The sequence below is a fragment of the Aspergillus viridinutans genome (genome assembly GCF_018404265.1).
Source record: "Aspergillus viridinutans IFM 47045 DNA, scaffold_1, whole genome shotgun sequence".
Lineage (NCBI taxonomy): Eukaryota > Fungi > Ascomycota > Eurotiomycetes > Eurotiales > Aspergillaceae > Aspergillus > Aspergillus viridinutans.
Window position 1 is genome coordinate 1,245,261 of NW_025091217.1, and position 119,664 is coordinate 1,364,924.

At 43.8% G+C, this 119,664-nt stretch overlaps 27 protein-coding genes and 1 non-coding gene across 28 annotated transcripts; 13 read left to right on the forward strand and 15 right to left on the reverse strand.

Moving 5' to 3' along the window:
- Positions 1–2,559: 2,559 nt before the first annotated feature.
- On the forward strand, positions 2,560–4,252 carry Aspvir_000346 (putative HLH transcription factor (Hpa3); the record flags this gene model as incomplete). Its single annotated transcript, XM_043265483.1, has 4 exons — positions 2,560–2,773; positions 2,825–3,562; positions 3,634–3,873; positions 3,927–4,252. 4 exons carry the CDS (start codon positions 2,560–2,562, stop codon positions 4,250–4,252), a joined length of 1,518 nt encoding a protein of 505 aa, XP_043121418.1.
- A 1,575-nt stretch (positions 4,253–5,827) lies between these two features.
- On the forward strand, positions 5,828–9,415 carry Aspvir_000347 (uncharacterized protein; the record flags this gene model as incomplete). The annotated part of the gene is made up of 1 exon (XM_043265484.1): positions 5,828–9,415. One exon carries the CDS (start codon positions 5,828–5,830, stop codon positions 9,413–9,415), a length of 3,588 nt encoding a protein of 1,195 aa, XP_043121419.1.
- Positions 9,416–9,691: 276 nt separating this feature from the next.
- Positions 9,692–10,291, reverse strand: Aspvir_000348 (uncharacterized protein; the record flags this gene model as incomplete). Its single annotated transcript, XM_043265485.1, has 1 exon — positions 9,692–10,291. One exon carries the CDS (start codon positions 10,289–10,291, stop codon positions 9,692–9,694), a length of 600 nt encoding a protein of 199 aa, XP_043121420.1.
- A 1,365-nt stretch (positions 10,292–11,656) lies between these two features.
- On the forward strand, positions 11,657–13,899 carry Aspvir_000349 (alkaline phosphatase family protein; the record flags this gene model as incomplete). Its single annotated transcript, XM_043265486.1, has 3 exons — positions 11,657–12,124; positions 12,181–13,444; positions 13,502–13,899. The coding sequence occupies 3 exons, from the start codon at positions 11,657–11,659 to the stop codon at positions 13,897–13,899; spliced, it is 2,130 nt and encodes a 709-aa protein (XP_043121421.1).
- A 642-nt stretch (positions 13,900–14,541) lies between these two features.
- On the forward strand, positions 14,542–15,828 carry Aspvir_000350 (BCS1 and AAA domain-containing protein; the record flags this gene model as incomplete). The annotated part of the gene is made up of 1 exon (XM_043265487.1): positions 14,542–15,828. One exon carries the CDS (start codon positions 14,542–14,544, stop codon positions 15,826–15,828), a length of 1,287 nt encoding a protein of 428 aa, XP_043121422.1.
- A 23-nt stretch (positions 15,829–15,851) lies between these two features.
- On the forward strand, positions 15,852–16,256 carry Aspvir_000351 (uncharacterized protein; the record flags this gene model as incomplete). The annotated part of the gene is made up of 1 exon (XM_043265488.1): positions 15,852–16,256. A coding segment is annotated over one exon (405 nt), but the record flags the coding sequence as incomplete, so codon positions are not given.
- Positions 16,257–16,546: 290 nt separating this feature from the next.
- Aspvir_000352 (glycoside hydrolase family 43 protein) lies at positions 16,547–17,574 on the reverse strand (the record flags this gene model as incomplete). The annotated part of the gene is made up of 2 exons (XM_043265489.1): positions 16,547–17,215; positions 17,269–17,574. 2 exons carry the CDS (start codon positions 17,572–17,574, stop codon positions 16,547–16,549), a joined length of 975 nt encoding a protein of 324 aa, XP_043121424.1.
- A 2,290-nt stretch (positions 17,575–19,864) lies between these two features.
- On the forward strand, positions 19,865–20,887 carry Aspvir_000353 (2EXR domain-containing protein; the record flags this gene model as incomplete). Its single annotated transcript, XM_043265490.1, has 1 exon — positions 19,865–20,887. One exon carries the CDS (start codon positions 19,865–19,867, stop codon positions 20,885–20,887), a length of 1,023 nt encoding a protein of 340 aa, XP_043121425.1.
- Positions 20,888–21,439: 552 nt separating this feature from the next.
- On the reverse strand, positions 21,440–22,844 carry Aspvir_000354 (DUF821 domain protein; the record flags this gene model as incomplete). Its single annotated transcript, XM_043265491.1, has 2 exons — positions 21,440–22,384; positions 22,455–22,844. The coding sequence occupies 2 exons, from the start codon at positions 22,842–22,844 to the stop codon at positions 21,440–21,442; spliced, it is 1,335 nt and encodes a 444-aa protein (XP_043121426.1).
- Positions 22,845–23,488: 644 nt separating this feature from the next.
- On the reverse strand, positions 23,489–28,453 carry Aspvir_000355 (kinesin-3 motor protein uncA; the record flags this gene model as incomplete). The annotated part of the gene is made up of 2 exons (XM_043265492.1): positions 23,489–28,326; positions 28,390–28,453. 2 exons carry the CDS (start codon positions 28,451–28,453, stop codon positions 23,489–23,491), a joined length of 4,902 nt encoding a protein of 1,633 aa, XP_043121427.1.
- A 9,484-nt stretch (positions 28,454–37,937) lies between these two features.
- hapB (transcription activator HAP2) lies at positions 37,938–39,044 on the forward strand (the record flags this gene model as incomplete). Its single annotated transcript, XM_043265493.1, has 1 exon — positions 37,938–39,044. The coding sequence occupies one exon, from the start codon at positions 37,938–37,940 to the stop codon at positions 39,042–39,044; it is 1,107 nt and encodes a 368-aa protein (XP_043121428.1).
- Positions 39,045–41,302: 2,258 nt separating this feature from the next.
- On the forward strand, positions 41,303–44,178 carry Aspvir_000357 (putative arsenite resistance protein Ars2; the record flags this gene model as incomplete). Its single annotated transcript, XM_043265494.1, has 3 exons — positions 41,303–41,402; positions 41,466–43,477; positions 43,534–44,178. 3 exons carry the CDS (start codon positions 41,303–41,305, stop codon positions 44,176–44,178), a joined length of 2,757 nt encoding a protein of 918 aa, XP_043121429.1.
- A 724-nt stretch (positions 44,179–44,902) lies between these two features.
- Aspvir_000358 (uncharacterized protein) lies at positions 44,903–46,193 on the reverse strand (the record flags this gene model as incomplete). The annotated part of the gene is made up of 2 exons (XM_043265495.1): positions 44,903–45,503; positions 45,565–46,193. The coding sequence occupies 2 exons, from the start codon at positions 46,191–46,193 to the stop codon at positions 44,903–44,905; spliced, it is 1,230 nt and encodes a 409-aa protein (XP_043121430.1).
- A 401-nt stretch (positions 46,194–46,594) lies between these two features.
- Aspvir_000359 (uncharacterized protein) lies at positions 46,595–47,959 on the reverse strand (the record flags this gene model as incomplete). The annotated part of the gene is made up of 1 exon (XM_043265496.1): positions 46,595–47,959. One exon carries the CDS (start codon positions 47,957–47,959, stop codon positions 46,595–46,597), a length of 1,365 nt encoding a protein of 454 aa, XP_043121431.1.
- Positions 47,960–48,178: 219 nt separating this feature from the next.
- Aspvir_000360 (uncharacterized protein) lies at positions 48,179–48,463 on the reverse strand (the record flags this gene model as incomplete). Its single annotated transcript, XM_043265497.1, has 2 exons — positions 48,179–48,184; positions 48,242–48,463. The coding sequence occupies 2 exons, from the start codon at positions 48,461–48,463 to the stop codon at positions 48,179–48,181; spliced, it is 228 nt and encodes a 75-aa protein (XP_043121432.1).
- Positions 48,464–51,207: 2,744 nt separating this feature from the next.
- flbB lies at positions 51,208–52,944 on the forward strand (the record flags this gene model as incomplete). The annotated part of the gene is made up of 4 exons (XM_043265498.1): positions 51,208–51,259; positions 51,624–51,713; positions 51,780–52,428; positions 52,482–52,944. 4 exons carry the CDS (start codon positions 51,208–51,210, stop codon positions 52,942–52,944), a joined length of 1,254 nt encoding a protein of 417 aa, XP_043121433.1.
- Positions 52,945–54,314: 1,370 nt separating this feature from the next.
- On the reverse strand, positions 54,315–56,121 carry Aspvir_000362 (eukaryotic translation initiation factor 3 subunit D; the record flags this gene model as incomplete). The annotated part of the gene is made up of 2 exons (XM_043265499.1): positions 54,315–55,861; positions 55,914–56,121. 2 exons carry the CDS (start codon positions 56,119–56,121, stop codon positions 54,315–54,317), a joined length of 1,755 nt encoding a protein of 584 aa, XP_043121434.1.
- A 1,593-nt stretch (positions 56,122–57,714) lies between these two features.
- Aspvir_000363 (hydrophobin family protein) lies at positions 57,715–58,208 on the forward strand (the record flags this gene model as incomplete). Its single annotated transcript, XM_043265500.1, has 3 exons — positions 57,715–57,991; positions 58,049–58,110; positions 58,173–58,208. The coding sequence occupies 3 exons, from the start codon at positions 57,715–57,717 to the stop codon at positions 58,206–58,208; spliced, it is 375 nt and encodes a 124-aa protein (XP_043121435.1).
- A 3,235-nt stretch (positions 58,209–61,443) lies between these two features.
- Positions 61,444–63,381, forward strand: Aspvir_000364 (uncharacterized protein; the record flags this gene model as incomplete). The annotated part of the gene is made up of 7 exons (XM_043265501.1): positions 61,444–61,656; positions 61,722–61,953; positions 62,016–62,344; positions 62,421–62,747; positions 62,806–62,907; positions 62,978–63,058; positions 63,106–63,381. 7 exons carry the CDS (start codon positions 61,444–61,446, stop codon positions 63,379–63,381), a joined length of 1,560 nt encoding a protein of 519 aa, XP_043121436.1.
- A 1,475-nt stretch (positions 63,382–64,856) lies between these two features.
- Positions 64,857–66,374, forward strand: Aspvir_000365 (protein kinase domain-containing protein; the record flags this gene model as incomplete). The annotated part of the gene is made up of 2 exons (XM_043265502.1): positions 64,857–65,372; positions 65,442–66,374. 2 exons carry the CDS (start codon positions 64,857–64,859, stop codon positions 66,372–66,374), a joined length of 1,449 nt encoding a protein of 482 aa, XP_043121437.1.
- A 4,683-nt stretch (positions 66,375–71,057) lies between these two features.
- On the reverse strand, positions 71,058–72,305 carry Aspvir_000366 (glycoside hydrolase family 88/105 protein; the record flags this gene model as incomplete). Its single annotated transcript, XM_043265503.1, has 3 exons — positions 71,058–71,153; positions 71,203–71,633; positions 71,687–72,305. 3 exons carry the CDS (start codon positions 72,303–72,305, stop codon positions 71,058–71,060), a joined length of 1,146 nt encoding a protein of 381 aa, XP_043121438.1.
- A 350-nt stretch (positions 72,306–72,655) lies between these two features.
- On the reverse strand, positions 72,656–72,768 carry Aspvir_000367. Its single transcript has one exon. It is a non-coding gene; the product is annotated as a tRNA-Leu (tRNA).
- A 401-nt stretch (positions 72,769–73,169) lies between these two features.
- Aspvir_000368 (uncharacterized protein) lies at positions 73,170–73,977 on the forward strand (the record flags this gene model as incomplete). The annotated part of the gene is made up of 2 exons (XM_043265504.1): positions 73,170–73,763; positions 73,828–73,977. The coding sequence occupies 2 exons, from the start codon at positions 73,170–73,172 to the stop codon at positions 73,975–73,977; spliced, it is 744 nt and encodes a 247-aa protein (XP_043121439.1).
- Positions 73,978–74,025: 48 nt separating this feature from the next.
- Positions 74,026–75,684, reverse strand: Aspvir_000369 (putative oxalate decarboxylase; the record flags this gene model as incomplete). Its single annotated transcript, XM_043265505.1, has 7 exons — positions 74,026–74,147; positions 74,202–74,827; positions 74,874–74,941; positions 74,983–75,154; positions 75,198–75,213; positions 75,264–75,353; positions 75,408–75,684. 7 exons carry the CDS (start codon positions 75,682–75,684, stop codon positions 74,026–74,028), a joined length of 1,371 nt encoding a protein of 456 aa, XP_043121440.1.
- A 1,240-nt stretch (positions 75,685–76,924) lies between these two features.
- On the reverse strand, positions 76,925–78,844 carry Aspvir_000370 (putative ab-hydrolase associated lipase; the record flags this gene model as incomplete). The annotated part of the gene is made up of 1 exon (XM_043265506.1): positions 76,925–78,844. One exon carries the CDS (start codon positions 78,842–78,844, stop codon positions 76,925–76,927), a length of 1,920 nt encoding a protein of 639 aa, XP_043121441.1.
- Positions 78,845–79,357: 513 nt separating this feature from the next.
- Positions 79,358–81,113, reverse strand: Aspvir_000371 (sugar porter family MFS transporter; the record flags this gene model as incomplete). The annotated part of the gene is made up of 4 exons (XM_043265507.1): positions 79,358–80,061; positions 80,109–80,570; positions 80,623–80,951; positions 81,016–81,113. 4 exons carry the CDS (start codon positions 81,111–81,113, stop codon positions 79,358–79,360), a joined length of 1,593 nt encoding a protein of 530 aa, XP_043121442.1.
- Positions 81,114–83,258: 2,145 nt separating this feature from the next.
- Positions 83,259–85,334, reverse strand: Aspvir_000372 (putative manganese ion homeostasis (Fr); the record flags this gene model as incomplete). The annotated part of the gene is made up of 2 exons (XM_043265508.1): positions 83,259–84,929; positions 84,984–85,334. 2 exons carry the CDS (start codon positions 85,332–85,334, stop codon positions 83,259–83,261), a joined length of 2,022 nt encoding a protein of 673 aa, XP_043121443.1.
- A 692-nt stretch (positions 85,335–86,026) lies between these two features.
- Aspvir_000373 (uncharacterized protein) lies at positions 86,027–86,533 on the reverse strand (the record flags this gene model as incomplete). The annotated part of the gene is made up of 1 exon (XM_043265509.1): positions 86,027–86,533. One exon carries the CDS (start codon positions 86,531–86,533, stop codon positions 86,027–86,029), a length of 507 nt encoding a protein of 168 aa, XP_043121444.1.
- Positions 86,534–119,664: the final 33,131 nt, after the last annotated feature.

Below are 119,664 nucleotides of genomic sequence, written 5' to 3' on the forward strand. Positions count from 1 at the left end.
TTGCTTAATCACCTAGAGTAAGCACCTAGGATTTAGATAGGGCTAGTCGGGAATTGTCCCTGGCATTTGATCACGCACCTCACTCAAACGCCAGTATTTAAATGGTCATGGCACCTCCAGCCATGTTCTACGACGAACCCCGAGAAACAGCAGAATCCCAAAAGGCCTCGATTTGTGACTGCCAACCCCAGCAGAGGCGGTTACCTCGTGGTGGTGGGTTCCTCGTTGCTCGCAGAATTAGTGCACATCTATTGCTTGGCTGGCCCCACGAAACTTTCTGATTGCGGGCCTCTATCTTCATCAGATAGACCGCTAGATATTATTTGATATTTTTCTCGTTCAAGCTTAGCTACTAAGAATATTCATGGTCGATTACCAGTCATCTTGGCAGATAATAGTCGTTCTTGTACGAAATCTTATGTATTTGGTCGTTGGTGACAGGGCCCAATGGACCCTTTTGAATACACAGTACGTGCAATAATGCCAAGACATCAGGCTTGCTGTTCTACTTTTTGAGCCAAACATTTGTCATGTATCCTAGGAGCGATTTTGGAACTTGGATCATAGATGCATAGCAATAGGCACCAATCTGAGAGAAAAAGAAAAAGAACGAAGATAGATAGATTCATGTGCATCATACAATAGAATGTAGAGACTCGGTGGGATGTGACTTGTGTGTGGGAAGGGGGCTTGCATTCCAAGGGAATGAATGATGCTATCTGATGGATTATTCGATCTCGTCATTCCTTTTCATTCTCTCCTTGCTTGTGGTGTCTTACTTATGATTATTGCGACTATTATCGCTACCACGTAGTAATAGAGTCCCACCACTGCTGCAGCCGCTGCCACTGCATACTACCCCATACATCCTCCTCTTCCTCATCCATCACTAACCATCGCCACGAGGTCTTCACCCCCCCCTACTCTTTCACAAGTCTGCCTTTAGTACGACTACTACTATCCAAAGAAGTACTTACTACACAGCACCGCTAGCCATTTTTCTTACCATTTTTCCTCTTCTTCCTCCCTCGTTCCATATCATAACTTATATACATATCATTTACTGCAAACCCCTTCTGCCATTCCCCGCTTTTTCGGCCGTCTCAACTAGAACTCGTGGCCATCAGAACCAAACTTTCCAGCCCTTCCTTTCCTCCCCGTTCCTTCAGAGTTTACAACCCTTCTTGCTCCATTTCCTCTTTCCGGCGTTCACTCGAAGTTCGAAACGCTCTAGCCCGGGCACTGATCGATAGTTCCCGCTGCTAGACTTGCCCCAATCCACTCCCAAATCCAAACTATCAAAACACGAGGAGAGAGCCAAGTTTCCTAGGTGTCCCAATTTTACTGCTTGCCCATTTTCTCGGGTCAAGGCTGTCTGTTAAAAGTCAGAACGACGACTCTTCCCGTCCCTCGCTATCTTGTCGCCCTCCCCTCTTCCTCGTCAAAAGTATTTGCTCTTCGCATCCACCCGGCTTGTATCTACACGGACGGGTCTGAAAAAGAGTTCTACAGCCGGTCTGGCCCTACTTCGCTCTTACTGCCCAATTGTTCATCGTTTAACCTCCCCTGTGCCACGTTTCACCACACCTTCCGACCTTCCGAGCACGCTGTACTTTTCGCAACAGGTAAGCTCTTGTGCGATCGATTGCTTGAAGATCGTGCTGCCCTTTCCACTGTCCTTATTATTGGTTACCCCCATTTTTCTCTAGCAAATTCTGTCGATCCAAACTGACGCGACTCTGACTTTATCCAGAGAGAGGAATATTGTCCGAGTATACGAGTCTAGCGTCGTTTTCTTCTTTCTTTGTTCCCTTTTTTTGGTGCGCCGGTGGTCTCGACTGTAGGTACTACTGAGATCCGGCCATTCTGCCACCGTCCTCCACCTCTCGTCCTTCCCGCCGACCACTTAGAGCATCGCTCTGACCACAAACGACGGGCCCGCCTGCACGCAACCACCCGTTCGACAATCTCCTTGTTCTCTCGTCTGTTCGACTTGAACTTCGCAGTCTTGCGCACTGCGGAATACTTCTTTGCGTGGTCTCAATTGCGCTGCGCCCTTTTTGTCGGCCGTGACGACCGAGCCCTGGGATTGCGCCAACTGAAAAAAAACAGCCCCCAAGTCGCATCGCCGAGCGGGACAGCGGTTTTAAGGAGACCCGAACTTCACCAATCGTGATCACTTGAATTGTTACCATAAATTGAGAGCTGATATGCGGATTGCGACCCTCGACGTTCAGAATTAGCCTCGCGGAGTTGACTCTACCTTGGCAGCGTGACTGGCATACTTCGATATATCGAGCGTGAAACAGTTTCCGTCGCATTCGGGTTCTCTCCAAACCTTGTCTGTGCCGACAGTCGCTAGCACATTGACTTCATTACTCCTTTCTTCATTCTGCGACTATATTAGTCCTGCCATCCAGCCATCGAGTGTTTACGTGACCTATCACCCCGGATTATGAAATAGTTTAAACAACGTGACTTATCACACCTTATAAGCCATCATCGGAATAACCACGAATTTTCGCCATTATCACTACTCGAAACCTCTCGTTGTCCGCCATGGAAAGCACTTTAACCCATCGGCCGTGGGAACCTACCACAACAGGGCCGCAGAATGCTCCGGTCTCTTCTGCGCAAACATTACCCTCGATTTCGACTCTCACCGCAAGTATGACCAGCAACATACCTCTTCCCGCAGAGAAGTCCCCAGGGAATGCATCGTTGAACACGATAGAACGCGACTCTGGAAACTGGTCAATGCCTCAAAGCACAAGTATTGTTATTTGTTCGACATCTACCATGTCAGGCACTGACAATATACCAGGATCATCCATCTACTCCACGGCGACGAACGGAACCGGCAATTATCCCTCTCTGTCCTTCCTCACTTCCTCTCAACCGTCCCCGAATCGTGGTTCTGTTTCCGAGCGATCTCCCTACCCGAATGACCACTCGAACACGAATACCCCTTCCTCTGCCGGCGCTCATCCGTCTCCCAACTTTGGTTCCCAAACAAATCCGGCCCTTCCATCCCTCAACCAGAATTTCGACGCTCCTTCTCAACGCGGCAGCATTGCGGAACAACCCGAATCGCGGCGCAGTAGTGTTGATAGTAGGATGAATCAGGGAATCAGCTCCCTGGCCATCAATCCCGCCTCACCTTACCACAGCACAAACGCCTCCCAGACATCAATTGTGTCGGGATTGCAGAGGGAACGTGGAATTTCCATGGACGTAAATATGAACAGTTCATACCGAGGACCACGCTACTCAGGGGGCCAGCCCCTCTCTCCACTCGGACCGCGAGCCGGGGAGCACCGTAGCTTTGCGGCTGGCCGCACTGCTCCCGCGATTTCATCAAATCCTCGCTCCGAAATTTATGCTGCAGAGACGCCTACCGCCGGTCTTGCCTATGCCTTTCCCGACCCGGATGTTGCGCGATCCAATTCGATGTCTTCCACAAACGACAAATCTCATCATCCATTCTCAAGGAAGGGAAGCACGGCCGAATCACTGGCTAGTAGTATCTACTCGGATGCGCGATTGCCCCATGGCCAACATGGTAGGTTTATACTTTTTGTTCTCTGATAGTGCAATTCTAGCATGCAACCAACATTGCTGACTGCCCTCTAGAACTCCCTCAGAATGTCCACCACCATACTCTGCAGCACAAACAAGTACGCGATCTCATCGGAGACCCAGAGCCGCCCACCAGCAGTACTCCATATAGCCGCACGCCCGAGCTGCGAGTAACTCACAAGTTAGCGGAGCGCAAACGTCGCAGTGAGATGAAAGACTGCTTCGAGGCTTTGCGCATGCGGTTACCTCAGAGCCAAAACAACAAATCCAGCAAATGGGAAACCCTGACAAGAGGTACTGGTTTTGTCATCGCTTCTTTGATTGCCTTTATACTGACTTGCATCTAGCGATCGAGTACATTGGACAGCTGGAGAAGATGTTGAGTAGTGCGCGTCGTGAAAACGACGTGTTGAGGAGCGAGGTTGAAGAGATGCGGGCTCAGCTGAATCAACAACAAGCACACCAACAGTCACGGCCTCCGTCAATATTCGAGCACCACCCAATGAATGGACCACAGGCCAATGGACAGTCGCATGGCCCTGGTCCGGCCTTCTCTAATTATGGCCCTAACTCTTCTGCAATGATGCAAGATCAACCACGCACATTACCTCCACTAGTGAATGGCTCCGTTGCTCCGATGCAGGGAGTGCAATATACCGACGACCGTCGGTAGTCTTGTCATCCTAGCAAGGCCCTTGATTTGAATTTTGATACCATTCCCCCACCTTCAACATAGCGGCGATTTTGTGTCGCGTCGAGCTACATACTTCTGATATTTTTCTTTTCTTCTGACTCTGGGCTCTAGATCTGAAACAGTATGTACTCGCCTGTAGATCTCATTCGGGTGGTGTATCTTGTTCTGAGCGAGGCTTTGTCTGTTGGCCTTTTTTGTTTTTATCACTTTTGCCCAGGGCAATTCATACCCCGATTACCATTCTTATTTTCGTTCTTTGATCTCATGATATAGTTTCTCAAATACTGTGTGAGGATATGTATGTGCTACAACGACGGACCACTGTTTTTTTGCACGCCCCAATTTTCTCTATTCTCGCTTGTTTCCATCGATTTGTCTTATTTTATTTTATTTTATTTTTTTTTTTTTCATCATGACATGTTTACTTCGTTCTGCATGGGATCCGCCAAGAGCAATTGGTTTTGGGTATGGGATACATTTGATGGCATCTTTCTATATCCGTCAAAGGACTCGACCGACGGGGTTGACGATGTTTCTGTATGATCTGTCGAAACGGAATAAAATTTCAAAATAGCAACATGAAGCCTTCCTCGGGGGTTTTGTATAAGGTATGAGATATAGGACAAGTCTTCGGAAATAAACAGACAAAATGCAGACGATAGATCTGAGTATATTACGCCATGACGCTGACTCCTCCGGCAGACTCAGTCTCTGCGAATAAGATCAAATGCGTTCCTGGCTCTATTTTTGGACAATTTGCTTCTGATTGGCACTCTTGCCTCTAATAACCGTGCCAATCCTTCTCTCTAAGCGCCCGGCCCGAGTTGAGGGCAGGGCGGCTACAGCTTCGTCAGGACCCCCAGCGACCCAATGGTATCTTCGAAATCCCATCTTCAACCTCATCCTGCAGAATCTGGTAGTCCGCCTCAGTCCAATCAAGGCGATTTGGACCGGCAAAATGCAACAGTCACTGTAGCAGCTATGGAGCTCGGAGATTTGCCTGCGTCGTGCGTCGACGAGGGAGGAGATCAACACAATACTTCATTGGTGTAGTAGGCAGGTACCTGAAGCATGGGCTCTAGATCCATCGCTAGTAAGGTAGCTTTTCAATTTCTGCAGAGCTTCTTGCATTCTGGTCTTCTTTTTCTTCCTTGCATCCGTCTGGTTTGTTCTTGCAGGGTACTTGGACTTCTATTTGTTTGCTTCGGAGCACTTTCTCTTTCATATCTGCAGCATCTCTTCATTGTTCCCGTGTGATGAGAACAATAGCGGGTTCATTGTTGCGTTGTTTCATTCAGTGGTTATAGTCTCTCTTTATTCACTGGTTTCTTGCATAGGCTTTGTTCAGTCTCTTATACTCGCGAGATTTTGTTGCCTGAACCCATCCAGATGATCTGCCTGCTCTTCCTCTGAGCACTCCTGCGGATTTCGTCCTACAACGTTGGCTTGCTACTAAGTATTGAAGTCTATCCTGGTATGTCATGGGACTGCAGAAACATATACTGAAACAGAGTCACTCAAGTCTAACACGCTTTCGTACAGTTAAGAGACGAGATGGGCCCTCAACCAAAAAGGCCAGAAATGCAGCTGCAGATTCCCCAAGTTCCAAAATTTCCACTATCGTCCCCAATCACTGAGGAGATCTCCAGCCCAGCCGCATCCTCAGACGAAGACAGAGAGATGGAACGGAGTCGTCCCTTCGACTACCTGTCCAAAATGTCGGACAAGAACCCGTTCCTTAAGGCAGAATCCGCCGGCGCGGGGCGAGATCGCTTGGTTGAACGCGAAATCGGTGTGTTTGATACTGTGCGGAGAGCGGCGCAGGGGGATAAACCCAAGGGGTTGAACTTAATCACGGATCTCCCGATTGGAGTCCCCAAGGTACAAGCTGGGGCGGCGGGTCCTGCGTTTGTGGATCTGAATGATCTGAAGGTGTTGTCAAAGGTTCGTGAGAGGGAACGGGCCTCGCAGAAGATCAGAGGCATCTTGAAGAATGGGACGGCCCAAGGCTTCCAGCGCCTACCTGACGAGGCTTCCGAGCCGGGGAGAAGGCGGTTGTCCTGGCTCAGGTCGGAGAATACGACGTCGCCGAAGAAGAAGAAGAAGTACAAGGATGAGCTGTCGCCTTCTGACCGGCCCATCATGATCGGGTATACGGTACCGTTTGAGGAGTCGACGCAAACTCAAGATGACGGAGCAAAGGGACTGGACAGTGCTGGAAGCCAGCGTACGCCAATGACGCCGTCGATTGTTGTAACTCCTGCGAAAGACGAGGGCTTCTGGCAAGGACTTGCTCCGGAGTTTCACCGGCCCAGAGCCACCTCCAGTATCTATTCTCAGCGCACATCATTCATCGGCAATGGCAGACCTGAGATACCACCGGTTCCAGCCATACCGGCGTCCCATTTCGCGGAGAAGGGGAGTCAGCCCGACGGGTCTCGGAGGGAGTCTGTCCTGTCAACAAGGAAGCAACGCTCATTCTCAACTGGTACCGTGTTTGAGGAAGACGATGGTCCGCGACAGGGACTGCGTGCTCGTGCTTTCTCCACGGAGAGCTCGAAGAGAGGGCTGGATCGACTGAGTGTGATGACGGATACTAATCGACACCAATCCCAGGGCTGGTGGACTTATCTCCTCTCGCCTATGCTGGGACGGTCGAGCACGATAGCCAGTAGATCGACCCCGACCAGAACGGAGCGGCCTCCTATGCCGACGCTCCTCACGAACTCGACGGTGTCAAGCGATGAGTGGTGGGAGAAGGAAGTCTCGTACTTTTCGCCAGATACCCCCGAGACGACCGTTGCTACTAGAGGCGAAGTGACGAATTGGCATGAGGGAGATGCTAACCCCTTCGCGGATGTCAACTCCATGCATGTCAATACCACCGATGAGAAGAAAACAACCGAGATGATGTTCCAGGGTGGGACGATCCAGGGCGCAGCTGCTGAATACTACCAGGCATGTGCCCATGAGCTGTTCAGCGGAAGGCCGTACTTCGAATGCATCAACCATGTTTGTTCCATCACGCCGAAGGATAGGATCCCGGTTCTTCTTGCCGGTTCTATTGCTGAGCCACAGAATAACGAGAAGAATCTCCTTATTGACGTGGATGACGATGTGTCTCGCTTAGGTTCTGTGAATCCTTTTGAGAGCGCCTCGCATTCTGGCGCTCGTTCGATATCCGGGACGACCGCTGTGGATGACCAACCCGCTTCTCCTTTGATTTCAAACACGGGAAAGAAGTTCCTGGAGGAGGCCACACCAGAAGGACCGAGAAGCAGCTCTCCTGAACCAGAACCCCTCGAGAGAGAACCTCCCAACTATGCAGTGGATCGACCGGAGAAACAAGCCTCCCACCTCTTCTTCCAACCAACGAACACTATCACTCCTGCGGCAATAAACATTAACATCCAACAACCTGAACCTCTACCCCCAGCCTCTGGAGCTCCACAGGAGAGGATTATCCCTCAATATATTGTTGTGCCACCTCCGAATAATGGCGGAGGCGGGCACCCCCAACCACAAACCCCTGATGCCACGTCTCCTGGTCTACAACAAGCAACAGTGAGGAGTGGGTCAATTCCATTGACTGAGATGACATCTGGATCAGCTCCAGCCTATACCGCCCATCGCAGCGCATCTCCTACACTGCCACCTCGTATGGACCCTGTCCCCGTCACTCGAGAGCAGATGACGCACCCTTGGTTCGAAAGGGAGAGGATCGAAACCCGACGACGAAGACTGGAAAAGGAGGACGCTATTGGCAGGAAAGCCGGTGGACTCTGGCGAGGCAGAGGCTGTTTCAGCAACAAAGGCTGCTTCGGAAGGCCGGGAAGAGAAGGGCGCCTGAGACGTCGGTGGTATATGGCGATCACGACGTTTTTTGTCCTGATTGTGGTAGTTGCCGTTGTCCTCGCAGTCATGCTGACCAGGAAAGGGGATGGCACACCTGTTCAGTCGCAGTGGCTTAATTTGACCGGCTATCCACCGATGCCGACTGGCATTGCGACAATCGCAGGCTCAGAGGCACAGGCCCAAAATTCAGGATGCATCACTCCATCCACACTTTGGAGCTGCGCTCTGCCGCCGGAAGAGCAGTCAGCCAACAAGCCGTACGCGCCGAATCAGCCCAGCTTCCGAGTCGAGATACGATTCCGTAACGGGACCTATGCGAACAGCACAACGGTTGCCAACACTTCAAGCCACAGAACCAGAGATACAAGTGGATCATTCAACCCATCGCCATCGCCCCCCAGTATCAAAGACCAGACCTTCCTGGGCAATACGACCGACCAAAACGCCATCCCCTACGCAGGCGAAGAGACCCCGTTCTTCATCACCATCCTCTCGACCGCCTCCCTCTCTTCATCCCGACTGTCCCGCCGATCCAACAGCTCCTTCCCAGACATTGAGTCCCTCATCCCATCTCCCGATCTCAACTCCGACGGCACTGCCGCAGCCGCTACCCTCTATCCACTGCCTGAATCCCAACCCGTACGCCTTTACAACCGGGGCCTGGACACAGAGCACTACGGCTTCTACACGTACTTCGACCGCTCCATCTTTCTCGAGAGCCTTGCTCCTCTCAACGGCAGCACAACAGACAACTCGGCCGCAGACGCCAACGGCGGCGCCAGCGAGACCAACGCCCGCGTCCGCTGCACATGGGCACAGACTCGCTTCCTCGTGCAGATCTGGACGCAGCCGACTCGCGCGCGCAAGACACTCCTCCGCAGTAATCCCAGCGTCAGCGCCAGTGCTAGTCCTACACCTACACCATCTTCCCTGTCGTCCACCTTCCCCGCCTCAGAGACGAGCAGCCCGAGCGCATCCTCCTCCGCCACAGACTTCGTCCGGCCGGGGTCATTCCCGTACCCGGTGACCATTACGGTGGACCGACACGGCGGTGTTGCAAAGGAGAAAATGGTCTACTGCTACGCGATGGAGGAGAACCAACGTGTCAACTCGACGGAGAAGAAACTGCAGGTTGAGGACAGGGGGTTCGGCGGGAAACTGGTCAACCCTGCGCCGGGTATATTCAACCTCACCTCCTCGTCGGACGGGGGTGCGGTGCTGGATGGAGTCGATGGGGGGACGGGGGGTTGTTCGTGCCAGTGGGTGAACTGGGTTTCTACTTCGTGATTTTAGGCGACCTCTAGAGAAAAGTCATTGTTATTGACATCATATGTACGTGTGTCTTGGAGTCTTGTCAGAATGATGTTGTTCATGTAGAGAAAAGCTGGACTTTCGATCTAACAATTAACCATTAATTCGAATTGCTTTATCTATAAGAGATCCCTGACGCCAAGTATGACTGTCCAACAGATTGGCCCTCGAGCTAAACCAACGCCTGCTTGATAGTTTCTAATCTCCTTCACTAACATTGCCAAAGTAGAGTCAACGACAATTCGATTCCGCTCAAACGAGAACCATCAGGCCAATGGCAAGACTACCCAGAGCAGCGAGGCCAGGCACCACGAGGGTGGAGCCAGGGCTGGTATGACGGGACGTGGTGGGTTTAGTGTTTTCTTCGCCGTCGTCTTTGTTGCTGCTGCCGCCGCTGCTGCTGGTGCTGCTGGTGGTGCTGGTGGTGCTGCCAGTGCTGTGGCCGCGACTGCTGGTCGACTCCTCATTGGGAGTGACGAGACCAACGTAGTCGCCAGTACCGGTAGCCTTGGGACGCGGGGCAGTCGTGATGCCGGCGGCAGAAGAGCTAGCCGCGTCGGAGGAGGACGCGGCGTCGCTGGCCTTGATGAGAGGGATGCTTGTCGTCTCGGCGGGAGGGGCATCCGCGCTGGAGAGGACAGTGGGGACGTCGCTCTCGGTTGTTGCGGGGGTGCTGGTCTCGGTGGCGGAGGTGTCTTTATCGATGACGGGGGTGGCCGTAGTGGCTGTTTCGGTTGGGATAGTGGTTACTTCGCTGCTGGTGGATGTCTGGTGAGCTCTTCTGTATAGGCCTGCGTTGGCGGTGCTGGCGGCGAGGGCCAGGCCGGCGATGATCTGAGCGGAGACACGCATTTTGGTTTATGATGTGTGGTGGAGAACAGATGTAGAGATAGTCTGCGATATGAAGTACAGGTGCTAGAATAATCTGGGGCAACCAAGTCGCGAAGTTTCAAGGAAATCAGTTGAGGGTCACGGTAGTAGATACTTGATAGACTCGATAGCAGGTGTTGAACGATGTCGAGGGTAGCTGGTGAATGGAGTCTCGGGGTTCTTATAGACCAACGAGGCCCCTCAATGCGGCTGCCATCGAGTGTATTCGATGATCAAGCATGTCCATGTTCGTCTTCGTTCAATCAAAGCGCTATTCCTGGAATAGGTTGGTCGTCAGAAGCGGAGGAAAGCATAGTACTGCATCTGGAAGAGCAGGAGACTGAGACAAACACATGATTGTCCATTTCTAGAAGCTGCCTAGGCGCAATCCCTTGTAAAACACTGTCTGCAGAAGTTGATCGCCTCCTAGAGGAATGTTGTGGCACGTGATATACGGCTTCAGGGCTTCTTCAACCCTATCTTTCTCATCGCCGGAAACGGAAAACAGTGTTGCCAACAACAAACGAACGGATTCAGATCACCCATAGCAACTCCTTGCATAAGCCTTTGTTTCCAGTATAGCTGTCCAAAGAAGCTCTCCCAGCCAGAAAGGGCCGGAATATGCCCTGGACTGCGTCTTCGACTTCCCCGCAATCAGCTCCTATCAGCTGAGTGAGCATATACGCATCTTCTTCCAAGAACTGATCGCGATTCAAGGATTTCATGCAACTGACAGAGACAAAAGAGGACAGGAGCCGATTGTACTGCAATGGTATGGTTAGAGCATAGCGAACAGCATAGACTGGCGGTATGAGACGGCGGCCTATTGCATACTTATGTTAAATTGTATGACCGATGGATATCATTGTACCAGCATAGACAAACAAATGACTTCACGTTGTCGATGGATATGTTGCTGCATGGCCTTGGAAACACAGCTCAACTCTAGCCATTCATCATCAGAGGACTTGTGAAGGCCAGTGGCCAGCCTCATGTGTCCGAAGAGTTCCTGTCCACTCATGAACATGTTCTGCTGATATAGAATTGAGCATGTCCAAATCAAACTAGAAGCATCTGATTGCAAGACACGGATATTGAGCTGCAATAGACACCACTTATCTACCTGTCCATATGCTCATTCTTCTCCATATCGATCTTACAGAGGACTGAGTGGAGAGGGGAAGAGGCGCTAATCTGTATTAGGTAAGGTAGACCTGATCCACTTCGACATTACTGAGGAGCCACTTGAGGCGATCATTATTGTCCATGCTAGTCGCCATCAACACTCGAACCCTCATTTCTGCAACTTCTACTCTGTGTATGTCCTGACAAAGGACCTGCACGGCCATGCCTCCGAGACCTGATCTTCTCAGTCCCTCCCTCCTCTCCCCTGGTGATTACGACGATGACGCCGCCTCCTTGCGATCCCTATCAGAGCAGGACTCTGACTCCGACGATGACGAATTCCTTCGCAAGTCTCGCACTACACTAGAGCTGGCCGAACATGATCGCACAGTACTGGACGAGGAGGAAGAGATGGAGAAGTTGCTGGTCAGAAGCGGGCCAACTCATGGTCTGCGACGGATCTTCAGCCCGAACGACAGCAGCGTTAAGATCGGGAAATACGAGCGGAATCGGGATCGGAGGAGGAAGCGACAAGATGAGCGCAAACGGCGTCGTCGTAGTGCTGCAGGAGAAAATGGAGAGCTAATGTACGAGATGGAAGAGGGCTATCGAGAGTCCGAATCCTCGCTCCTGAGCGGTTCCTCGTCGGAGCTAGACCAGCGATTGGAGAAGCAGTACGCGGATAGTCGAGTAAGGGTGGACTCTTGATTCGTTTCTGTTCAATTCAAACTGCTAATCCACTGTAGCCACGGCGAATTTCTTGGACCAAATTGGTACTGGTCTTTGCGGCGGTCTTGGTTTTGTTCCTGATATTCCTGCTGGGTGCATACAAAGCCTCAAGTGGCTTCCGGGCTTCGCGCTCTCCCCAACGTCTGCTTTCCAACGGCACCGCTCTCTTTGGTGCTACCACCATATTAGTTTCTCTCGATGGGTTCCGGGCGGACTTTCTCGATCGTGGTCTCACGCCGACACTGAAGGCGCTCGTCGCCGAAGGCGTTTCGCCACAGTATATGCTCCCCAGCTTTCCCAGCGTCACATTTCCGAACCATTTCACTCTGGTCACTGGCTTATATCCAGAAAGTCACGGTATCGTGAGCAACACTTTCTGGGATCCTATCCTGAAGGAGAATTTCCACTACACCAACCAGTCAATCAGCATGCAGCCTAAGTGGTGGAATGCCGAACCCTTGTGGATGACCGCCGAAACGCACGGCCTTAAAACCGGGATTCATATGTGGCCTGGCTCCGAAGCGCACATTGGAGGCGTGGACCCAACATATTTGGACAAGTATAACGGGTCAGAAGAGCTCTCCCGAAAAGTCGATCGGATTCTGGAGCTGCTTGACTTGCCAGGCGCAGAAGAAGGGTCCTTGATTGTCCCCGAGCGACCACAGTTCATCGCTGCATATGTTCCCAATGTTGACGCAGATGGGCACAAGTTTGGCCCCAACAGTACTGAGATCCGAAATACAATATCACAGGTTGACAGCATGTTGGCTGAGCTGATGTCGGGCCTTCGAAACCGCAATCTGACCGATATTGTCAATCTTGTTATTGTTTCTGACCATGGTATGGCCACAACCGCTACGGAACGATTGATACAACTGGATGATTTTATTGATCTTGGTCTGGTCGATCGTATTGACGGATGGCCATTGCGCGGTATCCGGCCGAAAAAGCCTGAGGATCTTGAGACGTTGCAAAATCAGGTGGAAAACCTGACGCTACAATATCCACACGCGGTGGAAGTCTACACACGGGAGACAATGCCTGAGCGATATCACTTTTCCCGCAATGACCGAATTGCTCCACTTTGGGTAATTCCTAAGACGGGATGGGCGATCGTCGAGCGACCAGACTTTGATGCTCAAGAGGCCATCCGAACTGGAAGAGTTTATCGTCCAAAGGGTGTCCATGGTTACGACCATGAGCATCCTCTGATGCGCGCAATCTTCATTGCTAGGGGCCCTGCGTTTCCTCATCCACCGAACAGCCGGTTGGAAGTTTTCCGTGAGCAAATCCTCTTCTACAGCAGAAAGATCCGGGTATAAGCTAACATGGGTGCAGAGAATATCAACGTGTATAACTTGGTTTGCGATTCTCTGGGGATTGATCCACTCCCCAATAACGGAACGCTGCGCCTTCCTCTGCAACCAGTGGGCCTTCATTCTGATCAAGATGCGCCGGTTGTCGACAAACCTGCGGACCCTCTGGTCAGCAGCGCTGCCGTGAGCCTAGTCTCGCAGACCATGACACCGGCCTCCACTTCATCCCGCGTGTCTTCAACAGCTCTTGTTCAGCCAATTTCACCGTCTGAAAATGAGTCCAACTCGGAGCCGCAAAACGAACCCGAGAGCGACGACGAGCAAGGCCCTACTTGGTGGGGAACTCTCTGGAGCAAAGTTGAGGAGCTCAAGAATTGGGCGAGTGATATAATCGAGACCGTCAAGGACAATATCGTGTAAATGTGGATAGACGGCGGATATTCGAGAAGCGTTGATGTCTCATTTACTGGAGCGTTCCATGTTGATAGAGCCGACTATTGTCGGACTAATAATCTAGATACCCCTTTGCTTGTTAGATGAATGCATATTCAATCCACCCTTGAAGCATGAGTAAATACTAACCCATCTCCATGGACTAGTGGCCAAACCAAACCCATTTTGGAACCCCGATCGCTAACTTTGCTCGCTATAAATGTGGACCATCCGCCAGATCAGCCGTGGCAACTGATGCGGCGCATCTCCATTGTCGAATGGCTCCACAGCAATGAGTCAGTCTCCCCGCAGTGCCCACCCGATTTTTGCCCAACTCGATCTCCGACAAGGTCAACCTAGCCTCTTACACATTAGAATGGAGTCATACGCGCGGCACAGTCAGTTAAAATGACGCCGCAGTGACACTGGCCTTTCTGCATGAGGCTTACGATTATGAGGCTCTTGCTGTGGGCCCAGCCTTGTTGATGCCTACCGTTCCGGTTGTGCAACTTGCGCGGACCTACAAGGCTGCCGGCATATAAAGGCCTGAGAAACGTATATAATGAGCGATGAAGACAGCTGGTCTTTTTCTTGTTTCATTGACCTCTCATCGTCATCGCCATCGCGTCCATGGCTGTGCCGAACATGGCCTCATATTTGGACCACAACATCAGCAACAGTAGCAGAAATGCCACCACCATCGACACGGCTGTCCTGGACGCCTTTATACCGGGCTACTCTGTCCTCTCTCGTTTTCTGGTCTCCTACCTCCAGATCGACCTATCGTACTACCTGCCCTTCCTTGTGATGGCAGCGGCAGCTACCGCCTCCCTGCGCTACAGCGTTAAAAAAATCGTCCGCCTGCTGGGGGAACACTTCACCTCGACGGCGGAGATCCGCCTCGACGACGAAATCTATAATTATCTTATGTTCTGGATGGCGCAGCAGCCGTTCACGAAGCGGACGACGCATTTCGTCGCGGGGACGAAGATCAGCAGCGGGATGCGGTACTGGGATTCCGATAACGGCGAGGGGTCGGATGATGAGGACATCGGCGAGGACGACGGCCCCGACAACAGCGACATGCTGGCCAACTTCGATCGGTACTGGCAAAAGGTCATCAGCAAGGACAAGTACCGCACGCTGCGGTTCACGCCCGCCGAAGGGACGCATTACTTCTGGTACAAGGGACGCCCCCTCGCGTTCATCCGGGAGCGCGAGGAGAACAACGGCGGCGTGAGCCTGCGGTGGGTGCCGGAACGGCTGTACCTGTCGTGTCTGGGGCGGGACCCGGGCATCCTCAAGGACCTGTTGGCCGACGCGCAGCGGGCGTATGTGGCGCGCGACGGGAACAGGACGATCATCTACCGCGGGCAGAAGAGCGGGGTGGACGGCTTCGACTGGGTGCGGTGCATGGCGCGGCCGCCGCGGCCGCTGTCGACGGTGGTGCTGGACGAGGCGCAGAAGCAGGCGTTCATCGACGATATCAAGGAGTATCTGCATCCGAGGACGAGGCGGTGGTATTCGAATCGCGGCATCCCGTACCGCCGGGGGTACCTGTTGCACGGCCCGCCGGGCACGGGCAAGACGAGTCTGTGTTTTGCGGCGAGCGGGCTGCTGGGCTTGACGCTGTATCTGCTCAGTCTGAACTCGAAGAGTCTCGATGAGGACAGTCTGATGTCGCTGTTCTCGGAGCTGCCGCGGCGGTGTATCGTGCTGCTCGAGGACGTCGACAGCGCAGGGATCACGCAGAAGCGCGCGGAGGATGACTCCACGGCGTCGGCCGTGCTCGTGGAAAAGGGCAAGTCCAGCACTGAGGAGAAGGAGCCCGAAACGACCACCAACAAGGGCGTTTCGCTCTCGGGCTTGCTCAATGTCATGACGGAGTCGCCGCCAGCGAGGGCCGGATCCTCATAATGACCACCAACCATGCCGAGAAGCTGGATCCGGCTCTTCTCCGGCCAGGACGCGTCGATATGACTATTGCTTTTGGATACGCTGGCCGCGATGCCATGCGCGAGCTCTTCTCGGCCATTTACAGTATTCTCGAGGGTGATGCGCGGGGATCCAGGATGAAGTCCGTTAAAAAGGCGTCAGGACAAGGGGAGAAGCAACATGTCGAAGCTACACTCACTCAGCGGAAGAGGCAATGCTTGTCAAAAGAAAAGATCGAAGAACTGGCATCTGAGTTTGCATCACGCATCCCAGAGGGTGAGTTCACCGCTGCTGAGATCCAGGGTCATCTGCTCAACTACAAGAATGAGCCGGAGGCTGCTATCAACGCGGTCGAGGAGTGGGTGAGAAGTGTTCGAGCCAAACGAAAGGAAAAGGAACAGTCTAAATGATATAGACCCGTGATACCCACAACATTATGTGCCATGAAATGCTACGTTAAGCAGATTGAAGCATCACCATGCAATCTGAGAGCTCATTCAACTGACAAACGCTTGCTAAAAACAAAGAAAAATTGCTAGTTAAATACACTCCAAGAATAAAATCCTAGGACTGATATCATTGAGATCATCGTAAAGGATATCGCTGTAGAAAATATGTAATATATGTATAAATAGCCCACAGGGGCAGAAAATATTGCAAGAAGAGTATCCACAAAATACCTACCAACCCAATCAGTCAATCATAAAAGTGTAACCTGATCGCCATTGATGGCAAGGTTTGCAGCATATGTACACCGCTTGTTGGGCTCACAGAACCCATGGAAGAGCATCCTGTCACCACATCCACAGACGGTACCTCCACCAGGTGAGGTTAGTCCATAGTCGCCGGTCTGGAATAGCTTCTGACCAGTCTTGACATACGGGCCTGTGATCGATTTCGAGGTGGCCCATCGCACATCGTACTTGGGGTCCGTAAAACAGTGGGTGGAATAGAAAAGGAAGTACGTGTCACCGTGCAGTATCAGATTTGGGGCTTCGACCAAAGGCCCATCGGTATCGTCACGGTCGAGGATCTGAACGGCATCTCCAATCGGCGTGAAGCCGTCGTCTCCCACTTTCTGCAGAAGAATCGGGGTTGATACCAGAGGAGGAACGCCGTTGTTGCAGTCTCCCCCATGACCGATGCTATTGCCGTCTACTTTGAAGACAACGTAGCGGCTACCGTCCTTGTCGAGGAATCCCGCCGGGTCAATCGAGCCTCCCTGATCCAGCCGACATGATAGCGGCATCTCGTTCGGCACATACGGTCCCCTGGGGTCTCTGTCTCTAGAGACGGCAACGCCCACGCAATGATGCCTCACCATCTCTTTGGCCTCGCCTGAATAGTACATAACATAATAGCCATCGTTCTGGGCGTAAATCAGCAGATGTTGAGTAGAAATATACTAGAGAGCATACATACCCTTCTAATAACATCTGGAGCCCAATGATCTATTTCAGTCTCCCACCCTGCAAGCGTTGGCAATGCCTCTATGTCGAGCAGAGTCCATGTGTTGAAATCGTCGGATCTAGCCACCTGGATGCGCTTGCCATTGCCGTTTGTGCTAAAGGCATACCATGCCCCTTCTGCATCCTGTACAAAACTAGGGTCCGGAAAGTCTGAATTGATTGCCATCCACGGCCCTCTGGCTCGCTTCTCAACGGGGGAAGCAAAGACAGCTGTCATGGTAAGGCCCAGGGCCCAGAATGTTGATCGAGTAACCCACATGCTTTGCAGAATGGATGGACAAAAAGAAAGAGATCGTCGAGGTTAATTGCTGTATCAGCGAGCCCCAGACTCACAGTATGGCGATCACTCTTGGGATCAACGCAAGAAAGAATTCTACATTACGTCCGTAGAGCTTGGGATGCGTCATTGCTTTATACTCAAATGCTCTTGGTGTTGCCAAGAAAGGGAGGACGGCATTCTCAGACTGAATTGTCCCTCGACAACTATCACAATTCAGTTTTTCTTCGACGAAATCAGCAGTCATGCGATATCGTCCCACGACAAGTATGCGGCAAGTGGATTCGAGCATTGAGATAGCGGCTGGGTCTGCTGGCCTGGACATTGGGCGCATTATGCAGCATATTAGGCAAGGATCGCTGTAGAAACAACATTTTGGTATCATCGGACATTTACTGGCTCACAACATAAACAACAATAGTCAGAAATATTGAACCATGTTTGGCCCATCCTTTGGCTGAAGTGGCGCATTTTTGCGTTTTGAGCCACGGCCGAGAGACTCATGTCCATACGACTGTAACACTCGGTCACTGGGTCCTCGTGGATCTTAGAGAGCCGAGGAATTTCAATAACCCTGTAATCTGTACGGCGGAGCAAGCAGACGAGATGGCCCTGGAAAGCGAATGCGACAACCTCCGAATCACTATCATCTGAGGACTCAAGAATATCCGAAAACGGCAATCGAAGCATGAGAGTTGTGGAGAAGTACCGATGCCGAGCTGCCGATCATTTTGTGGGGACTGGCATCGATCAAGTCTTGTTTCAGTAGCAGGAATATGACCCTTCACCATGGCACACGGATAATATGCTCCGACACTGTGACCTGCAGATGGTACATAGAGAGCGCATTACTTGATCAGGGGAGCGACGCAAGGGCTATGCAGCCCGCCCATACCCGAGGAATGTGGCTCCCTCGGACTATTGGTGATGAGGATCGAGGCCTCTGTGGTGGACCTGGTGAAATTAATGGTGAACGAATAGTTACTGCAAGGAGTCACATGCAAGAGGCTCCCATGTTAGTTCGTTAAAACGCACTTACAATGGGATGGCATTTTTTGCCTCAAGTACTAGTGCACTGTGGACACCAGACCCTTGCTTGTCTCCTGACGGTCGGTATCATTCAAGCCAATCACAATAATCGAGACATCCAAATGCCATGCATGGTCTAGTGTCAGACGCTTTCGGAAGTCAGACAAGTCGAACAAATAAACAGTGATGTGTTTGTCCAATATGAACACAAGACGCCGACGAAATTCATGTACCATGTGACTCGGACCGACTCCCAGCAGTCCAGCGGGCGAGTTTGTTCTCTACTTGAGAAGCAGAAGATAGTAAGTCGACGAATGCCACTAGGCTTAGAAGAAGTGCCGTCCATCAGAATCGCAACACATGGCAAAGCGCGCAAGGGATCCCTGCGTATGTAAGGTTGCTTTGTCGATCATCAATTATTCCGGGTCATTTAGCGGTATCACACAGACTATTATTCTTCCAGAAGGCCTTAGCCTCAAGAAAGCGCGCAGGATAAAGGGGATTCATCAGAATCTATGCCATCAACTTCTCCGCGGTGAGCCCAACGGTAGTTGACGACAGTCGGCTATTGTGTGGATGCTTGCTGGCCATCTTCGCTAAGACCTTGTTTTGTTGCCCTTAATGGGCATAATTCAGCTGTGTTGGCAGCTTGGCAGAAAGTCATGAGTCTTAGAATGGCACTTCCATCAGAAGACCTCTACCCCACAAGTCGATGATCTGCAACCAGGGTTGGGACGACAACGCCTAAATCTTGGAGGCGGGCCATCAGATTAGCTCGCGCCAAGTCACTCGAGGTAGAGTGGATGAGCAAACCAACATCAACCGGGGATATTCAAAGAGCTCACTCGTGCATAACAGGCCATTGATCAGATATCTTCAATGAGGTTTCAGCGCCTTGAGGTAGTTGCATGATGATGTCAGAGTACATGGTGATGAAAGAGATGAAAAAGCAGGGTAAAGCAGAGAGCAGATGTCGTGTGCCAGGTGACGCCCTCAGGTCTACCGATTACCTGTAAAGCGAGGACTCTGAACCCACGACAGACATCGTATCCGACCCTCTAGCCAGAGTCATGCAGTACTATAGTCGAGTATTAATACATGATTTTTGTCACCTCCAAGGGCAGAAAACCACTCTCGGTGGTCGGGCCAGGATCGGCCCGACCATTAGGGCCAAGGGCCACCAGATCTACGACACCCGTGATCGCATCTTCTATCTACTTCTTGATACCGCTACAGCGTCAAGATGAACAATGACTCATTCCACTACTTTTCGCAGCTGCCTCTAGAACTACGCCGTCTTATCTGGACGCACTGCCTACCGCATCGTATAGCAGAAGAAGACACCCCCAACTTCCTTCTCGACGGCAACGAATCGCGTCAAGCCTGCTGGGCCAACCGCATAACGCACCAAAACGCTCAGCCGCCGGCCATCGCATTCGTCAACAGCGAGTCGCGGCAAGTTACACTAGAAGAGGGACGCTGGTTGGACCTACAAGAGACAACGAGTCTGGAGTCGATCTGGGTGCAGCCGCGTCGGGATGTGCTGCATCTCAACTGGATGCGACTGCGCTACAATGTCTGGGGAAATACTGACGACCCTTCAAGTCCGATCGCCATGTTCCTGTGGCGGGCAGAGGATCTGGGGATGCAGCCGTCTGTTGTGGCGGAGATCATTCACCCATTTAGCTTGAAGGCGCTGTTGGATGGCGCGGATGGCGCGGATGCGTCCAACAGCCCGTGGCTTCTCTATCACAATGGAAGAAATAATGATGTGGCTGACATTGCATATTGCGCGGAAAGTCAAAGCAGGCTAGACATTGCCATGGCGGCGGTTTCTCTGCATATCCCTAGGGAAGCGGCTCTGAGGTCTGGCCTGTTTGGGTTGTTGGGCGATGCCCCTGTTCAGATGGTGGATGTGGGCGATGAGGCTCGGTTGAGGGAATTCCAAGTATTATTCAGGGAACACGCATCGGAAAAGGAACCAGCTGTGCAGACGCTCTTCGAAGCATTTACCAGTTCTCGATTCCAGACGGCCGTGGAAGCATGGAAAAGACAAGCAGAATGGGTCCTCCTCGCGTACATGTGGCAGCGAGCACGAATGGACAACGTTGACATTCTTGGGACGGACCCGGGCTCTGCTTGGGTCCCTTACCTCTCGGAGCAAGAGTTCCTCAGGATGTCTGAGTATTTGCCTGATGAGGAGCATCCATGGGTTAAGCAAGCTAGGCAGAGCGCCCCCAAGCTGCGGCCACGGATCATGGTGTGATATTGTACGAATGAGTGCTACATAAAAGAGCGACTTCCAAAGAACTTTGGGACTTATTAAATAGTGTATACTGATAGCTATATAACCAACAGTCCACCACCCTTCGCAGCAAGATGGTCATGCTTTACGGGAAGCAAAGGCAAAGGAGAAGAAGTAGTCTTCACACTACTTTCCTGCTGACGCCAAGATCTATCTACTGAGCAAGGATCCAGGGGCCAAGACTTCGAGACTCACGTAGTCAAAACAAGGCGCCCAGCGTGTGGTTTTGCAATTTCCGAACAAAAGCAGTGGACCCTCCTGCATCTAGCACGGGTGTGGGGGCTGCGGCTGGATAGCGGCTTGAACAATGTCAATTGTAAATTCTGGCGTAGACACAAGGAGGAGAAAAACAGATGACTACACTCTGAGTTGGTAGACTGACATTCATAGTTCAATGTGTCCTTATAATTTCCAAAGAGAAGTATACACATGAGCAAGCTAGCAAAGCATAAGAGGCCAAACCCCCATAACTCCAGGTATATGCAAAGAAATATAACGTGATCATGCTGATTTTCATTTCACACGAGAGCCCGTGAGAAGCCATGATTCAAAGGGGGTCCCTCGTGCCTGCTTCTTCCCATTCGGCTGGGAATTATACAGCACAGGCTCAAAGTCACAGGAGGCAGCGTACTGTCTAATCAAGTGTCTCCAATAGCACGACTCCGCCGCTGGAGTCAAGTATCGATCACGAAACGTTCTCACCGCGTTATTGGCGATCCGTTCCGCAATCTCCGGATTATCAATGAGGAAACTGATCTTCCGATCGAGGTCTGAGAAGTCCCGCTCAACCTCCACGTAATTCGCTTCAGGACCGGACGCAATCAGCGCCGCATGGTGCGCCTCTCGCCAGACCAGCTTGTGCGAGACGACCACCGAGCGGCAGTTGAGCAGGTACTTCCCGCGGCCGGAGAAGCTGCGCCCTTCCGTATGCGCCAGAAACATGTACCGGCAGTGTTCCTCCATCGGCAGCAGGTTGTACCGAACATCGCTCTCGTTGTCCCAGTCGATAACGCGAATGCTGGCCCAGCTTCTTCCCTGCGCTGCTTTCAGCAGCTTTCCCCTGAGCTCGGGGTTGGACGCAACGCTGCCGCGCCACACGAGCTGCTTCTTCTTCTCTTTGAATTTCATTCCGGGTACCAGGGAGCCGTCGGGGTGGACTTCGCCCTCGTCCACAGCAGCAATGCGCCTCCGGATATCCTTGTACGGGCCAACCTTGCATTCCGGCCACGCCCAGTACCCAAAATCCGGCATGAGCCAGATACTCTCGTCCTCATCGCGTTTGGAATACGACCAAACAGGACCGGGCACATTGCTGAAATCATCCGCCGTGAATACAAACTCGACATTGGGTAAGCTGTGTCGATCCGGAAACGACTGCATGGCGCGATGCAGGGAGTTCAGTGTTGCCTTTGCTCGAGAGTACGTATACGGCTGTGCCGCGTAGTCAATGATATACAACTAACCCATACACTGTTAACAAAGATGCGTCCACGGACGAGTAGACGCGCCATAGAGAGGAACAACTCACCTCTCCTCTCCAAATCGCGGCGCGCACCATCCCATCCTCAACCACAACATCATCCACCTCCTTAAACGTAATCTGTCTCTCCTTTCTCAGAGCTGCAGTCTTCTCAATCTCGACAAAGAGCTTTGGGAACGCTATCCGACACTGCTCATCCGAGAGCGCGTGGTTATCCCCATCGCGCTGAACCTCAAACTCCCAGTCCGTTTCGGTGTGGTTTGTCGAGGTACAGTGAGGGCTTGGCGGGATCGTCTTCAAGGAATTCTTCAGAGCGTATTTGGCATAGTCAGTTGAATATTGGGATCCCAGGATAAGGAATGTGACGATGATCAGTGAGATTGCGGCGCCTGGAACCAGGAAGCGGGTCCAGGGGGGTTGTCCCTGCGTCCAGCGCATTGGGATTATACTCGTACAATGAAGTAAGATGTATATATAAATTGATGATAATGTATGAGCAGACTCTAGACAGTGAAATTGAGTACTTAAGTACTCCGTAGGCAGTGGAACAATTGGTGGTCCTCACTTATCGAAGCTTTATTGATTTCAGTATGATAAACATGTGCCTGCGTTACCATGGCAACAGACTAATCTTGGTATGACATCAGAGCACAGGCTCATCGAAGCCATCTATCTGATGCATTCTTCTTCAGAGTCAAGGGGAATAATACAGACAATGGCACTATGGCCTGCAGAGGTCCAGATTTCCGTGTTATATCAACTGGTCAAATCTATGGGTCAGAACAATATATCTCAAATATGTACAAGAGGATCCGAGTGCCACAAGTAGCAGATGTATGTATTCAGGGGTATCTCAAAAGGAACCAGAAAATAATGAAACAGAGGGTGTAGTCAACGAATGGTGTATAGACGCCAGGCCCTTAGCTCAACCGACGAACAGAAATGTGGAAAGGAATAAAAAGTTGTTGCGACTTGAAAGGGTAGCCAGTCAACAGAACCGTAGAATGTACAAGTGACAGCATGAGTCAATAATTCCGTGTTGGGGAAGCCATGCAGAGTCGGCTTTGGCATCGAACGTCACATTAATTCCCGTTGGGTGAAGCACGAGAAGCGCCGTTGCTAAAGTAGCTCTCGTCAATCTTCAAAATCCATTCGACCTTTTGCGCCTCTGTCCGTGCTGCAAAGAGGTATGTGTTTTGCGTTCCATAGATTGCAAATACGTTGGGACGGCCTTTTGCAGACACTCCGCTGTCAGACCCGGAAAGCAGTCGTGCAAAGTCCGGATCGTGATCAACGCGGGAGTTGCGCAAGTTGATAGCGTTGATCTCATCGCCATCCGGAACAGAGTATATGTGGAGATATGGTCGGCGAAGTTCAACGAAACGTCGCACCCAATGACTGTTTGTGTCATCGGGAGTCAGTAGGTAGCCGGATTTCAAGACAGACGTGTTCTTCGGGAGTGTCTGTATCGTTGCGATGAACCGTGGCTTTAATAGTTCCTGGTCTGATACAGAACTGCCATCATCAGAGGCCAGTGAAGACTGTTTCGCGCGCGTCACGGAAGCCGCTCCATCTAGAGGAGGCTCCGTGTTGCTTCGAACAAGGATTGCTTCAATGGGGTCGGTCTTTGTAGCCCAAAGATCGAGATATTTCCGAAGCAGTCTGGTTTTTCGCTCATTCAGCTCTTGGCTCCGGAGAGGTGTTGATCGTCCGCTTCTGACTGGCGAAGGAGCAAGGCTATTAGCACTGAGAGCCCCTTTGGCAGCATTCAGCTCAGCAAGACGCCGGCGTCGTTTGCGAGCTGCAATGTAATCTCGCACCAGTGAAACCTTTCGAGGCGACCACCTTGCCAAAAGTTCTTCGCCTTTCACATAATCGTTCTGTGTATTCATGCGCCAGAGATCAGCGGCACGTTTGGCAGAAACCGGACGGATGGCTAGAGAGAACATGCGAACTGTTGAGTGGACAACCCGAGTCGAATTGAAAAGTTGCTTGAACATGGACTGTGGGCGCACATAGTTTCGTCCCTGAATCTGAAGTGTGAGATCTACCTCGAATGGCACAGGATCTTGTAAACGGGAGGACGTAAGATCCCAGCGAACCGTGACCTGCACGCGATACTTGTCCGCAGTAACGCGATCAAGCAGAAGAGAACCATGTAAACTCGAGTCCCATTGAGCGACCAACGTGACGTTAGATGTCCCATCAGCATTTTCTTTCACGACAGGCTCCTGAACAAACTTCAATGGCACATCCGGGGTGTGAAGGTCTTGGTCGGGAATCTTGCCCCATGGATCCAGCAGTCTCACAGAACCAACGCGGATATTGGTCAGGTCGTCCCAGGGAAGACTCTCGGTGGAGTTGTAGGTCAGACTGACAAGAATACGACGTTGCAGGCCTTGGTGTAGTTGATACGTGCCCGCATCGAGACTGTTGCTTTGTACCACTTCAACAGGAAGGTACTCGCCAGATTCTGCCAATTCGAGGACTTGGACCCTGGAAAATACATCATGTCTCTCTTCAGAAAAGAACTCTGATTCAGCTATGCGGGGTGCCTTGCGTTTCTGAGGAAGCAGCTCCCTGGAATCGCGCATCTCATCCCAACTGATGAGCTTATCCAGATGCATCTGCGTCACACGTGCATATATGCAGATCTTAAGCGCTGACGTTCTGGAACTCGAAAGGGGCAAGCTCATGCTGTGCACACTTTCAAAGCGGATGGGACTCTCATCAAAACCGCTAATCATCTGTGTGGTAGTAGCTCCTCCTTCTTCGGAGATGCCCGGAACAAAGAGTTGGGCATGCACATCCGTCCCCTCCCATTCAGCAAAGCCAACCATATCACGCATGACCACATTGAATTTGAGCGTAGATGACGGCGCCTGTGCCGATGAGGGCTCCAGTGACAATCTTACTATACCGACAACGTTCTGCGTGTACGGTGAAATGACCTCAACAGAAAAGTCCTGAACCCGCGTTTCAAAGACAGCTGTCAGGGGGATGTCGGCATCACCCACAAGGGAGTACTGTGGAGAGCATGGCTCGGAAAAGGGGTTCTCGAGCCTGAAGTGCTGGATGTAGTCCGGACGATCTATGTACTGATGCAATTGGCGCATGGCCTGGAGGCGACGTTGAAGCTTCTCGATCGACCAAAGATGGATGACGCGCTGTTTGGAGTCGATCACCCGAACTGCAATGCAAGGCTTCTTGGCCTCCTCTAGAACGATGTCCTCATCTCCCGAGATGCCGTTGAGCACGAGGTCGTAAGATGATGCCATATTGTGGCCATGGTCAACGACTGCGAATTGAAAACTGACATTCTTGTCCATGATTTGGCTCATCACCTGGGCCTCTTTCAAGAGCGACGCATGCTGTAATATTTTCTCGGCCATGCGGACGTAGTTTTGCTGGCACCAGTGCCGAAAAACTGAGGTTGCAATTCTGATTTCTCGTTCATCCAACTTTGCAAAGCCATTTTCGTATATTCTCGGCACTGGCTGGCCCATTTCTTTCATATGATTCTCAAACGCCTCTTTCTGTTTCCTTAGTTGTTCTTCGTACTCCTCTTTTGTCGTCCTGAGGGCTTCTTCCATCCGTTCCCTCTCAACCCGTAAGTCCTCGGAGTCTTGATCGGAGGCCTCAGCAATTCTGAGTTTGTCTTTGTATTCCTCCTTCTGCTTGTCCAGTTGACGCTGCATGTCCTGTCGGGCAGCCAGCAGTGTAAAGTCGCTTCCATTTTGTCCTTCACCATCGTACTGCTGCCCAGGCGTCCCAGGCATGGTGATGGCGGTGTCAAGCGAAAAATTGTCAATGGTACCATTGGACATATACTTGTCACGAACTGGGAATGAGCTCAGCGAATCCGAATCGTCTTCATTTTCTACAAGTCCTCGACGTGTTGCTCGGACTTTCTGCACGTCCTCGAACAGAGCATCCAGTTCGTCGTCCGGCATGTGCGAGATGTGATCAGGTCCCAGGACTGCACTGACGGCTTCACGACGAGCGTAAAACCAATCTGATTCGCCACCTCGTTGTCCCTGCATCGGCGAGTCGGCCCTACTCGAGTCTCCATCCAGCTCTGAGCCGGTCTTGCTCATAGTTCGGTCGTGTGTTTTGGTCGGCGCTGGCGACCCAAGTTGACTGGTGGTGACAGAATGGCGCAGCAAACTTTGCTCCACCCTTTCGGCACGAGCCTCTTGCGGATGGTTGAAACGAAAGATGTGGAAATCGCCGAGAATTATTCGGAAACCACTTTTGAGTCGCTTGGGTTTGTCGATTCGCAAGCCGTTAACCATGACTGCGGCACCCTCGCTGGGCACGATAGTAACGACATTATCCACATTTTCAAACGTGCAATGGTTGGGAAGGATCTTGGAGCCATTCAGTCTGATCTCCACATGACTTCCCTGCTCCATATTCCCAACGGTTGTAGTCCCAGGCTTTATATTGTAGACAAGACATTCAGCAAGTAGCGGGTCATCACTCAGGTTGACCAAATGGGGCATTTTCTTCGGAGTACTCAAGCCAATGAAGCCCTTCTCGATACTGATACCGAGCTCTTCTAGCGCGGCCTCACGTTCCCGATGGATCTGCTCCGTTTTCTCTAATTTCTCCTCCCAGGTCTGGTTCAAGTCCTTGTAGAGTTTTTCGCTTTGATTCAGCTGTTCCACGATCTCCGCCTTGCTGACCTTGGTGATAGTACCGTCTGCCTTCTGAATCGAGACCATCTGCTTCTCCAGAGGTGTGTCAGGTGGATAGTATTCCTCCGCAGGCATACTACCTCCAGCTGCTCCAGCAGTCGCGCCGCCTCCAAGCTTAGCTCTGAGCTGTGCCAACTCCTCCTTCAGTTCTCTGATCATTCTGGCATTCGGATCTTCATTGACCACGGCATGGTTCTTGATTCGTTTTGCTGAATCAGCGTAGCGCAGAGTACTCAGAGTCTCGTCGAAGTTGATATCGGCAGGCGATATAGCCGCGATCATCGCTGTCATCGAATTACCTCCCAGAGAATCCTTCAACAACCACGTCAAGATGGAATCACGGTATGGAACCATTGAAGCATTCTTCTTTTTGCCTGAGGTAACGTCCGCGAGAGCTGCAATGACACGACCGAGAGTGGATAACGAACGGTTGATTTCCGCTCCTTCTTTCAAGCGGGCGCCAGTGGCCCCCGTAGAATTTGCTCTCTCTGAACCGGCAAGATCAACCAGACTAATTCTAGACACCTTCTCTGTATCCATCGAGGTCTCGGCATCGTGGCGTTTTTGTGTCAAGGTCAGAGTGAAAACGGCGTGCGATCGACTAGAGGTCTCGTTCATATTTGTGGCGGCTACTGTTCTGGCCTTGTTACCCTCGTCCATCAGGTGATCGATCTCTTCGAAGGAGCGCACGGCGAGTTTCGCAAGGTCTTCGACATATGGACCGGTCGACGGATGCTCACGGACCTTGAGATTACCCTTGTTTGATGGGTTAAGCAGATCGCGAACTCTTTCATTGTAGATTTCGAGGTAGGACACTTCGACTGTACAGTTGAGGTTCTTGTCTTCTTGCATCTTGGCTATGCGCTGGAACATCTCCTGGCAGATTCTCGGGATCACACCGTATTCTTTGCCATATCCCATCATCGAATAAGACTTTCCGGAACCCGTCTGACCGTATGCGAAGATACAGTTGTTGTAGCCTTGAAATGCATTGTCCAGCAAAGGAACACCCAAATCCGCAAACAGATTATCTTGGCCTGCATAATTGGGAGCATTCTTGTCGAAAGACCAATACGACCGGTCAAAGGCGAAAGTCTTCGGCCCCTCCACCGCACCTTTCCCGCCAGCTTTTCGCGATTTCTCATCAGCGCCGGGAGGGGGTACGAGGATGGTCTGGTTTCCTTTCATCTGCACGATACATTTTGCCCCTCTATCGATCTCTGCCGACCAGTATCCAATCGGTCAGCGGACATTTAAAAGATCGGAGGACCGCACGTTCTCACCTCTGCTGTTGAACGGTCGCACTCTCACCACCACCTTAATATTTCCGCCGCCTCCTGGAGCCATTTTGACTTATACCCCATACACTCGGGGTCCGCTATACACCTCCAGTTGCCAAAGAGTCGAGTCCCAGGTGGACGGGCGCAAGCGCCAGGGGTTGGGTAACACCGACGTCGCGACCGCCGCAAAGAGCGCCGTGTTTTGGAGAAATCGCAATAGGTGTATTTCAGGGCCTTCTAGGACTGTAATGAAGCTGTCTGCAGTTTTTTCCTGGTGTTGTTCCGGTAGTTTCGAGATCCCAATTCAACATCAACAAAAGACGTCATGTAGTTTGTTTTCGGGCCGTCATATGCTGTTTCCAGGGGAATCTGGTCAAATGGTAATCGAGTCCGCAGGTCGTCAGTCTGCCAGACGCGCAACCCTTCGGTACGAACTGTCTAGAAACGTGATTGACGCGAAGGCAGAGAAGCGCGCTAGGACAATCAGTTGAGATTTGCCTGGGAGGCTCTGTGCTCTACACTGGGAGGCGTATTATTATTATTTCCCAGCAGCACGGGGAACAGCCACATGAGACTCCGACCGAAAAGGCGGGATCGAGGGGAGGATTAGGTAAGCGGCCAATCAAGTGCGCAACTCCCCTCCATCCCCTGCTGCCCTCCCATAGACACGCAGAACGGACGTAAGGTACGGAGTATCTACTATGGTACGTGCCTTGCTTGGCTTCCATCTCTGAGCCGAGACATGCTTAAGATTAATCTAATCAAGATCTAGGATATTCTGGCCCGTGGTCTATGCCATCAATGCCATTTTACTCAGATTGCTAATAGTCAAGAAGAATGACCCCCAAATGTCTTCAACGGAGCAACAGAAATACATCAAATGGAAAAGGACGAAGCTGTTCATATCGTCGGTGGTGGAAAATTGAGATCAGCAATCATTAATGGCCCAAGTAGTTAAGGTACTCTGTTCATGTCCTTGGACTAGGTTTTCTGGGCGGCGATAGCATACACGATGTGTTGCAAACCGAGGACGCAAGCGGTCTAATCACCTCAGCTGCTGTGTAGCGCCGAGTTTAGTATCTTCGATAATTCTGAGGAATATTGCTTCACTCAGGATTCTATCTTCTGACGAAAGGCTAACGACCTGTGGCGCCGTCAACGATGGCTACTTTGTCTCCTCATTGGTTTAATTAATGTAGATCTAAGCAAGGGGTATTGCATTTTAGCATTCATTGATGGCCAGCAGTCCACCACATTTCTCACTGAATGATTTGAGGCATGCGGCAACCGGACAACTACTTCTATAGCGGAGCTCCATTCAAGAAATAGACGTCGGCACTCCAAGCCGATATACGGACAGTCAGAGGTTCTTCCGGCGTCTCTCATATTCAAGTCATCGGCTTTGCATGGTATCAAGAAGCCAGCGAGGAGGGTGGGTGTCGAGTCGGCTTCCGAGGCCTATCCACGGAAGGAGTCCAATGATTCAGTGAGAGAATAATGGGGTATTCACATGAAACACGGCGGTTTCGTTGTCATTCGAATACATTGACTTGCTGCACTGCGGCCATGCAAGAGTCATCCGGCTGAGGGTTCAAGTAGCAACGATGGGCGTACCGAATTCCGATAGCACCGTAAATAGTGTTCTCGAAACTTAGGTCCTCGCGAGCAGACCTTCCCCATTATGACCTTATAGGATTGACGGATAAGGGACGAGGCCTTGGCTAAGACATGCCATGTAGGGATGTGGGTCGAAGCTGACATTCAAGAAGCCCTGACTTATCAAGCATGGTTCTTATAAAGGTTCCAGTTCAGTGGCAGCGAGACATATGCGCCGTGACTTGACATATATAAGTCAGACGTGCATCATGCCTAACAGCAGCCTAGCAAATATACCTAGTCATTGAAACACGGGTCCCACCGTTGCGAGTCCTGTCGCTTTCGATCGCGATCTGGCAGATTTTAGACATTGGGTCGACCAGCCTATTTCCATCATAGGCCCTCACTCGCATGTTGAGCAATCCCCCATTTTGGACTGTTAAATTTTGATCATATCACCACCATGGGATCCAGCCAGGCCTGGTCTACCGCTCTGGACTCCTCGCCCATCTCACTGGAGTCAGGAAGCTCCAGCTCGTATCGGAGTTGTCACTGGGTGCTATCTTCAACCTTCAAAGTCACAGGGAGAGGTTGCTTTCCCCCCTCTGCAATTACCTGAGCAGGTCAAGCTCTTCTGGCAGCTCCAGACAGTGACACCCCACACTGATCATCCTTGCCGCCAACAAATGGCAACTATGCTTATAGGGATATGTTTTTGGATATCCTGGAGTCCCATGTTCCAAGCTTCAGGGGTATGTGCGAGATGAATTGAACGCTGTATCCGCAGGAGTAGAAGAAAGCTATACTCTTTCATTGCCATTGTATGTTGAACCTGGTCACTAGACTATAGCAGTTTCTGTAAAGCAAGATGTTACTGATTAGTAACTTGCGCAACATTAGCGGGCAGAGATCATACCAGTGTTGCTTCAGCACCGTTGCTAACTCTCGCAGGTGTTCCCGGACGAAGTTACTGCACAGGAACATTCCCTGATAAGAGTCGGCATTGAGACAGGGAAAGAGTATCTTCTGCACTTGTTGGAACAGGCATGGCCTGAGTGCGCCGTTAGAGCCGCGGGATTTAAGGAGTCTGCTGCTATTAAGACTTCGTACATGAGGGCGTTCCTTGAGGCTGTCAAGGTGAAGTATGGCGGGCTGGAGATGTTTGTGATGGATGTGATTCAGTATGAGCAAAGCTGATGTCGAGACTCTTCCGACTGTGTCGAGAGGCGTCATGAAGTGATGATATCTGCTTCAGAGCGGGCTGTATACTCTGCTTCTTGAGTTAGTATCTTCAAGCAACAAGGTTTTGAATGTTATGCCATACAGCTGCATTATTATGCAGGTTCTTTCTTTGCCTTGAACTTACAGAATAATGTGCTAAGTAGGTATCTGCAACAGGAATCAGGATAAATCTTCCTGTTAAACAGCAGATATAACAACCAGGACCACCTAACCAACAGCGCCCACAAGGCCAGACAACCAATGAAAAGCTATGTGATCATTGGATTCTATTACTGCATCTAGTGAGAATCTTCTGGCCATATGACGTAAAAAAAGAAGCATATTCGCAGATAGTCCGATTTCAGTGGATTAACAATCCATTTTTTTACAGCAAAGACATCTAGCGGTGTGCGTATGTATGCCCATCGACATACGTGGTAGTTGTACTTAGTGCCCAACCCAGTGGTCTCAACGTGTCATATATGACAGTGTTCCCATCTCTGTGGAAGATATTGCGTACGATCACCTCAAACGTAGAATTCCTGACTTGGCTACTTTTGCCTGGCTATATGGTCTACTTGTTCTGTGTTTTCCTACGAACAAAGATCTCTTGCTTCCCTCAGTAATGCAAAAATACTCTAAAATGGTGGCAAAACTGCTGCTGCGTCGTTGAAACTATCGGAAAGTGAACATCGTATGGAGGAATGTCGAATGAGAAAAGCAGAATCTGGATGGAACGGTAGAATGGTACGGGTCCCATTTCTCTGCCTCCCCAAATACGATGTCAACAAGTTCTATTGGCAAACGAGGACGTCATTGCAATCGGTTATTGCTGCCCCTTCTGGAGATGTCAACGGATAAAGATTTCTTATGGTCAGCCATCAATGGGTGTAGAGGTCAAATTTGCCTCACTTGAAACAGGCAGCAAAACATACGCGCAGCTCGGAGATCAGGACTCCCAGTCATAGGAGAGGGATAGGAACAGGATAGCTAGTCATGAAACAGCTACGATAACAAGTCAGGAACCAGTAGAGTTGGCCTAGACATGAGAGCAACAGACGTCAGCTCCAGTATGGGGTTATGAGCGCTTCCAGAAGAGCCAGGATGCCCCGTCACAGGCTGCATGGCCAATGACACACTGCACTTCCGTGATGCCTCACTGTGTGAGCTGGCATATCAGGGCGTAAGCACTCATCTTGAGTGTCTGATTGGGCGTGTTTGGATGGGGCGAGATTGGACACCTCGTTCCGTGCATGCACAACGCCCACGATCTAACCCTGTCAAGTCTTTCGATAAAATCCATACGAGCGAGACGTTGAAACTGCGTATCCATGATATAAACTGCGCCCTGCTAGTCGTGTTCCTGTCATGCAAAGCGGATTCGGCGTCAGATGCGGACTTTGACATGGCTGTTGGTGGCCTAATCTCCGCGCTTTGCGACTGGCTTGTCCTGGGCTTCATTGAGCACGCTAATAGACAGCGCCGGTAGCTTATACCCTTGTCATTGGGCTTGACTCTTGACAGAAGTGCCTCTTGATTTGGTACTTATACCTTGTATGGAAATCATACCGTAGGATTTTCTGGTAAAAGGTGCATCTTGACCAGCGATAAAAAAAAGTGTAAGCCGCGACGAATATGACAGGGTAGCCATTGTCGAGTTTTGCCCTTACACTTCTTGAAGGGCGCAGCAAACAAAACAATGATGGCTCATGCAACACTGATTTGTGAACTGAATGAGTCCACTTCTTTTTAGTGCACATTCTCCGGCAAGCTAGGATATTTCAGACTTTAGACAGGTGCGAGTCTGTCTCCTTCACGCTCTTGAAAGAGAAGCCTGGCGCGACATTGAAGTAGTGCATGGATCTCGGTACTCGGAAGGTGAGTCCACTGTACGCTTTCCCCCAATATTACTTGGGATCAAGATGTGTTTGGAACATGGAAGTGTCATGTGTCCTGTGATTTCTTGGCTTGTCGATGGGCTGGGTGCCAGATGCTTTTTGCCTTGCATTAAGCACAATTGCCCTCCAGGAATATGCAAAAACCTTATATAGATTCTGCAGCAAGTACGCCTCTCGTCTGCAAAGACTGAAAGAGAATGTTGACGCTGGAAGGTAGCTGTGAACTATAAGCCTGTGGATGCGGATATATATGTTTGAACTATCGGACCTTACAGACTGGGGGAAGAACAAGTATGCGTATAGCATCTTAGATTGACTATTCTCTTGCATCACTAATGAGCCCTTTAGATCTAGAGCAGGTTCACCTCGAATTTTCTATCGAGTCTCATACTAGAGCTCAATCCTGATAGTCATTTCCCATTTTCATTTTGGTGAGGAGAGGCTGGAGAGGCGGTGTAGGGAGCTGCTTGAACATGCACCCGCCTGACGTCAGGTGGCCTGAGCTTTTATTCCTACCTGAACTCTCAGGCTGTTTGTTTTGCTTTGCTTCTACGTAATTTTGAAACTTGTACAACAAATGGACGCCAAAAAAAAGGGCATGAAAAAAACCCAATGTGTCATTTACTGTATGATTCTCTTCGAGTACGTGGCAGTCATTCCCGTCAAATATCGAAGTATCGTAGTACTAAGTTCCTGGCAAATCCTCTCTGGAGAATGAACTGTTTACAAAAAGCGAAGTGGCCTGTATCGCAAGGCTCCATGAGAGTACCATTATTCGTGATTAAAGGGTCAAGCTTCCACACGTGGTGTGGGACAGATCGGCGCCATTTGTGTCAGTGTGTTGAGCGAGCTGAGGACTGGACAGCTGGTCGAACTAAGGTTTGTGGTACAGATTGGCCCGACTCGAGTCTTATCGGTTTTACAGCTTTGATGGAGTCTCTTACTGTGTAATCATGAATGAGATCGATACATATGAGGCGCTGTAGATAGAGATAGTACCAGTACTGTGCTACTCCTCATTCTCTTTTGGAACTCGGCTTGTTCTGCATAGACCTGCGATGGGTTGCCGCTGCCTGAAACCTCGAATTCATCCTGTATTACTATGCGGCTCTCTCAACAACGGAACGAACAGGCAACCTTTCGCTCAGGTATTAGTAAAATGACGCCACGACTGCTAAGGTGTCATTGAGGAGCTAGAGACATAGCGAGGCACCCTTGTCCGTTTTATTATGAAGTGGGAGGCCAGCTTGGACACGGGTTTGAACTTGAAAGACAGTTTCCTAATCAAGGCATATAGCCGGGTTAGGCCTTCACGAGTACGCTGAGCATTCACTGGATGAAGGAAAACTAAACGAGACGCAATTAACAAGCAATATGAGTGCTGAATCTGTGCTCTAGAGTACACAATTCTCTCTCGAGCATTCTGAGTTATATGACTACCTAGTTCTTGACTTAAACATATCTTTTCTGCTGCTTCCACATTATGTGTTTGAAAGGAGACAATTTAGAACCATCAATGGCCAGTCAAAAAAGTTGCACGGGCAGCAATTGCAAGACAGAATCCAATCAATTTTGGAAGGTGGCTGGTCAAGTCCATCGCTTCGGCTTCTCAGATTTTGGTAACTTTCAGGTTAGACCACAGTTCGGAAACTCCATGTTCCCACGGGTAAGGCACTGATAATGCCGATGGCATCACACGTGATGATCAGTTGTTAGTGATCACTTCGGGGTGGCCGGAGCTCTCTGCATAATCACAATGTGATATTTTAACAACTTTCTAAGTCATGCAAGAGCGTTACCTGCTAATGCTCATCAGATCACCCGGGAAATTTGCCCAGTGAGTCAGACAAGAGTATTAATGCAAATAACGTAAGGATTGAGTCGTTGGGCATTCTTCCAGACATATGCCTTACCGGTTTACCTGATGTATTCATTAAAATTACAACCTAGTGTATCGTCATGACCTTACACAAACAGAGCGAGAAAAGTGGGGCAAGCTCTGACAGTACAAGACGGTAAGGGTTCTGACCACTCGCTGGTCCGAATCCTCGCCGCCTCGACCGCTAAACGAACCGCCGAGCCAGTCAGCTCCCCTCTGGACGCGTCCGGTACAAATGCCCCATCGCCCGCCCCTTCTCGTCACTGCGGCTTTCTCTCTCTGCTTCCTCTCGTTGGTCATCCGGCCTCTCCAGTCCCTTGCTTGCCCTCCAGTCAAGGCTCACGGACTGCTCGTTGCTCTCCTGCTCGGCCTGCGACTCGTTCACTGCTGGTCGCTGGCTTCAGATCACCGATCTTGTATTTCAGCCAACCCAATCATCATTGATTGATACTCTCTTGGGACCGCCCATCATCATTATTATCTCCGTCCACCTCGTGCTTGATTGTTATCATATCATCACCATTCCACGGAGAGTTACCTTGATAGGCTCTCTGGTAAGGACACATACCCTGCGCTTGGATTGGTTTACCTTGACACCTTCTTCGTCCACGGTACCCGGCCATCGAATCATTATTGTCCTAGGTATGCTTGAATTATAGGCCTCCCCCTTGCACAACCATTTCCGTCGGTTTCATTTCATAATTGAACACTTTATTCTTGCTCATATCCAATCGCGTTACACTGGTCCTCTTTAGGATTCAAAACTGACAAATCATTTTTGCCCTTGTACTTGTCTTTTTGTTTTTCTATTTTTTCTTTTTTCCCACTCGCTCCAAACCAATTCGCGCGCTTTTATTGGCATTCAGCTCCAAGAGCCTCTTGGTTATCCCGGCACTATCGCGTCGCATTTTTAATTTCCAGCGAGTTATAGATACTCCCTTGCCAACTTGTACTCCTACTATTATTCTTCTTTTGTTGTCTGCCATTCGGGTCATTATCACGGCGCGAAGCGACAAACCCACCCGCTCCTGATCAGTGGCTTGTCCTCGTTTACGGATCAACCCGGGCCGGACTGACATCAGCGGTAGCCTCGAAGTAGTGCTGGGACCGCCTTTGTGCTGTTCGTCTTCTCGTTGGCAGAGCTCGCGTTCCCCTTCCTCTCATCCCCGCGAATCATCCCAGATCATCCCAGGTCCCTCTCCCGTGACAGCAAAAAAGCGGGATCAAATCATCGCGCTGTTTCTGCGCCCTTGATTGCTTCGAATTGGGAGCTTGTTGTCAACAGCCATTCGTCACCCCTAACCCAGGTAATTAGATATATCAAACTTTGTGTCAAAACGTCGTGTTGTTGTTGTTGTTGCTTCGCTTTGCGGGCCGCAGACCACGCGCGATGATCCCCTCGTCTTGTTGATGTTACCCACTTCTGTTCACGACTGGATTGTCGCATGTATCCAAGGATTGCAGAAATGCTCTACCTCCCGGTCCTTTGATACCCTTCTGCGATAACTCGGACTATTCATGCACTGTTATACCTGTCAACGTCGCGTTCTGCCCACACCTTTCCCCAAACTGCAATGCGCCCCAATCAGCACGCGTCAATCATATCCCAACTTTGACTCTATGGCCCTTTTCTAACGCTTTATGCTAGCTTCAGACGTGCAGCATTGTTTACCTCCTTGCGCGCCCAAATTATAGTCTCTGTGGTCCTCATTGCCATCCGCGCGGACCAGAAGACCGGGACTTAACCGGAATTCGTATGCGTCGCATTTAGATAAGGTACGTTGGTTGCATCATAACTCCCGCTTGCCAGCGCATACACCCTTCAGCCGTGTACTGTCTAAATTGCCACGACTGAAACCCCACCATTTTTCGAACAAACCCCGTTTTACTTTTTGACAGCACATATTTCGCATGTGGTTGGCGGGAAAGTACATTGCTGACGATCTTTAGTAGTGAAGTCTGTGTGTAAGGCCACTCAAGCCTATTCTACTATCAATCCCCTTAAGTCACGCAGAAGTGGCATTATCATCCGAGACCGTGGAGCAGGACAAATATCCTCCCACTCGGATTCGTTGGACAGAAGTGCAGGCTACGCTACCAGCACCGCCTCAAGTTCCTTCCTGCCCGTCTTATTCGTCTTGCAGAGACGTGGCCGAGCAACCTGCCATCTTTAGAAACTGAAACAGGTTAAACAGGGGAGCCTGGCTTTTACGAGGTCAATTTCACTGCGTAGTGACGTTCTTACTCTGAATTTTTGCTTTTCCCGCTTGTGGCTTCGCCTCGTGCCGGCAATAGGTAATCGTGCATTGTTATTAACCAGATTGCGTTTTGTCTGACAACGCATCGAGTACCGCACTTTCTCAAGGGCACCTTGTCCCACTGCATCGGAGCCCAACCACGTTACAGTTGTGGTCAACGTATTAAGGGAGAGTATCCACAGAGAACCCAAAACATCCTGAAGAACATTGCTTGGAGTCATTTCGGCAAACAACTGGTTGTTATCTTTTGTGGAAAGCTCTCGTCGCTGATAGCTCCAAAGTCAGTCCATTCGCGAAACAAAAGTCAAGGTAAGCTTCTCCGTGCAAGCGCCTCTCTACCCCCATAAGCCCCTCACTAGTGATCCAGTGACCGTTCAGCGCTGCGCTCCATACTGACGCGAAAACAGAAGCCTGCAGATTTGCACATTTCATTCGTCGAATTATCGGTCGCAAGGACTCGCCGCTTTTTGGGACTCCATTCTTCTTATTCGCGCCCCTTCGCGATAACCTCAAAAGACCCCATCCCTCTAACAACCTCTCATCCAGTCATTTGCTTCTACCTTACTTGACCTCTGCGCGGCAATCACCTACTTATTCGAGCCGTTACTGGGTTAAGTAAACCCATCTTAATAAGAAGATTTAACCAATCATCGCGTAAGGTACCAAGGTGACGGAATCACCCGTCGCATCCCCACCACGATGGAATATCCTCCACAATATCAACAGCCTCATGGCCAGCACCCTCACGCTCCCTCTCACATGGCCGGCCCTTACCAAACAGCGCCTCAGAACGCAGGTTCAACTGTTGGGTCGATGTCGTCTCCCACAAATCCACAGGGGCACATGCAGCAACCTCACCCTGCCCATCAAGGCTCTTCAATCGTCCCATCTCAATCCCATTACCAGCAGGCTCAGAATGCTCCAGGCTCGGTACATCAGCAGATGAACTTTCCTCAGTCGTATGGCGTTCCGACGGCTATGCCTCAGCCGTACGGTATCTCTCCTACGCAAGCGGCTGCAATGGCTACAGCAGCCGCGTCTGGGCAATTCTACCCACTTCACCAAGACTCGATGGCCGGCCAGATGGCACAAGGTCCCCGTGGTTCTCCTCGCATGGCCGGAGTACAAGTGAAAGGTGACCGGAATCCGCGATCGCCGCCGCAGATTTCAGGACAGATGCCCCCAATGGGCACTCAACTATCCATGTCCCAAAATGCCCAGATGCAACAGCGTCGTATGAGCCATGTCGGTAGCCCACATGTCCAGACTGCTCAACCCGTGCTCAATCATGTTGCTCGGTCTTCGGTTCCCCCGCCGATGGCGCCGCCTCCTCAGCCTGTTCAACAAAGCCAACCGTCACCGGAGCTCGTCGCCGGTACTGCCGAGGAGTCTCCCTTGTATGTCAACGCTAAGCAATTCCATCGCATTTTAAAACGCCGGGTTGCCCGACAGAAGTTGGAGGAACAGTTGCGGCTCACATCAAAGGGCCGTAAACCTTATTTACACGAGTCGCGTCACAATCACGCCATGCGACGGCCGCGCGGTCCCGGTGGAAGATTCTTGACGGCCGACGAAGTAGCCGCTATGGAAAAGAAACAGGCATCTACCTCTGCGGGCTCGGGTCAAGACAACGTGGACTCTGGAAAGCCAGCCGGAGAGAACCCTTCATCCGCGCAGAAGCGGAAGTCTAGTGAAGTTAACGAAGACAACGCGAATTCAACCAAGAAATCTAAGACTGGTGGAGCTACTCGATCCGCTGAGGATAGCGACCGTGAATCTGCAGAACCAACCGATGAGGATGGTTAAGCAGCACGACTTTACGCCCGTCAGTGATGACCCCGATGACGCCATTTCGGGACGAATTTCTGTTCTGTACTTCTTTGGTCGTTTCGCCGCCTTTTCCCGTAGCAAGCGATGTGTGACTACTCATCTCCAACACAGCCCTTACCATTCCCCCCTCGCAAAGTTCGCGATCTGATGTCTGTTTATATTGTTATGCTGGGACGAATTTCTGATTATTACCCCTTTGTCAATCGGCTCATTAAGTGATGTTTCCAGGATTGACTTGTATGAAATGACCCTTTTTTCTTTGATCTCCCGCCTTCTTTTCTACCCTCTACCTCTGGCGTGGGTATCTGTGCCGAGTGGGTTGCCGCTGAATGTAGCCTGCCTTTCTTTTTTTTGCATGGCTCACTCAAACTTAAGTATTGGCAATTCTAGCCGCTCTTCAATGGCAGCATCTCCGGGTCTTGTGCCCGTCGCCGACAGTTTCCCCTTGTCATATATACACTGCAATCTCGACCACGCATTTTGTCTTTTCTGCCCCTTCGTGTTTCATGTTACTCGAGCTCATGTTTGGGATTTAGAGGGAAGGAATCCATCACTGGTAAAAGAAGGACCAAAGAATGATTGACGGAGTGACACGGTACCACTGATATAGTGACGGCTAGTTTAAGCCAAGCCCCAGATGCTGACGGATATACGACAGAGGGAATTCCAAGGTGCATCCATGACTGGAGGATTGTGGGCCAAGTCAGCCCCGTCCCTGCTTCTACTTGACGTGCATGTGCAATTGTGCTTTGATTGCCTCGAACCCCTTTTCGCCTTACTTGGCCTTGGTCTCCCTTGGAATCCATGAATGTTTTCTTTCATCAGGCACCGCCCACTCAGGTGTCTGATTCAATATACGCCAGCTGATCCGCGAATGTCGAATAGCTGGCGCTGATGGTCAAAGAAAACACGATTGCCTGCCAAGGAGTAGTGGCATGAGGTGGACATTCATTTGTGCCTTCATGCTCTTCAATGGCTCTTTATTTATATGACTTTTCATAAATCTTGTTTCTCATTTCATTTTCTTCTATATGACCCTGTCCACCGTGGTTTGCGAGTTGTTCTTGTGATTCCCAACGGGCAATTTCCCCGAACGTTGTATGTACAAATATCAAGTCATACTTATCAGCATATCCGGCTTGACACATGGCGTGACCGGTTGAGTGCTGGTCCGATTGTCTACTTAGTTTGTGAATAGCAGCCTTAAAAGATACCTACAATTTTGTCATACTTATTATCCCTCATTTTTGGCGCGCGCTTCGATGATAGTACCGTTCCCAATAAGGACTAGTGGATGACAAGGCGGTCAGCCGCCAGCCTCACCCTCTTCACCATAATAAGGTAATGTCAGGGTTAGTCATCATCTCGCATCCGCCAGTCAACTTGCAGTTCTTCTCTCTTTCTCGCCCTCTCTCTCTGCTATCTCCTTTGCTTCGTCCTTCTGCATTTCAACCATCAGACCCTGTCCCCAGGGGAACAGCAGTCTTATTCCGTCTAGATTCGTCAGATTGGACGTGATTGGCGTGTGATACTTCTTTCAAAGGCTACTTGTAGGTTGCCTGCCTTGCCCATCTTCTCTCTTATTTCATCGTGTGTTCCTGTCACTATCAAGTCACCCTTTGTCTTTTGCCTTCCCTCTATTCCCAGCTCAATTCCTCTCGGGACGAAGCTCCCCCATCAATGACTCTAGATTAATTGCCTTCTGACAACTATTGTCTTTTCCACCTGTCTTATCTGGGTGTCGTCGATCATCGTCGCGCCGTCCACGGCCCTCGAGATTCTCCGTACCTCAGTCGCATCTCTACTCTTTCTTTCTTCAACCTTCTCTTTCGCTCTTAGGAGCGCGCTCATCTCCTATTCTCTATGCTCTTTTTTTTTTTTTTTTTCTCTCGCTTAATTCTTGTCGTTCTTCTGTCAATATGTCTTCCATATCCTGGCCATGCTACGGGCGACTACCTCATCTTCTCTTCACCCCGACCTGTCCCTATCATCTTCTACAGCGTACAAGCTGTCAGACACTCATATTCAGTGAACGAACTTGTTCTAATGTTGACGATATCGGGTCTTAGCTTATTTCCGTCCTCGCACGCGACCAGTCTGTGCCTTCTTAAGCAACTGCCATCTCTCACCGTGCTCTCCTCTTATCACGCAGCGCTCGCGTCATAAATCAACGTACCCTGTGTCATTAACAGATATCAGCTTCGAGGGTCTTGCGCGCTGGGACACGCGCCATAATGGACTCCTACGAGAATTTTGGATCACCCGGGAGGAACCGGGAAGGGGACCCTTACGCGGCTCGAGCGCAAACGGATTCTTACCGGCGCAGGTCACCTGGTAGGTACCTAATGAACTGCTAAGAACGATCTTTTGTAACTAATCACTCTCCACCCTTTCCAGGAGCACAAGACCGTCGTCGCGGCGCACGTGGCCGTTCTCGCTCTCCAGTTATGATTGATCGCTACGAACCCTCAGTCCGCCGTCCTTCTCGCGACGATTACTATGCCTCGACTCGCGAGACTCCCTTCCGAGAGCGGGAGGACCGGCGTGCTGCTCCGTCGCCAACCGTTGCCAATATCGACCGTTACGTTCCTGGACAGGAGTCTGGCAAAAGACCACTCCCGACGAACCCTCTTCCGAACCCGTTAAACCTTGACTTTCAAGTTGGATTCAATTGGTTCGCAGAATGGTGGCGTGCTGAACAATCCATCAAAGAGGAGAAGGATCGCGCAAAATACGGCGGACGGCGCCCATCTGATCGTGTCAAGGGGGAACGCGAGGCTCGCGAGGATCGGGAAAGAGAAAGGGCGCAGATCCAGGCCGCTTATGACACTTACAAGGTGGATCTCCAAATTAAGATGTCGAGGACGTTTGTTCAGCATCATCGAAATGAGGAGTGGTTCAAGGAGCGCTATGTTCCCGAAGTCAGGGACCCTCTTCGCCGACGCCTGATGGATTTCCGTGTGGGTGCTTATCAGCAATGGGAGCGGGACATTGAAGGCGGTCTTTTTGATGATTTCACTCTGGAAGGAATCTACAAGACTGAAAGCGATGGCGCAGGCGGCGTTATCGAGAAGGAAGAAGGCGAAACAACTGCCGTTGGCGAGACCCTGGGTGTTTTGGACTTGCTTCCTGTCAGAGGTGGCGACTTGCGCGATGACGCTTTGTCACAGCCAGCCTTGCTGATTAAGACTTTGGCACCCAATGTGAGCCGTGCGAAGATTGAAGAATTCTGCAAGGAGCATCTTGGGGAGCAGGACGGTGGCTTCAAGTGGCTCAGCCTGAGCGATCCGAATCCGTCGAAGAAGTTCCACCGAATGGGTTGGATTATGCTCCACCCAGCTCCAGAGAGCGCAGTGATTGAGAGAGGAGATGGTCGAGAGGAGGAAGGCGAGGAAATGGATCATGATCAGGGTGCCAATGGGACCGTAACTGTATCTGCGGCCGAGAAGGCACTGGAAGCTGTCAACGACAAGACAATCTATGATCCAGTTCACGGAGATTTTGTCTGCCATGTCGGTGTACACGTTCCACCTTCCCAGACACGAAAAAAGGCTTTGTGGGATCTATTCTCCGCCCCAGAGCGGATTGAACGTGACCTTGAACTGGCCCGACGTTTAGTCTGTAGGCTTGATGCTGAAATGGGTGGAAACGCCGACGGTTATTCCAAGATTGAAGAACGTGTTGAGGAGCTGCGCGGAAAAGGTTGGCTTCAGCCTCCCGTCACAGGCCCTGTCAGTGTCAAGAAGCGGAAACCTGACTTTGATCCCGCTGATATTGACGAGGGTGAGGCGGAAGAGGGTGAAGAGCAAGAAGGATGGGACGATGACGAAGTCGATGATGAAGAACTTCTGGCCAAGAAGAAGAAATTGGACCTTATGGTCGAATATCTACGCAGAGTCTACAACTTTTGCTTTTTCTGCGTTTTTGAGAGTGACTCGGTGCACGAACTTGCTCGCAAATGTCCTGGAGGTCATCTTCGTCGGCCGCGAGCCGGCCTCACCAGCCAGTCGAAAGCCGTCGCCAGAGCCAGTGCCCTTGGACAGCCTTTCCCTGTGAAGAAAAAGGAGCCTAGCGAAGAGGGAGAGGAACAGCCCCCTGTGGAGGAGAAAAGAACGCACCGTTTGTCTAAGGCGGAGCAACAGCTTCAACGCGCGTTTAACTGGGTCCGAACTTTTGAAGATAAGCTCTTGCAGATTCTCGAGCCAGATAATGTGGATATTAGAAAACTTGGTGGCAAGCCCGTGGAGGAGGCACTTGAGGAGGAGTTATCGAAATTTGTCAAGCAGGAAGACGAAGCGAAGTTCCGGTGCAAGGTGCCGGAGTGCACAAAGCTTTTCAAGGCCGAGCACTTCTGGCGCAAGCATGTGGAGAAACGCCACGCTGAATGGTTTGAAAACATCAAGAGTGATGTAAGTTGCAACAATGTCCCATACTGGATGGGGTTTACAGCTAACAAACACAATAGCTCTCTCTGGTCAATTCTTATGTTCTCGATCCTGCTCGAATCGCCCCCTCGCGTTCTGATGCCAACAGCAATGGTCATTTCCCTCTCAGCTCCAGTCAAAGCCACACGGGCACCCCTCGTGGTTTCAGCTTGGCCAGTTTGCCGCCTTATCTTGCGAACAACGTCAACATACCTGGTGGAACCCATGCTCTACCTGGCGCTGCTGGTCTTCCGGGCTTCATGAATGTAAACAACCAGGCCTGGAACGCGAACGGCTTGGTAACCGGCGAGCATGCTGCTGGTCTCCATCATCCTGGTGTCATCCGTCGTGGAGGGGGTCGTTACAACAACCGGTCCGGACCGTATGACCGGCGCGGCAACCGTCAAGGCGCTTCCGGTGGAGGCCATCTGAGTCCCGCCCGTGGCATGCCGAGCATGTACGGTGCCGGAGGTCGTATGGGAGCGAGCGGTGCAGTGCCGTATATTCCTCCTGGCCACCCTGCCGCCGCTGCATTGATGGGAGCAGGTCCATTTCCTGACGCGATGGGATCGGGACCTGGACAGCAGGGCATGGGACCTCGCGAAGCCACTCAGGGCCGCAGCATTAAGAGCTATGAGGACCTCGACGCTGTCGGTGGAGCAGGCAGTGGTGAATTGAATTACTAAGTTGCGCCTTACAAGTCTCATTTCTTCGTCTAGCCGGATTTTCGCCTGGATCCCCTTCTTGCCACCTTCAGTTCTTCAGTCGCCAGCTTCACAAAGCTTTTCCTTTCAGGGATGTGCACCAGCTCCTTCGCGGCAGTTTCGTTCTCTTTGTGTCCGGATCAAGATCTGCGACTGAAAAATCTCTTTACATACTTTGATAAATGTTGTGACTCCGCATAATTCAGCCATACACTTTTTCCTTTCTTTTTCCCTGTCTACATTATCACTGGCGTGGTTCTCCTTTCATCAGACTGGTATCTCATCTTCTATCACTTGTACTCTCTTTCCTTTTTTATTTTCTTCTGTTTCAAGGATCTCTGGGATTACATTCATGGACCTCCGGCATCCTCTTAAGTGTACCATACTTGCTACTGAGATCTAGGAGTTAATGGATTGTCCCTGATAAGTATGTTCCCAGATACATATAGATCATCTGATGAGAGATCGGCGATCTAGGTTGATCGTAGATAAGCTGCTCGGTCCACAAAGTGATCCTTTCCGGATAGATGACCCTGATGATGCAGGCCATAAGCATTCATATTTTGATCCTCCCTGCATAAAGAATAAGTGTGATTATTTATAAACATACTTGAAAACCCCCGCTTAACAAAATCCGGTCCCCTTCGTATAACATATGCCAATGTACAACTGTGAGAGGAACTTCACACAGACTTATTCCGCCGGGCTAAGCCAGATACATGATCAACCCATTCTTGATGGCGTCACGTTCTTCCTTACCGAGGGGGTCTTTACCGTCAAAGCTTGCCTTCTTGCGGTCTGCTGAACTCCAGGTGGTGATGTCCAGGGTGTCGCCGCCAAGCTGACTCTTGAACCCTTTCCGGCCGTTATGGCAACAGGCGTGATTGTCAGCGTACTCTTCGCTAGCGTCGGCGAAGTTCCAAGGGTCACCGAAAGGCTCCTCGTCACGCTCAGGCACTTCAGCTTCGTCATCCAGGTCCTCGATAATCTTGTCAATACCTGTGGGCCCGACAAGCTTGATGTTGTATTTCTTGGCATAGGCGAGGATGTGGGAGGGGAAATCAGACCGAACGAAGGTGATGGTCTCGTCCGTTCCATTATTTTTCTTAACCTCGTCGGTGATGTCGTGGAGGTCAAGGATGTCTTCAGTGGCAGCAAGCTTAATGTAAGAGGCCATTATGAAGCCGAGGTTTTTGACCTCAGAATCTGGCGTCAGGAGGTTAAGGTGCTCAAGCTTCGCGAGCATCGCAAGGAACATGCGTCCAGCCAACACAAGGGTGGCGTAGACGGCGTCGGCATCGTCGACGCTGTAGTTGAAAAAAAAGGGTCAGCATTTACTTTTAAACCGGGTGATGTAAGAGGCCGTACAAATTCAACGGAGCTAAAGCGTCGCTCATGTATAGCATCGCTGTAGCCTCGCAAACTGCCCACTGCTCTTGCCAATAAAAAGAGGCCTCGACATAGTCGATGAATAGGTTTTGCACGACCTCGAGCGCGCCATAACCCTCATGGTCGTTGAAGGTATACATTCTGAAGGCGTCTGGACAGCGAAGGTCCAGGAAAGTATGCTGAGTGAACCACTTGCTCTTGCCCGCGTTGCTCAAAATTAAGGGATGATTAGGATGCTCTGCTGCGGGCTTGTTGCACAGACATGTCTTTCCCGCGTCGCAGGAAGATTTTGATGTTTCGTCTTCCCAATCGTCTTCATCCTCGCGGTCGTCTCCGATTTCGCGGTCGTCTTCATTTTCCCGATCGCGTTCATCTTCCCCGTCGTCTCCATCGTCGGACGGCAGCCGACAGATGCAAACATAGGAATATGCCTTCACGGGATCCTCGATGGAGGACTTGTATGCAGCGTCGGCATTGCCAGATCCCGAGACGCGCGACCAGCGCGTGCTCTTCATTGTGCGGAGGTCGCCCGATTTTGCGTCGCTCTCCACTTTGGCTTTCTTAGAGCTGCTAGAGGACGTGTTCGAAGCAGAGCGTTTCGGAGGCATGATGACAATTATTTATGGCTGATGGCAATGAGGTCGAAACAGCAACGTGAGCGACGGCTTCAGGACTCAACGTCTGATATATTCATAGTTTGTTGATGGTTCATCCATCAGCATTCACTAGACGCGTCTTGGACGCGGAGAAGCAAGCCAAGACATCCGTATCACATCGGCTCCACCGCCCTATCTATCCGATCATAACTTTCACCTCGTCTAGTTATCCACCCTGCGGAAGACTTGGTAGTCTTGTAGAGGGGGATGATCAGTCAGCATATCGATGACTACTGATATGAAGAGACTAAGTTGCAGTAATCGTCTATTGAGGAGGCCATTCACCAGCAAGCCAAGCCAGAATCATGACGTCATTGGATATCTATGGGCTTTTAGATATCGAATTGCGATGATTAGGGCATCTTAATGACTACCTCATCGCGACCGTCTCGCCACTGCGCGCCCATTTTGCGAATTCTTCGTTCGCTGGCTAAGAAGAGGAGGAGATACATGTGAAGCGCAACCTCACCCCATGCGTAGAGTTTCAGTATCACGGGCCGAACAAAGCTGTGGGGATTAGTCTTTCCGTCTGACATGATCGTCGCTGTCGTTTTCTGTGGCATGATCTGGTAGTCGGTTGAGCTTGACCAGAGAGTTTCGGGCGCATCTTCCAATATGCACCAGACCCCCCAACCAGCCCGACCGTCCTTGGAGATGAAATCCGACAGAAAAGACCAGAAGCGGGAGAAGCAGGCTAAATCCCAGTTCCGAGCGTCATTTTCCTGTAGACCAGGAGTGTCAAAGGATCTGTCTCTTTCAAGCTGCAGAACATTGATGCGAAGGTACCAATGGCCCCTTTCCAACAGCTCCAGGTCCCTGGTTTGTTTCACAGGCTTATACGTTCGTGCTGGCTTCAAACGCCTTGTCAACATGGCCAGAGTTGGGGTGACATGGGTTACAAACTGCTCCTTGGACACCGGAGGAAGCGAGGGCTTGATGGTTAGAGGAAGATGATCAAGGCATACTTGCGGTGGTGTCTCGGGATTTGGTTGCGGAGAGATCTGCAGAACTGGATGAGGATCGGCCAGTTTGTGATTCCCGTGGCGCTCTTCGTTCAGCTTGGGAGCAAGTATGCGAGCCTCAGAGACCGGTGCAACTTCCTGTAGCATCGGCGATAACCCTGAACGATGTCGTTTGGTCGGGGGAGAGCCAAGGGCTACATCGGTGACCGGGCGAAGCAGGCCATCAGCTTGGCTACGTATCACTTCTGGCTGCGAGTCGGGTATGACACTGACTGGACTCTCGAGCGAATCTTTTACAGCGCGCTCATTTTGCGGCTGAGGGAGTAGCGAGACGGGGCTGATTTGATGGCCACTATCAACCTCAGTATCTGGAAGAATCGTCGAGTCTTTGATCGTTAGTGCTGTTGAACCAGTAGTAGCGTTGAATAGTCCCTCATGTTCTGGGGTGGATCTGGCTGCATTGGAGCGTTCCACTTCCACATCTTCATCAGGAATCGTGCTCTGTGAGTTAGGAAAGAACGGTTGAATGCATTTCGATTCTCCCCTGGGGTCTGCATCAACGGGTTGATCCGTAGACATTGACTGCCCCGTAGCCGGTGCACCATCGCTCCCTCGATCCTCATCGGACGTCAAGGTGATGAGCTGCCGTGACAGACTCTGAAATCCAAGAATAGCCTCGACCTGAGCTCGATATCGGACATCATCCCGAACTCCGCTGGGAGCGGAGATGTGGACGAGGATCTCGGAATCCTTCATGGCAAGAGCATCGGGATTTCTGATTGGGCATGGTGATCAGCTTTAAATCAGCCAAAATAGAGAAAAAGGAACATGTGCTGATCTTCATCCAACATGCGAATAATGATGAGCAGATGATGCTCAGATCGTATCTAGTGCATCGTCATGATCAACTCAAGGAAGTGTTCGATTGGTGCCATTGGAAGAAGCAAAAAAGTTGGGAGTTCGAGACTTGGCCTTCTAAGGCTGTAAGGCACCAATCCCAGTCAGCTGAGGAGGCGTGGTTTCCCACTTGGGACTCACCCGGGCGCCTGGCGGCCTGAGGCTAGCGATCGACCATCGACAGTCAATAGTCTCTTCCTGGGGGGTCTGAGCATCGCCGATCTCCCAGCCTCGACTCAGAGGATTACGCTTCTCGGTTCCAGGAATCCAGGTCTGTGTTCCAATCGGGGAACCTTGAGTATCGATCTGGTTTAGGTAAGTTTCACAGCTATGGTCATACTCGGTGATGATTTGGCTGTTCATCATTAGCCTCGTAATGCTCTATGCAATGCTGTTGACGGTCATGCACTACCAAAGTAGATAACTGTACTACCAACAACCAAGAACCAGATTCCCGTATTTCTGAATTCGGAATTCTGACAATTACTGTTGAAGATCGGTCTTCGAACGTGTTCGCCCATGCCCAGAAAAAGTGTTCCAGAGAGTATTTATTAATACCGGCGATTGTCTTGGTCCCCGGCGCCGAACAGAGACCGTCACGCAAGGTTGCACCAACGAGGGAGAGAGGTGGGTAACAAAATAATAAAGAGGCGGAAAAAAATAAAAGAAAAGAAAAGAATGAATTGAAGAAGTTGACAATCAGGTTAAGCTACATCACTTTTGTCGCCCTTCCAACGCTCATATAGTATTGAATTCGCGTCTTTGCAGGAAAGGATGCGAAATACTGAATGCAATAATAACTCTGTTCTGCCATTTCCTTTCCGTCCACTTCAGGTCCCGCTGCATGTCACCATTGCTTAGCTTGGTAAAGAGCAACGTTCCAACTTGCGTTCCTGTCAGATAGCTGAAGTGCTCAATTGCTTGCATTCCTCCCCCTTACACAATATGAAAAAAAAAAAAAAAAAGACAGAAGCTGAGACTGAGAGGAGAACCCTACAAATGGTGTCCGGATGATGTTGGACGCTTTGTTTGGAAGAGAACACACAAGACTGACAAGTCTACAGAAATTAGTCTACGAGATTGCTACTCTATTTTCTGTCTAGTGTGGCGACAGACGGACCGAGCGCTGAGATCTCTCAATCTATCTAGGCTAATGCTGGTCTAGAGAGAATCAAGCGCTCTGAATGGCCAAGAAAAACGATAGATCTCGTCAATCAGATACATTGTTGACACACATGGTGGGTGACGCAGCATGACTGATCTAACTCCTACACACGAAATGTTGGAGAATGAGGTCGAATCCAAGTCGATGGGTCTTGCATCCACAGTTACACTACCCAGTCGGAACTCTGAAGCGAACACTGACAGGGGCAGAATGCAACCTACGCAGCTCTTGCCGGTCTTCTCAAATCAACAAGAATCAGGGACACGAGCATTGCTTCTCCAGAAGGGTCCTATCTTATCATTGGTCAGTAATGTAAACGATCATATCACATAGGCAAATAATAGGGAGCCTTCACTGGCATTGAAATTGAATTGGAAAAGGCTATTATCTACAGAGTTAGTAACCAGTCTAGCCGATCGCACATGAGGTGATGCGAAGTTCTTGGGTCTTCTGCTCCTCCGCACGGGTGGATGCATTTCTCTCCAACCCTCCATGTTTGCTTTTGTCACTTTCCATATTGATTACCTATTGATTTGGGGGATCATCGCCGTCGAATAGCCTGCTCAGTTCTCACAGAGTCGTTAGTGTACTCTGTATTATTACTCGATCGGTATCTGAGGGGCAGAGATTAGCAGGAGAAACCGTGTGGCGCGGTGCTAAAAGAACAACCAGATCTCCACTTTTCGTCGACCCGCGGCCAGATCTTGAGCTTCGCGCCGACCATGGATGAAGCTCGAAGGAGTTGCGGAGACTACCTTAAGGTATAGAATATAGATAGACAGACTACGGTCTCCGAGGCAGGTGGCAATAATGAGCACAGACTACCTTAAGTCTAAACATTATTACATTATTGCTGTTTGAATTCCTTGAGATTTTGAGCAACGGATCTCCCCGGCATTCTCCAGTGTGCCGGGCCACCCATCCTAGTTACCCTAGATGACTAGCGTCGGGAATTCAAATATCCAAGACTCCAAAGTCAAAAGTCAAAGTAGATCCAGTAAAGTAGACGTTGAGGAACAATGTATTATTTTCATTATTATTGCACACACACAAGATCAGGTGTATGCGGGTTGGCCCCATTTCTGGCCATGGGCCATCGGCTGGTCCAGGTGGGATCCCCGTTCCCTAGTTTGGTTCATCTACACAGTAGGAAGGTCGTAATAGTACTCCAGATAGATAATAATAAGAATGATGGTTCGCAAGGCGCATTACGGAGTTGTTAGCCACCGATCTATCCGTAAATTGACTCTACTACATCACGATCATACATTCAGACTAATAAATAGTTGACCCTACTGGGCGCCCTCCACTCTACCAGTCATCTTAGTCGACTCCGTACACATCTCCCACTCCTAGTTCCCGTCCCACTCCCGTTCGTCTTCCACTCCTCCTAGTAGTCTTGGTGGCCCTCTCTGCCTCTCAGACTCCAGAAACCGTTCGAAACCTTAAAAAAAATCCATTCCTTGAACTCATCACTCTTCCATCTCTGCGTTGCTACACTCTCCGTTGCTGCACTCTCCGTTCCTTTATCATTTCATTTGTTCTTGATTGTCCTCCATCACTTCGCCATCTTGAGGATTGACTGGATTCCTCACGAACTTCCTTTTTGACACTCGTGGCCTGCTCTTTAACTCAATTTGATCTTGTGCGCATCGAGGAAGACTCAACTGTTCGCTTCGTGCGTCGAATCGTGGGGTTGGAGTCTCAATGGTGAGAACGCCGGCTGCCATATATATTTTTTTTCTCTTATAATCGTTAGGAGAAAACTGACAGACAATCCAGATGCTTTGAATGTCAATATTCACGCCCAAGGGTATTATTCTTACAGCCGCCGTTAATTTTCGACTACGTCCAATCGAAGTTGCGACCCTCCATCTACTTTGAAACGCGCCGGTCGCATCCGACATCTCTGAGCCTGTGTTCGCAGACAAATATCACCACAATGACTTCGATGAGTGGAGGGGTTGTCCCCGTGGACTACGGACACACACGGGGTAGGTCATAGCCCTCCGCGTTCCTGTTCTGGGATCTCAATCACTATACCTACCTGGCCGCCTGTGTACTCGAGCCATCACAAGCCCCATTGTTTTCACCATGTGCTATATGAACCTCCCGCAATGCTTAATTCCAAATTCATGGAATGTGGCCGGGTGATCGTCATGTCAAACTCGGAGATGGACATTCTTTGGCCATGCAGGGTCGATTATCATTGATCAGATGACATTCCATCCACCATTCGGGTTGTCAGTTCTGGAATGCTTCAGAGTGATGTCGTCGGGGTCTCTTAGATCTGTTGCTGCCTGCTTCTTCGTGCTGAGATTTAGTATACATACATGTACTAATCAGATGCTGTTGCAGGAGCCCCCTCACAAACCAGCGTGAAAACCCCAACCTCAATGAGCACAAACTTCTTTCAGTTCTTTGGAGGGCAGAAAAAGGTTACCCGAGGTTTGTATTCCACATGTTTTTTCTGGGTGCCTCCTGGCCACCGTTAATCAAGATGGTACCTATTAGATGGCCAACCCGCCAAACGACGAGGTCCCAAGCCCGACAGCAGGCCTGCCTTGACACGACGACAGGAACTGAATCGGCAGGCACAAAGGACCCACCGCGAGCGTAAAGAGCAATACATCCGGTCCCTGGAAACTGAAGTTTCGCGACTCCGGGAGGCTTTCACTCAGGAGATGTCCGCAGCGAACCTCGCTGTTGTGCAGCATCGAGAAATGCTGCAGGCGGTGAACGACGAGAATGCGATTTTGAAGGAACTTCTTACCGCCCATGGGGTTCAATTTGAGACGGAGTTGGAGCGTCGCAGGGCGGAACGACGCTCAGCAGGCCGAGGTTTCCAGTCGAGCCCGTTGGCTGGCAGTAGTGTGGGGACGGGAGCACCAGCAGCCTCCAGCGGCAACACCTATACCACACCACCAACCACAGTATCGACCGTCTCGTCAGACTTGAGTCCTCTGGCGAATGGGGTGGGACGGGTGGAAATTTCTCCCACGCACGAAATCACTCCTCCACCCCCTATTGCCATGACGGCTAGCTCGTGTGAGATACCCGCCAATCTCGATCTATCAGCCATTGCTCGAAATCAAGAACCTGTCCAGGCCGTTGGGGGTATATTCGAGGTGGATCCCCAGCTTCAAATCGATTTTATACTCACGTATGCTGCCCCCGCGCGTACCCGGCTTTATCGATCAATGCTAACAAGTGCAGATTGGAATCCCCTTGCCGCGAACACACCGACTACCTGTGCCGAAGATCTGTCACCGAGGCAGACGACGAGGACATGCCATTCTCAGGCCACGCTCTGATGGCCACCTGCCCCCCGCCGAGTTACATCGCCAACACAACGCCAGAGCAAGCCTATCCACACAAAACCTACGATCTTCCGCATGCCAACCTGACGACTCTACTCAATCTCAGCCGACAGCTCGTGACAGAGGGCCAGATCACCCCAATCATGGCGCTGCAGTGCCTGAAAAACCACGAACTGTATCGCACCCTGACCAAGGATGATGTCAAGATCATCATTGAGACGCTCAACACCAAAGTACGATGTTACGGCTTTGGGGCCGTTGTCGAAGACTTTGAGCTCATGGACTGTCTAAGCAGTGTCCTGGGGACTAAGGTGGATACCAGATTCTCCTGCGCCGGAGACGATACGATGTACTCGTGATGCGATATTTGATACCTCTTTTTCTCAAGCGGACTGCGGAGTGTGGAGTTCTTTTCTTCTCAGAATAAGTGGGTGTAAGTAGAATGGAAGGTTTGGCGATTCTTCTTTTTTACCTCCTTTCGTTTCTTCTCTTTTGTTTTTCCTTTCATGGAACAGATGACTGGTTCTTGTTTCTTTTATCTTCTGGCGTCTGGGATGCTTGACATGCCACTCTTTGCTCTTCGATCTCTCCTTGACTTTCGTCTCTACTGATCTTCCCTTTTTTTTCTTTCGGATTCAGCCCGAGGATTACCTTGATCCTCATGTCTAATTTCTGCAGGCCAAAGTATGGCATGTAAAACAGCTGCTCACTAGCTTTCATTGATTGAACTGCTGAAGTTGGTCACGTATATCAAGTTGGTTTTTACCTTACGATCTAGATATTCATTGTACAGCCTGTCAGACTCAACACTCTCCCGCCCTGACAGCCTTCTGAACCAATCCAGCACACAGGCAAGAACCCGCAGTCCTGCACGCTACCGCCCCTGCATACCCACACACCTACTGTCCTCTGTCATTCATACTCTAATCTCAATACAAGCCAATTCGCCGCATCTCCTTATCACCCATAGGAAAATCCCCTGCCATGGTCAACAAAGTCCCATCACATACCACTCTCCCCCCGCAGCAGTAGTAGTACTAAACCTTCGTCTTCTCCTCCCCAAACCCGATACTCGACCATGTTATCCTGGCTGGCGGATCTGACCCATGACCGAGACATCTAAGGCCGATCATACCTATATCCCAACAATTGTAGATAGGAGATGAGGCTACGAAGTAAAAGCGCTGGTTTTGGTGTATCCTTGAGCCTGGAATGCCGTGGTCACTCGACAATCTGGATTGATCAACTGGGACCGGAACCATGATAGAGCTCGACATGCTGGGAACGAACGGCTTGTCCGTGCGGAATGCGGAGTGCGGCCCGCCGGACTGGGAATCAAGGTTTGGCTTGTTTCACTTCGGAGGAACAGCCTATTGTGGAGAACGAGGCGAGACTCGAGAATGGAGGGATGACTTTTTTTTGCGAGGAAACTCCGAGCGGAGGGGTCTCGGACAATTGATCCTCAAGGGGGAATAAGAATAAGCCGTGAATGGGGGCCAAGTGAGATGGCTTGCTATCTCTATTGAAGAAAGATAGAATTGGTATAGAATAAAGTTCCGAAAATCTACTGCAGCAGGGAAGGATTAGGAGAACCCAGGTAGAAGGCAACATCCTACAAGAAGGAAAATGCCTGACTATGCCATCAATCTAAGCAACTTTTGAATATGCACACTATAATCGAAAAGACATCATTATACTCCGTACGATCATGGCAAACACATCAACAGATCTACTCCTCGGACTCCTCCTCGGCCTTCTCCTCCTGCTCCTCGGCGGCCTCGTCGTCCTCCTCGAAAGTGTTGGGGGGCACGCTGTACAGACGGATGACAGGGCGGTTGGGGTCCTTGATAAGGACGTACTTCTTGACCTTGTCCTCCTCTTCGGCATCGAGGGTGCGGATACGGTCGACAATGGTACGAACGATACCCCATCCGTTGCCGAGGTTCAGGTTCATCTGGGCAGCGAACTCACGGGGCTTGTAGCCGACAACACCAAGGATGACGTGGGAGGTGGCGGACCGGGGGTTAGCACGCGAGACGAACCCAAGCTTCATGGCATCGGCCTTGGCGAGGATGGCCTGGGTGGTCCAGCGGGCGAGCTTGATGCTGTTGTTCTTCATCTCGGTGGCTACGACGGCACCGCGCTGAGACCAGAGCTTGCTGCGCCAGTCCAGAGCGCCACCGGAGCCGGGAGCCTTGTGGTCGAACTCGTTGAGAGCCTTGACAATCAGCTGCTGGTCCTCGCCGCCGAGGGGGTTCTTCATGACGGCATCGACCTCGGTACGGACGATCATGTTGAGAGGCTCCTCGTCACCCTGCAGGGACAGGTCGAACCGTCTGTACTTGTATCCCTTGGAGGCAAGGGGTTCTGTCTCCTCGGCGGCGTTGTAGAAGGGGTTCGGGTGGTTGAAGGTAACTTTGGATTCCTCGGATTCCACCACGGTCTGCAGAGCAAAGTTGTGGTTGATGAATGTGGCTTCCAGAGCAAGAGCACTGGGGGTGTTGATCGCCTCCTGCTTGCCGGAAGAGTCAGTAGACTCAATAGGGGCATCCACAGCATTCTCATTGACGGTGACCAAGTCGATGGAAGCGCCCTCGCGCTTGTCGAAGTAGATCTTGTCGCCCTGGTGGACGATAACGATATCCCACGAGTAGGCACTGCGAGGAGCACACATGAGCATGGACAGAATGTCCGAGGTGGCGAAGACGGTCGCCTCGTTCTTCTCGGCGAGCTCCTGGATAACAGGATCCTGAGAAGTGGTGACGTTGTAAGCGGCACGTTCCATGGCCTGCAGCTTGCGCTCGGCGTTCTTGACGGGAGCCTTGTCGTAAGACCGGTCGTAGTAGTAGAGGAAACCATAGGATTCCAGATCCTCACCCTCGGGAGCCTCAAGGTTCAACTTGGACAGCCGGTTGAAGTCAACCTCCTCCAGCATGGTCCAGTCAGGACGGACGTTGACCGAGGGCTCACGGGTTCTCTGCGGCTTGTCGTAGTCCTTCCAGCCAAAACGACGGCCACGGTTGCCGCGTGCACCGCGGTTGTCATAGTAGCGATCGCCGCCCTGGCCACGGCCAGCACCGACTCTCTGGAAGCCAGCGCGACCACCTCTCTGGCCGACACCACGCTGACCGCGGCCACGGAAGACGGTGCCACCACCACGGGCGAAGGTACGCTTGGTTGATGTGCGGGTGTTGTCGACAACGGAGAAGGAAGACTCGTCCTCGGCGACCTGGATGTTGAACAAGCTGGAGGTGCCTGCGCCGTAAACCTGTTGATCTGGTCGGGGTCAGTACACCATCCCAAAAGCGTGCTGGACAATTGGACTCACCTCTGTAATTCCGGTTGTACGCCTGACGACCACCTCTGTCACGGTCCTTGCCATCCCCGGTCCAGTCAGCCATACGGCCAAGCTTGTCACCCTTGGAGAAGGGAGCGTATGGGACGCCATCGAGCATGTTGTCGGAGGGAGTGGCGGGGCCCCAAGTGTCCTCAGCGGGGAGGGCAGCCACAAGGTCTGCAATGGACATAGGCGCCATGATGTCTGATCGATACTAAACAGATACCTAGTGACAGAAAATGCCGGTGGTATCAAGGAGAAACGGCGAACGGTGTGTGGGCTGGCGGCGGGACGATTCTTGCGATCCCCGAATTTTTGTGTTGCGGGTTGTGTGTCCCTGTGGCTGGTGGCCTTGGCGCCATCAGCCACACTCGCTTTGAGCGCCACCACCACTATACCCAATCGGGAATCTACTCGTCTAGCCATTATCATTGACACTGTTGCTCTTACAGCTCTATTTGCACTGAACTTTTATTGGGTAGTAAACAGTATTCCCATAAGGCTGATTGCTCTTGTCTGATTCATCTCTTCTGAAACCATTCTCTTCCAAGTTCGTGATAGACAGTATGGAGAGCAGTCTATGGAGGGTGTTATGACATTTACAGCGTCACGGTAGTCACCCCTTGGACACAACTTTTTGTCCATGTATAGACCGCGGGCACGCCTAAGTGTCCTTGGGCAGGGTGTGCAAGGTCGGGGAATTGGCAAGCATCTTCTACCTATAATAGCTTCTGGCGTCTTACACTGTAACTCCCTCGCCAAGTACATTCATAGCATTAGCTCGCATTTTGGCATCCTCAGCACCATGCTCTCTCTCGCCTCACTCACATTTCACCCCTGGTTTCTCTGACCTTTTATGCTTGTTTTTTGATTCTAATCATTGCTTAAGACACGCCATAGCCGCACATGATGCACATCCCATTCGTCCAACGGTCCAAGAATTGGCATGTGAGACTACTAGTGAGCTCCACCATGCAAGATCCTCAAAACAAAAAACAGCTCAATTATTGTGTCAATGCTTCGCTTAGTTCCCAACTAAAGCCTCAGTATGGAGCATATTATGTTCACATGCAGGTCTTTATCATCGAGACTTCATAGACTCCATAGATCGCCGGTACCTTGCTGCCGATCATAAGCGCATCACTGATGCGATTCGGCTCCAGTCCGGAGTTCCCTTAGGGTTCCTGATCCACTGAGATGAGGAATTCTCACATGAGTTGCTGGGTCAATCTATTCCCTCAAATACTGATTTCTTGCTAAAGTATTGGATTTACCTATTCCTGGCCTCCAGTGTCGTCCGCCTCCGAAGGTGCTACGGACCTGACCAAACGTTTCATTGCTTAAATATGGTTCCTGGCGCCGATCTTCCCAGCGCCGAGCCATGGTACGTCCTTGGTTCTCGGTTATAGCATTATTGTCCTCTATCTGTTCTCAAACTCGGTTCTGCTTATCTTGAATTCTTCAATGGGACGATCTTCTTCAACAGAGCCATCCGAATGTGACGCTGGCTATCAGCACCGTCTTTCCGGTTGAATATCGTTCTACTCGCTGAGCCTCGAGGGCCAACCTCATCTCTCCGGATGTTCGAGATAAGGAAATGACAACATGATTGTGTTAATGGTCCATCTCAGGGATTCCTCGATGGGCTCCCTGGGTAACTGTATCCACCAGCGAGGATATAAAGAGCTCAAAATCACCTCGAGGTCCTTTCTCAAATCAAGCCATTCTCTCGCTGAGACACTCAAACATCCTCTGTCTCCGCATATCTCACCAAACCCATCAACCATTCAATATGAAGCTCTCTATTCTCACCTCTCTCACACTTGCAGCCCTCATCGCGGCCATCCCCGCTGACGATCCGACTACCTCCGCTCTGAAGGCGCAGGTGGAGGAGATTGCAGGGCATGTCCATGGAGTCGAGGAGCAGTCCTCCACAGATTCGTCCCAATGCGTTGAATCCATTCTGTGCTGCGGTTCCCTGACCACTCCCCTGGATCCCATTTTGGACCCTATTTTGCTCGGTCTTGGCATCAATGCTGCCCAGGTTGTTGGTTCCGTTGGACTGCTCTGTGAGTGACCCGAATAGGCTCTGGCAATCAACCTATGCTAACGGATTCCCTGTAAAGGTCACCCATGGACCGAAGAATGTTCCTCTGCTCCTCAATGCTGCACTGAGGCCAACCTCTTGGTACATTCTCTACCCCATTCCGTTACCTCTTGAGAACCAGTGACCCTGACTTATATCAACAGGGTGGTACCCTTGCTCTCGGCTGCTCCAAGCTTTAGATACACGGCCTTGAGGTTCATGAATTCGTATTGAATCACTTCGCTGAATCCATCTTTGGACAACCTGATTCCGGATAGAAGGTCAGGAAATGAGAGTGTATTTCGCCATTCAATTGTATTAATATCACGTTCTGAGTTTCTTTGGTGTATTCTGAAGACTTGTTACCAACAAGAACATATTTTGAGAAAGAAATTCGCTCGTCCGAGAGAAAGATATATAACGGGCAGGGTAGTGGGTATGCAGTTCCTAGCCATGGCGTGTTGTATCCTGATCTGATGCTGGTACGCCTAGGAGAGAAATTGTTTCTCAGCTGGTAGATATGTTTATTTCCTTCGAGTAATCTAATTCTCCATTTTTCTTAATGTCTCCATTAAAGCGACCTGATTAAAGCCAACAAGATATACCTCCATACCTCCTGTCCACTTCGAAGATCAGGCCATTGCCTTGATAGAGGACCTCCCTCCCTCTGCTTTGAACCACTAAACACAAATGACGGCACGCAGACCTGAGGTAGATTGCATGCATGGAGGACGAGATACGACCAATCAGTCCTTGTTGCCAATCAGAAACGTATCAGGCCAATAAACATCCTACATGAAACATCCAGTAGTCTACACAATACAACCACGAGTAGCCAAAGCAATCAATAACAGCTCGACAAGGTGAACACCCCAGTAACGATTTCTTATCCTTCCTTCAGTATTTTCTCTGGTCATCTGCCCTCATTGCATAAGTAAGGTATTGCTTTAGAGCCTGATGCAGCCTTGCACCCGTTCATCCGCCTCTATTCCAACACCTATGCACCACGTCAACAACGATCTCCAATCCTATCTACTTCTACCTCGACAGTATCCCGTCCCCAAAGTCACCGGCAAATCCGCGTCGAACACCCATCCAACGCATCCACCACACGAACAAGCAAACAAAGGACACCGCATATCATGGGACATGGGCACTTACACCTCAAGCAACGAGAGAAGATGCGGCTCAAGCTCACGCAAGAACACCACATAAATCAAGGCTGAATCCAGCAGGATACCTGAATAGGACCCTAGCCCCTACCCATAATCAAGAACATCAGCATCAGCATCAGCATCACCCGATGACCTGACCAGACCCGAACCAAGCCACAGGGGCCAACAAAGAAATGGTCGAACAGTCATTCACCAACCGCTACATCGACGAACAGAAGCTGCTGGCGCTGCTGAGGGCGCGATTTCCCAGGAAGACCTACACAGTCCAAGTAAGTGCGAAGTACTTGCCCGTGTCCAAGTTTCCGCCCTACTGCCCTACGGGGTAGCCAAGGATGGGTGATATCGAACTCGTGTTTGCTTCCCACACTAGGGCTGCCACCCCCTGTCTGCATGCCTTTTGACTTCCCGTCATCCCGCGCTGTCCGGGGCTGTGCAAGCCACCCCTTGCCGTCACAGGCTAATGCGACTCGCAGATAAAGATGGGGATATGGTACATCACAGCGCCGCAGACTCTTACACAGGTTGGTTGGCTGCTCACATGCAATATTGGAAGGGATGAGTCCTTGATGACTGGATCTCAATGACGGGCTTTATTGGGTGCGTCTGGGTTTTGGTCACAAGGCGCTAATAATGGTTTCCTGCACTAGGATGAAATCTTGTCATGTACCACTCAGCCTGATTCTGATGGATCGGGCTGACACAAGTACCCTCTTATTGGATGAGCCTCGGAAGGAAGTAGGCGGATTGCACGAGTGAACACCATGGCAAGTTTGGCTAGGGGTGATGCAGTTGGAGTTCAGACACGGAGTAGATACTTAAAATGCTCATCCCCATCATTAGCGTAGCTATGGCTTCTGTTATGTATGGTTGACAACGCATATCGTCTTTCTCTTGGCCTCTTTTGTTCTTGTTGGAAAATCTTAGAAATATACGTTAAACGCATCCTAAGATGAGTCGAAACGGTCCTTACAGCCCCACGCCCTTTCGAATCGTCGAGGGGAAATATATGGATCCCAGGAAACTGGTGAAAATGCTCAGGAAAGAATACGGTCAGTCAAATTTTCGAGTAGAGGTGACTGCCATTTGTTCGATGAGCAATACCAGGAAAATGCTGATCAACTCGCAAAGTTACGCCTGGATCAATACAAGATTTACATTCCCGACCATCAAAGAGAGCAAACATCGATCTCGATAGATGTGAGTGTTGTTTGCTTTTTCTTTTTTCAGCCCGCTCACCGACTGATCTCCGGATACAGAATATGATCAATGACTGCCGGGTGTACTTTTAGCTGCAAGCCACGCTGGACTGAACATTCGAAACATGAAGGCAAAGAACTCAAACACACTGAATACGAGGTTTTAAACAAACCGACCAGAGAAAGGATTTGGACCTACGGGAATCTGCATGGGTACATACCGCTGGTACTGGTGGCATACCCCTAATACGCTTGCTTCAATTTTTCTTCTTTGCAATCAGCCCGTCGGGCGACTTCATATTGCCTATAGATTCGTGTTAGCTTGTACGATGATATAATGGAATTGATTGGTGGCTGGCCACACCATACGCATGCCTCTCCTCTCCATAGACCTCTTTTGTTCGTAGCAGCCTTCCCAGAGGCGATTTCAAGGTCTGCATAGCCCCAGGTCATTGTGACGGTCTGACTGACCACTTGCATGAAACAGGGATCATGATTGAATTTATGACCAATCATATATACTGGCACATGCGGTAGACCTGAGGGGTACCTAAGTCAATAACTAAAAAAGGAATTTTGTGGCGGTTGGGCACACTACCTGGCACGAAACATGCCTTGGCCAGACAGGGAGGTAGCAGCCCCTCGTCGGTTTGGCCGAGTTTGCCGGTGGGACAAAGCGTATCGCTTGTATTCTTTTCCACCATCCTTCAGTCCTTCAGCCTGATAGTCAAGCAAACATTAAGGTATCTCCTTCGTACCCTAGTCTACTCATTGCTCCGCCTTTGGTGGCTAATAGAGACAGAATACGGCGCCAGCAAGGTGTGCGCCTCGTCAGATGAGAGTCATCATGATCCGACTCTTCAAGACGTGGCTAAAGAGACACAGGCGCCTTCTTGCGCCTCAATTAAGCCTCACGTTAAGTAAAGTAGACATTGTGTCCCATGTAGGAACAGACCACAGTTCACAGTACTCGGCTCCTTGTCGAGTGGTATATAGGATGCCATGTCACGTATGCAGTCAGGGGCCAGATCGGCCGCGACATCATCGCATCAGACGCCCTCATCATGGTCCGCCAGTCTAATGGGTCTCGGGTCGATCAGTATTCGATGGACAAGGCTCAGGCCAAAAGAGACCGGCTCTTCAAGGCCCATAATAATCGACCGCAACTGGAACTCACGTCAATATTCAAGTCGACAGACGCCAACGGCCGCTGGTCTGTCCGACTGGAATTACCAGTCAAAATCAATGGCATCTCAGAGTTACGCCAGGTCGAAGAGGTACATCGGTCAAAGAACAGCTCTTAAAGGCATCTCATGCTAATTGGTAACTCTTCCGAATACAGACAGACAACGATGCCTCCAGGTGCATTCAGATCTACACAGTTCGCCACCTACGATCTTGGACGACACTGGACATCTCATACGAGACTATCGAGCACCTCTTAGCAGTCCATAATGTGTTCGATCATTTTTGGCGATGCATATTGACGTTTGGGATCAAAGTTCAGGAGAATGAGTACGATTTCCCACCTTTCCGAGCGAACAACGAGCAAAATACGCACAGCCGAGTTGATGGTGAGGATCCCTGCGTCTTCTTGTTTGCTCCTAAGCGGGAGGGACGTTGACTGATGGGATAGAACTCGCCTACGTGATCCGACGCGTGGAACCCAATAATAGTCCGACGGATAAAGGAATGTGTCCATGGTCAATACGTCAAACAGGAGTTTACCACAAGATGGTATATCCCAACGGATATCGTCAAAACTCGATACGGAGCACGTCTGTCTTCATCCTCATTGCGCCTTCGCATGCGGCGGAAAAATCTATCGCGCAGCGTCTCCCCCAAAACGTGTCTCAGGATGACACATTTGGCCAGGATTTTCTTGTCCATGAATGCATCGTCAGGGACAGTTTGAAAGGCTGGATGGACTATCAGGCCTGGCTAGAGGCTGAGACCAAACAAATAGTATGCCGCTGACTTCTACTATTTATTGTTTGAGGCCTATATCAAGAGAGAAGGCACTGACCACGATGGATTCCAGGCAAACCGATTTTTAGTCCTCGATATCCTTCAGAGAGGAAACAATGGGGAGCCTCGCAGCATATATGTCAGTGCCGAAGACCGGCAGCGTCTGAAGCAATTAGATGATTACATCACCGATATGCTGGTTATCCTCCAGACAATGGTCGACTCTATCAGTCGCATCGGCAAGGCCTGCAGACGGCACTGCCGAACCAGTTGCAATGGCACAGGCTCTTGCCCCTGTAGTCACAAGATCGAAGAATTTGAAGAGTATGCTTCAGAAACTCAGACATCTTTGAACCGCGCCAAGATGCTAAGAGAGCGCGTTCAATCCACAGAGCAACTGGTAAGTCATCTACCAGCTCGAACCAGAAGATTTGTCACCCTTATGACCTGTTGCGCAGTGCTTGCACCTCTCAGATCTGCTTGCTTATGAAGAAGCAGCCGCTTTGACACAGCTTGCGTATGCATCGCGTATTGAGAGTGAGGAGATGGTTAAGCTGGCGGTCAGTACAGACGGCCTTAATATAATCGCTTATCCCTCTCAGACGGCTGACAACAAAGGCGTTAATGTAGGCTCAAAGTGCTCGCGATGCCGCAGCGGTCAAGGTCTTGACAATCATCGGTCTTGTGTATCTGCCAACCACAATAGTATCAGTAAGTGAAAGAACAGCAAATGAAGATCTGCACTGACACTGAGACAGAATTTCTTCTCAACGCAGTTTGTGCATCTCAACGACAAGGGCAATTTGCAGATCTCTCACCAAGTCTGGATTTTAGCCGTCGTATCTGCTCCTCTGACAGTTTTGACAGTCATCACCTGGTGGCTGTGCGACCGATACCAGGTTATCGAGGCAGTGCTTGGAAGGAAAGTGGAGGAGGGCAGTTTAGAGAATGGCGGCAGGCAAAGTCGACCTGAGGAAGGCAGACCTGCTCGGCTGAGTTCGGTCTCATTAGACACATTAGCAAGACCACGATGACCTCGGGGAACGGCGCCTACCAAGGGAGATGCCTCTCCTCCGTTCGCATCTATCCATCACTCGAAATGTAGTGACGCCTTTAGAAAAAAGCCTCACCATAGCGGGATGGCTTCTGTAGGACTCTTCGACCACAATCAGTATCACCAGTTCTTTGCCTGTGTAAGCAGGATCAGTAGCAAAATAAAACAATAGTTGACAAGCAGAGAAAGACTCTGATGGTCTCAGCGCGGGGATAACGCAAGTGACTCGACTCACACTCTACGCTAATGCAGCACCTGCGCAGTGCATGATGTAGGCCATACCTTTTTCGAGTCCTGTCCTTTTAATCACCTACTTACTGCCGCACCTACCTCTGGTGCTGAAGTAGGTACGAGATTGCGGCCAATACAAATGCATGCGTCCAAGCCGCGCCTCAATTAGTGCGAGTTCAGAAAGCAAAGCACACTATCTAGCTGTCCGATAAAACGAGTCAACTCAGAAGCACCCGCAATTTGCCACCTACTTAGACGGCGTCAGTGTAAACAACGCCGGGAGAAGGAACGTCATTCTAAGAAGCTTGGAAGCACAAGGTACCTTAGTCTCGAGAGCCGAAGCCGGCAATATGATTGACTTGTTCCTGACCTGACTCCATTGTAAGTGTCATGACTGGTCAGCTCGAGAGGCAGTCTCTGCTCTTGGCTTTCTCACCTAGGTACACTCACAGCCCCAGTGCCCGTTCTCGTCGCTCGTGGGTGTCAACCATGCAACGGCAGATCATGATTAAATGCAACCATTCACATCCAAATTACTCTGCATTCTAACGATCTGGTTCACTTCTGCCAAATAGAATCAACTGAGCAATTTTTTTTCCCCCTCAACTAGTCATCACCTTCTCCCTTTCTCCTTGCTTTTCTGTTCTTAATCTTCGATCGCAGTCCCAGCATCGCCTTATACGAAATTGCTCTTCCAGTCTTGTCATTTTATATTACAGCCTTTTGACGTGCTTTGAGGGGTTTTTCTCCCTCAGCCGGCGTTGTACTGATCTTTGCCCATGTTTCCTCTGATACTCTACGCCAGGCAAGGCTACGAACAATCATCACCCAAATCCTGATACATTGAGTTTGTGCACGTTGTTATACATTTCAACAATGGCTTTTCTACGCTGTCTTTTTCAACCGTTCATATGTTTGTTTCGACAAGTTTGTCCCGACAGACAGTCTCCCCGGTCTGGAACGAATCCTAACTCCGATGATCATCCATCCTTTCCACCTGCGAACGTATCGGTCGTTGACAGTCAGGCCAGAGTTGATGGACTCCGTCCGCATTGCCATCGCGCTCATCTGGACCATCAGTCCTCATCTGGACTACAATCTGACCGCTCCGTCTCGAGGCGATCTTCCTTGCTGGATGTGACCTCTAGCCCTTTTAGTCCTCTCCACCAGCTTCAAGAGTCCTTATCCAGTGCGAGCATCGAACCTTACAGTTCAGGGCACGTAATGTATGTCCCACTGTCCAGTCTCAGAGAACTTATCACCGAATCCAAAGTGGAGGACATACTTCGTGAGGAGGGGTTGGTGCAAGATATCCACGCAGAGGCAGAAGCCAGGAGAATTGTTCAGACGTCTATGAAACTATTCGCAATCCTCGTCAGTAGGAAAAGAGGTGCTGATATCTTGAAGTTTCTGGATGAGGGGATAAGTGACACCGATTTGCCTTTCGTCGTGAAGTCTGCAAGAGCTGGAAGCGAGCGAGTGACACTGCAGACAAACGGAGGCCGCGATATCAGGACTCTAATTGAATGGAGTGACTCTGAGGTCAAGAGCCTGGCGAAAAAGCAATGGCGCATGTTGGCTCCGGTGTTTGAGCAGGGCAAACATTACGATTTTCCGGTTGCTCAAATCTTACCTTTCACGAATTCGGGACAGATTGAGATCGAAAGCGGCTTCAGTGAGGTCTTTCAGGCCTTTATACATCCTGCTCATCATAACTTCTGGAATTTTCCTGGTTGCCGGGTAAGTGGACATCTCAACTTCAGCGATGCCTGTGAGAAAGACCGCTTAACACCATGGCTTGATGGCTAGGATCGACAAGCAGTAGTTGCTGTCAAGAAACTCTTTTCTTCCGACCCTTCACGTTTTCAAATTGAGCGCGATATGCATATTACTCTCAAGAGAACGTCCGGGTCCCATCCTCATCTGATCAGTCTTCTATTTACCTATAAGGAGGGGGGCAAGTTTCACCTAGTATTTCCATGGGCAGACGTCAACCTACGAAATTATTGGAAGATAATCCCACTCGGACAGATTGATTATCATAAAGTCTTGTGGTCGTTGAAGCAAATGACGGGCCTCGCAAGCGCGCTGTCTTTGATCCACGGGTTTCAGCTGCCGGACGAACGTCAGCCCGGCCGTCATTTCGGACGTCATGGTGATCTGAAGGCAGAGAACATCGTGTGGTTCCCATCTTATCCAGGATGCACTGACGCGGACGGAATATTGCAAATCACGGACCTAGGCCTGGCTAGTCTTCATAGCATCGGATCGGTATCCAATGGTGACCCGGCCGGCGTGCTTGGTACTAAAACCTATAGGCCTCCAGACAATCATCGCAACCTGCGCATATCTCGGAAGTGGGACATCTGGAGTCTTGGCTGTCTATATTTGGAGTTCATTACCTGGATAGTACTTGGGTTCGATGCTATCGTGGAGTTTGCCGAGCTTCGCGGTGCCGAAGGTGGTGAGACGGATGAATTCAGCGAAGATTACTTCTACACGGCTGATCTCAGAGACGTACGGCCATCGGTAAAGGCATGGGTGACCCGTTTATCAGAACATGAACGATGTTCTGATATGCTTTATGATCTCTTGTGTTTGATCATGCGGAAAATGGTTCGTATCGAGCCGAACGACCGAATCGATTCCCAGCAACTCCACCAAGAATTACTTAACCTACTTGAAAGGGCATCGAGTAACAGAACCTATCTCGTCAGAGCTAGTGAAAGATCTCCAATCTGATCACGAGATCGAAAGTCAATTGTTTTCTCTGGAGAGACCGCCGCTCCCCGATCGGCAGATATGTGACATTCTAACCCTTCGCTGCTGTCATATTAATGAATGGAATCTATAGACTCCTTGGGAACTGTGGCTATATTTCGACCCTTGTATATGACGGTTGCATATATTAGATGCGAATTGGATATTTTTGCTTCGGTGTCGACTGTTGGGATTCGTACTTGGGTTATCATACAGTTGGTCGGAGTTCTGGATGGGCATACCTGCAGACTCAAAATTTTGCATGCATTTCAGAGCATTTCTTCCAAAAGAGCAGAGATTTTTTTCCTTTTTCCCTCTTTTTGATTATATATATATATATGTTTGTTTCGTGATGTGCATGTCAAAATAAGGCCTGTCAAAGGGCAATTAGGGCATACAACATGCATCAGCAGACCCGTGTGCCTTGCATTTGCATACTGTTCAGCCATTCGATGCGGATAAATCATCATTGGTGATTCTACTTGTTACTGGTGACAGTACATGTAGCCAAGTCCCATCAGTGTATGACATGTCATACATACACCAGTGGCGCATTAACAGCCGGACACGAACATTCCTCGCTCGCAGTTTGTAAAGAGCGATGAATCAAGCGCATTTTGTCAGTCTTACCACAATTCATCATTATCTAGACACTTTGTTATATCCGCCAGAATGCGAGTCTCTTGGCTATCAACGAGCTATCGCACCTGTCCAAGAATTTTAAAGTCTGGACCTGTACGCCTTCATGAAGACCTACCCAATTGTTTCAAGTCTTCCTCGGCGATCCTTTGTACTATCCCAAAGGTGTATAGCCGCAATGCCACAGTTAGAGTTTTGATGTATCATCTGGCTGCGAAGCGAACCTACAGCGACTTCCTCGATGCCTCGTGTCATCGTTAGCAAGATCTCGAGCTAAGGCTCCTGCTCACATAATCTGGTTCGTCATCAACGTATTGAATCCGAGAGGCGAGAATGACTCCAAGGACCCCAGAGTGAAATATCAACGGCGTTGGCGCATGTGCGAGCCACCGGCTTCAACGAAGGTAGTCGTTGCCCGAGGTATTTGTCTCCGTCCACAGCTGTGAGTAGTCAACCACCCATCAGGGACACGACGTCTGCGGAAGACATTGAAGATCCTCAACAATGACAATGGAGAGATGACCTTGGAGCTGCGGGAGGAGAAGTTCGTCCCCTGGGAAGAGAGCGACGGCGAGGAATGATATATAAAGTCCCTTTTCTATCAGTTACAACATCAGGGACTACAATTTCAGACCTGGGCAACACCTGAGGTACAATCACAATCGGATGGTTGAAGAGACCGTTGGTCCAGTCACCAGAACCAGGGTCCCTCCTCGTCCCTATCAGACGACACAAGTGAGAACCCCGACACGGATCTCAACGATGCACCGGTCGATGTGAGCACCAATGGCCCTCGGGACGGACACGGACAGCGACATGATATAGCCCTTACCAGAACCAGATCAGGGCTGACGGTGTGTTTGACCGCGTCCGGACGGTCATGGGGCCAGCCAATGCCAAAATCACCGACAAGTATCTCGGCTTCTCTACAGTTGGCAGGAAAGCGGCCCAATGTAGTGAGCCCGGCCTGCGCATTGTCGCAGAAGACCAAGCCGAGTGTATTATTGTGCGAAGCAGAGTGCCAGAACCCGTATCACTATGACAGCAACAACCTGAATCATTCTTGTGGGTCTACTTCCTCTAAGGATAGCACCGAGTCTCGAATAGTTTGTATCGAGGCCACTGAATGCCTGATTGACTAATAAAGACTAGAGGAGAATAGTCCTTGAGCAAGGCTTGAGCACACACTTTACTATTGACAATTCTGTTATAGCAAGCTCACTTATATATAATGAAAACTACGGGAATTATTCTCATCTAATCTATCAGTTTCTCACGACTAGAAGAGTCCCAGATGCCCCTATCTTCTTAATGCAGTTAAACCGTACTTGGTCATTCAAAAAGCCTCATATTACCCAATAATAGGCGCATCAACTGGTCACCTTCAATTCTCATTAGCAACCTATAGTAACAACAGGGCCCCTAGGTCATTGCATCACAGCAAACTCAGCACCTAAGTGAAAATTCTTTCTGAGACCATTACTCCACTAAATCATTCGCTACACACATTGAACCAGTCTCAGATCACCCCTGACATGTTACATTAACTATTTGCTAATACATTGCCATATAATGAGGCTTAGACATTTAATCTACTTAGTGCCTGGCCTTCTTCTAGTCTACTCGGTACTGGTCTGTTATCGGTGATCCCCGTTGCTAATAACAGTCTAGCACAGGGACTCAGGGTCCACCATAGATCGCTCCAGTCTAAACTAGCCCCAAGGGCTAAGGCTACCACATCATTCACATGTAATGATGTAAAATTACATGAGACAAGGGTCCACTTGCAAATACATTCAGGTGGATGGGTTGAGACATGTCTGCTTCGCTACCTGAATTGTATTGGATTTAGACTGGGATTGTGAGGTTGCAGTTGGACCCTGTGGGGATGCAAAATTGAGTCAGAGCTTGAGCGGAGTGCTCTGAAATGCCCCAAAATGGTAAAAGAACAATGATACACTTTGCCTGTCATGCAGCCGTTCATAGGAATGATAGGACTCTATTTTGTGGGTTCTGGCTTCCTGAAGGTAAAAATACTAGTCACAGTGTGACCTCTTGGTAGACTACTCGCCGTTTGTAAGGAGCTTGTTCTTGATTTAGTATTATCTGCTCTAAAAAGTGTATCAGAGAAAAGAATCCTAGGTCAGTAACAGCAAGAGACTACACACAGCATCTCTACTATACAGGGTCATCGACAAAAATGTACAGAGCCCTGTTGCCTTGTATCTTCGCTCCAAAATTGATCGACGTGGTTGTGCCGCGCGTGGGGTGCATGCCAGGAGCAAGGTCTTTAGGCAACTATATTCTATCGTCCAAACTCCACCAACCACCAATCACGAAGAATCGCTCATTCTGAGCTTGACCTCAGTAAGGTTAGGAACAAGCCTTCCGGAGAATAGTGCACTGTATCCAATTGTTCCACAGCGCTTTGCTGTGATGTAATCCAGTCCTCGCCGTTGACACGCATGCTGAGAAGAATCCAGCTGCCTGGAGATTATACTTTGGCCAAGTCCGGCGCGACGCCACGCATATTGTCTGAAACACGGGCTTGGTACTGTCCCGGCGATTCGGGATTTGAGTGTCTGTCAGGTAATGCGATGCTTCAGTTATCTGTCCTGAGGCTGGCGAGGACACCTTTGTGTGGCCACACATTCATCGGATGTCATGTAGGCGTAGGTAGGATTGTGCATTGCAACACGAAATGATCACAACTCGCCCAATTCGTTGTTATCCTCGTAGGTTGTAGGGTCTTGCTGTCGCTGGGATGCCTCTTGTATCTGTCTCTCTATGCCTCTTCGTCGTTGGGCTGCGCGGATGAGCGAGACCACGAACATCCGCATGACCAGTATGACTACCAAGACGGCGCAGAAAAACGTGATGCCTCGAACTAGACCTTGTGAATGTGCAATTCTTCGATGATGACGGGTATGTCCGGGTGGCATATTGCGCTGATCATTGCTGCGGTTGTTAGATGGACATAAACAATGGCAATGGGAGGATGCTGCCTACAACATGAGCTGGCGGCTTGGAGCATATCTGACGGACGAATCATCGACATAGCGATGCTTTCTATCGGGCCCGTATTTTGGAGGAGAGGATGGATCTTGATCGGGATTGAAATTGAGCCATCGTTCGTAGTCAGTTGCAGGCCTTTCTCTGGCCCGTAGCTTGGATAGAGGTGGCATGATATTGATGACTTTTTCTTGTTTTGATTGATCAATGTCAATTGATGATGGAGATGAATGGATAGATAAATTCAGTAGTGATACTGTGATAGAGAGTTGGTAGTCAAAAAGTGAACTCGTGGACTGATAAGAGTAGTCTGCTGGATGAGTGCTTTCTTGATTATAACCTAGTCATTCCTACCAAAATATTCCCTGACCATACCAAGGAAAGAGACGCAAAGTCGATTGACAGGTCCACCGGACTAGGCTGCGATTTAGGGTGAACATAAACACCGCGCCAAGCTGAGACAAGGCTTCCCTTTGGTCGGTTAGGGGCTTAGGTGGTAGACCAACAAAATATCATCCATCCTTTATCACCATTCAGTTGAGCAGGCACAATGATTGATTCTGTTTTCACCGACACCTCCTCTTCGATTGAAGGATTCATGGTCTATATGAACTTTGCTCCATGCTACCCCTTAGTTCTTTCCTGGCCTCACTTAGACGCCACCATCACTATTTCCCCCGGTCAGGTGAGTTCATTTTTCCAGAGTTAGTCCTACGCTACAGTATTAGTTTGTGATGGACTCACATTCGAGGCTCCTTGGCACAGACGGCCATATATTTTTTGCCATGTCCTCTCGGCAAAAATAGCCTACGTAACGTTCCCCATCATCCACCAGGCTCACAGCTGCTGCTACGGGAATCTTGCTTGTCCGAAAGCTCCGCGGATACGAATATGTCTCGCAGTCACATTCAAATTTGACTCAGCCATGTGGGCTATTAATATTCTCCGGAGTCCGAAAATCCCGCCAAGTTTTGGACCGCTTCCTTGTCTTCCACGGTCTGCCATCCCGTCTATCTATTGTTTGGAAGCAGCCTCAATCTCATAACTGGCATACATGAAAGGTCCAGCGCCCTTGTAATCATCCTGCACCACGGGAACCGAGATATAATACTAACAATCGTCAGATCACTTTCTGGATCAGATATAGGCTCATACTCACCTCGAAGGTGCCATTGCTGCCCAGACTGCCGACCTGCACTGTGCCAAGCCAATTCAGTGTGCCATTCGCATTCTTCTCCACGAACTTGTCCACCATGAGGTCGTACGCCTTCTTCGCGGGAGCCATATAGTCCTTGGAGGGGATATATCCCTTGCGAATTCCCTTGAGGAATCCATACGTAAACATAGCGGTGCCGCTGCTCTCGATGTAGTTGCGGGGATCACGCGGGTACTCTCCGTCCATGATGAGCCACCATCCACCAGACTTGTCCTGTGTCTTCTTGAGGGCTGTCGCCAGGGACTGGAAACGACGCAGGTTCTTCTTATAGCCAGAATGCGACCGTGGCAGGTAGTCGAGTATGTCGACCAGCGACACGAAGTACCAGCCCACCGCGCGGTCCCAGACATGGGGTGCGCCGCCGGTAACAGGGTCTGACGGTGTCAGGATCATCCGGTGAGGTCAGGAAGTTCTGTCGGAGACATACCAGCCCAGACTGCCACTTTACTCTCGTCATAACCGTGCACCAACAATCCGGTCTTCAGCCGGCAGTGCTCCTCGATCAGATCAAACTGCAGCACGATGTCGTCCCATGCGGTAGCATTGTTCGGCTGGAACCACGCGGTGTACTGCGCATAGAAGTTCTCCGCCATGTAAATGCCGTCCAGCCACATCTGATTCGGGTACGTGGGCTTGCGGTGCCAGAACCCACCCGCCTTGTTGCGTGGGGTGAAGTTGAGCTGTTCGCGGAGGGTATCAGCCGCAATCTTGTACCTGTCATCTCCCGTCTTGGTCCAGAGCCAAAGGAGGTTTAGGCCAATGCGGATGTCATCGAGCGAGACGGTTGACCCGGGGTAGTTGATCAGTCCGCCGGAGGAGTCGACGACGGCATCGACCTGCGACTTGATATAGGTGAAGTAGCGTTCGTCCTTGGTCTTGTTATAGGCGAACTCCATACCGGTGTAGAGGACGCCATTGGCGTAGTTGCGGGACAGGGAGACGTTCTTGGTCATGAAGGACGAAGCCATCCATTCCGTGTAGTTGGCCGCCTGAGAGAGGCCGCTCAGGGCCGCTACAAGCAGTGCGGATTTGCTGATTGAAATCATTTTCGTGTGATACTATCTTAGTCTACCACATATACAATCCTGCAGGACCGCAGGACGATGGATCACAGTCCTCTCGCTCTTATACCATGTTCCAAGAACTTCCAAGGCATCCTAAGGATCGTTTACATTATCTCGGGCCGGAGACAGGAGAGCCAAGACCCCTACGCAGACGGAGAAATGTCAAACGGAGAATTAGCTAGCCATCTTGGCATGGGGCATCCACCAGAGTGGTGGAGAAATATGAAGAATCTTCACGGTAGTCGTCCATCATAATATCTGATGGAGGTTGCGGGGTATGGGATTGGGGATGGTGCTGACATGTGGGAAAAAAATGAGGAACAAAAGAGTACTGACAAGAGTGGGATTCGAACCCACGCCATCATACGATGATGAGGAAACTCTGGGAGTTTGGTATTAAGGTTTACCTTAACCTCACGCCTTAGACCAACTCGGCCATCTTGCCTTGTTATGTTTGTAGGTCGATATTTTAATATAATGTCATCAATGTTGGTTGAAACCGTCTGGAGTAAGATATTGCTTCTGCACCAGTATACAGAGAATACCAAGAAATCTGTATACCAAGAAAGAACCTTACCTTAGACTTAGATTCAGTGGCATATCCCACAGACAAGGATATATCACTCGCTACTAGTAATGGCGGTGTGCTAATAGTAAAAGAACCATCAGCCACCTCGTAAACAAACAATGAATAGCCAGTCACAACATACATTTATCGCTGGGATCAGGCCGTCAGCAAACAGGCAGCCATATTCCAGAACACATAACTGCACCATCGTTCATCTTCTATCAATCCGCCTCATCAAATGTAGAAACCACAGACAACAGAAGACAGACAATAGCAAAATGACAAAACCACTTAATGAAGCAACCCCCTCCTCCCCCACCATCACCCGCTCCACCACCACCAAAACAACCTTCACCAATCTCACCCCCGCAGACTCCATCTTCCGCTCCACACTGGAAAACACCTCCATCACCAGGACACCCGAGGCTAGCGCCAGCATCAGCATCAAACGCAGCAAGCTCCACGCCTGCACCGTAACCAACTCCTCCACTCGCCGCTCCACCCTCACCAACACAACCCTCCTCAACGTCCCCGCAGCCCGCTCACTCGACGCAACCAACTCCTCGCTCTCGAATGTCCGCCGTCTGCGACGGAGCGAGATCCGCGCCAGCACGGTAAGCGATAGCGCCGTCCGGCGGAGCACGGTGCTGCACTCGACTGTGACGCACTCTCTTCTCCGGCGGAGCAAGCTGGACCGGGTGGCTTTGTTCCGGAGCCGGGTGAAGAGGGCGGTGCTGACGGACTGCGAGGTGAGTGAGTGTGTGGTTATCGGGACGGAGTTTAGGGGGATGAGGATGCGGTTTGGGGTGTGGAATAGTGGGCGGTTGGTGGGGAGGGTTGGGGAGGGGGAGGTGGTCTTTGAGGAGATGGATGTAAGTGATTTCTTTTATCTTTGGTCTGGGGTTGAGTGATGCTGATATGCTGATACACGAATAGAAGGGTAAGAAGGGCAAGGCTCTTGTCCCAGATGCTAAGGTTGAGAGGCTTGATTACAAGGTTCTACAGGAGGAGAGCGAGTCGGAGGAGGACGATAAGTCCAGTGCGAGTGATGAGGAGGGGGAGCTACCGCCGCCGTATGCGCCTTGATTTGTTGGCTATCGGTCATTCGTGATTGATATACATGATGTATGTACGTTATCCAGCAACAACATACTGCTTGCCCGTCTTCAACTTGCTCAGAATCTCATTGCTCAGCTTCAGCGTATCTGCCACGATCTGTCGCGGCGTAGATGCAATCCATTGCCCTAGTGCGATGTCTGTATCCTGTTAGCTCGACTCTAGAGACAGGATGGAAAGGGGAAGCTACGCACCGGTGAACTTGTCTGCCTGCAACACCTCAAGGAACAGCAGGTCCTCGTCCCCGGTATTCTCGATATAGTGACTGTTTGACTTGGGAAAGTATCCCACATCCCCGGCGCGGTAGTCGAAGGTCGTCGCCGTACTGGGTGCCGAGAACAGCGTTGCGCGGCCCTGGCCGCGGATGAAAAAGGTCCACTCGTCGCTGCTCGGATGCCAGTGGATCCCGCGCATCCCGCCCGGCTTGACGGTCACAACGGCCGCAGAAAAGTTACTGGCGATGGGGAAGGTGACGGGATCCACGATCTTGACTGATCCGCCGGCGACTTCGTGGGCGGGCTGCTCGGAGAAGTGGTACGAGTAGCTCTGCGTTCTGGGAACAGGGCCGGCTGCCGTCGAGACGTTTTGGGCCTCGATGTCCTTGGGGGCAGGGGTGCCGGGGAAGATGTACAGTTCGTCATCGGGGATGTTTTCGAATGCCGTGATCGGGACACCCAGGCCTTTGGCTAGGACTTCTTTCGGGTTGTGTGCAAAGACTTCTGAGGCGAGGAACGTATTATCCTCGGAGAAGGATCCGTCGTCGAAGACGAGCAGGAATTCAACGCCTGTGTCGAGGGCTTGGACGGAGTGAGGAACGCCCCTAGCCGGTCAGTATCTGTTCATGACAGTGTGACGAGGTGACATACGGAGGGAAAAACCAGACATCACCTTCGCTCACGTCGTCGATGAACGTTTCCCCATTCTCGTTGACGGCCTGACGGTCAGCAACATCGATGAAAAGACGGGTCCACATACCTGAATACGACAGGATCCATTGAGGATCAACGACCACTCCGCCGCGACATGCCAATGCAGCTCCCGATACGCACCGGGCTCAAGCCTCATGTCAACTCCAGCCATGGCCGTTGCGTCTGGCATGACGTTGGTATTCTCCTGTCGGGCCCATCCCGCCCCATCGTGGCCGAGTCTACTCATAAGCAACCTCCTTCAAGCTGAGAGGGCAGACCTACCTGTTGTGACTGAGTCCTATGACAAGTTAGCATGGTCCACCATACCGTCATCAGGTAAAGACATACCCATCGGCCACTGCGCATTGATCGTCTGACCATGATCCGTCCCAGGAGGAGCCAGCTTATCACTATTGATCTGATCATAGTAAGAATTCCCTGCGCCGTCAGCCGACCCACTTCGTCAGAACAAACCGCACGACGACAACATACTCGGTCCCGGGTCCGTCCCTCCCAAATCTCCCCGGATAGGCTGGGGATTGTCCACGCCCTCAAAGTCAAGATACACCCCGTTATTGGCATCGTCCTTTTGCCCAGTCACCAGGGTATACTTGACCTCGGTCGACTGCTCGGTGATGGTATTGGAGGAGGAATAACCCAGCAGATCCTCCGAGCCTCTCAGCGGAGGATTGGAAGGCTGGGCCGTGGGGGCTCCATTGGCCCAGGAGAGAACAAGAAGGAAAGCTTGCAGAATGTGGATCGACTTCATTGTGGACTCTCTGGTTTGGTTCGAAGTCGAACCCATTGCGTGAAGTGACTCCTTTATATACCACGTTCAGTGAGGAGAAGAACAGGGTCTGTACCCCTCACCGGAGTAGACAGACGGATGCTCCCTGTCCAGTTGAGTCCAATCCAGGCATTGTCGACAGGCACCGGTACCCCTCATGAGCGAAGATCCTCGGGGATGGTAGACAAGCAGAGGCCAGTCTCGTGGGGGGAAGGTGATGTTGCAGGCCAATGGGGCGCTTGAGGGGTTAGATAGCCTGAAGAATCAAGGATGTGATAGTGACATCAGTGGGACTATTCCTCATACTGGGGTATGATAGAACCATCAGTCGATACCTGCAGTACCAGTCAGTACCTTATCCAGTTAGATCCCAGCAGTATACCATATACTCAACACGAACACACATATCACCAAAGATACCATAAACCAACACTGACAATAAGCACAAATACTATCCCATCTCATTCCATATCATACAACTCAAATCAAGCAAACCAAGCCAGCCAAGACCCAAGCCAAACCGACGCATCGCATCCCATGCTAACCCTAACTCAGTCAGGAAACCTCCTCCGATACCGATATCCATATAACCCGGATAAAACCCGCTCGCCACCTGCACTGCACTGCACTGCGGCCTGTACTTACCCAGAACGTCACCGCATCCTTACTATACTACCCATACTATAGTACTGCATACTATAGCAGTAATGCATATCCCCCGCACGGCGAGTCATACCCGCGACCAAGAATAGGTACACCCCTGCAGAATCCCCACTTCGCTTCGCGGTGCATCATTTCCGGTTTCCGCTAGCCGACGTTGTCAGTAGCTGGATGGCTCGGCTTGAGGATGGAGACGGCCGTTGGGTATGATCTCCTTTCTAAGATTGAAATGGGTGCGGTGTCCTACCCCGCACGAGGGCATTGTCCTACTGTACAGTGTACGCGCTGAGGGTAATCAAGATGGGTCAATGCTGGATATATTGGGTGTACGTATGCTTTGATCCTTGTTGAGGGATGATAGGTTAGTCTGGTATGGGGTCATGCGCTAAGCGGATGCATTAACCAAGTTCCGTGTGTTGCTCGGTACTGATGGGAAGGGGTGACTAGGCAGAGCATAGCTATAGTCTATGAATTAGATATGCTGTATATATGCAATGTCTATGAACATCAAGTTAGAGCAATCATATCTCATCGCCCGTCAGTCATTAATATAACCGCAGTGTCAACAACACCCCTTTGGAACCAGACAGCATTTCCGCGCCTCCTCCGGCATGGTCATGTATATGACATCTCGCACCTCCTTACCCACCTGCTCCACTGCATCCATGGCCCACAGTACATCCAGATGCTCATACTCTTCAATCACCTTGGAATGCACCACCTGCACATGCGGCTCGCGTCCGCTCCGGAACCGCTGAAGGAGACGCCGCCCGTCGACCAGCGCATCAGACCCCGCAACCCACAGCGCAAACGGGGGCGTCTGCGGCCCGTACCAGGCGGTGTCGGTCCGCGAGCCCGCTTGGTCTCCGTTTCGTTGCAGACGGAGATCCTCCTCCATCTCGGCAAGGGTGTCTTCCATCGTGGCCAGGATGCACCGCTGCGTCGCGAAGCAGCCCCGACCCAACCACCACCGGATCGTCTCGCTGCTGACATACACCGGTGCGAATTGGAACATGCGATCGCGTAGTCCGCGATCCCAGCGGGCGTCGCTCCACCCGAACAGGTGCGCGAAAACATGATACCCCAACGCTCCGTAGATGCGAGGATGGAGGAACCGGTGGACGGTCATCATGATCGGGATGAACGCGTGGATGCCGAAGATAGTCCGGAACATACCAGGCGGTATGACTCGCATGAATCGAAAGTAGAGTCTCTCAATCAAAGGTCCGGCATATACGGCCGGCGCGAGGGCACAGAATACAGATATCTTTCCGCCAAGCTCCGGGCGGTGGTGTTTGGACAGCGCCACGAATGTCTGCGCGGTACCTTGCGAGTGGCACACAAGCCCCAGCTTCTCAAACCCGGTCTCAAACAGAACCCGCGAAATAAGCGCGGTCAAGTCCAGCACACCCATCTGCCGGATGTTCCACGTCCACATCCGCGGATCGCCAGTCGACAGCGTTGTATGCTCCGGCGTTATCCCGCAGCGATTATTGCCTAACCAGACATCGTACCCGGCTTTGCAAAGATAGAAAGCCAGACTGTCATCGTCATTCACGCAGAACGCACCAGCACTCTGCAACAGCCCATGGACCAGCAGAACAGGATACCGGCGGTTTGAACTGGAAGAATCCACCCTTCTCCGCCCAGTAAACACGTTAGGACCTCGGGGCCCTCTCTCCTCTTCAGACAAAGGCGTATACTCCTGCGGGTTATAAACATGCCACATCGTGATGATAAACCCGTCCTCCGTCTGGACTTTGAACGTCTCCACGTCGAGTCCCACCCGCCGCGCATAATACCCAACATCGCAAACAAGCAAGTCCCGCCCGCCCTCCGAGGGCGGACACTCATCCGGCGCCTCCTCGTCAACATCCCGCTTCGCCTGCCGCCGTTTCCACCTCCGAAGCTCCTCCTCTCGACTCAACTGCCGCTCGCGCTCCTCGGCGTAAAATTTCCGCCGCGAGTTCGGATCCTCACCGCTAATCCTCATCCGCAGATTATCCAGCTGCGTGCCAGCGAAACCCACAAGCGCACCAACCACAACAATCCCCAGAAACAAGAGCGACAGAACGAACGAGACACACCGCAGCGCCACGCAGCGCACCGTGAGCGCAAGCGAAGGCGGACTGTACGAGGGCAGCGGCGGGAACAGCGGATGCGCCGGAAGAGCGGTGTCGGGCTGGTACCGTTGCTGCGGCTGCGATTGCATCTGCGTGTTCCCTAGCAGTCCGTCCGCCACCACTGCGGTCACCGCTGATTCGACCTTTTCGTCTTCGCGACTGGTCCGCAGGTTCCTTAGTTCCATGTCGGGACTGGAGCGGAGGAGGTTGCCTGTTGCTTTGGGGGTAGGAGGTCGGACGTCGATGGGGTCACTGTGGAGGACGATCCTCGAGGACCGACTGTGTATTGTAACATCTTCAACTTCCTGAGTGGGTTCGAGGCTGGCGCGCCGTTCTGTGATGCGTGATGCCACCGACATGGTTTCAGGGGGTAATGGATGTAGTAAAGACTGGAAAAGGCCTCATTTTGCCATATTCGAGGTTAGGAATGGGAGAAGGGAAAAACTCGAGTGAACGAGTGGCCGCAGAAGAGGTGGCTGCGATCATTGACACGGGAATTGGTCATCTTGAATATATCGCGACGCGATGGCGCACGGACTCCCTGCTGATTCCGGTTTCAGAACAAGCTCAGGGCCTTTCACGTGAATTTTGGAGCCGGCGGGTCATTTCCTCCCTATCAGCCAATCATATTACGCCTCCCCAGCCATGCGCTCATAGTGCCTGACCCAGCCTGAGGCGTCCACGGAATGGTGCGCCTCAGGTGTCATGGAGGAAACTATATTAGGAATTCATGGATACGATGGCAAAATTCAAGAATGATCTAATTATCTATCATTCATCTAACATATCAGTCATCAAAAGTCCAGGTATCTCCATATGCGCCGTTATAACTGCCAATAAAACCAAATATGCTACCAAAGGGGAAAAACAGATTAAGCCTTCTCCAAATGCTCAAGCTTGTGCTTCTCTTGAGCATCAGCCTCCAGCTGAGAAAGACTGGCCTTCCTGTGTCCCTCGGCCACATCCCGCACATCGGTGAAGTGAACCGTGGGGACGAAACCAGCAGACTTCCAGGCCTTGGAGATCTTGCCATAAAGCTCATCGACTTGCTCGAGGGAGAGACCCTTGGTCTCGTAGATGCAGGTATACACAAAGATGAATGCGATGAAGCAGAAGCCACCCCAGATGAAGAATACCTTGGACTGCAGGTTGGCATTGCCAGCGCCGCTGTTGACCATGTAAGGAGTAGCGTAGGCGATGGCCCAGTTGAGCAGCCAGTTGGTGGCGGTTGTGATGGAGAGACACTTGGCACGGGCCTTGAGTGGGAACAGCTCACCAGTCACAACCCAAGCCACAGGTCCCCAGGAGCAGGCGAAGAAGAAAATGTAGATGCAGACGAAGGCAATCAGGACCTTGTTGGCCACATCGGACGAGGCTGCAGTGCCAACGATGGCGACGATGAGCTGGCTGACGCACATGCCAATAGCTCCAAACATCAACAGAGGACGACGACCCCACTTCTCGACCATGTAGAGACCGGGGAAGGTGGACATCACGTTGACAATGTTGGTGATAAGAGTAATGACAAAGGGGTTGCTGATGCCAGAGGCCTTGAAAAAGGTGGTTCCGTAGTAGACTAGAAAGATTAGCGAAATCCGAGTACTAAAAGAGACGAGTACATACAGATGAAGTTGACACCGGCCAACTGCTGCAGAGCCTGGATACCACAACCGGTAGCCAGCCGCTTGCCGATGGAGCCGCGAAGGATCTCGAGGTAGCTCGCGGTACCCATGCTGAGCTCGTATTCATGGTTGGCCTGGATCTCGGACAATTCCTCGATGATGGCTGGATCGTTGACATCCATGCGGCGAAGACGGGCAAGAGCCCTGGCGGCGGCCTCGTGCTTATCCTTCTTGATCAGGAAACGCGGAGTTTCTGGAAGAACCAGCATACCAGTCACCAGGATGATAGCCCAGGAAAACTGGACGGCAACTGGAATCCGGTAGCAGCCAGTATCCATACGATCCTTGGTGGCGTTGTTCACAATGGCAGCAATCAGCAAGCCAAGGGTGATGGCCAGCTGATAGGCCCCGACGATGGTACCACGAATCCATTTGGGAGCTGTCTCGGATTGATACAGGGGAACTGGTCCTGTCAGTACACGGCCACCAGGAGGGACAAAAGATGAGTAACATACTAGTCGCAGAAAGAAGACCGACACCCAGTCCGGCGAAGAATCTGCCGGCGACGAACAATGGAATTGAAGTGGCGGCGGTCTGAAGAATGACACCAACGCAGAAGACGACCGTGTTGATAATCATACCAATGCGTCGTCCAAAGTAATCCGCCACAGGCGCGGCGCCCAGAGCTCCGAAGAAAGTACCAGCAGACAACAGGGAGACGATCATCGACGATTGAGAGGATGTGACATCGGGCCAGTTGTCGTCCGGATTGATGTAGCCGGTGGAGAAAAGCTCGCGCCAGTACTTCATGGCAAGGATGCCGCTGATGGTGCCGGTATCATAGCTATATACAGTGCTTTGATCAGCTGCCGTGTCAAAGTGATAACGAGGCCGAGTTGGAGACCTACCCGAACAGAATCCCACCAAACGCAACGAACAAACCAATGATGATGGCAGGCGCCGCAGAGCCCACTGCATCATCGGGCTTTCTGATCATGAAGCCCATGATGAAAGTCGAGTCTAGTAATGTGCAAAGGCAAAGGACAAAGATAGGACCAGGAACCCAAGAGTATTGGAGTCGTCACGGACAAACGAGTTCCTGAAACAATGACACAATGGCAGTCGAGGATGGAATGGAAGAGAACGAAGAGGTCAAGGAATGGACGATCACCCCGGGGTATGCGAGAGATTTTATACTCCCCGAACCGGCTTCCTGAGAGTCAACGTGAGTGAAAAGGAGAACCTGGGGTCCCTCGGCCTGGGGATAACCCCGCCATATCCACAGAGGCAAAGCACGAATGCTGGTTGGCCGCAATCAGCTTCCAGGCGCAGTCATTTCAAAACAACGGCCATGCCATGGGACATCTGGAGTCTGGAGTCCGGAGTTTCTCTGGAGGAAAACGGGGACTCGACGGAGGTCCAGCGTATGGGATGCCGAAACGGTCTGCAGCCCGTGGGGACTGGAGGACACACACGAGGCCGTTTGCATTCGGAATGGGGAAGTAATCCGAGGGGGTGAGGCTTCATTGGCCGGCGGCCACAAGGTCAGACCGCATCTGAGACAGAAAAGCAAATAGTCGGTGCCGTAGACGAATTCCAGAAACCCACTCGGTTCGGGAACACCGAATGGTTCATTGGTTGTTGGGGTTGATCAGTTACGTCGATGGCGGCTTAGACTTTTCCTCGTTTTAATTAGGGGCCCCTGAAGGCCTGGATGACGGGGTGTTTCCCAACTTCCTGCCGGTGTACACATTGAGACCGGCATTATGATCTTTGGAAAGAATTAAGCGTCAAAATGAGACCGGGGCTGTCTGTCTGACTGTCTGCATTCTGCTGTTTGGTTAGTGGGCAAGAATAAGCGAGGCAAAACCGAATGCGGGACCTGGGGAGGTGTTTGCAAACTGAGGTGAAGCACAAGGCCGGAGTCGGGAAGAAAACCTGGAGATGCCGGAATCGGGCATGATTGTCGGCCCTCTCGTGCCATTTCGGGCCACCAGCACGATCCCGGCCACTTTTCGGCCAAAACATCCCAATTTTACAGTTGTACGTAATAATAATAGAACCCCAAAATAACTTGCCAAGTGAAAATTATTCCAGTGGCTTGGCTTGACTACGGAGAATCAAGTCTTGTTTGGTATCTAGTCTACGGAGTAGTCTACTTACTAGCTGAGAGAATATTCTCGCAGCCGACAGTTGATTCGAATCTGGGGCCTCGAGGCAATATCCCCCCTTGCTTCTGGCCGCTGGCACGCTTACAGACTTACAGACGGAAGGGGGCTAAAGTGAACTCTGCTCATACACTTAGATAACAATAATTCAACCTAATAACAGACACAATCTGGACCGATCTGGATCCGTCTGAAACTGGGTGAATATGAGGAAGTAGAAACAAATAGAACCTGAACCATGGATCTAACTTCTGTCTTTGCCTCCGCCACTGGGATTATGGATTCGTTTTTATCAGGATACAGCATGGATTCTTCAAGTCAACAATCTAACAGACTAAGGTACCAAAGGTATGCTGGCTCAGTCGCTTTAACAATAATAGCCCTTAGACTAATAATATGTCTCTGATAAATCACTCACCCACAGGACGTAGACTGACTACTGCAGGCTCCCCACTTGGGGTGTAACCCTGCAAAGCAAGGGATATCACATCGTTTGTATTCCTCTCAATTGATGCCAATCGATACATAGGTAGTCAGTCCCTGTTCCTGTCCCCTCTCTTCCTCGTGGTGTCAAGTTTTCTTCCCATGACAAGTAGTCTAATATTCCCTACCCGTAGATTGGAAACTTCCAGCCACAAAACAAGACTTTCAAGAATCAGGATCATCAACGCCAAGCACTATTGAGTGATTTCTTGCCGCCACCCTGAACCTTGCTGATCATTAATTGCCACTGAAATTAAAGTGCTGACCCGAGTTCCAAGTGTCTAGCCAGTAACCCGACCCAAAGAAAAATATGTTAAACTGATGTGGCAGCTTTTGTTGACTTCTATGTACACTCAAATGCTATTGCGTACGGTTGTCCTCTAGCCAGGATGTTTGTGGTTTATATGAATTTATTACCTTCTGTCAATGTCATTATACCATGACTGAACAAACTACTTCTACTTTATTAAGGTAGCTTGGTTGACCCGACCCGACCAAAATCACCATCGCCAGATCAAAAAGAAATACCATGCCAACACGACGCCGGCCACAAGCTGCACCGAACCAATTAGCTCCCTTCTGATCCTGGCAAGAGTTGAACGGCCGGCCCCGTGTCTCCGCCGATATTCATCGCTCGGCGGTCTCCACTTGGAGTTCTGCTCGGCCTCGTACTCTGCTAGTCCTGGGTAAGCATCATGGTAGGGCTTGGGCCGGGGTGGTGCATTCACAGTGCGGCTGGCCAGACCGCGCGGTGACGGAAGTGTAGAGCTGGACGTACTGGAGGATGGGGGAACGGAGGTGATCGATGGCGAAGAGGTGTGCAAGTCGTGTTCGGAGAGAGGTAGGACAGAATCGGGTGAGTTCGGCCTGGGGAAGTACAGCACTAAAACAATTGCTCGGATGAAGAGGATGGTAAACGTAAATCCAAAAAGAAGACCGTAGTGGATGAAAATGCCCAGCTGATCCGGGAGAAGGCAAAGATGGTTCTGGATCGTAGACGAAGACCGCTCACTCGGCTTCCCCGTTGTCAGATCAATAGGATTCCAGAGACTGGTGAGTAAAAAGCCAGGGTAACGGACGCCCATTGCCCAGCTGAGACTCTTCACAGTGATTTCCTTGGGTGAGCCACTGAACTCGCGATGGGAAAGCTCGCAGTAGTCATGGTCATCGCCAGAGTAGACCTGCACCAGATTGGACCCAATCTTGGAAACAAGATCTTTTGAGATGGTTTGTGTCAAAACATTCTGATACTGATAGCCTCCACCAAGCCTCAACGAGTTCGGTTCGTCCTCTTCGAGCCCCCCATTGGAGGAGGGAGGATAGCGTTCTCTAAAAGGTCCACATGGTGTAGCCGGCCTGCGGTACAACGGCACATGGGTCAAGAGAATGGTTGGAAGACCAAGAGCTTCCCACTGCGGTTCCTTGGCGACCGTATTCTCCAACACCTCCACGGCGTCGTGCTTGAAGAGACGGCCTTTGCTCCCCTGGGTCTCGTTGCGCAACATAAGCAGTTCTTCAGTCTCGGCCTTGGCCATATGCCTCGGCACTTCATCGAGGAAGTCCTTCGCCTCCCTCCAGATACGCTCATTAGGCTGCTCTCCATCCCCCGCTCCAGTACCGGAGCTGCCTGTCTGCGGATCGGGCTGATCCATCGCGCTCAATGAAACCGTATCAATGGATACGAACGTGTGGTTCCCAATCACGTCCACACGATTCCCTTGGCCAAAGAATGACTGGAACCGTTCACGGACAGGCACCTGGACCCCCGACCCGAAGCCCAAGTCATGATTGCCCGGTAGACTGGCAATCATCCGTCGACCTCGAGGCTCCGTAGAATGTCCGTCACCTTCATTAAACTGATCAGAAAAGATCTTGACGAATCGATGGTATTCTTGCTTCCAGAAGGAATCCTTGTATTGCTGATATCGCTTCTCAGGGCTCGTCGTTGTCGATGTTCCCCACTCCCTCCCTCCGTCGAATAGGTCACCAAGGAATACGACCGAGTCGGGGCCTAGTTTTCTTTGGATAGATGTAAAAGAGCGACGGAGATACTGGTCAGTGTACTTGACCGTCAACGTCGAAAGCGGCCATGGCCGACCAGGGTATGTATGGGGATCGACAAGTTGAGGGTCGGCTATAAAGACAACATGATGCGGTGTGGCATCCCGGGGCTACAAAAAGTTAGCACTCCATCGATATAGCGATATGCCCAGATCACTACTAACCCACTTCTCCCACTTGTCCCAGACACACTTCTCCAGACTCTCCTGGAAAACAGTCCGTTCTCCCCACCATAGCGTCAAAACCCACAAGAGTATGAAGGCGTTCGCCACACTAAACACACGCCTCACGAATCGCCAGCAGATCTTTTGAAGTCCAGCTCCATGGTAAATATCTTTCGCCTCGCTGAGCGCAGCAGGCATTCTTCGTTCGCGTAGTTCCGTAAGCCATGTTCTGGCCCGCAACGGTAGCGCCTGGGTTAGACGTTCGTAAAGATTGGTAGGCTCGGCAAAGCGATCCCTGCGGGACGATCGATACGCGTGGGCACTGTCACTGCGTGGATAGGAGTAGCTCATCGTTGTGTTGTTGAGTCGAGGAGATAAGCAGGGGGCTTAGTGTGTGGGCCGCATTGCTAGAAACTCGGTGACACAGAAGGTTTTGGCGATTCAAACGAATAAGGGTATCATGCTGGGGAAATGGAAAGTAAAGGAGTGTAGCTGATGAGTAGGACGAAACCTCAGAAATATACAAGTAGGCTGTGGTTGGCAACGTTTAAGCCATCGTTGTCGTTGGCGAAGGAGATCTCAACGTGACAACACGGAGTACCTAAGAGCAAAAAGCTACGGCCGCCAAGGCCATTGCCATTCTTGGTTAGTAGGTGAGCAGTGCCGCTGAGGTCGCGCGAACTGGGGTGGGTCAGGTGCATGAATAAGCATGATGGGGTTGAGTGGTGACAAGGCAGGGTGGTCTAAGTGATAACAATCATTGAATGGGACCCAGAGCTAAGACAGTTCTTTATATGTGTCATAATATGTACCGATAATCCTTTTAGCTGAGATACATATTCATAGACCAGACCTAAAAGAGCGATCATATCTTTTCATGTTAGAAAGCAGAGTTGCCGTCCTTGATGGTGCGACAACCTTCGGCCGCCAGCCTTTAGCAAGAACCAACCATAAGGTTTCCCTGCTCCGCTAATTGAGGAGAATGGCGATAAACAGAGTAGAGAACTGGAATCAAGACTGAATTGAGCTTGTGAACGTCTAAATCATAAATCAAGATTTCGGCAATCTTTCGGGTCGGCATAGAAACTCCCACCTAACCTCTCAATTGCCTGACATCGTTCCTCCATATTAAGGGCATTCTTGATCCCACCTAGGCCTCTGCTGCTTGCTTCTGCATATGTTGTTTTGAGAACCCAGACGCCTCCAGTAGATGGCCATCCTGCGAAGAGAACCTGCTTATGTGGCCTGGAATGCTGCAGGGCCGACAATATAAAAGCTTCTTCGCTTTCAAACCAGGGTGCACCTAATTTGCGCATGTTGGCACAATGCGCGTCCTCTTCGGCTGGGTCCTGAGACCGAATTGTGCTATTGAACCGATCGAGCTGCAGGAAGCCAAGTTCAACACCATCGTAGCTCTGGAGTACGTATAGGCCGCCTTTACTCGGCCATCCATACACTGAAGTTCCTGGCCCAGCACCAAATGACGTTCGACCTATCTGGGACTGTGGGGGACAGTTCTCATAAAATGAATCATCTAACTGCGATGTCATAGTTGTTGAGGGACTTTGTTCTAGGATAAGGTAATTTATATATATATAGTTACCTACTTAGGATTGCTGCCAAGACCAACTTTATATTCTGCCCTGTTGCCTTGCTCTGCTCCTGTTCATTGGTCTGTTCTGTGACTACCTTCAGCAACCACACCCCATCAAAACTCCCTAACTGCCTACTTATTCTCTCTATCTCTTACCTACATCGGGGGTCAAAAGTATCCGGACACTCCGCATTTCCGCAACGCGTCAAAAAATCAACATTCTTTTCAACTACTAACCATTCCATTAAAATGAGGTCGTTTGGCACCGAAATTAGTGGAAATAGAAGGCCTAAAGCTGAACTATCATCTGAATCACACACAGCTATTTTATACAGCCTAGAGAACCAAGGGATCACCTATATAACTAGTAAACAAATTTAGCATTAGTTATAGTACTATTTATGCAACTAAGGAATACTTCTAACACCATAAAACCTTAAAATTAAGGCCTTAAATAGGTAGACCCCAAAAGCTTAGCCCCTCTGCTAAGCATTATATCTACTAGATGGTTCACCAGAGCCCCTCCATGAGCTAGAAGGCCTTAGTTATATACTCACCTAGGGGTGTCTCTAAGTTAACTATTTAATATATTTTAAGAAGATATTATCTTAAGAAGTAAAAGAGTAAGAAAAGGATCCCTTTAAAGTATAAAATTATTAAAGAATAGTATAAATTTATATATATATAGCTTAATTTCCCTCACTAGGAGGAAGTACTGTTTTCTAATAAATATTCTATCTAAAGAAAGCTAAATAATTCTACCTAATTTATCTTCTAATTCTTAAATAAAGTATACTAGCATGATCTAGTTAATCTAATAAACCATGGGAAGGATATTTCACAAATGATATAGAGGGTAATCTAGATTAGAGGCTATATAAACCTAGTAATTATAGAATGTGATGAATTAGCTCCTTAAGGTAGATATTCTACTAATTCTTACCTAAAATGCCTTGAAGATGGCCTCCTTCCAATCTACAAGCCTGGCACTATATTCTAGCAAGATAATGCCAAAATCAATGTCACAGGCTAGAAGCCTTGTAAATCTATGACCTAGATTTGGATGGTAAGAAATTGCTGAAAGGTTCTAACTAGGGCTGTGACAGCTGAACATAAAAAGGGGTATATAAATAGTTAATAAGATTATATAACTACTAGTGTCCTTAGTAGACATAAGTTTACTAGTGCCTAAAGCAGAATATAAGTATCTAATAAGCTTAAGTATTTAGTAGGCCATGCCTGCTATACTACCCCCCTTCTTATCTTAGGGCTAGTGCACTTCCTAAGCATTAAGTACTACTATATTAATAAAGTTAATAGCTAGCTCCTATATAGACTATTTATAACCTATCTATTTAATGAGGTACTCCTTCTACTAGCCTCTTCTAATCTATTTCTTATACTCTTATAAGATTTCTTTAACTAGGTACTTAGCTTTATTATTAACTAGTATAGCTAGCAGCTAGTAGTTACTATTTAACTAACTTAGGAATAGATTACCAGCAGCAGGACGTAGGAGGCTAATATAGAATATATTATAGATATTAGGAGGTATATCTAATTAGTATATATATAATTTAATAGCCTTAAGTACTATAAATTTTATATACTATGTATTAAGCTTCTAGCTTAGGTAGTCTATTTAGATATTCTATAAGTCTAACTAGATCTTTAATTTTATAGTATACTATAGGACTACTATATAGGAGTAGTTTAAATACTCTTCTTAGTATTACTAGGTAGTAGCTAGTTCTAATTAGGCTATCTCTATAGCCTCCCTTATCTTTATTATAATTACTTTAGCTCTATCTTTTAGTGAATAGACTATACTAGTAGTAGTAGCTTTATAATCTAGTTTCTCTATCTCTAGTAGTTTAATATTATATCTATAATCTAAGAAGAATAGGCTAACTCCTATACTTATAGTATCTCTACTATTAATAGTAAGTTAGGCTATTAATAGCAGTAACTTCTAGTTACTTTAAGTATAATTATAGAAGTTCTATAGGTAAGCCTCTAATATTATATTTATCTATTTAATCTAACTATCTATCTATAGATAGAATATTATTGTGAGAGCACCTATGGAATGCTCCCTATTGAATGGTAGATAATATGGTAGCAGCAATGCCTTCATAGTAGAACTAATCACTGAGGTGCAAGCATCTCACACCTCAGTAGTTAATAATATCTCTATAGGTCACATACCACACATATAATCCCTGCAGTTTAGCTATATATAGGTTCACTATATCTAATAACTATCTCCCCTCTTCATACACTATGTCTCTGCAGCAGGAGATGGTGTTATAGCATCTCCTAACCTATATAAATTATATCTCCTTATTAGTCCATTCAGAATGGTTTTATCATTATTGCTTAGCATTATTTATTAGTATAAGGTGGTAATATCATTATTAACTAATATATTACTTCCTTAAGCAATATTCATTGTGTGGTGGTTTAACCTTATTATTATAAATATTCTAAATAGCTTTATATAGTACTTACTTAGTAGTATAGGAGCTTCTCCTCTTTATAGATTTATAGATTCTCTTCTCCTTCTTCTCTTCTCTTATTAGTAGCATTAAATCTTTTATTATATAAGTACTTTATCTTATTCTTTCTTATTATATATTCCTATTTAGCTTCCTTAATCATCTTTATAATTATATTATCTATATTATCTCATTCTATTTTATTTTACCTTAGTTATTATAAGTAATTACAGTCACAGGTTCTCCTGTTATAGGCTATCATGATCTATTTATATTAGTGTGACTATATAGTTATTTAATTAAATATATATAGCTCTTAGCATGAAGATTACTTCTAATTATTACTTTATATCTTCTAATTCTATTGCTCTTATTTCTCTACATTTAGAGCAAGTTATATTTATTTTTATTATATAGATTATAGTATTTTATATTCTTTATCTCTATTTTACTAGTTCTCCTATAGTAGCTATAATAGATAATATATTTTCTTTATTTCCTCTTCTCTTTATTATATCTCTTTATTTTATATTATATATTTAATGCTCCTTATAGCATCTTTTTATTATTTCTATTAGTTTAGAGCTTTTCTAGATATATTTTTCTTTATTTCCTTCCTATATTATTAGCTATAGCCTTATTAGCTTATAAACACCTTAATTCCCTTACTATGTTTACTAGAATTTAGATAATTACTAACTCTATATATAGAAAATACCTTATACTTATGCTTTCTATTATACCTCCTAGGGTTATACCCCCTCTACTTATATTACTACTACTACTRCTAATACTACTACTCCTACTTATAGTTATCAGGGCTATCCTACTAGTTATGGATATGCTGCCCCTTATACTAGTTATAGGGGTAGTATATCTTATAGCTAGTAGGGTAGTACCCTTACTATTATTATACTATCTCCTCCTCCTCCTCTAATATTAGGTCCTAGCTACTACTACTACTATTATTTATAGTCACCTATATACTATATAATAGGTGTACTTCCTACTTACTTAGATTACTCTCTAAGTAGTGGGAAGTGCACCTATTATATAGGGCTATACTAGTTATACTAGTTAGTATATTATTCTCTTAGTTCTTTTACTCTATATATCTTACTTACTCTACTCTTTTAAAGTTTCCTTATATAACTCTACTGCTAGCTTACTATATTATAATACTCTCTAGTGCCACTAGCTATACCCCTATTATAAGTAAGGCTAATACTTTAGCAGCTATTATTAGTATAGCCTAGGCCTTTAAGGTCTAGGTCTATACTAGTAGTAGTCTACTCCCCTATAGTATACCCCTAGTATCTATTCCTGCTAGGCCCCTATCTCTAACCCTATCTTTTAAGATAGTATATAGCTCCCTAGCTCCTATCCCTAATAGGGTTTTTACTCCTACCCTAGCTCCTACTAATTTTAATACTCCTGCCCTAGCTCTAGCTAGTCCTAATACTACTGCTATAGCTCTAGCTACTTAGCTTAGTATACCTTTTAGCACTATTATAGCTTTTATCTATTTATTTTATAGGTAAGTCTACATCCTTCCTGCTTTACTTATTCTAGCTAACTATATAGTAGGGTTTGAGGCTGCTCCCCCTTTAGGGGTTAAAGTATTATTATTTTTATTTTTCTTTAGGTGCTATATATATAGCCTTTAAGCCTAATATAATATATTCTCCCTATTAATTATATCTTTTCTCTTATAGATTTTATAAACTACTTATAGGCTTTAGTATCTTTAATATACTTATAGGGTTCCTATATATTATGCTTATCTTCCCATCCGCACTATTAGACTAGGTATTAATCTTTATTATATATTTTTTAGTATTTAAGAATAGCAGCTATCTCCTATTCTTTACTACCTTTAATAATTATAGGCTCTAGGTAAGGTGCTTACTTAGCATCTCCCTTATATAATTTAAGTAAAGAGATATAGAATATATTATATATTCTTTCCTATAAGTCTAATAAGTATAGTCTATATACTTATCTTCCTTATTTCTTAATAATTTTAAATAGCCTAAGTATTCTGCTTACTAGCTTCTAGTTTAGCCTAGGGATGGTGATGTTCTTTGCTTATAGCATTATATAGTCTTTAATATTTAGTAATATTTTAGTATACTTCCTATTATACTACTTCTTTATCTACTCTTTTAATCTTATAAGTAGTATATATAGCTTTACATAGTTCTTATTTAGCTCTACTACTCTATTAATTACAGCTAGTGCTCTAGCATATTCTTCTAGAATTTAGATATTAATCTATAGGCTAGCCTTAAAGCCTATAAGTATATTTTATAGTAATGTGCCTAGTATGCTATATATAGTATTATTATAGATAAACTACACTATTAGTAATTAACTAGCCCAGTCATCTTATATCTAGCTAATATATGCTTACAGGTAGTACTCTAGCACCTAGTTCATATATTTAGTTTACCTATTAGTTTATAGATAGAATACTATTAATAGCCTTCTGCATGCTCCTAAGCAGTAGCAGAGGGTAGACTAGAATATACTAGTAAATAAGCTACCCTTATCTAACATAAGGTTTATTAGCATGCTAAATAGTAGTATAACCTTCTTATAGAATATTTCTACTAGCTGTATTACATCAATGTCCTTCCTTATAGGGATGTATAGTAAGTATTTAGTAAATAGATTAATAATAACTAGCACTATGTTATACACCTTCCCCTGCTATTTTAAGGGTGGGAGGCCTGTGATGAAGTCTATGCTTATCTACTATACTAGCTTTATAGGAGCAGGTAGTGGTTCTAGCTTACTATAGGGCTTATACTAGTATACTATAATTCTCTAGTAGATATTACACTTATCTATATACCTCTTAATATCTTGCACTAACTCATGCTAATAGTATCTATATTTAATATTTTCTAAGGTATGTCTATGTTAGTGATGACCCCCCTATAGGTTATTATAATTTATTTTTATAATTTCCGCGCGCAGTGCTATGGATTTTAATATATAGATATAGTTTCTATATTATAGAAGTCTATCTATAACCTTCTATATTAAGAGACTCAGCTTATCTGCATCTTCTATAGCTATATCTAGTAGTTTCTACTATATAAATATATTAATATCTTAAACTATGCACAGCAGGTCTACTATAGCTACTAGGATTTCTATAGTATAGGCTATTTCAGAGATAAGTGCCTTATGTATGTTACTCTATAGTACTAGGAGGTCTAGACCCCCTATATTACTAGCAGTGTCTCTCTTATCTATTAGTATATTCTATCTATAGGTAGTAGCTTTTATTTAGATATTTATAAGATACTTCTAGCTCATCTCTTATACCCCTCTAAGCCATGCCATGCACGCTCTTATTTTATTTTATAGAAGGTGGTTATCTAGTTATAGAAGCCCTATATACAGCTTATTTTATAGTATAGGCAGCTATAGTAGGTCTATATTATTAATTTCAGCCTCATCAGCATAGTCTGGGTGATGACTAGGTGTATTAGCAGGGTTACTAGTCTCTAGGTAGTATTTAATTAAGAAGTTAAATATAGATAAGTATTCTACCTATCTTATCTAATATAGATTTAGCTTCTTTATTATTATAAAATAGCATAAATTAGTATAGTTAGATAGTACTAGAATAGGGAACTTACTCCCTTCTAGGTAGTGCCTCTATTACTTAAAGTATTTTACTATTACTAGTAGTTTAGAGTTATATATTTAGTAGTTCTTCTCTACTGTAATAAGCTTTCTTAACTAAAATACTATTAGATACTATTCTACTCTAAATAGCTAAGTAAGCACTCCAGCTATCACCTATTTTAATATATCTATCTATAGATAGACCTATAATTCTAGGTTAAAGTACTATAGTACTAATATAGTTATAAAGTATTACTTTAGCTCTTTAAATACTTCTAATACCTTCTATATTAGTGTAAATTATGCAGTTTTATTATCTTTCTTTATTAATTTAGATAGGGGTGCAGTAATCTTTAAGTATTTTTTAATAAATTAATAGTAGAAGTTTATAAATCCTAGGAAGATCTGTATCTCCCTAATACTATATGGTATTAGCTATTCTATAATAGTTTTAACTTACTTAGGTTCCATGCACACACTATAGATTCTAACTATAAAGCTAAGGAAATCCACTTCTTTAATATAGAATGTATATTTACTAAGCTTAGCATATAGTTTTACCTTCTATAGTTAATATAGTACTACTTAGACATGCTTCTCATGTTCCTCCTTATTCTAGGAGTAGATTAATATATCATCTAGGTAGATAATATAGTAAATATTAAGCAGGTCACTTAGTGTGCTGTTAATATATACCTAGAAGGTGGCTAGTATATTAACTAGTCTAAAAGGCATTACTTAGTATTTATAGTACCTATACTATATTCTAAATACAGTCTTCCACTCATCACTAGGTTTAATTCAGATCTAGTAGTATATATTATATAGGTCTAGCTATATAAAGATCTTTACTTCTAATAGCCTATCCAGTATCTCACTAATTAGGGGCAGGGGATAGCAGTTCTTAATTATTATAGTATTTAGACCTTAATAGTTAATATATAATCATAGGCCACTATCTTTCTTTAGAGTAAAAAGGATTAGTGCTCCTGCAGGGCTCTTAGATTATCTTATCTACCCCTTTTTTAGTATATCTTTAATATATTTTTTTAAGACCTGCAGCTCTATAGTAGAGAGATTATATATTAGCCTAAATAGGGGCTGCTTCCCTGGTTCTAGCTTAATAATATAGTTATACTCTATATTTAGAGTAAGCATATTAGCTTCCTTATTAGAAAAGATATCTATAAACTCTTAGTATTACTCTAGGAGTGTTGGTTCTCCTACTATTAAGGTAAAGAATAAGAGCACTTCTCCTTCTACTATCTCCTGTGGGTAGATAATAAATATTATATTACTAGCTAGGATGCCCTTTGCACATTCTTCTAGTAATATAACTTCTACCCTAGATATATTAGCTAGATCTTTATCTACCTAATATTCCCATGTGTATTGCATAAAATTAATTATTAGGTTTACTACTACTAGCCATAGCCACCCTAGGATAAAGTCATGCCCTATTATATCTACTATATAAAATTCTATCTTAATGCTTTAGGGTGTTCCCCGTGCATCTATAGTAGTAATATATAGGTAATATCTTCTATATAATATCACCTTTTAGCTATTAATAGCCTTAATTTAGTAAGGCATACCTATTACTTATAGTAGCAGGTTTTCTTTTACCTAATATTAACTAATAAAGTTCCCCTGTATACCTATATTTAGGAGTAAGCTGACGTCCTTCCTAGCTATATTATTAGTTGGTTTATTTATAGCTACTTTTATATTTAGTATTAAGGATGCAGTATTTATAGTTCCCTTACCTAGGCCTAGCACTACTACCACATACATTATTAGGCTATTTAGTTTTTTAACTCTATATCACCCTTAGTATACTTTAGGCATCTAATTATAATATAGCCTTTACTATTATAACTATAACACCTAATTAGGCCTCTATCTTCCTTAGAGTAGTGCTCCTTTTAGTTATAGAAACTATATTTCTTTAACTCTAGGCCTCTGCCTCATCTCTGATAGCCTTTATAGCTAGATATATCTACTCTTCTTAATAAGCTATCTTTATATTCTGCTATTTAGCTCTTAATAGATATAACTTTATTAATATAACTACTGTATAAGAGGTCCTCTATAATTTAGTATTATAGAATCTTATTTTATATACTAGTATATAGTTTTATCCAGAGTTAGATCTTCCTTTACTTATCTAAGTAGCTAATACTAAGCTAGGATTCCTATTACTCTAAGTATACTATAAAGTTAGCTACTATCTATAACTCTAATTACCTAGCATCTATATATTTCTATATAGTATTATATACTAAGATCTTTAGATTATTAACTTACTTTAGTAGAAATTAGGTGAGTTACTCCTACATCTACTTTATAGATAATAACTTATAATGCCTTATCTACTAGCTAAGTATTTTATTAGTAAGCAGTAGAACTACTACTTTAATCTTTTAGTAGTTCTTAGTATAGTATTAAGAATGTTGCTTAAAATATACTATCATACTATTAATAAATTTTATATAGTTATATATATTTTTAAATTAGAAACCCATAGTAAACAGGGCCTTTAGTACTAATTTAGGACCTATATTTAATAAGTTATCTTGCTTGTTATCATTATAGGTAGGCAGTTTAGTATTATTATTATTTATATACACTATAGGTGGTGCAGATCTAGTTCTAAGGGGTATCTATATCTTATTACTTATAGTTATTAGTTTATTAGGTATGTTTTACTTAGGTTCACCCTGAATAGTTTATATAGATAGGGTAATAGTCTAGTCTTATATACCCTATATTTACTACATATATATAATAGTTTTACTAAGCTTTTTAAGTATCTTATTATTATATTTAATCTACTCTAGTTTAGTAACCTATCTCTATATGGCTAGGAAATCTTCTTTTAAGAATTAAGGGGATCTCTACCTAGTAATATTATTATACTCTAGAGTAGTTGGGGTACTACCTCTATATTAATTTATATATGTATTCATATTATTAGGTTATGGTTATCCTGTGTTAGGGGTGCTCCTAGTGGAAACTATCTTACTTTAGTAAAATATGTGAAAGTGCTCCTACTGGGTTATCTTAATATAGTAGAGTAATTAGAACTATGAGAGCACCTATAGAATGCTCCCTATTAAATAGTAGATAATATAGTAGTAGTAATACCTTTATAGTAGAACTAATTACTAAGGTGTAAGCATCTCACACCTTAGTAGTTAATGATATCTCTGTGGATCATGTGCTACACATGTGATCCCTGCAGTTTGGCTATGTACAGGTTCGCTGCATCTAACAATTATTAAGAGTTATTATTAAATACTTAGCCTCTTGCAAAAGTGCTCCTAAAACTAGCTAATAAACTATAGATTATAATCTAATATAATTACACTAGGAATGCTATAGTATCTAATAAATTAGTTAATTAGTAGTTAAGCTACTATCTTAGTATCTATTTACTTATAGGGTATTAAAATAATACCTTTCCCTAGCCTATTACTAATAACTATAATATCTTTATAGCTATCAGAAGTAGGTAGTTTTATAATAAAGTTAATAATAATCTTATACTATTTATAATCTAGGATTAGTAGGGGTTTTAATAATCCCTACTATTATTTATACTAGGGTGGTTATTTTCACGGGTTGGGCCGGGTTCCCCTATCTTTAGAACCCAACCCACTGGGTTTGGGTTCTAGATTTCTAGGGCCCAAACCCAGCCCATAACCCGCGGGTTCTAGGGTAGTGAACCCAAATAGAACCTAAAGAGCCTAAAAATCACTCTCTGCCTGCCTAATCTAGTTAGTATGTATTTAATTTTTCAATACCATACTAGTATCTAGTATATATATATATATATAATATGATTATATATATAAATATAGCATATTAGTATAGAATCTAATGTATTCTAATTACTAGGTATTATAATTAAAACCCATTTTTAGAACCTGAACCCTAGATGGGTTCTAATTCTAGAACCCAACCAGCCCATGGGCCCTAGAACCTGAACCCAAACCCGGCCCATGGCGGGTTCGGGCTGGTTTGGGTTCAGGTTCTTGGGTTGGGTTTAACCACTCTAATTTATACTAGACTTAGTTAGCACTATACTTATTATAGTTCTATATAAATTATTTAATATCCATGAACAGCTCTAACTAGTAAAAGTTCTAAGTAATTATAGTATATAGTATATTCTTTCTAGGGTAGCTAGTAAATACTAAGTTATAGGTCTCCTATAGTATTCTTATTTATAGTAGTTCTAAGTTAGGGTGTTAGAGGCATCCAGTAAGCCTTAAAGATATATATATGGAAGCCAGGCATGTTTGACCATAGGGGTCAAACATAGTAGGTCTTTTGCCTCAGTTGGGAACTCACGCAGCCTGGCGCGGCTTCTCACATAGGGACCTATTTACAGCCTTAGTAAAGTAGGTAGCTATCTAGTAATATTAAATATTTAGTAATTAATACCTATATATATAACTTACTAGGGAACTATATAGCTCCCTCTTCTATAGCCTATTATATTTTACTTAGTATAGTATTATCTAGTTAAACCTTCTACTAGTATTCTTCTAGTAATAAGGGTGTTTCACCTGCAGATACTATATATAAGATTATATAATAATTTTAATTATTATATTAATTACTATATTTACTTAGTAATCTTATATCTAGGTTAGACACTACTTTATAGTTATAAAATACTTATATATATATCTAGCTAGTAATAACCTTAAGTAATACTAAGTAATAATTATATATCTTAAGTCTATTATTATCTATACTCTATAGTATATCTTACTCCCTATATAAAAGAATATCTAGATAGATAGCTAACTTCCCTAGCTAATAGTATATTTTATAGTTAAATCTACTTAATATATATAACTAGTATATCTATTATTTATTAAGTCTTTAGATAGTCTTAAAGTACTTAAGATTATAATAGTCTATAATAAGCTTAAATTATAGTAAACTAATTAACTCTAATTCCTATTCTTTAAGAGTATTAATAATAGCTAGTAGCTCTTTATTATAGATCTTATAGTTATACTCTGCTAGTATATTCTTCTTAGAGATATAGGCTACTAGTCTTAGTATACTATTATTATTATACTATAATATAATAGCTCTTATTATCTAGTTAGATATATCTATCTCTACTACTATTATTCTATTAAGATTAAACTATATAAGGATTAGGGCTATAGTAAATATCTTCTTTAATAATTTAAAGGCCTTTACTTATTTATCTTTCTATATAAAGAAGGTACTCTTATAGGTTAGAGCTATTAATAATTATATTATCTCTAAGAAGTCTTATATAAATTATTAATAGAAGTTTATAAAGCTAAGGAATAATTATATATTATAGGCTAATATAGGAGCCTACTATTCTAATATAGTTTTTATCTTATCTAGGTCTATCTATACTCCCTTACTAGCTTTAATAATAAAACTAAGATATTTTATACTTTTTACTTTAAACTTATACTTATTAATATCTAATTATAATCCTATATTCTTTAGGCACTCTAACACCTAGTAGATATACTACTAGTACTAAGTTAATAATCTATTAGTAAAGATTAATATATTATTAATATAAGTAGAAGTAAATTTATCTAGAAAGTCTTATAATATCTAGTTAATATATTATTAGAAGGTGCTTAGTGTGTTTGCTATACTAAAAGGGGTAATAAGTTATTTAAATAGGCTAAATTAGGTATAGAATACTATTAACTACTTATCTCTAGGAGTAATATAGATCTTATAGAATATTATAATTATATCTAACTTAGTAAACTACTTTACCTTAGAGATATACTCTAGAGTCTTATTAATTAATAAAAATAGGTAATAGTCCTTCTTAATAATTATATTTAATATATAATAATTAATATAGAATTATAGTCTACCTCCTAGCTTATAGGTGAATAGTATAGGTATAGTAGTAGCTAAGCTACTTATATAAATAAAATCTTTCTTAAGTAGCTCTATTAATATCTTCTATAGTATTAGTAGTTCTCTATAAGATATACTATATAGCAGCCCCTATAGAGGCTCTATTATTATAGCAGAGAAACATAGCATTAGTTCTAGCTGATTACTCATGCCTATTTTGGGGCTTAACCCTTGAAGTAGATGACTGGGATGATAATAATATTATTACTAAAGGTAAAAGGATCTTCTTCCCTACTATATTATTCTTTAGAGGAGATTATAACTACTATTTAAGGAATAAATAAATTACTTTCTATTATAATATCTCTTCTATCTAATTAAACTTATATCTAACCTAGATATAACCTAGCTTATAACTCCTAATTATAATAAAGCTTAACCTACTCTTTAGAGTACTATATAATATCCTTTATATATTTAGTAACCTATATAGGGCATTCTCATGGCAGCAGCAGGGAGCTATCTAAAAGAAGGTTATAAGCTAAGTATTATAAAATATAGAAAGTTTATTTAACCCTAAGAGTTAGCTAACTAGATTAGGAGAAGAGGAAGCAGGAGTATCTAGATAGAAAAAGTAGAATAATATTAAAGTTTAAAAGTATATTAAAATAGATAAGTAAATATATAATTAGTTTAAGGAGGAGAGGTAAGGGAGTAGACCTAGCCTTATATTATAGAATAAGAGTATTAGAGGAGAGAGTAATAATAATAAGAATATTAATAGAAAATAGAGAAATTTAGTACTAAGAGATTATTAAGAAAGATAAATATAGAAATAATCTAATAAGAAAAAGAGAAGAGTAAGAAAGAGTAATATTACTTTTTATAGCTCTTTATAACTAACTTTAGGAATATTATAAAAGTTATTAAATTTCTCTAAAAAAATAATAGTTTCTACTACTAATATTTTAAACCCCTATTATAATATCTATTAATATAAAGAAGATGCCTAAAGATCTTATCCTATTTAGAGAGAGCTTTATAACTTCTAGCTCTAGGGTCTCTATAGGTAATCTTAGGTAAGATTAGTCTTCTAGAGATATAATTAATCTAGAAGATAATAAAGTAGCTTATTAGAAGTACCTCTTATAAGCTAATATATCTACTCCTAGGATAGCTAGGGCCCTATAATTTAGTAGTAATAATATAATAGATTTCTTAAGAGTTATAGATAACCTCTTTTAAAGATATCTTATCTCTAAAGATAAAGAGAAACTACTATATATACTAGATTACTATAGTAATACTATTTCTATATAGGTGATAAGCCTTTCTAAATATAACTAAGATAATTATAGTACTATAAAGTAGTTACTAAGAGAAGAATATATAAAGTTAGATAAAGCTTAAAAGATTTTTAATATTTAGTAGCTTAAGAACTTTATAAGTATAAAAAAGAAGGAAACTAATATAGGTAGTTTTATTTATTAGTTTTATCTAATATTAGAAAGACTAGAGAAGGAAGAATACCTTAATATCTATAGCTATATATTAATATTTATTTATAGTCTCCTTACTTCTATGTAAGAGGAGCTATTTTAAAAGAAGAGATTTAATACTAAAAAGCTAAATTCTATAATCTATTCTAAAGTAAAAGAGGTAGTTAAGAAATTATTTTAGGTAAATATAATATTATAAAGAGTAGCTAATCTTAGGATTATAGAAAATAGTTAAACTTTATTATATAAGTTTAAGAAAGTAGACTCTAAGGAGAGTTTARTCTTAGTAAAGCCTAATAAAGAATATCTAGTAGGGAAGGCTAAGATAGTAAAATTAAATTCTATTTAAGCTAGTTAAGTAGTAATAAAAAATACTAAATTAGTAAAATTAGAAATTAATAATCTTAGTAAGTAACTTTAAGGGTTATAGTTAAATTAAATAGAATTTATAAAGTATCTAGATATAAGAAATAGATTTCTATTATATATAGGCTAAGAATAAAGATATTTAAATATAAGTACTAGATAATTTAAGTTTATTCTACTTAACCTAAATTAATACTAATTCTATTTAATACTAGATAAATATAACTAGTCATCTTATCCTACTTATTAGAAGTTTTTAAAGAAGGGAGTTATTTATCTTAACTATAAAAAAAAGATCTATTAGAGATTAACTAGAATAGAAGGGACTCTACTATACCCCTTCTAGAATAGTAAATATATAAAAGAGTAAGTTAAGGAATATTTATATATAATTACTAAAGTAGAGTAGAGGCTAGTTAGGTATAGTACTAGCTTTCTATTATATAATATTAAGGATATATCTAATAGTTCTAAAGATAAGGTTTTAGATACTAGTATTAAATACTATAATTAAGTAGTAGAGGTAAGCTCTAATAAAAAAGATAGCTATAAATTAGTAGCTATAAAGAGGGCTTAGAATATACTTATAAAGAATACTTATATAGAAGAGAGTCTATTATTAATAAAAATAATAAGAGTAGGATAGTATTATAGAACTAACTTTAAAAAGAAAGCTTAATAAGAAGAAATACTATAGAAGATCTAAAAGACTAAGAGAGAGAAGTAGGAAAGAAAGCTAAAATTAATAGACTTTTTAAAAAAAGAAGATTTTAATATTTTCTTAATTATAAATTAAATCTTAGCTAGAAAGGTAGAACTATTAGTTAGTAAACTAATAAAAGTATTATTTATAGTTTATAAAGTCTTCTTCTCTTCTATTAAAGAATAACTAGTATCTATAATAGCTTATAATATAGATAAATAGTTTTAACCTTAGGTAAACTATATTACTACTAGTATTTCTTTAGTTAAATAGGAACTAGAAGAGAAGGAGTAAGTAAAAGAGATATTATATATAATAATAACTCTAAGAGTAGCTATAATTATTAGTAAAGAGGATCTAGCCTTTAGCTTAAGGATTATAATTAATAATAGAGCTAAGATTAATATTATATACTACTTACTTATAGCTAGATTATAACTACCTATTATATTATTAAATAATAGATTTATATAGAGCACTAATAGTAGGTTAATAAAGTTCTTTAGTATTTATAAATATATACCTATTATAATTAGAGGTTTTTTATATTAAGTTCTATTCTTTATTATTAATGCTCCTTTATCTAATAATTATATTTTAGATTAGCTATTTAAATATTAAGTAAGATTATACTATATTACTCTAAAGAATAGGTTAGTAGAAACTATTATTATATTACTAGATAGAAAAAGAAAAGTATTAATTCTAGTTTTCTCCCCTTCTAATCTATAGAATAAAAATCAGAAAGGGGTGTTTAAAGATAAAGAAAGAGTTTAGATATTAGTATCTAAAGATAAGGAAAACTAAGTACTAAGGAAATCTATAGATTAAACCTTAGTAGATAGTAAGACCTACTAAGAGGGTATAAGGTAAGTAGAATTTAATTATAAAAAGGGTTAAGGAACTTATATCTAGATTAGATATAACTTTAGAAAGGGTTAATTAGAAATAGAGAACTTATATCTAAGAAGGATACTACTTATAGAAATAGAGTTAAAATAAAGGAACTTATATCTAAGGTAGATAAAAGTTTAAGTATTAATAAAAAAAATTAAGGAAGGTTATTTTAACTATATAATAGATAGGAACTATATAAATAGATATATAAAATAGTTATATAAATATCTTAGAAAGTAGATTATAAGATACTTTACTAATAATATTTTATTAATACTATGTATAAATATAAGGCTCTAAAAGTTTAGCTAGTAAATATAGTAGTACTAATAGGTATAGAACTACTTAGAGAAAGAAACTAGAAAGATACTACTCTTAGAATATTAGTAGGAGATGATATAAAGAAGGTTAATTTACTAGATATATAATATTAATAATTTATTAAGCTAAAGATATCTAAAATTATAAGAGGCTTAAGACTTATACTAGAATAACTAGCTTAATTAAAGATTAGGCTAGATATTATACTATAAGAAAAAGAATTCCTTATTAAAATCCTATATACTAGGGAAGCAGTATTAGCTTAGAACTTTAAAAAGAAAGAGATAGTAATTCCTAAAGTAATTCTATTAATTAAAATCTAGACTATTTTATATAAACTATAGTAGGAGAAAAATATTCTAATTCTAAAGATATTAATACTAGCTATAATTTAAATTCTTAAGAAATAATTAAAAATAAAGGTTTTAGAACCTAGAAGAGGACTATATAGAAATAAGTAATTCTTTATACTAAAAAGTACTTTATTTTATTAGCTTATTAATATAGCTCTTAAACTAAATATAGTCTTATATTAAGATATAAATTTACCCCTAAATATAGATAAGTTTTTAGAGGACTTTATAAATATAGTAATAGTATCTATAGTTAATCTCTTCTCTAGGTATAATAAGATACTATTAATACTATAATTATATAATTTTATAGGCTTTATAATATTATTAGGTTTACTTTAAATAACTACTCTACCCTAAGGGTGGATAAACTTAGTACTAATCTTTTAGTATATAATAAAAAAAGTACTAAAAGATAATACTCTAAAATATTATAGCCCCTTCTTAGATAATATAGGAGTAAAAGAACTAAAAATAAGATATAATAAAAAGAAGGTGCTTTTTAGAGTTTATTAATTTATTTTTAAATATTTACTTAATCTAGATTAAATACTCTATAGCATTAAACTCTTAGGGTTTATTATTTCTAGAGTAAAGTCTTAATTTTTAGTATCTACTCTTAAGATTATAGGTTTTATTTATAATTATGATAGAAGGTATCTAGAGAAAATAAAGATTATTAAGATTATAGATTAGCTACCCTATTAGAATGTATATAAAGCTAGATTATTTATTAATATTATAGTATATTATTAGATATAGATTAAAGATTTTATCCTTATTATAAAACCTATCTATACTCTCTTCTAAAAAGATATAACCTTTATCTAGAGGAGAACTAAGTAACTAATTATAAATTAGCTTAAGATAGCCCTTATATTAGCTCTAGCCCTTAAGTCTTTAGAATACCTAAAGAAGCTTAAGGATAAATTAATAATAAAGATAGGAGAAGTTATTCTTACCTATAATATTAGTAAAGAAGATTAGGAAGGGAATTTAATATAATATAAGATTAGAACTAATAAGAGATATCTAATCTATTTTAAAAGTAGTATCTAGGTAAGTATAAAGGTAAATTATAATACTAGAAAAAAGAAATACTATATAGTACTTAAGTCTCTTAAGAAGTTTTATACCTAGCTTTATAGGTATTATTTTATATTAGAAGTAGATACTATAACTCTAGTTATATAATTAAATTAGATAGTAACTAACCTTCTAGGAGCTATAGTAGTATAGTAGATTATATAGATTTAACTTTTTAACTTTACTATTTATTATATTCTAGGTTTAAAGAATACTATAGCTAATAGTTTATCTTAAAGACCACCTATACATATAGATATTTAAGAAGTAGAAAATAATAATACTAAAGAGTTTTTAGATATATAATTTAGTATAATATTCTATATTTTACTACTAGACTCTTAAGGAGAGGATATATTATTCTTAATTAAATTAGAAATATAGATAAAGGAGTTATACTAAATTATAAAATAGTTATTAACCTTAGAAAAGCCTGATAGGATAGATACTAGTAAATTCTAAAGATTTAAAAAAAGAGCTATAAAGTTTTTTATCTAAGATTATATCCTATTTAGGAGATCTAGGAAGTCTAAACTAGTTTATAGGGTAGTAGATAATAAGTAATAATAGTAAAGGATTTTATCTACTATATATAATAAATTAGGGTATTAAGGTAGAGAAGGCACTTACTATAAAATTACTATTTAGTATTAGTAGTCTAGCTTATAGAAAGATATTTTAGATTAGTATAAATCTTATAATAGATACTAAAGAGTAGTAGGATTATAGCTTAAGGAGGAAATAACTCTTACTAAATCTAGTAGACTACTTTAAAAATAGTATATAGATATTATTTATATTATCTATAGGAGCATAACCCTATATTACTTAGCTATAGCTAGAGAATCCTTATTAGGATAGATAGAAGCCTAAGTAATAATAGCTCTAATAGTAGTAGCTATAGCTAAATTTATCTTTAAAGATATCTTTATAAGATGGGGTTATATTAAGATTCTAGTTTTAGATAATAGTCTAGAAATAAAGAATATTATTATAGTTCTCTATAAGAGATATAAAGCCTACTATATTTAGATATTATTATATAATTACTAAGCTAATAAGTTTATTAAAGTTAGGTATAAGCTAATTATTAAAGCCCTAAGAATATTAACTACTAGAACTAGTATCTAGTAGTAATAACACCTCCCTATAGTCCTCTAGGCTAATTATAATACTATAAAAGGTATAATAAGAATAATACCCTTTAGGATACTTATAGAATAGGAGGCTATTCTACTAGTAGAATTAGAAGTTCTAATATAGTAGATACTACTCTAGAATAAGATTTAAGATACTAGAGATCTAGTTATAATAAAAGTAAGGTAGATTAAGTAAAGGGATAAGAATACTACTAAAGCTATTATAAAAGTCTAGTAAAAGAGAGAAGAAGGAGGTAAGATATTTAATAACTAGAATTATCTTTAAAGAGAAGTATTATAAGAAGATAACCTTATTCTACTTTATAATAATAAGCTAGAAACTTTATATTCTAATAAGATAGTATTTAGATAGTTAGGACTATATTATATTTATTAGATTCTTATAAATAGTTTATACTTACTAAAAGAACTTAATAGCACTATATTCTAGATAATAGTTTATAGTAATTAGTTAAAGTAGTTCTTTATCTTAAATTAACCTAGTAAGATAATCTTAAGGATAGCTAAAGTTTTAGATAAGGTAGATTCTATCTTTATACCTCTATATATAAATATAACTTAAAGAGATTTAACTTAACTAATAATCTATAATAAAGACCTTATCCCTAATAATTTATTATTTATAATAATTATCCCTCTACTATAATTAAACTAACTTTATTAGCTATTTTATGTTTCTTTACTATAATCTATAAGTATGGAATGCTTTATTTAAGGTATCTAAAGTTAAAGAATAAGGTTTTACTATTTCTTTATTAGTCTTTAATCTTTCTCTTAGTTTATTAGTTAACTTAAGTAGCTTATATTACTTTCCTTTTATTCTTTCTTATCTTTTACTTTCTATTTCTTTCACTTTTCCCTTATATTAAGTTTAATTAATTTGTAATTAATACTCATCATAACAAGGGTGTTAACTATAAATTAGAGGGGGAGAGGTATTTTAAATTTATATTTCTACTTCTCTAACCTAGATCTAACTAATTAAGTCTAGCTAATTATATTATTTTTATAGTCTAAAGGATTATATAATTCTCTATTATTTATCTATAAGTAATATAATAAAATAACTAYYACCTTATAAATTTCTTATTTTCTAGTTTTATCTAAAGTCCTTAATTTTATTAATTCTCTATCTTAAAATTATCCTATTCTTAATAAAGTTATTCAGCTACTATCTACTATAGATAAAATCTTAAAGAATCCCTATAAGTAGGGAGCAGCTCTAGCTATAAAGAAAGTAAAGAAAAATAAGTAGAATTTAGGTAATACTATAGATATAGATATAGAAGTATCTATTATCTCTATARAGGTAAAAGCTTAGTTAGCCCTAGAAGATATTATAATAGTAAGCTAGGTATATATTAAAACTTAGATAAGAGAAGCTAATAATATATTAGAGAAACTTAATTAAAAACTATAGCTATATAAGATAGATAAAGAGAGATATATAGTTTATAAAGAGATTAAAGAAAGAATACTACTATAATAAGAAGTCTAGAATACCTAGATATATATTATCTAGGAAGCTATTAGAAAGATTAATAAATTTAGTAAATAGAAAAAGAAAGATAAAGTATTATAGAAAGAAGTAGAGGATATTATAAAAATAGTAATAGAAACTATAGAAAGAATAGYAGGGTATTAGATTTAAATCTAAGAAAAATAGAGTAATAATATTATAGATTATCTATTAAGAATTAGCTATAGTTATCACTATATAAGGGACTTAATAATAATAATAAAGATAATTAATTTTAAAATAGTAGCTAAGAGAGCAAATTAGTATACTCTAAATTAGATAATAAATAAGAGAAGAGGGCTGAAAAGCTATATATATATAACTTTATAAGATATTTAGTTTATAAAAATAAAACCTTAGAAAGAGGGTAAGCTTACTAAAAATAAGCTTAATAAAATTAGAGGGAAACTTAACTAGTTTAGTCTTTTAATATCTTTAGATAAGGATAAGGAGTTAAAGCTATAGCCTCTAATTAGATTAATAGTACTTAGATAGTTTAATAAAGTCCTTATACTAATTAAAGAAGCTCTGCAGGTCCTAGATAATAAAGAGTTAATAGATATATTAATAGAATTAAAAGTAAAGAAAAAGACATGCTTAGGAAAATTATATAGTAAAACTATATCTAATATAGATAAAGATTTAATATTTAGTAGAGATAAGAACTTAGAAAGAGAAGCTTTATAGTAATAATTAAAGAAAGCTAAAGACTAGGTTACTAAAAAAGCTTAAAGAGAGTAAGATAAATATATCTATAAAATCTCTTTAGATCTATTAGTAATAATAATTCTTTATATATCTTCTTATAAATTAATATAGAATTTAGTAGTTATATTCTTAGTAAAAATAAAAGCTGCAATAGAGCTTAAGATATATATAAAATATCTTTAAGTTATTAGAATAGATTTAAAGTTAAAAATAAATCTACTACTAGATATACTTAAAGAGCATATATAGTAATATATTAAGCTTAGTAATAAGTATATAATACTATAAGATAAAGCTAGATTATATACTTAGTTTATAGGTACTAAAACTCTAAAAATAATTAATTTAGGTATTAATAAGTATAAAGAAGTCTTTTAGATATCTATAGTATAAAGTATTACTTTTAATCTAAGTATTATTATTTATAAATAGATTAAAGAGCTTCTATCTAACTTAGATATAGATTTTTTAGAGAATTTTAATAAAAATAGTTATATTATTATAAATAATTTATTCTCTTACTAGAATACTAAAGATAAAGGTCTTAAAAAGATTACTCTTAATAAGACTAGAGTATATAACTTTTATATACCTCTTAAGAGGGGATCTATAGATAGTTAGCTTAGAAATATATARTTYTCTATAATATAATAAGCTCTCTAACTTAATCTTTATAYCTATCTTATTATAATTATATTATATAATAATAGAGAGTAGAGACTCACCTCTTATCCTATATTAATAAGGTTTATAATAGAATAAATAGAGCTAAATTATTTAGAAATATATAGGCATCCTAATAAGTAGTATTACTATAGGATACTAATATATTTAGTATATATAATATATTTAGTAGTAATAACCTAATATAATTAGAGTTAGTCCCTTAGTTAAGGCTTCACATTAGACTTTATAAATATAAGAAAGTAGTAGGATAAAGGTATTAATAATAGAGTTATTAGATAAGCTTTACTAAATTCTAGCCCTCCTATAGAGATAGTTAATAGTATAGGAGTTATTCTAGATAATTTTAAAAGTATTAGATAATATTCTCTATAACTTATTACTAAAATAGTAATAATACTAGAGATCTATATTAAGAAATTAGAACTTATATTAGACTTTCCTATTATTTTTATAGTAGTGAATGAAAGCTAAAGGGATCTAGAGATCCTAAGAATAGAGACTATTATAAAATTATAAAAGTATTTAAAAAATTTAATATTATCTAATACCTAGCTAGATAGATTAATACTATAGTTTTAACTTATTAGTCCTTAGGGACCCTCTATTTTTCTTATATCTTAAATATATATTAGAGTAGCACTTATTAGTCAACTTAGATAGAATAATCTAGAGGTTATAAATAAATTAAATATCTTATTTTATAGGCCTGTTAATATTACATAAGAATTTCTGTGGAAGGCTATAAATAATATTATTATTTTAGTAGAAGAAATAATAAAGAGATTTAAATCTATTAAGTAGAAGATTTATAGCTTTAACTCTGCTTTTACTTATCTTAAAGAAGGAGTAATAAAGCAGGAATATAATAAAGAGATTTAATAGAGGGATATATCTTTAATAGCTACCCTAAGTAGGATAAGGAGATTATTAATATAAATACTTATAATTATACCTAAGACTCTAATAAATAAACTTATATCTATCTTAGATAAAAGAAATAATAATATTCCTCTACTAGACCTTACTAGGGGTGCTAGTAACATAGATCTTAATAATAATAAGAGAGATAGAGATAATACTACTAGTATAGCTAATAATAATAGAAAGAAGCCTAATAAAAGTAATAATAGTAATAAAAAGGGAGATAGTAATAGGGATAATAATAGAAAAAAAGATAATAATAGAGGTAATAGAGATAATACTAAGTCTTATAATAAAGATAGAACTCCTTAATTTAGGAGATCTGTTAAGGGTGATAAGGTAGTAAGGGGGGGAGGTAATATAGTAGAGAAAGATAATATAGGTTTTAACTAATTACTTATATCTATCTTAGGGTATAACTCTTAAGGTAGATAACTAGGATAATAATAATATTATTACTAAAGATAGAGAGATCTTCTTCTAACTATATTATTCTTTAGTAAAGATTATAATTACTAATTAGGAATAAATAAATTACTTTCTATTATAATATCTTTTCTATCTAGTTAAACTTATGTCTAACCTGGATATGACCTAGCTCATGACTCCTAATTATAATAAAGCTTGACCTACTCTTTAGAGTGCTATGCAATATCCCTCATACAGTAATAGTCCTTCTTAGTAATTATATTTAATATATAGTAGTTAATATAGAATTATAGTCCACCTCCTAGCTTATAGGTAAATAATATAGATATAATAGTAGCTAAGCTATTTATATAAATAAAACCTTTCTTAAGTAGCTCTATTAACATCTTCTATAATACTAATAGTTCTCTATAAGATATACTATATAGTAGCCTCTATAGGGGCTCTATTATCTTTCCTTTCTTATTCTTAATTAGCTTAATCTAGTAGTCTACCCCTAGGTAGTATAGTAGTAGCTTATTAGCCTTCTTCTAATTAAAAATATCTAGAAAGTTATAGTAGTATATTAGTAGTTTTATAGCTAGATTAGTATACTTCTTAACCTATAGGGCCTTCTTAATATCCTTAATACTAGTAGTAAAGATCTATATTATCTTATTCTTCTTTTATTACTAATTATAAACTATAAACCCTTAGATACTAATTTACTTTATTATTAGCTTTAGCTTATTCTCTATACTTTTAACTATAATTCTATCTATAAATCTTAATTAAGGCTCTTTAGCCTCTACTATAGCCCCTTAATCTCTTATCTATAGGGTCCCTAAAATTAAATTAGTCCTATTATCTAGCTTTAGCACTATATATATATAGACTAAATATTAGTAGTTACTACTAATATTTAGAGTAAAATAAGTAATTATTAAAATAATACTTCCTATTATACTAATATAATTTTCTAGATTAATAAGCTTAATCTTAATCTACTTTAGTTATAGCTTCTAGGTAAAGTATTTAGCTATAATTATATAAGATATATATTCTATATTAGGTAGGATTCTATAGTTATATTCCTTATTAATTATACTAGATATAATAAATTTAGGAATATTAAATTAAATAGCCTTTTAAAATTATCTATAATTAGTAAGTATATCTTCTTCCTTAGGATATAGATAATACTAGCTTTTTAGTTATATTAACTATTTAACTAGCCTCTATAAGAGTCTTTTTATAAGAGTAGCTAGTTTTCTAACTTACTAGTTTTATCTATAGATTCTAGGGTCTATGGGTTTATTTTATTATCTTTAAGTATAGGTCTAATAGTTTATAAGATATATAGTAGCTTTATTTCTCTACTTAGGGGAGAAATAGTGCCTAGGTATTAGTAGCTTTTAATTATATAGTCTAAAGCTCTATATTTTAGGCATCTTCCTTCTATATAGTAATAAGATTATTTAGTTTTATTAATCTATTTTATATATTAATACTAGTAGGCTAGAGTTATAGATAAAGGCTCCTAGTCTATAGTATTACTAGGACTTAGTATATTTAGGGCTAGGTTTACTAGGAGTATAGGAATATAAATAATATAACTATAGTTTATAGCCTATATATTTCTTCTATACTATTTAGCCTAAGCTATTCCCTATATATAGAAGGCTTTAATTTAGTTTATAATTATCTATAGCTACTAATAGTACCCTTTAAAGCTAGCTTCCTTAGCTATATTAAAGAGTTATATTTATATCTCTATATTTAAGATACTATTAATAAAGATTTATTTTATATTATTAGTCTAACTATAATCACTAGCTTCTATTAGTAGCTAGTTAAAGTCTATTAGTATATTATAGAAGGGGTAATTACCTTATTATAGATAGTATAGTTTTTCTATAGCTTTTTCTATATAATTCCTATCCTAGAATATAAGGTTAAGCTAGCTAACTATATAATCTAAGTTAGTCCCTATTATAGTATAGTTCTAAGTATATTAATCTATCTAAGGGCTTATTATAGTAGTAGCTTAGTCCTTAAGCCTAGTAAAGGTATACTATATATAATTATAGTAATTACTAAATATAAAGTAGTCAACTTCTAGCTTCTATAGTAGATTAAAATAGAAAATATTATATATAGCTTTATTAATACTATTATATTAGTTAGGATCTAGTAGAATTAGTTTAGGCCTTCTTACTAGTTCCTTAATAGGAGTAATAGTAGGGGTGGGTACTATAGGTATTATCTAAGGGGTAGATATTATTACTATAAGGGTGGTATCTATCTAAGGGGTAGTAGTAGCTTATTATACTTTAATTTAGACTATTTAATCTATAATCTTCTATAATTACTAGGCTATCTAGGCTATAGGGTCTGCTTATATAGTATCTTATTATAGTAGGTATTTATTAGGTCCCTCTAGGGATGTTAATATCTATAATAATATATTATTATAATTTATACTATCTATATTATCTAGCTAGTTCAGCTATCTCTCACTAATTCATCTAGTTTATCTGGTTTGTCTGGTTCATCTRGTTCATCTAGTTCATCTGGTTCATCTGGTTCATCTAGTTCATCTGATTCATCTGGTTTGTCTAGTTTGTCTAGTTCGTCTGGTTCATCTAACTTATTTAATAGCAAGTGATTTCTAATATCATGGGCTAGAAGCCTTATAAATCTATGACCTAGATTTAGATAGTAAGAAATCACTAAAAGGTTCTAACTAGGGCTGTGATGGCTGAACATAAAAAGGGGTGTATAAATGGTTAATAAGATTACATGACTACTAATGTCCTTGGTAGACACAAGTTCACTGGTGCCTGAGGCAGAATGCGAGTGCCTGACAAGCTCAAGCATTCAGTGGGCCCTGCCTGCTACATTATTAATACTATTATATTATTCTAGGTCTGGTAGAATTAGCTTTAGTCTTCTTACTAGATCTTCTATTAGGGAGGTAATAGGGGTAGATACTATAGGGGATGCCTGCTAGCTTAGTACTAGGTTTATAGATATAATAGCTAGTTAAGGGGTAGTAGCTAACTATAGAGCTATAACTACTTAGTAAGCTTTAATTTATACTATTTACTTAAGTATCTCCTGTAGCTACTAGGCTATCTAGGCTATAGGGTCTATTATTACTTTATTCTACTATAGTATTTATCTTTTACTAATTCTTTCTAGAGATATTAACATCTATAATAGTATATTATTATAGTTTATACTACCTATACTATTAGTATTATCTATATTATCTATTTCAGCTATCTAGGCTGCTTCATCTAGTTCATCTAGCTAGTTTAGCTAGTTCAGCTATCTCTTACTAGTTCTGTCTAGCTATCTTACTAGTTCATCTAGCTATCTTGCTAGTTTATCTGTTTATCTAACTAGTTTAGCTAGTTTAGCTATTTCTTACTAGTTCTATCTAGCTATCTTACTAGTTTATCTATCTATCTAGCTAGTTTAGCTGGTTTAGTTATCTCTTGCTAGTTCTGTCTAGCTATCTTACTAGTTTATCTATTTATCTAGCTAGTTTAGCTTATCTATCTATAGGCAAGTAATTTCTAATGTCATAGGCTAGAAGCCATATAAATCTATAACCTAGATTTAGATAGTAAGAAATTACTAAAGAGTTCTAACTAGGGCCACAGTGGCCAAACATAAAAAGGAGTATATATCTAGTAAGTAAGAGCATATGACTACTGCTATCCTAACTGGATAGGGGTTCGCTGGTGCCTAAGGCAGATCGCGAGGGCTTAGTAAGCACAAGCATTCAGCAGGCCCTGCCTGCTACATTAGGGACTATTAAAACCACTACCAATCCTAGATTGCAAGTGGTGGGAGATTGCTATTAATTTTATTACTAAGCTACCTACTTCTGATAGGTATAAAGATATAATAGTAATTAGTAATAGGCTTAGGAAGGATATAATCTTAGTACTCTATAAGTAAATAGACTCTAAGATAGTAGTATAGCTATTAATTAACTAGTTTATTAGCTACTATAGTGGGATATTCATTGTCGTTAAGGATGTGGAGTCTTCAAAGAGTGTAAGGGTAGGGGGTAGGCCAGTGGCTGCCCTGTATATGCCTCCTTTACTTTAAGGGATTCCAGCTGTCTTTTATATTTCAACCTAAGCTAAGAATGAATGTAAGGTCTAACTAACTATATAAATAGTAATATTAGTTACTAGGTTATACCTGAGATAGCTTCCCTGGAGCTATATATCTACTATTAATATCACATCCTCCCCTGCTTAAACTAAACTTTATCTGCAGAGTTCTTAGTCAGCACCTATCAGCATAACCACATAGATATAACTATTACTAAGAGATATTAATTTCTAGATCTAGTATTTAGATATTATTACTTCTTTATTAATAATCTATAGAACTAACTAAATAGTTCTTTATGCTATTATTTCAAAATTACTATAGTGGTGGCTGAGCATATTCTTTATTTAATATATAAGAGGTATAATTAGATTACCTTACTTAGTAATATTAATAAGTAAGTTACCTGAGCAATTAGTGATCCTTAAGCACTATATAAAGAATTATAGTAAATATTATTATTTATATATATATGTAAATAATTAAATTAATAAAGATAGAATTAACTAATAAGTATAGGTAAATAAGTAAGTATTTACTATTAGTATATATAGCCTAGGTATAAATACCCTTAACTTTTCTTACTTAATATATAAGATATTTTATAACTAAACCTTAATATTAGATCCCCTAGCTTAGCTTTTATTTATTTAGATTAATAGACTTTTATAGTCTCTTCCCTTTATAAAGTATATTTACCTTCTATAACTCCTTAGCTATTATACTCCTATTCCTAATTTAAAGATACTTATTCCTAATCATTATAGTGCTATCAAGCAGGCAATAGAGAAGTACTATTTTCTATTAATAAAGTAAGATAGATCCTATATTACCCTCCTAGATATAGTTTATAATATTAAATAGTCTTATAGTAAGAGTAGTAAACTATTAACTAAGCTAATTATTAACCTATCTTAGTAATTAGCTATTATTCTCTATTAGTAAGATATTACTATAGGTCCTAGTTATAAGTAATATATAGACTCTAGTATATTTCTTAAATATATTATATCTCCTAAGTATAATTTAAATAGTATAACTTAGATATTATTCTAGGGTGCTTATACTAACTATCTATAATATAGAAAAGATTTAAACTATAAATTCTACCTTAGTTATAGTAAGTAATAGAATTCTAGGAATAATATATAAGTTTTTTATTTTAAACTTTTTACTAATAGTTACTTATTTATACAGGATGATTCTATAAGCTAGTAGTCTACTAAAGATTTAAAATAATAGTCCTACCTTATAAGATATACCTCTAAGTAAAACTATTAATATATCTACTAAATAATAATTAAATACTTTATACTAGACTTCTCCTAAGCTCCCTATTAAATCTAGCCTAAGTTATTATAGTTATTACTCCTCTTCTTTTATAAATAAAGCTATTCCACCTGCACCTAATACTAATCTAAAGTATTAGACTAGATTAAGTTAATTAAGTAGTCCTAAAGAGAATCTTATTTCTATATTAAGTACTTATTATTACTACACTGCTATAGAGAAAGCTTAAGCTAAGATAGTATACTCTAATATCCTAATCTTCCTAATACTAGGTAGTAATTCTCTAACCTTAGATACTACTCTAACTTTAAGTACTATAGATCTCTTTATTTCTAGTATAGATTCTACTATAGAAGCTATTACTATTAATCCTTACTTAAATCTATCTTAGCCTAACCCTGTCTTTTCTAGTCTTAGTAATCTAAAGAGTAAATATTATCTTATTTTAAGTAGAGTATCTCTAACTCCCTTTAAGAAATATTATCTTAATTATTCTTTTAATAGTACTATTCTCTCTTAGCCTATATTAATATCTAACTTTAAAGACCTTATTATACTTTAAGTAGTTTAGAAGGATCTTACTTATTTCTCTAAGCTTATTAATAGAAAAATTTTAAAGCTTAAGGAAGTTCTTTACCTTAATAAAGTAGATAATAATAATAAAGAACTTAATCTAAAGAATAAGATATATTAGGATAAGTAACTTACTAGTCTTACTAGCCTTTAAGGTAGAGGTAGAGGCTAAGATAATTAAGTATTACTTCTATTAAGGAAGCTAATAAAGTTAAAGAAGCCTAGAAGATCCCTTTATTTAGCTATTTTCTTTTATATTTAGCTATTTTTAAGTAGTTTTAACTCTAATTAAATAGGTCTTTTTTCTTCTATCTAAATATTCTTATAATACTAGATAACTTATCCTTCTCTGATTACTCCTAATAAGTTAGAACCACTACTATAAATAGTCTATTAAAGTCTATATCTCTCCTATTAGCATCCTATTAGATTTAATTATTCTTTAATAAATTATATAGTATTCCCCTAATTAATTTATTATCTAAAGAAGTTAAGTTAATTTTACTCTAATTACTTCCTAGAGTTAACTCCTTTAGATAGTATATAGGGTAGCTAGTTTCTATTAGTATATTATTAATATATTTTTAAATCTTTATTTATTAAGTATATTACTTTATTAAGATATCCTCTTTTACCTACTTTAAATATACTCCTAAATATTTAGTAGATTCCTAATCCTTTTAAGTTATTTTTAAAAGTTTATTATATAAGAATAAGGGTTCTTTAACCTCTTTAAGTACCTTATATACTTTAATTAATATATAAAGTAATAATCCTACCTTCTATAGTTATTATATTAGTATAGCTAATATCTATAGTTTCTCTAGCTTATTATTAAAATTAGCTTCTACTAATTATTAGCTATTAATTAAGTTCTCTACTATATATCTATTAGGTTCTGAAATAGTGTATATACTAAGTAGGTGTAATTATTTAATCTTATATAGGTTAAACTATTTATATTAGAACTTCTAAGGGGATTTATTCTAAATAAGGACCTATTAATTTTTTATAAGATAAGATTCCTTTATATTACTATCTTAAATTAAGTTCTATTTAATTATATATACTAATAGCTTCTTATTAGCTAGGGATTATATATAATTAATATATTATAATTAAGTTTTAATACCTTAGGTAGTTAGTTAATTAGTTTATAGATAACTAGGTAGTAATAGATATATACTATAGAGAAGGTAAAATAGTAATAGCTTTATCTAGATATAGATATATACTTAAGTAGTAAAGATAGCTAGAGGTAGGTATTTATCTTATAGATATATTAGTTTACCTATAAGATACTTTATTAATATCTTTCCTAGTAAGCTATTTATATTTTCATTCTTACTATTTATTCTAGGATGGTTTAGAGTTATTATATAATATTTTACCTTAAGAATCTTAAGGTATACTGCTATAACTTAGGATAGAAGATTTAAATTATTATCTAAGAGTAGTTCCTTAAATACTCTATAATTAATAAAGATATTTTTATAGAGAAAATAGACTAATATATCCTCTTTTATATTAGGTATAGCTTTTACTATAACCTAACTAGTTATATAATTAATAGCTATGATAATCTATTAATTACTATTTAGTATTATAGGTAGATACCTAATAAGATTAATTCCCTAATATTTAAATAGATAAATATCCTTCTTTACTAAGTGCTGTGTAGCTTTATATTTAAGATTTAGTCTTAAAGGCTTTACTATTTAATAATTTAGATAGCTCTTAGTAATATCTTAGATATCTTTTTATATCATAGGCTACTAGGCATGGGTATAAATTGTGATATCAAACAGCATGTATATGACTTCAGGGAAGTCTATCAGATGTGCAATAATATCTAGTGATTATTATTACTATTTATATAGTTAGTTAGACCTTACATTCATTCTTAGCTTAGGTTAAAATATAAAAGACAGCTAGAATCCCTTAAAGTAAAGGAGGTATATATAGGGGTAGCTACTAGCTTACCTCCTACCCTTATACTTTTTAAAGACTCTACATCCTTAATAATAATAAATATCCTATCTAGTAGTATATCTAGATTAAGTAAATATATAATACTTAATTTCTAGGAAGATTTAAAACCTCTTATAAAGGATTAATCTAAATTATAGTAGCTTTAGTCTACTAACCCTTAGGAATACTATTAATAATTTAACTTTAATAAAAATCCCTTATATTAATCATCCCTAACTTAATAGAAAATATCTTAGATTAGTAAGTTTTTAACCTTCTTAGACTAATTAAGATATCTAAGAGGGTAATAATTTACTATAGGGATATCCTTATTAACTCTTCCCTATAGTAATATTATAAGTTATAGATATTATAGGTTATTAGAGTCTTTTAAATAGTAATAGATATAGGATTAATAATTAGACCTTAAAAAAAGATAAATTAGGAGTTATTAAAGTTATTTTAATAAGTTTAAATTAATATTAAAAATAATTAAATCTAACTTCTACTCTTAATTAGATATCATTCTTTACTTAATAAAAATAAATAATATTAAATCTATATCTTCTAGTATAGAGACCCCTTAAACCTAAGCTACTAATTATAGTAATAGCTTTAAGATAGAATATCTTTAACTCTAATAGTAATTTACTCTTACTACCTAGGGCATAAATAAAGATACCTAGGCTAAACTAATCTAGTTATATAAGTAGTTAGTTAAACTTCTCTAAGATTAGTATAACTATCTAGGTTATATCTATCTAGATAAGATTATAGAAGCTATAATTATTACTCCTAATTCTAATCCTCTCCCTACTATTACCCCTAAAATACTTAAGCTATATTAAAAGGTTTCTAACCTTAAACTAATCCCTATATATAATAATAAGTATAGTAAGGATGCTATAATAAAGTAGCTCTAGTAGATTAATAAATACTTTTATAATAAGTAAACTCTTACTTAGAAGGAAGCTACTAAACTTAAAAAGATTATAGTAGTTAAATATTATCTTATAGGCTAGGCTAAAGAGTAGTAAGATACTTATAAGTAAAAGACTAAATATAATCTAATAGCTATTATAATTACCCTTAATACTTTTAAATAGTGGATCTAAGATAACTTTAGGGAAATTAAAGAAGAGAATAAAAGATAGAAAGAGTATAAAAGGTATATCTAAGGAAATTAAACTATATAATCTTATATTACTTTCCTAATTAAAGCTATAGAATATATTAAATCTAGAATTCCTAATAATATATTAATCTAGAAGTTTATTACTAATTTAAAGCTAGTTTTACATGCTTACTAGGTAGAAGATTATAATAAACTAATTACTTTTAATAAAGTAATTTATTATTTTACTAAGTATAAGTAGGGAGTAGCCCTATATACTTAGGTCTAGCTTTAATCCTTTAGAGAAATTAATAATTATTAAATAGATTTAATAGATATTAATTTAAATGCCATTACTATATCTCCTAACTAACTAAGGAAAGGAATGCATAAATAGAAGGTATAATATTAAACTAATTAAGCTTACTTTAATTATAGATAGAAAGGCTATAATATTTAAGCTTATACTATACTAAACTAGCTATAATTAAATTATAAAAAGTAGTTAGGAAAAGTAATAGACTACTAGATATAGAAGTACTAGTTAGTTAACTATTATAGGCTTCTAAAGTTAAGGAATATAAAGTATTTAATAATCTTAAACTACTAAAGGATTATAATAATTCTAATAAGGATAGTAATAAGGAAAATTAGCTACTATAAGAAGGACTATTTAATATAATAAAGGTAGATTTAGAATAAGAAGATTATAATAGTATTAAGGCTTATTTAAATACCCTTAGATCTAATATTCTCTATTTCCCTACTATACTTAAAGCTTCTTAGATAGTAGTCTATCTCTAAATATTATTAGACTATAGCTCTAGTTATATATTTATTTTAAAATATCTAGCTAATTTATTACCTTCTTTATAGTTTTAATTTTAATAAATATCTAAATAACTACAGGTTTATCTACTAAATAGTAGATTTATATATATATCTAGTTAAATTTAAATTCTACTTAAGCTAGGTAATTAATACTATATTATTACTTCCTAGGTCCTTAAAATAACAGAGTATAATATTATCTTAGATTAAGATTAGCTAAAATATTTTAACCCTAATATTAATTAGGTTACTAGATAGATAGTTATTAAGGGATATAGAATAAAGTATATAATTATCTATCCTATTAATCTAAGAACCTAAATTAAGATTAATAAGAAAATCTCTCTTAATCTTATCTCTATAAAATAGCTTTAATATACTCTCTAGAAGAGTTGATAGGAAGCTTAGTTATATATTATTTAAGAATAGAAAGAGAGTAAAGAAATATTAACTAATCTATAATAATTAAGTCCTCTTCTAGCCTAATATAAAGATATATTTAGAGAAGAGTTAGTTATAG